Source organism: Eulemur rufifrons, chromosome 27, assembly GCF_041146395.1.
Source record: "Eulemur rufifrons isolate Redbay chromosome 27, OSU_ERuf_1, whole genome shotgun sequence".
Taxonomy (NCBI): Eukaryota; Metazoa; Chordata; class Mammalia; order Primates; family Lemuridae; genus Eulemur; species Eulemur rufifrons.
The window spans coordinates 17,437,739-17,557,787 of NC_091009.1; the positions used below are offsets into that span (position 1 = coordinate 17,437,739).

The 120,049-nt window shown below is 49.2% G+C and overlaps 2 protein-coding genes and 1 long non-coding RNA gene across 4 annotated transcripts; all 3 read right to left on the reverse strand.

Moving 5' to 3' along the window:
- Positions 1–19,655: 19,655 nt before the first annotated feature.
- QSOX1 (quiescin sulfhydryl oxidase 1) lies at positions 19,656–60,081 on the reverse strand. The gene is made up of 12 exons (XM_069459564.1): positions 59,738–60,081; positions 48,171–48,271; positions 39,370–39,415; positions 38,674–38,776; positions 36,239–36,329; positions 33,151–33,296; positions 31,577–31,711; positions 29,744–29,873; positions 26,534–26,656; positions 25,315–25,462; positions 23,419–23,598; positions 19,656–21,440 (listed from the first exon to the last, which is right to left on the reverse strand). The coding sequence occupies exons 1-12, from the start codon at positions 60,003–60,005 to the stop codon at positions 20,686–20,688; spliced, it is 2,226 nt and encodes a 741-aa protein (XP_069315665.1). The 5' UTR covers positions 60,006–60,081; the 3' UTR covers positions 19,656–20,685.
- A 9,963-nt stretch (positions 60,082–70,044) lies between these two features.
- On the reverse strand, positions 70,045–90,177 carry LOC138375665 (uncharacterized). 2 transcript variants are annotated; one of them, XR_011231552.1, is made up of 5 exons: positions 89,867–90,177; positions 88,122–88,307; positions 85,467–85,602; positions 81,464–81,631; positions 70,045–70,640 (listed from the first exon to the last, which is right to left on the reverse strand). It is a non-coding gene; the product is annotated as an uncharacterized lncRNA (long non-coding RNA). The 2 variants fall into 2 exon arrangements; XR_011231553.1 differs by lacking the exon at positions 70,045–70,640 and having other exon boundaries at positions 81,305–81,631.
- A 20,472-nt stretch (positions 90,178–110,649) lies between these two features.
- Positions 110,650–118,757, reverse strand: C27H1orf115 (chromosome 27 C1orf115 homolog). Its single transcript, XM_069459364.1, has 2 exons — positions 118,380–118,757; positions 110,650–113,218 (listed from the first exon to the last, which is right to left on the reverse strand). Exons 1-2 carry the CDS (start codon positions 118,680–118,682, stop codon positions 113,099–113,101), a joined length of 423 nt encoding a protein of 140 aa, XP_069315465.1. The 5' UTR covers positions 118,683–118,757; the 3' UTR covers positions 110,650–113,098.
- Positions 118,758–120,049: the final 1,292 nt, after the last annotated feature.

The following is a 120,049-nucleotide window of genomic DNA, read 5'->3' on the forward strand; positions in this document are numbered from 1 at the left end:
TAGAGGAGCAGGACAGGAGGGCATTATAAGGAAGGAATGGGTGATGGTACGGTCATCTATTAGACAGGTTAGGGGACTGGTGGTGGGGGATTGAGAGGGATTGCCATCAATACCCATGACCGACACCTGAGAAGGATAAGTAGGGCCTGAAACGAAAGGCAGGACAGAGTAGGTAGCCTCCGTGTCAACCAGAAAGGACACTGCCTTACCCACTACCTTGATTGTTACGCTGGGCTCAGCGAGGGTGATTGGGGTCACCGAGTTGGGGCCTCTTCAGTCTTCAGCAGCCAGACCCAAAATTGCCATTGGCAGGTCTAGGGATGGAAGGACTGACTCTCTGGACTTCTGTCCCGAGGGGCAGTCATTTTTCCAGTGTCCTTCTTGACCACATGCTGGGCAAGGCGTGGTGGGTGGACGTGGCTGTGGGCACCGCTTGGCCCAGTGGCCTTCCTTACCACACTTGAAGCAGGTGCCTGGTGGAGCATGGCTGATCGCCTTAGACGAGGTTGATGGCTTTGCGGGTCCCACCGGCCTCAGGGCTGCAACCAAAGCTTGGGCTTGCAGGTGTGCCTTTTGGCAGACACGGGCCTCCTTTTGGGCCTCTGCCTGTTTATCTTGGAAATTAAAGATTTTAAATGCCATGTTTACCAGGTCTCGGATAGGGGTCTGAGGGTCGTCCTCTGCCTTTTTGAGGTTCTTTCTGATGTCAGGGGAGGACTGAGTAATAAAGTGGGTTGTAAGGACAGTAGTCCCCGCGGGGGAGGTAGGATCTAGGCAGGTATATTGGATAAGGGCATCTGTAAGGCGGCTGAGAAAGGCTGCGGGGTTTTCGTCTGTCCTTTGAGTGATTTCCCTGAGTTTATCATAACTTACAGCGTGATGTGCCGCGGCCTGGAGGCCGGCAGGGACACACTGCAACATACAGTCCTGCCGTTTCCTGCCCTCCTGGCCAGGCGGGGTATCGAGTTGGTATTTTTACTCTGGCTCCTTGTGAGGGACCGCCTCGGCCCCCACTGGCATAGAGTGGTCCGTAAGATGGACTTGATCAGCATGTCCATGAGCCGCTGCCCAGACGTGCTCCCTTTCATCAGTAGTAAGGGTAGAGGACAGTATAAAAAAATATCATGCCAGGTAAGGTCATATGCTTGTGTCAAGTAGCGGAACTCTTTGGTATAGGCTACAGGGTCCTTAGAAAACGAACCTAGGCGCTTTTCAATCTGGGAAAGGTCAGAAAGGGAGAAGGGAACATGTACCCGTATGACCCTCTCAGTGCCTGCCACCTCCCATAACGGACAGAGGAGGGACTGGTCTGAGGGATTTGCATGGGAGCAAGTCTGATGGCTGACGGGAGACGTTGGCAGCAAGCGGCTAGGTGGTGCAGAAGGGTGAAGGGGTGCATGTGGGTATGGTGGAGGTTGAGTGGGGGGAGAGCTGAGAGAGTCCGGTGGATCGGAGAAAGCAGAAGGGGCATCTGAGGAGATGCCTGGTGGAGAGTTAGAGGGAGAAGAGGCGGAGGGCGGTGGGGGACCCTGTGCAAGGAAGGACCTTTGCGGGGTGGCAGGTCAGACAGAAGGACGGGAGTGTTACAGCAAGTGTTACAGCGAGTGGTCCCGAGGACAAACCGAGTGGCACACGGAGAGTCGGAGAATCAAGGTTTATTCATCGGCGGGCTCAGAGGGGGTCTCACCACCAAATTCTGAACCCCGTCTACCCAATTTTTCCCACTTTTATTAAGTTGGGGTGATCCCCAAGGGGTGGGGTCTGAGGTGACTAATGCCCACCAGGTAATAGGTTAGGTTAGTTTCTGCAGCAGGTAATAGGTTTAGTGTTATGCTGATGTGTCAGGTGTTAGGTTAGTAATATGCTAATGTGCCAGGTGTTAGGTTAGGATTATGCTAATGTGGGTCTTCTGTGAGGGGTGGGGGTCTCAGGTGGCTGCTGTGCTAAGTAATAGATGGGGGTTTTCCTTATCATTGCCCCCTTTGATGCCCTTATATGTCTATTATAGGGCATCATTTCCCAGTGGGTGATAGCCTCCTAAGGCCATTATGTGAGCTGTTGCTCTCCGGGGTACGGTTGTTTCTATAAATTTTATAACTGTGCTGAGTATGCAGGGGCCTACAGTGACAAGGAGAAGAATAGTTATTAGCGGCCCAGCCAGAGGTAGTAGCCATGAAGTCCATTGTCCCAAGTTGACACCCCAGGTTTGTTCTAATTCCTTGTTTCTTTTCTAGATTCTTTCTCTTAGCTCCCTGACTTTTGTGGTTACCAGCTCCTGTCTGGTTTATATAGTAGCAGCACTCTTCCCCTAGGAATATACAGGTCCTTCCCTTATCAGCAGTGGGTAGGTCTAAGGCCCGTCTGTTCTGTAAGGTCACTGCTGCTAGTGAATTCAGTTGACTCTGGAGGGACAGTAGGGAATCTGCTACTCTTTCCATGTTTTCATTTAGTTCTTGGGATAACTTGTGGTAGATGCTCGGGGATGTCCCTAGGCCTCCTACTCCTGCTCCTGCCGCTATGAGGATCGATGCTAGTAAGGTCTGCCTTTTCCGGGTGTTTGGGTGGGGGCTTAGTAGAGCTTCCAGTTGCTGGGTTTCAAAGATAGAAACATCTGGGGTGAGGAAGACCTGGGTGCAGGTCCCGGTCCAGTTTTCTGGGAGGCAGAGGTAGGCAATGTCTCCACAAAGAAAGAATGTGCCATCCCTGGAGCAGGTGGCAGTGGCATTACTGAGTAAGGTTTGGTTATTTGTGCAGCGTTCACCCGGTATGAGTCCCAATATTTCATTTTCTCCCGTGTTAGTAATGCAAGTGATATGCATGTGGGAAGTTATGGCTAAACAGACATTGTATGCTACTGGCCCACCAGGGATGTTTTGTTTGGGCCTGGGTTTAAGATACTGGAGTTCCAATCTGGAGGCACGGAGACCCCAATATAGACTCATTTCTGGAGGGGTAAACAGACCCAACATGAAGTATGGTTGAGTAGGGCCTGGAGGGTCATATTGAGGAACCGAGTTATTAGGGGAGAGGTTTCCAGGGGTTCAGTGATCTTTCATGTGCCTGTAAGATCTGGCCTCTTATAAGTTGACTCTGTTACTGAGGCTGTCTTAATTAGCTGAGCCCTTGTGTCCTCAACCTGTTGGATTTTAGCCTGCTCTTAGACTCCTCCCCCATCAGACATTCCCCAGTGGGTGTAGCAAGTCCAACAAGCTGGTTTGCCCCTTGGGGCTATACAGGTTCGAGTATCACCTGTAATGGTGCCAGTCCAGTATTTCTTTCCTCCACTGTGGCACACCTGAGCCTCACTATAACATGTCTTTGGCATGTAGGTGCTGACTGTGAAACATCCCATGGTCCAGAAGCCTCGAGTAATCCCATTAGTGGAGGGAATCCAAGTCCTAGCACAACAAGTCTCAGAGCAGGGTTTTTCTGCCATAGTTGTTAGGGCAAGTGCCCAACCAGGAGGAGGGTAGGTACTGAAGCAGAAGCAGACATCCTACAATGAGCCAAAATATCACAGTTAGAGATGCCCTCTGCAGTACAGTCCAATCTTCTGGAGCTACCAAGAAGAGTCCAATCCCCGGTAAAGTCACTATAACCCCAATGAGGGCCAGGGCCAGTGGTCCCATTTACTCCTGTTCAGTCCTGGGTGTGGCTGTCCTCATTGGCAGATCATTAAGCTGGATCTTCAGTGGGTTCCGCTGGTCCTGATGTGAAGTCCAGAGATCAGTTTCGTTGTCTGGTTTGGCCTTTTTCACCCGGGAGTGGTGGATCCACAGAGTTATACCGGCAACTTTAACAGCAGTGGGAGGAACTAGTATCACAGTATGGGGAACCTTCCAGGTGGGCTCTAGGGGTATTTTTTTCCAGTCCTTTACCCAGACTAGATCCCCAGATTGGTGGGGGTGGACAGGGAGACTCAGGGCGATAGGGTTTTTTTCTAGGATGGTGTGGTGGATATAGCACATAGTTTTGGCTAAGGCTTGGAGATGTGTGTTTATATTTAATTCCCTTAGTTGTCTGATGTCTCCCCTTAATTGCTTGATGAGTGGGGGAGGTCTACCGAACAGGATTTCAAAGGGTGAATATCCTGTGGGCCCCGGTGTGCACCTGACTCTGAACAGGGCTAAGCTTAGCATGTCTACCCAGGGTAATTGTGTTTCCTGACATAGCTTTGCTAGAGTGGTTTTGAGGGTCCAGTTCATGCGCTCTACTTTCCCTGAACTCTGTGGCCTGTAGGCTGTATGTAGTTTCCATTTGATTCCTAGTACCTTGGTGAGGGTTTGCATGACCTCCGCAGTGAAGCTTGGTCTGTTGTCACTGCCAAATGAGAGTCGTAGACCATGCCAGGGATGATTTCTCTCAACAGAAACTTTGCCACTTTCCTAGCCTTTTTGGTCCGGGTAGGGACTGCCTCAACCCAGCCCGAGAAGGTGCATATCACTACCAGCAGGTATTTATAGCCCCGACATGGTTTTACTTCTGTGAAATCAACTTCCACATCCTCGAACGGAGAGGTTCTGATGTACTGAATTCCTGGGGCGGGTCTCAGCGGGACCACTGCATTGTTTTTAGCGCAGGTCTGGCAGCGGGTGCTGACTGCTGCCACAATGGATGGAAGTTTGGCGATGTAGTAGTAGCGGGCGAGTAGCTGCATGAGGGCTGTTTTCCCCAAGTGAGTCAAGTTATGATATCGGGAGACAATAGAGTATGCTAATTTACTGGGGATAAAGATGTTATGGTTTCGTAGGTGCCACCACCTGTCTGTGTCCTTCTTGGCCTTCTGTTCTGCCCACTGGTTCTCTTCTGGAGTATATTTTGGTTTTTCAGGCCACTCGGGTACCAACAAGATTTGGCATTGGGTTGCAGTGTTGTCCTCTGAATGTTCTTGGGTGGCTGCAGTTTTGGCTGCTTGGTCTACCAGGCGATTGCCAGTGGCAATTGGATCTGTGTCTTTTTGGTGCCCTCGACAGTGGATGATCGCAGTTTCTTTTGGCTCCCAAACTGCCTCCAGCAGTTGGAGAATTTCATCCCTATTTTTGATCTCCTTTCCACTTGCAGTTAGCATTCCTCTCTCCCTGTATATTGCTCTGTGGATATGTATTGTGGCAAAGGAATATTTAGAGGCTGTGTATATGTTTGCCTTCTTATCCCAGGCATGCCTGAGGGCTTGGATGAGGGCCCATAGCTTCGCCCTTTGTGCCGACCACTCTTGGGGCAAAGGGGCTGACATGATGGCCTCATCCACTGTGGTGACTGAGAAGCCCGCCAGTCGTTTCCCATTCTGGATAAAACTACTGCCATCCGTGTAGAGTTCTAAGTCTGGTGCCGGTAGAGGACTGTCTTTCAGATCTGGCCGGCTAGATAGAACTCCTCTACCGCCTCGGTGCAGTCATGGTCCGGGGGCCCTGGCTCACTGGGTAGGAGGGTGGCAGGATTCAGGGTCCGCACAGTCTCCAGGGTGACCTGCGGATTTTCCCACAGCAGTACTTGATACTGCGCTAACCGGTTGCTTGAGAGCCACCGGTGCCCTGAGGTGTTCAAGAGAGAGATCACTGTATGATGGACTCGCACACGGAGGTTTTGTCCCAATGTGAGTTTGTCTGCTTCCTTGACTAGCAAGATGGTGGCTGCTAGTGTGCGGAGGCAAGGTGGCCATCCTGCCGCTACCGGATCTAATTGTTTTGACAAGTAAGCCACTGGTCTCTGCCAGGGGCCCACAGTTTGAGTCAAAACCCCCAGAGCCACTTGTTTCTTCTCGTGTACAAACAGGTTAAAGTCTTTGATGAGGTCCGGTAGCCCTAGTGTGGGGGCTCTTTTTAGTAAATCTTTTATTTCCTGGAAAGCCTTTTCTTGACTCTTGGCCCATTTTAATTGTTTGTTTTCAGGCCCACGTAGGGCCTCTTACAGAGGCTTGGCCTTCAGGGAGAAACCTGGGATTCAGATGCGGCAGAATCCAGCCGCGCCAAGGAATTCCCTGAGTTGTCTCCGTCTGGTCGGCCTGGGAATTGTACAGATGGTGTGCTTATGTTCATGTCCCAGTGTGTGGCACCCCTGAGCGATGTGGAAACTGAAGTACTTCACCTGTTGCCTGCATATCTGTTCCTTTTTCCAGGAGACTTTGTATCCTTTGTCGGTGAGCAGTTGGAGCAGGCACCGGGTTCCCCGTTGACAGTCTTCCCTGGTTTGGCTCACTAGAAGGAGGTTATCGACATACTGTAGAAGTGTGCAGCGGATTTCTTCTCGAGGAAAGGAGATGAGGTCAGTGGCTAGAGCCTCCCCGAACAGAGTTGGTGAATTTTTAAATCCCTATGGTAGTCACGTCCAGGTGAGCTGGGTTTTCCTTCCAGTCTGAGGATCCTCCCACTCAAAGGCAAACAGGGGCTGACTCTTCGGAGCGGGCTGCTTGTAGAAGAAAGCATCCTTTAAGTCCAGGCAGGAGAACCAGGCAGCATCAGGAAGAATGAGGCCTAGAAGGGTGTATGGGTTCAGTACCACTGGGTGGAGAGTCACTGTGGCTTCATTAATCAGTCACAGGTCTTGGACAGGGCCGGTATCCACCTCCTTTGGGCTGTTTGACTGGCAGGAAGGGAGTGTTCCATGGGGATTGGAATTCCACCATCCCCTCCCACTTAAGCCTATCAATGTGTTCCTGAATTCCCTCTCGAGCCTCCTTGGGGATGGGTTACTGTCGTCTCCTGGTCGGTTGGGCGCCCGGTTTCATCTCGATCACCAGGGGTGCATGTTGGTGTGCAAGACCGGGAGGGTTGTCCTCCGCCCATACCAACGGAAAGTCCTGCGAGAAGTCAGGTGGGCTCTGTTCCTCTTTGGCCTCATTATATATCTTCCACTCTGATTCCCGAGGCATGGTGACCACCATTATGAGAGTCTCTGGAGCACCGAGCGTGAGGCCTCTGGAGCACTGAGTGGGTGGAAGGTGATTTGGGCTTCCAGTTTGCTCATGAGATCTTGACCTAGGAGGGGCACGGGGCAGTCTGGTATGTATAGGAATTGATGTCTTATCTGGTGGCCCCCCCATCTGGCATATTCGGGATTGGCAGAAGGGTCGAGCTACTCGAGTTCCAGTGGCTCCCACAATGGTGGTTTCCCGCTTTATAAGTGGAGCCACGGGGGTTATTGCCACTGAATGTTCTGCCCCAGTGTCCACCATGAACGTTACTGGTCGGCCCCCAACTTCCATTATGACCGTAGGTTCCTGGGGACCAAAAGTCAGGGAACCTGGTCGGTCCTATTCTGAGTCGACCCCAGTGAGACTGATGAGGTCCTGGGTCTCCGGCTCCTGCTGGAAGCCCCTGGGCAGGTTTCTGTTTGGTGGTGGGTGGTTTCTTTTGTTGGGGCATTCATGCTTCCAGTGACCAAACTCCGTACATAGGTGCACTGGTTAGGCTTCAGGATCCCTCATCTCCTGGGTCTTCCTTCCCATGGCGGGCCAGGTCTCTTGGCTGGATCAGGTCTTCTGAGGGAAGCGGCCAGGAGAGCGGCTTTCCATTTCATTTTCTGGTCCTTCTCCCTCTGGGCGGTCTGGTCTCAATTAACGTAGACCTTCTGGGCCACTTCCATCAGCTGTGTGATGTTCATTCCTGCAAACCCGTCAAGTTTCTGGAGTTTCCGTCGGATGTCAGCATAGGACTGCCCAACAAATGCAGCATTCACCATCCGCTGATTTTCGGCCGCCTCTGGGTCGAAGGGTGTATAGACTTGGTAGGCCTCACAAGGCGCTTGTAGAATTAGTTTGGTGATTCGTCTGGCTTCTGGGTGATCAGAGCGACTTTGTTCATGTTGGTTGGTTTTTCTGGCTCCCTCTCGGACCCCATGGAGGAAAGCTTCCCGATACCTTCAGAGTGCCTCTTGTCCACTTGGGGAGTTGAAATCCCAATCTGGGTTGGTCTTGGGTGTTGCTCTCTGTGGCCACTGCTCCACATCCAAGGTCCCTGCTGGAGCCTAGTCCTGGAGCCACCTCCGGGTCCCAGCTACAATCTGGCGTCATTCTTCCATGTTAAAAAGGGTCAGAAGGAGCTGGCAGCAGTCTTCCCAAGTGGGACGGTGGGTCTGAAAGATGGATTCTAGGAGGTCAATTAGGGCCCAAGGTTTTTTGAAGTAAGGTGGGGTGTGGTGCTTCCAGTTCAGAAGGTCAGTGGTGGAGAAGGGCTGGTAGTACAGGACTGGCTGCCCTGGCTGAACGGACCCATCGTCTGTAACTTGCATCGGACCTCGCACCTCACGCAGGGGCATCTGGAGGGCTGAAGTTGAGGCCTGAGCTGACCATAGCCGGCGGGTGATGGGAGTGTCGGCACTTGGTTGGTCTGGAACTGGTGGCGGGGAGACTGATGGTGGCTGGTGGCTGGTGGATTCGGGGGCACTTCAGGAGGTTTCATGGTAGGGTTGTAGGGCAGCAGTGGTGGCTCCTCTTCAGGAGCTTCCTGATGGATGGGTTTGTACAGTTTGGAGTCTCTGGTCCTTTGGGCCACAAAAATCCTGCTCTGCCCCTTATTAGCATAGAACCGGACCCAAGGGGGCATGGTCTAAGCAATCTCTAGCCATGAATCTATGTAAGGGAATTGGTCGGGGTGGCCGGGAGTCCCAGTCACAACTTTCCAAACTGCTCGCACGGTGGGGAGGTCTAGGGTTCCTGTTGCAGGCCAGTCAACCCCAAATGTGGGCAATTCATGTTCACAGAGGGCCCTAAGTCTGCTGGGACTCAGTGTGACGCCGTAATCTCCCGTGAAACCCTTCTTAAAGTTCTTTAACATGCATTTAAGGACTGCAGGCTTAGATTCTACCCATCCTAGACCCTTGAATGGTGTCGCAGCTTAACAGATGGGGGTGGGGGGGTGGTTCTCTCAGGTGTCTGCCTGCCTGTATCCCCCGCAGGAACTTAGGCGCGCCTTGGCTAAGGTGTGGCCGTATAAACCCCGGGCCTCGTCGCTCCTTTTAGGGGAGTGAATCGCCATTATGCCGTACGCCGCTGCCACAGAACCTCAGGTGAGGACCCACTCAGATTCTGTAGCCATAGCGGTGGAACCACAAACAGTCACTCTTCACTCACTCAGACAGGCAGAGGTTACACAGTCCCACCCTGGGAATTCCCTGCACTCAGGAGGTGATCAAGCTCCTCTTCCGTCGTCTGATGGGCCTGACTCAGATGGGCCCCGGGACTTTACCTGGTCCGATGCCGCTGGACCTGATTTGCCTTGTCCTTCTCTCCGGCGTGTCCGGCGAGTTCGGGACCCCACGGCCGGCGGGAGCTCCCGAGGAGCGAAGATATTCCGCAAAAAGGCGGTTGGCGCCGGTTCGCTTCTGTCGCTGAGGTCGCACCAGTCGCTGTGCCCGTCCCTGAACCAGTGGCTTCAAGGGGCCAGCACAGTCCGTTTTCCCGGTCAGGGAACCAAAATGTTACAGCAAGTGGTCCCGAGGCCAAACCAAGCGGCACACAGAGAGTCGGAGAATCAAGGTTTATTTGCCAACAAAATTCTGAGCCCCGTCTACCCAATTTTTCCCATTCTTATTAAGTTGGGGTGATCCCCAAGGGGTGGGGTCTCAGGTGACTAATGCCCACCAGGTAATAGGTTAGGTTAGTTTCTGCACCAGGTAATAGGCTTAGTGTTATGCTGATGTTGCAGGTGTTAGGTTAGTAATATGCTAATGTGGGTCTTCTGTGAGGGGTGGGGGTCTCAGGTGGCTACTGTGCTAAGTAATAGATGGGGGTTTTCCTTATCATTAGCACAAACAGAAAAATGCTTGGACATTTGGGATCTCTGACCATTTTCCGTTCCTGTGACACAAATTATCAAGGTCTTGTAGAATATTGAAATCGAAAGTCCCATTCTCAGGCCATTGGGAGCCATTGTCCAGTTTATACATTGGCCAGGCAGTATTGCAGTAAAGAATGAGGCACTTGGGCCGGATGTCTAAATCTAGGGCCTTCAGATTGGCCAGCAGACACCCTAGGGACATCTTGTGGGGAATTCAGAAGATTGGCTACCCATGTCGCCTCAACCAGGATGGGGAAACAGCCAGGAACAGTTTCCTGGCTATGGAGGCAGCAAAAGTCTGGGGGGACCTCTCCGCCTGAGACTACTGTTCCGGTACAGAAAGGGGCGAGAGGAATTCAGGCATCCCTGAATAGCCTCAGCCCCTTTAATGGGGGAGCTTCCGACGTGGGCCCATGGTTTTTGGACAGGGAACAGCTTCCCGGAGGGAATGGAGGCTCCTGGGGGATCTGGGCTGGGACAACACGGAGTGACTCACCCAGGCTGAAGTAGTCAATCAGGGACTTGAAGCCAGTCAGTGGAGGTCCCAGTCCAGAATGTGAGAGTTCATGGGAAGGGGGTGGCACAGCCAAGACCCCAGAGCGGGCTGGCACAGCCAAACACCCCTCCTGGGTCTTGGCACCAAATGTAAGGTTTTTTGGATTGGCTGGCACCAGAGAAAGAAAGATGAGCAGAGTTGAAAGGGATAAGTAAAGAGGCTTTATTGGAGCACTCCTGGGTGAGGGTAATGAGTCCCAGGAGAGGGACCCAGGCGAGTAGAACCAGAGAAGTCACCCCGCCCAGAAGTCTGAGTGGGCTTATATATGTTTTTAGGGCTGGGGGTAGGGGTTTCTTTGGCAGGAAGATTTATGGTGGGGAGAGCAAGGAATTTTCCGTTGCAGTTTTAGTGTAGGTATTGAGAAACAGGAGGGGCTGGTGGTATTTGTGACTCCAGGAACCAAGACCCTTATCAGGGTAACCATCCAGGTGTGGCTATTCTTTAACTTAGCTGGGCCTTGCAGGCATTGTTCTTGGCAGGTCTCATGGGCTTCTTTTTTCATTAGGGAGGGAAGGGGTGTCTGCCACCAGCCTTACACGCATCCCATTCCTGGCCCGCTGTGATTAGTAAGAAGGCTGATGACATTAATGATGAGAGCGTGGATGGAACTCCTTCTATGGGCTGGGCCCTTTTGGCCATGCCTTTACCTCTGTTATGTTCTTTACAGATGCGGAAACCCAGGCTCAGAGAAGCAGCTGCCCAAGCTTACGTGGCTAGTAAGTGGCAGCATCAGGAGTTGACCTGAAACCACCCTGTTCCCACAGTACTAGCTACTTCCTAATAATTTATTTACTTACTTAACCTTTGTTAAGCACCTTTGATGTTCACAACACTGAAAGGGTATAAAAATGAATGACAGACTTTGGGAGATGCAGATCCTAGAATGTTCATTTGAGAGATCTTTACTGAACCCTGTTCTGTGCCAAGGCCCGTGTGAAACCCAGAGGCTGCAGTGAGCGAGAAGACTATCCCGTTCTCCTAGAGCTATCGGAGCGGGTGGAGGGGACAGAGCCAGGTAGCCACCCCGTAGTGTTGTAAGTACACCAACGAAAGAGGCGGAGGGTGCTCTGGGAGCTGAGGGGGAGGGTTATCTGCTCAGGCTGGCCAGAGGGAGTGACGTCTCAGCTGAATCTAAAATAGGGTCACGACTCAAATGTCTATGGGGCAGGCTCCTGAGGTAAACGAGTGACGTAGGCGAGGTCCATTCTTAGACGTAGATGTGCTCTGCCTGAATAGCAAATATGTAGGAATATACTTCACTTCCATACAGATAACCCTCTCTTCCTCGTTCTTTGCAACATGACCCATGCAGTTAGAGACATGAGGGCAGGGAAATATTTCCCTTTTCCAAACCAACAGTGCAAACGTGATCGTAAATGGTGACTGCGCCTTGGCTTCCATATTGGGAAAAGGTGAGGCTGGTGGCTCTGGCAAGGAAGAGGGCCCCGCTGACCGTTGCCAGGTGTGAACTGGGTCCCAGTGCAGGTCTTCTGATTGGAGGGCTTATAGGTTTTTCTAGATTTTAGTCAATTTCTCTGATTATTTCCTTACGATAGATTATGAGCAGTAAAATTACTGAACCAAAGAGAATAAGCATTTCGAAGGTTAACACATATGGCCATATTATTTTAAAGAAATACGATACAGTACCAATTACATTATCACTTTTCCAGCACCAAATTGTGTTACATGATGTATAAAAAATAATTGGCATTAATCTTTCACATCCTTGATTATTGAAGTAGAATATGGTTTCTTTATGTATTGATCTTTGCATTTCTTCTTTTACAAATTGACAGTTCATATTCTTGGCCCATTAAAAGTGTTTAATTGTATAGTAATAAATATTTATGTAATAAAAAGGAAATACAGATAAGTAAAAAGAAAAACAATCACCCATAATCCCACCACTGATCATTAACCACTATTAACATTTTAATGTTAATCACCCTGGGTATATATATGCTTTCAATATCCACAAATATGTATGTATTTTATTTTTCAAAAATAAGATCATACTATATCGACCTGTTTTTGAAACTTGATATTTTTACTTAACGGTGTGGTGTGAAAATAATTTCAGGCTAAGAAAGTATACATTTATTTTTAGTGTTTACATTGTGTTCCATTATAATGATGGTCCACAATTTAATCAACCCCCCATTTTGGACTTTAAGTTAATCTTATTTTGATGTATAAATATTCATCAAAGGCTTAGTAAATAGCCTCAATGACTTCCTTAGGATAAATTCCAGAAATAGGATTATTGGATCAAAGGTTATATATTTCCTTAAGGCTTTTAAAATATATTACCAGTTACATTACATCACAAATTACATATTTCCCAAAGGTAGTATCAGTTGATACTAGCAGTATATGAGGGGATTCTGGCACAGATTATATTTTCTTAAAATGGCCTCAACAATATCCCCCATCTCACATAGCTTTCCAGAACTTTGTCACAGCCTTGTCACGAGGGGGCGCCTCAGCAGGACTCCGCCCCTTAACCTGACTGGGCCTATCTGCTTCGTGGGCAAGCTGTCGCCAGCCCCTGCTGAGCTTCCTACCAGCACCAACTTGCCAGACGAACCACACCCAGGTACCCTGCATGGAGTGGCGAGGAGCTGCTCTCTGCTGAGCTGTGCCACGTTGCAGATTCAGGAACAAAATGAGCGACTGCTGCTTCACACCACTAAGTTTGGGAGTGGCTGCTTCACAGCAATAGATGATTAATACATCTCATTGCCCCTCACTGGGGCAACGCCAGGTATTATTACTACTCTATCTTTGCCAGTGGGATAGGCAAAAAGTGGCATCTCTCATTTGGTCTGAATACTTTGGCTCATTTTCAATAGGGCTTTAGTATTTTTCTTATTTGAAATAGAACTTGTCAAAAGACAAGATTATAGCAAATTCAGTGTAAAGATCTTCACTGGCTTTCATTCATGATTCTAGAATCAGGCAGCCCTCAGAACAAGAACAAGTTCATTCTGGGGATGCAACATGGTCAGATAGTATTTATGGATCGAAAACAGAAGCGAGGTATAGAGTGCAATTGGTTTGCCTTTTTGAATCAGTTGGCTGCCTACAATTGACTAAAGCTCGGCTGTTGTAACTCACTGAAATACAGTTGTTTGTTATATGCACAATACTCTTAACTAAGTTCACCAGTTTCATTTTGCATGAATGACCCCATATTGGTTTGATCTGTTGGATCCAGCACTGGAGCCCAGTCCAAATCAGTGGCCTCCTACAAATTTTATTTAATCTTTAAGATCTTTTAATCCTATTTATTTTCCTTGTCCTTTTTCCTCTCAATCTATCTACCTACCTACCTATATGTTTTTTTCAAAGACAGGATTTCACTCTGTCTCCCAGGCTGGAGTATAGTGGCTGTTCACGAGTACTTTCACAGCTCACTGCAGGCTCAAACTCCTGGGCTCCAGCGATCCTCCTGCCTCAGCCTTCCGAGTAGCTGGGACTAGCGGTGCATGCTACCACACCTCACTTTCAAAAGACATATTTTATTGCAAAAATTTAAAAACATATTGAAGTAAGAGCCAGGACTACGGTAAGCCTACTGAGGTACCCTTCTTGGGTGGGCCCTGGCACTTGTGGGCCCCTGAGGATATGTATCTCCTTAACCTTTGTACCCTGGCCCCTTTCTTGTCTCACTCTAGTCCTAGGCCTGATTTAAGTCCACCCTAATCCCACTGTCTTGACATTACCACTGTCTATAGTTTGGTTATATTCTTCCAGAATTTTCCTAGACAAATATTAACATATATATAAGACAGGAGTAATTTTTATGTTTATAGAAATATATTTTTCTTGGACATTTCATTAGGTCAATACATAAAGACCTAGCTCATTCATAAGATGGCATGTTACTAAAAGTCCTATCTCTTCGTCATATTTATGGCATATATTTCATAGTTTTTAAAAATGAAGTTTGATTTTGCTATTTGTATTCATTTTTTCAATTTTTATTTATTTATTTATTTATTTATTTATTTTTAAGAGACAAGGTCTCACTCTGTCACCCAGGCTAGAGTACAGTGGCATGATCATAGCTCACAGCAGCCTCAAACTCCTGGGCTCAAGCGATCCTCCTTCCTCAACTTCCTGAGTAGCTGAGACTATAGGTGTGTGCCACCAAACCCCACTAATTTTTTACTTTTTTTTTTTTTTTTCCTAGTAGAGATGGGGGTGTCAATATGTTACCCAGGCTGGTCTTGGATTCCTGGCCTTAAATGTTCCTCCCACCTCGGCCTCCCAAAGTGCTAGGATGACAGGCATGGGCCACCACATCCAGCCTTTTAATTTATTTTTAAAAAGTAATGTCAAGTAGATTGAACTCTCACATTAGTTATATTTTCCATTGTTTTCAAGCTTTTGTCAAAAACAGTGAAGTATTCAGCTATATTTTCCTCTGTCTTACAGTTTTATGTTAGTTTGTTAACCTCATGAGATGTATTTTGGTAGATGGTGTGAAGGTGCGATCTTAGCTGAATTTTCCCCCAAATAATCAATATTCTCAACATCATTTGCTAAGCAGTTCCTCCCTCCTCAAGGCAGAGCTCTGACCAAGGGAAGATGGTCAAGAACTTGATGGAGACAGTACAGAGCAGATTCAAGCCAGATGAGTTTTTAGCCCCTTCCAAATATGAGCTGCTGCTCTGTGGTGGGCAGAGGCTTCCAGGCGGACGCTGACCAGAGGTAAGTCACGCTGTCACAGTGGTGGAGGAGGGAGGTTTACTGGGCAGCACCTGAGGCTCCTTTCCACTGGAAGGACACAGCAGCCTCGGGGAAAGGCCTTTTGTTCTCTCAGTATAGAGATGAGCAAGTCTTGCCAAAGAAGCAACTGGAACTCACCAGCCCCATCAGCTAGATCTCACCCTGGAATCTAGAGAGATGTTCCCTGAGTCTTCCTCAACTCCCCTGAGGTCAGTGCCCCACACACTGCCCCCTTAGCTTCGTCCCCTCGTGTCAGCAAAGGTCCCCCACCTTTGCTTTGTGACTTCCAGACTATCTTCTGCCATGCCCCGGGCCTGGCACGCATCCCCCGTCAGCAGTGAACCCTGGAGGGGAGGGGCCAGTGAGGGCGACCAGAGCGACTGGGCAGCAGCCGTGCACTGCGCATGTCGTCCTCATGGCCCCACTCCCTGGGGGCCTTTCCTCCAGAGCAGGGGCCGAAGCTTTGAGAGGGGCGGCCTCCTCTGCAGTGAACAGTGTCACCGAGGCCCCAGGGACTGGGACCCCCAAGGGCTTGGGGCTGTCTCTACTGAGGAGACCGCACTGCTGGGGCCAGTCAGGAGGGCTGAGGCCCTGGGCAGAAAGGGAGGATGAGAGGGGCAGTTGTTTTCCCTCTGGAGTGAGTGACCCCCCCCCCCGGGGCAGCAAAGCAAGTGCCAGGGACAGGAGAGGCCAGGCTGGACACCTGGGAGAAGCCAGCGGGGCATAAGAGCAGGCATGAAGAGGAGGCAAGTCAGGCCCAAGGGGTCGAGTCAAAATGACGTCGCTATTCTTGGAGTTTGGTTTCGTTCCCAGAGCTGGGGGTGGGAATCCTCTCAACCTGCCCGGCAGCTGCCTTTCCCCCCGGAGGAGGTCGGCAGTGAGGTGGGAGTTGAAGGAAGAGAGGAGGGGCACCAGGGAAGGTTGCTTGGGCTCTCCTTGGAGCTTCCCTAGAACCTGGAGGATGCTCAGGGGGCCACTCTGGGGGAGGGGGAGGCAGTGTCTGGGCCGAGGCCTGTGGGCGCGCTGCCCCAGGCTGTCAGGCATTCGTCAGGACACAACCGTGTCATCTGTGACTTCCTCCAGCCAGGAGTCCTTTCTCGGGAAGGTCCTGCAGGAACGACCCCTCATCTCTGCTCCCTGTTGAGCGGAATCGATGGGAATCATAGTAGGAGCTAAAGGAACCTTAGGGAGGACCTGCGGGGCTAGGTCTGTGCCCTCGTTTTACAGGCTGAGGCCCGGGAAGCGAATGGTTCACCCGAGGTCAGTGGCAGAGCCAGCAGAATGATGAACCGGCCGGGTAGCCTCCCCTCCTTCCACTCCCAGGCCTAAAAATGAGACCTGACACAGGGCACTTCTGCCTCCATGCAGGGAACAGGGTGAGACCTCTAGAAAAGGCGGATTCCTTGAGGGTGACCCCACTCCCTGCCACCAGCACACAATAGACACCCCCCAGAAATGCTCCCAAATGGTCTCCTAGACATAGCAGCAATCAGTAGACTTACAGTTTGGGAAACCAGAAAGAGTAGCTAATACCACTGTTCAAGGGAAGAAGCGCTGGCACCCACGTTTAGTCCGACCACCACGCGGTCCCAGAAGAAAGTCTCGAACATGAAATGCAATGATGTGTATAAGAAGGTAGAGGCATTGTGGCTCCAGGGCGGAGGGCAGTGGGATCTGGGGCCAAGTCCTGGATCTCTTACCACTTGTGAGAACTAAGGCAAATGTATTTATTTTGGTGAGGGAAGAGGGGACAGGATATTTCATTTTTGGTTTTTTGTTTGTTTTTTGAGATAGGTTCTTGCTCTGTAGCCCTGGCTAGAGTACAGTGGGCATCATCATAGCTCACAGCAACCTCAAACTCCTGGGCTCCAGCAATCCTCCTGCCTCAGCCTCCCCAGTAGCTGGGATTACAGGTACAAGCCCCTACCATGCCTGGCTAACTTTTCTTTTTGTTTTTTTTTGTGTCTTGCTCTTGCTCAGACTGGCCTCGAACTCCTGAACTCAAGCAATACCCCCCCAACCTGGGCCTCCCAGAGTGCTAGGATTACAGGCGTGAGCCACAGCACCCAGCCGACAGCATATTTCCTAATCTCTTTAAGCCTCGGTTTCTTCAGTAAATGGTAAATATTAATTCTGCAATAGCATAAACATTTCTGAGATAGAAACAACATCGGAGGCTTTTCAGGAGCCCCATCTCATGAAGGCATCACCACTGCGGCAGACTGGGGATGGGGAGGCATTTTTCCACGCAACACCTCAGGGAAACTCTGGACAGTGGCACCTGCTGGGTGGCTCAGGGCTCGCCACCTGGAGGCACGACTCCAGGGACACCCTCCCCAGAATATTCTGTGTAAATGGCACCCCCCAAGCACAATAGGGCCCCTTGAGTTTGTGTGTGTTAGGACAGGAGACTGAAATGAATGGTGGGCTACCGTTATTAAGCACTTACTGTTTGGCCAGCATGGTCCAACAATCTGGTGAGGTGGGTAGCTTATCTCCCCTGACACATGAGGACAAGGGGACTTCAAAAGGTAAATTAACTTGCCCACAGTCACACAGCTAGTAGGTGCCGGGAGCTGGACTCCAGCCCAGACATCAGGTGCCGGAGTCCATTCTCTTCAAGGCTGGACTTGACTCCCCCACCCAGAGCCCAGATCTGAGGGCTCCCTCTGAGCCCTCCTCAGTCTTTCTTCTAGGGTTAAGGCTGTGGGGGTCCCCTGGAGCCCACGCTTCCACCCCCACGCCCAGAGGATGGGCCATACCTGGGTTCCCCGACACCTACCCAACGCCAAGCCTGTGAGGGAGGAGCCTGGCGAAAGGCGGCCACCCCTCTGGGCCCCCAAGAATGCCGAATGTGGCAGCCCTCAGGGCTGTGGTCCCCCCACACCTGCCTGGTGTCCTCTCCAACCTCAGCCCCCTCCCCCACTTCCTGCCTTCACACCTTTCAAGTCTTGGAGAAGCCTCCCACCCTCTCCCTGCTGCTGGCTGTCCCTCAGAGCACTTGCCATGGCCTGTGAGCTTTTCCTCATTGGGATCTGTCTTCCTCCCCAGCAGCAGAGACCGCGCGCCGTTCCTCTGTTTTATCCCCAGTTTCTAGCCCAGTGCAGCACTGAGAATATCCTTTAAAACATTTTTTAAAAGTTTTTTGCTTAGAATTTCCTGTATTTACTATTTTTCTTTGCTGGACTAAGTGTGTGTTTCCTCCTCCGAGTGTAATACCTTTCCCTCCGTATTTTCCTTGCTAACACCTACTGTTCCTTCCCAGCCCAGCTCCGCCGTCTCCTTGAGGACAGTGTTCCTGAACCCTCAGGAGGTGACATGCCAGACAGAGGTGAGTTCCCCGGCTTGGCCCCAAACAAGGAGCCTTTGCTTTGCAGGGCTCCCCTGGGGACCGTCTCCTGCCGTGGTAGCCCCCCCAAGGTGCAGAGAAACCACCTAGAAAAGTGTCAAGACTCAGCGAGCTGCAGCTCCTATAGCCCGGGTGGGGGTGGGGACCAGCTGGTGGGCAAAGCGGGTTATTGGCGCTGCCGACTAGAACCCTGGGGAAATCAAGGTGAAAGGCGGCATCTTGCTGAGGAGGCTCACGGTGTATCAATCAGAGGGGCTGGGACAGGGCAGAAAGAGGCTGGCTGCAGAGACAGCTGCGAGGAGGGAAACCCACACCCACTCTGCGGCCCAGAGCGAGGCCCTGCCGGCCGTGGGTAGACGCTGCAGCTGGGGCTGCCCCGACAGCAGTTCTAGCACAGCGCTGATTCCAAATACCTAAGTTCAGTTTTAGAAAATATGGTCACTGGAGCCACAGGGCTTGTGGACGGAAATCTTTTGCTCTTGACACTGTGTGGGGAGCGTGGTGGTGGGAGCAGGGTACTCAGTGGCCTGGGCCCGGTGGGCACACTGGACACTGGCCCCGCAACCTCTCACCCTCTTGCAGGCCAGAGCCAGCTGGGGGGGGACCAAGGGAGCAGGCAGGTGCCGGAGCTGGGGCACAGAGAGGCCTCCAGGCTGAGTTCGCCCCAGGAGCAGAGCGGAGCTAAAGAGGTCAATGGAACAGGCCGGAAGCAGGGGAGGGCTGCCTCCCCGTCCCCGCCCCAGCTGCCCCTTAGAGGGAGGGTCCTTCACAGCCCACCTGCTCCACCCAGGCCATCGGAGCAGAGTGAAGATGTCAAAGAGAGACCCCCAAATCGGATTGAGGTTCCTGCTCCCCCTTAATGAGGTTCATTATCAGCTGCTCTGATCCTTGCAAAACCCAGCAGGCTGGATTAGGGGCAGGCTCTCTAATCCTGGCGGGCTCCTCCCTGGGCGCTCTGGCAAACAAGCCCCCCCTCCCTGGAGGCGGGGGGCAGGCGCTCCAGAGGGGCTGAGAGAGCAGGAGGAGGCAGGAGGGGCTGTACATCCCCAGAGGCCTGTCCCCTGTGCAAAAGGGGACTGCAGGGGCTGGGGGTGTCGGGAGGATGCCTCCTCCCCTGCAGCCGGGAGCCGCGTGTGCTGGGGCAGGGTATGGCCAGGTCCCGGGTAGGGCTGGTCTCTGTGCGTTCTGTCCACACCTGGACACTACGTCTCCAAGTAGCAAGGTAAGAACATACTGATGCTTGCCTTAACAAAAATAATTTATTCCACAAGGCTTCCAAGCAGTGGGGTAGAGTGGGAATCACGCGTGGGTATGGGCTGCCCTCCCAACTTCTGCGCACCTGGGAGGCGGCACCTGGGGACAACACCCGCCTTGCTATCTTCAGCTCAGCACCCTCCACAGCGAAACATTAGCATCTACTTTGGAGACCAAACTAAAAAGACAAAAGACCCAGCTCGGAGAGGGTAGGGCTCAATGGGGAGAAGCCAAAGCCCGTTCAATGCAGCCACCTCTTCCCTGCAGCCTCCCTCTACCTCTCCCGGCTGAGCCCCGAGCCAAGGCACTGCAGAGCCCAACACCCTTCCCTGTGCCACCACGCCAGCTCTTACTCCAGGTCCTGCCAAGCCACTCACCCCACGGCCCAGCAGCTGCCACCTGCCTCACCTGGAAGACCAGCAGGATTCCCAGAAGCTTCCAGACTCCCCCACCCCCACAGCCAAATCCCACCGGGGAGGTCTGTGCAGAAGGAGGCTGGGCAGGCCACAGAGGGCCAGAGGCGGTCTGTCCTTTGGTGCCAAGGCCTCTTTGTGTCCAGATGGAAGAAAGGACGGAGGCCTGGAATGTGGTAAGGAGTCCCACTCCAGCTCGCCCCACCCAGGGGACCCTCTTCTGGCTTCACCTGCCCCAGTTTAGGGCCAAGACCAAGCAGGGAGGGATGGAGGCTCCCGTGAGAATGGGGCAGGACTGCAAATAAGCTGAAAAATATGGATTTGGTACCCAGAGGCCAGTGGCTGAGGCTCCCTAAGCTCACTGCCCGCGGCTACCCTCCTCAGTGCGGTCAGAGGAACCGGGACCCTGTTCCTGTCTCCTGTGTCTCTGGGACTCTCCTTCCCAACAGTCCCAAGAAGGTTCACTGGAGCCACTGGTTTTCCTGGGTCTCCCACCCTTCTAGGCTGGACAGGAGCAGGGGGTGGGAGGAGAGGGCAGAGGTGGGGGCCGGAAGAGCCCCATGGGTGGCAGTGCCCGCTCTGGCCCCTCCCGAGCTGGGCGGTTCAGGCTGCGGGGTGGCCAGCAGGGCCCTTCGGAGCCCTCATTTTGGCCCGAAAGTAGGTGCACAAGGCGAGCAGGCCCAGGAAGGAAAGGGAGTAGAGCCCCACGCAGAGGCTGATGTCCAGGTGGGAAAAGCCCCCTCCCAGCACCTGCAGCCACTGGCCGCGGCCCTGCTGGGCCCGGGCCTCCAGCTCCCAGCCAGGGATGTCCGCCAGCTGCCTGGAGCTGCGGCCTGTTCTCCTCAGCTCTAAAGGGCCCCCGGGGCGGTTCTTCTCGGCCAGCCTGGCAGCCCCCGAGTCCCGCTTGCTCAGGCGCCGGGGCTCAGGCGGCTGCCCGGGCTCGTCACCCCTCTGGAGCTCTGGCGTGGGCTCAGGGGGCCCCTGGCCTGGGCCTGCGTGCAGCTCCGGGGGGCCACTTGCCTGAGGTCTCTCGGCGGGAACATCTGGGACGGTGGTTCCCGGGGACTTGGCTACCTCAGCCTCCTCAGGGCCCAGAGTTGAATTCCCAGGCTCCAGTTCCAGGCTTCCCATCGCCAGCCTTGGGGTGGCTGCCAGATTCTGCATGCCACTCCGGGGGACCGGCCCAGCGTGGGGGGCGTCCAGCACGATGTTGCTTGGGGAGAAGTGGGCCTTGAGGAAGCGGAGGGTGGCGCCCACGTCCCACACAGGCACTCCCGACAGCTCATTGTGGCAGGCCGCACACAGTTCGCGGGGCGGCCACTGCACCTTGGGGAACTGGGGGTCCTCGCTGGGGGCGCCTGCGGAGGGAAGCACAGGGGACGTGAGCAAGCAGATTAGAGCCCAGGAAGGAGGCTGAGGAGGATTCTAGCCACCTGCAGCCCCCGCTCTCTGCGGCTTCCCTGGGAAGTGTGAGCAGCTCCTTCCCAGTCACCACCTGGTGTCCCCCTTTGCCGCCTTTACCACCCGTTTGTGCCCTGGGACCAGACACGGCAAAGGGCGAGGACAGGAGAATGGTCTGAGAATAGTCTGTTTTGCCATCTCCGGATGCTCTGCTAGTGTTGTCTTTTTGTATTTTTTCTGGAATTTCCCAAATTTTACACAGTGAAAAATATATTACTTTTTAAAGTAAAGGGAAATTTTTTTTTTTGGAGACAGAGTCTCGCTCTGTCACCCATGCTAGAGTGCCATGGCGTCAGCCTGGCTCACAGCAACCTCAAACTCCTGGACTCAAGGGATCCTCCTGCCTCAGCCTCCGAGTAGCCAGGACTAGAGGTGCTCACCACCATGCCCAGCTAAGTTTTTGTTTCTATTTTTAGTTGCCTGGCTAATTTTTTCTAGTTTTTAGTAGAGACAGGGTGTCACTCTTGCTCAGGCTGGTCTTCAACTCCTGACCTCGAGCGGTCCTCCTGCCTTGGCCTCCCACAGTGCTAGGATTACAGGTGTAGGGGAAGATGTTTTTTAAAACAAGCATTGTCTATGCGTGGTAATTCCACAGGTACTCTCCTCAAGCCAACTGCAGCTCTCTGGGGTAGGCGGGAGGTAGGGGTGGGCCCCAAGAGGCAGGTGTGGGGAAGCCTGGGGACACTCAGGGTCATCCGGAAGTGGCTGGGCCAGCTCTAGGCAGGTCCCCGGGCTGAGCCAGAGAGGGTTATTAATCACTAGCCAAGGCCCACCAGCCTGCCCATCCATCCCTCTTGTAGGAAGCGCCTCTTCTAAAGGTTTTAATAGGGGGAAAAAGATGTTGACCACAAGGAAGCAGCAGCGGCAGTGGGTGACACAGAAGGCAGAATGGTTACTTTGGGGAGTGGGCAACAAGTAGATGCCAAGAGTCAGGCCTCAAACGTGAGCACTCAGTTAGTACCTGCTCACTAGGGGTTTGCTCTGCAAGGTGCCCACCAGGGAGAGAAAGGCACTGGTTTACCTTTGGCCCTCGGAGGGACCCCCCCCCCCCCCAGCTCCTGGCGCAGCGGCAGCTGGGAGCCTGCCGAGGTCATGGGGCTGGAGGGTCAAATGGAGCATTTGGTGATAGGGCGGAGTGGGGGGGGGGCAGGACGAAAAGACAGGCACGTGTCTTCTTTTCAGAGTCCACAAGGAGGCCCCAGGAGACCAGGACCAAGTGCAGGCACTGAACCACCACCTGCTCTGCCCAGCCCCCACCCCAGGGAGGGCTGTGCACTCCCCCTCCCCTCAGACAAGCCGCCTCCTGTCCACAGATGGCTCCTTCCCCAGCCCACTGTCCCCGGAGTTTAATGCTTTTGCCTGTTGGGCCCATCAGACTCCCCACACAGGGAAAGAACTCACTGTCAGGGAGGGAGGGCAGAGGACGGGGCCTCCCCCTGGGGGAATCAGTCCCTGGTTTGTCCAGGAGGACTGGTCCTCTCTTCCAGTGCATTCTGTCATTAGACCCTTTCAGGGGCTGGTGGGGGGCGGTCCCAGCTCTCTCTTCTCTAGTGGTGTTTGAGTGAGGGGCCAACAGCCAGAAAGCAGAGCAGGAGAGGGACCCCAACACGCCAGAGCAGGGTGGGGTTAGGGGAGGCCCTGGTGCAGGCAGAAGGGTGAGCAATGGCATTGGAACACCAGGGACTTAAAGTGTCAAAGCCTCGGTTTGCTCATCTAGAAAAGGGGTCTAATGATACTGGCTTGGTTAACAGGGCTGGGATATTACTAATGAGACAATGAACGTCCCTTCCTCCAGCTCTGGCCCAAGACCCCAAAGTTCCCTCACTGCCCCCTCCCCTGTAGGTGACTCCAGCCTTGGAGGTGGCCATTGCTTACCTGCGAGGCGAGCATTGACCTTGTTGTGGGAAGACCAGAACCAGAGGACGGCGTCATCCAGACTGCCCACCCGGTTCATGGAGGCCGCCGCCATCTGCTCAAAGTGGCCAGCGCAGTCTCGGCAGCCAAAGAAGGAGCGAACGTAGCCCCGGATGGCCTGGAGGACCTCCTGGGCCTGGGCTACAGGGGAGAGGAGACGCCATGCCCCTTCAGGCTACCTGCCCCTGCCGGCCCCACCTCTGTTCCCTCCACAGGCCACCTTGTCCTCCCCAGCCCCACCGTGCTCACCCCTACACAGGTGTCCCACAGCCCAGCCCATGCAAGGAGAGGCCCAGTGTCCCCTTGCCTACTTCTCTACCTGCCAGGGGTAGCTTTGGAGGTGACCCCATCTCCTCCCAAACTCCTAAACCCAGTTCTCCTCCTCTGCCACTCTTCTAGGTGCTTGTCACTTGCACCCAGGACAAAGTCCACACTGTTCAGCAAGACACTCAGGCTCCTTGCGACATGGCAGGAGAGCACTCCGCCCTGGCCCTACACTCCTCAGCCCTCCTGCTTCAGGCTTCCCTGAAACTCGCTCCCTTGGGCTTCTGAGTTCTTCCTGTGCTGGCCTGCGTGTCCTAATCCGTCTCCATCGCCCCTCGGCAGCGGCAAAGGCTCGTTAACTCCCCCTGAAGACACAACCCTCCCCAAACCCTTCCCTCCGCCCTGCTCCGTGTGCTCCAAACCCTGTTTCCCCTGCAATCCCCCCTTTAGAGGTCAGTCTCCTGTTCTTACCCCTCCATCCACAGGGACTCAGCACCTTCTCGCTGTGGCTCCTGGTGAGGTTAGTGCCCACACCGGCCATGCCTGCCGCGGCCCAGGCGCCACCTCCCCACCACGAAGCCGCACCTGCCACCTGCCCGGGCGGGGCCTCACCCCTTCTCGCCTCCTCCAGGCAGTTACTCCTGTGGATACTTACTTTCTTTACTGCAAATCAATGTCTCCCTTGGATAGGGGATTATTCCAACTGGTAAAAACAATTACAATAAAGAAATCCCCTCTCTGACATACCCTGTTCCTGCCCATTATCTCCACATCTTTCCTCCTCTCTCCTCAGCCCAATCCAACCCCGCCGTGTCTCCATCGCCCACTGAAATGGCTCTCACGGAGACATCTTCGCCTCGCACCACCTCTGACTCTCGACTTTGGGGCCTGTAGAAATCACAGTGGCGGCTCCTTTTGTCTCTTTGCAGCAGTCTGGATGCTACAGAGCCCCAGAGCTCAGGCCTCAGCCCTCTTTTCTACCTCCCCACTAGGGAGCTCATCCAGTGCGGTGGCTTGAACTGTAATCTACATGCCAGTGACCTCAACGTCGACCTCTTATCCTGCACCTCTCCCCAGAAGCTCAGACCCCATGTGCACATCTCCATGCAGATGTCTCAGAGGCACGAAACAGACCACGGACTCCACCTCTCCCCTTGAGCCTTCCCCTTCCTCAGCTCGCAGGACCATCGTCCACCAGATGCTCAGGCCCCACGACCCCAGAGCCCACCCTGAGTCCTAGTTCCCACATACTCTTCCTCCAATCCACCACGAAGTCTTACCAGCTCTGCTTTCTAAATACCCCCAAATCTGACCACTTCCTCCATGGCCCCCCCCAAAGGCAGAGGACAGGACCAGGTGACTTCTCCAAGTCCTCCCCCTTCTGGGATTGGTCCCTCACTGGTCGCGTGTGGCCAGCTGCAGATGCAGAGAGCCTGCGGGAGGGAGCCCTGAGCCTGGAGCCTGTCTCCACCTCACCCCCTAAATACGGGCCGGCAGCAGGGAGCCAGTGGGCCCACTCCAGGGAGTTGCCCTGTTCCCTTGTCCCTGTGGACAGGGTCTGAGGCATGGTGGGGGAACAGGCCCTGGACTCACCTCTTTCCTGTGGATGGTCCACCTTGTGCCGAGCTGCCTGCACGGTCAGGAGGTGGAAGAGGAGCCACAGGGAGCAGGGAAAGCCCCGGAAATGCGGCTCACTCCCCTGGCAGCCGACCCAGTTCACCTTCTCGGCAAGAACAGCGCCCTAAGGACACAGAGGAATGTGAGCGCAGAGACGGAGAGGGACAAGGATAGGATGAGAGGGAGGAGAGATGCCTCCAGGAGATGCAAAGGTCAGCACAGCCCTCAGAGGGATGAGGTCCCTTGCTCAGTCTACCGCCTTGACGGTGGCATTTCCCTGCCACTGGCTCCACCCATCGAAGGAGCAGCAGATCTGAAAACCTGTGCCACAGGTCAAGTTACATCGTGTTCTAGCCTCAACTTCCCCACCTGTAAGACAAGACGGTTGATCTCTGAGGTCTTTTCAAGCTTTGAAATCCTACAAGTCTACAAGGTTCTGCACCCCCGCTGGCTGTAGTGGCCACCTCTGCCAGCAGCACCTGGAGCAGGAGCCCAGAAAGGTGCCCTGGGGAGGGCCAGAGCAGCCGTGCTGAGGGGCACCACGTGCCTGGAGGCAGCAGAGAGCAGTAGTTAAAAACTCTGGTGTCCGCCAGGCATAGTGGCTCACGCCTGTCATCCTAGCACTCTGGGAGGCCAAAGTGGGAGGGTCGCTTAAGATCAGGCATTTAAGACCAGCATGAGCAAGAGCGAGACCCCCATCTCTACTAAAAATAGAAAAATTAGCCGGGCATGGTGGCACACGTGCCTGTAGTCCCAGCTACTTGGGAGGCTGAGGCAGGAGGATCCCTTGAACCCAGGAGTTTGAGGTTGCTGTGAGCTAGGCTGACACCATGGCCCTCTAGCCTGGGTGACAGAGTGAGACTTTGTCTCAAAAAAATAAATAAATAAATAAAACAAACTCTGGTGTCTCACTGATTTTTAATCCCAGCCCACCCTGGCTGCATCATCTCAGATGAGTTGTTTAACCTCTCCTAACCTCAGTTTCTTCATCTGCTAAATGGGGATAACATCTATCTTCTACTAATGTTATGAGGATTAGCTCAATAAATAGTTTGTTAATTATTAATAGAGCAATCTAAGAGCACTGGTTTCTTCCTGAATGCAAACTGGTGCAGGTTACAGATTACACTGTGAACCCCTCCCGTCCCCCGAACTATCATGCATGGGGAGGAGATCGTTTGCTTCCCAGACTCACCTCCTTCCTGTTGTCCAGAGCAGCTTTAAAGAAACTGTAGGGAATTTTCTTTCGCTGTTGCTTCTTGAGCCACTCATTCACGGAGTGCAGGAAGTTCTGGACTAAGGGCGGGCCAGGGAAGTACTGTGGGGAGGAACAAGTAGAAGTTGGGGAGCGAAAAGCAACTCCCCCAGAGTCCCACAGTCCCGCAGTGCGGAGGGGCTGTGCAGAAGTAGGCCAAGGCAGTTTTCTGGAAAGTTCCAAAACCACCAGGCTGTCTATCCTGCCTAGGATGCAAATGTGGATTCCTGCCTACTTTTGCTCTGGGCACCTGGTGAGGCAAGAGGACAGGGGTGGGCAGGCGGGTTCTAACGGGGGCTGGGCCCTGACGGTCCCCCCCTCTCCAGGCTTCAGGCTCGTGCAGCCCACTGACCACGTGCCACCCTGGGAGGAAGGGTGCTGGGACCCTGGGCCACACAGTTCTCTCTGAAGGTGATCTTCTGATAGAGCAGCTGACTTCTCAACTGACAGGCCGGCCGGGCTGGGCTGGCAAAGAACCTTTCATTTGTATTCCATGGGCTGCCAGAGGGACCCGCCGGCCCAGGGGCTTCTAGCCAAGATCCAGACCTTGATGGTAACTCCCAGTAGTCTCTGAGGAGCAGGAAAAGCTACTTTGACAATAAGTCAACTCAAATCTGATTAGTATCCGCACTTTAAAACCACAAGGACCCCAGGGAGGAGAACATGTATGTGTGTATGTGCATGTGTGTGCATGTGTGTGTGTGCACTACACACACAGGGCGGGGGCAGGAGAAAGAGGGGGCAGCAAAGCAGGTCAGATAAAGCCACCAAGAGGCAGGTCGACAGGACGACCCTGAGAAACTTCCAGTAAAAAAAGAACAAAGAAAAACATCTGCGAGAAGGACACTGGAGACAGGAATGTTAACTAAACAGAAAAACCTGCTAACAGATCCAGTCCTCTGAGAGAGCCAGTCCGTGTTCTCATCAAACCTCAGGGGCTGGACAGAGCGAGCAGTGGCCGGAAAGAACCTGTGTCGCCACGCTCCCTGCCGGCAGCCGCAATTTACAGCTGGGAGTCAGCACTTCTCATGACCTTTGCGGCACCTTGACTGAGGCCCTGCAGCAGCGGGAAGATGGATCAAGGCCCCTGGACTGCAGGGAGAGAGGACAGGCCTGGTGACCACACGCCACCCAGTGGCCGGTCCCGCCAGCCGCTCGCAGCAGGAGCGGGCAGAGAGGGGGCGGGAGGGCAGCGCAGGACTGGCAGAGGGCCGCCCCACGGGCACCCCCGAGCGGGCCGTTCTCCAGGGCTGAGCCGGCAGGTGAGCACTTTCCCCCCGGGGCCCTTGGTGCCCTTGCGCGCCGTGCACGTGGTGCCCAAGAGCACAGGCCGGAGGAGAAGGGTACAAATCCCAGCTCGGCCGCTCGCCGGCTGGGGGAGCTGGGCAAGGTGCTTCACCTCGGGGCCTCTGTTTCCCCATCTGTGAAATGGAGAGAACACTAGAACACACCCTCTGGAGTTTGTTAGGAGAAATACACAAAGAGCACTGCAGAGTCCGCCGGAAATGGCAGCTGCTGTCATTCCCGCTCAGGAAGAAGCGACCCAAGCAAGGGGAGGGCGGAAGGCTCTGCAGTGTCGGGGATGAGTGGACAGAGCCCGAGCAGGGGTCTCCGAGCTGTGTCCCCGGGTCCCCCTACCCCTGCTGTTGGGCTTCCCCAGCTTCCTTCCGCCCCGTCTCCACGGCCAGCCCTGTCCTCCCCGAGGGCCCCGGCTCTGGCTGGAGGGCTCCTTCACCACAAAATCATTTCTAGGCCTTGCTGAAGGTGGCAGCCCAGCAGGCGCCACCGAGAGGGGCTGCTTACGCCTCTGCCCAGCTCGCGGATGTCGTGGCTCTCAATCTTTCCCCTCACCGGGCTGCAAACAGCCCCACTAGGGCCACACAAAACCCAGCTTGGAACACGGCTGAGATGGAACACGAGGAACAACCTCCCTGGGGTGACTCCTTCAGAGGGACTGGGACGCAGAGGGTGGCTGTCCGAGGAAGGCAGAAAGCACGCTGGGGACCCCCAAGAGTCAGAAGGGGGGACCACACAGGGGACCCATTGGGCCGCTCTAGACCCCTCCCTCTGAGTCTCCAGGCCGCCAGCCCAAGGCCACTGCCCCGTGGGGACCCAGCGCTCTCGGTCTCCGAGGGAAGGTCGCTACTATGGCAATGGGCTGAAGAACCGGGGCTCACTCTGTGAGGGGCCAAAGGCTGTCTTGCTTTAGACCATAACGGCCCTCACAGGGCCCTCTCGGTGTCATCACGCATGCATGTGACCGAGTGGCCGCATGGCCAGGACTAGACCTGCGCTGAGAAGCCGGGGCTCAGACCCAGCCCCCAGGGCCGAGGGAGGCTGCAGGGACCAGAGCCCGCGTCTGACTCAGCAGGACCCAGCGGTCCCCGCAGGGCAGCACTGGCGGTGGATCTGGAGCAGAGAGGAGGAGGCAGGAGCAGCAGGCAGCCACCCCCTCACCTCCCGAGACGCAGGAGCGGGCAAAGCAGCACAGGCCCTGCCGCCCAGGGGCTCAGTCCCAGGCCTGACCAGAACATCCCCCAGCTGGGAGACCCACGGCAAGTCACTTGAGCTCCCCAGGCTTCTTAAATGGGGGGATATCTGTCACCTTGCAGAGCAGTTAAGAGGATTAAACGTGTGACAGACATCGGGCAAGAAGCTGCCCTTCATGTAGGAGCCACCTTCCCGGGAAACTGCAGAGGAAGGAGGAGGTGGCTAGGGCCAGGGGTCCGGGTCAGACCGGCAGAGAACAAAGGAGTTTCGGAAACACATCATCTCCTTCACCGTGGCGTCCCAGGGCTCCTGCTTCCCCACGACCGTGGCAGGGAGAGAGAAGCCACATTCTGGAGCTCAGACTGAGGGGGAGGACTCGGGCATGTGGGCAGAGCCACAGTCACTGAACCAGCTCGGAGTATCGCCAGGTGTCAGGGTCCCTGCGTGGGGCAGGGTCATCCCTGGCAGTGCAGGGCTGGTGTGGGGCATGCCTGAGGCTGGACAGGGGCAGCCCACGGTGGACTGGGCGAGCTGTGGGTCCAGCTGTCCAGCCAGGCCACGGGCTCCCAGAGGAGGGCTGGCGTGGCCCAGCTTGCAGGAACATACGCTAATAATCATCGGTGGAATCGCACAGGCAAGAGAGGCCATGGCCCTGCTTACCTTGGCCAGCACTGCCACAAACTTTTTCAGGGCCACCAGGCGCTGCCCCTCCAGGACTGAGAACTTGCCCACTTCTACCCGCAGGATGTAGTGCAGCGCAGACTCCAAGTCAGCCATGTAGATCTTGGAGCTGAGGAGCCAGAGGGAGGCAGAGAGACAAAGGGGCATTAACCATGGGGCGGGGGGTCCTGGGCTGGGAGGAGCATCCAGAGCCAAAGGGAGAGAAGACGAGGAGCACTGCTGATGGTTACAGGGTCCTGAAGTTAGCACTTGCCTCTGCCAAAAATTTGCTGTGTGACTTTGAGTAAATTGCTTAACTTCTCTGAGCCTCAATTCCTCATTTGTAAGACAAGAATAATAATATTAATACATTGCTCACAAGAAGGTTGCTAAGGGGATTAAATATTAATAAAAGCACAAATGTAAAACTCTCAGCAGCTCCTGGCATAGAATAGGGGTTTCCCCTCCCCGGCCCCAGGGCCAGCCCGTGGCTCACTAATCAGGCCACTTCTGAGCGAAGACCCCCTAGGGACAAACAGACCAGCAGGTACCCACACACAACATGTCTCTGGAAAAGCTGGGCACTCTTTGAAAGACCAAGGCTGGGGACTGGGGGGGTGGGTGCTGGAAGGGAAGTGGGTCTGTATTTCTTTCAGTGCTGATGTGCTCACAGCTGCAGGCCCCATGTCACGCCTCCCCACGGGCCTGGGGAAGGGCTGTGGTTTCCAAGCCGGCTGCTCCACCCCACACCCATCATGCTATTTGGGGTCCAGGCTCAGGGCTCTGATGGTGTGAGCCTTCAGTGCTGGCTGCCCCTCCACCCCTGCCCACCGGGACCTGGGTTCTAGACTCGGCTCGACAGTGAGCTAGTTCTGTGAGCTTGGGCAGGTCAGCAACCTCGCTGGGCCCCGTTTACCTGGCCTGTACAACAGATGAGTCACGCCTGCCCCGCCTGGCTCCCGAGGTCGTACACAACCACTACAGTCAATGACGGGGAGGGCGCTGGGACTGCCTGTGCCTCCCCCTCTGGGCCAAGTCCCCTCTCTGTGCTCTACTTGGTGTCCTCGGGCCTCAGTTTACCTCTCCAATTCTCTCACACAGCCCCTCTTGGAGGCCACCATCCTGACCAGCTCTGAGCTCCCTGCTCACACGGTTCCATTTGGTATGCAGCTGGTGCCAATGCAAGAGGTCTACGGATCTGTCTGCCTGCCCCACCAGCAGGAAGTCTATCACAGGAGAAAACCAAGGAGCCGCAGAGGGAAGAGCAGCTTTCTTATGCTCATAATTATGCACAATGATACAGGCTACCCGAAGAAGTAGTGAGCTCCCTGATACTGGAAGCATTCAAGTAGGGTTAGCTGCCTTCCCAGAAGGGATGCTGAGAAGGGGACTGTAAGGTCTGTATGTGCAGGGCCTACATATGTCCTCTATACGTCTGTGTTTACAGTGCCTAGCACATAGTGAGTACTCAAAAATATTTGCTGAGGAAGTAACTGCTTGGGTGGGAAATTGGTTTGGAGGCCTCAGAGTATCCGTCCTGCTTAATGGCCGCAGGCACTGGAAAGCACTTGTTCCGTCACGAAGGACACCTGGAAATGCTGTTCGCCCCCCCCCCCCCCCACTGCACTCAGCAGGGGGCCTGGCAGCCAGCCAACTGCTGCCGCTCCTGCACCTCGAGGGCCCTGTGCCTGGCCCTCCGTGAGGGGCTGGGGGTCTCGGCTCAGCAGGGCACGTGCTGAACCTATGACAAGAGAGTGTGATCGCAAGTGGGGGGTCTGTGGTCACAGGAAAGGCTGGGATCGGGGACTCCGTGAGCACCGGGCGTGGCCTTACCGATCTGCGAATTTCCAGACGGTGGGAGCTACCCTGTGGGCAGTGGTGGGCGCAACTGTGGTCCCGACGGCCTCCCTGGTGAGCCCAGAGAGCCGCCTCAGGTAGTCGGTATAGAAGGACCTGGATTCCGCCACCCTGTGAGGGCAGAGAACCACAGAGGAGAGGCAGTGAGTCTGGAAGGACAAAACCCCAGAGTTAAACAACGTCAGAAGAGGAAGCCGAGTGGCTCAGCCCATAGAAATGCTTATTAGGAAATATTTGAACACGGTGCCATCTTGTCCTCCTAGAGGCCAAAATAGGGCACCTGGGCCTCACTTAACCTTTCCGATCGCTGCACACGTGGGTTAAGAAAGCCACTTTGACACCAGCCTGCTGTCGAACCCCCATCTGGAAAAGCAGCAGGGCCCGAGAACCATCAGCTGCACCCTGGCTCCAGGCAGGGCCCAGGTCTGCAGAGGAGGGGACAGCGCCTGGCAGAGCCCAGGGACAGGAACGGCTGGTTCTTACGAGATGCCATGAAGTGACATTACTCCCTGAGAAGTCAAGGGAGTTTGATGTGTGATTTAAAAAAAACAGATAGCATCAACGACAGAGAGCCACCAGAATTCTCTAAACCCTTTTCTAAACCTTTCGATTTCTTTCTCTCTTCCAATAGAGGAGTCCTCAAGGGCAAGAAATGTCTCCTGAGCGCAAATTCCCTCTCACCCACCAGGGTCGGGGCCACCCAGAGGGAGAAATGCGAAGCGCAGCGGGTGCCCAGGGGAGCTGGCGGTGGGCCACCGGCTCCCCACCCAGCCGTCCTGGCCCGACGCTGACGGATGAGCAGATGGCTCGAGAGCAGCGTCGCCACAAACAATTTTCCCCTCCACCAACTCCCGGCGAGCAAACGACGCCTTCTGCCCCCACCAGGCCTGGCACTTTCTGGTCCTGCCCAGAAAGCCGGCCCCGCCCTGTGGCCACCAGGCCTCCCGGCCTGTCTGGCGGGCCTGTCCCTGTGCCGCCTGGTGGCCTGGGCTGGCGAGGGCGAGCGGCTCCTCTGCCAGCTCGGTGCGGGAAGCCCTGAGGACCGGCGTGCTGGGCGCCACCGCCGGGCCTTCAGCTCCTTGGCCCCGAGCTCCTGCCTGCAGGGCCAGGCCGACATCAATCATCTGCCCAGGGAGGGCACCGAGGCACCATCTGGTGCCATTTAACGGGCCATTCAGCAGCGGGAGGCTGACAGAGGGGCTGAGGCTGGCCTGATTGTTTTCTCTCGGCATTTTGGAGCTGGCTATTGTCTGGCTCCTAATGAACTTTTCTGCAATTAGAAAACCAAAGGGAGGGAGGGTCAGGCATACTTGAGTCCTTGCCAGGCCTGCAGCCTGCCAGCGAGTCTGTCTGAGAGCAGAGGAGGACGGGGAAGCGGGCCAGGGCTGCGGCGGGGACCGCACACGGCAGCGGGGGTGGGCGCCGGCGCTGGCGAGCAGGCCCGGGCTCCCGGCTGCGGCTGCGGCGGCACCTGCCCACCAGGACGGGCAGGGCAGGAAGGGCGGGCGCAGGCAGGGAGCAGAGAGAAGCCGGGGAGCCGCCACACTCACAGGGACACTCGGGACACAGAGCCGTTCCGAAACAGCAGGTAACAAGACGGGAAGTCGGTGACACCGAACTTTCTCACCACGTTGTCCTCCGTGTTCAGGACCCTGCGCACCACTATGCCTCGGTGCTGGGACAGGTCCAGAGTCACCTGCAGAGACAGGAGGACACCTAGGGGGCCGAGCCATTGGGCAGAGGGGGACAGGGCTGAGTCCCAGCTCAGTGCCCGGGGCACGCACCTGGGTGGCAGCCGTGCTCCTTCCAGACTCTAAACCTTTCGAAGAGGACACCACTGTGGTGCCTGAGAGACACTCATGCCACCAACCACACCAACCCACAGTAGCAAGTAGCAAGTGTCAAACGCTGCCCCTGAGGAGGGACCTTGGAACTGTGCAGGCCACACATCTTGGAATGTCCTAGGAGACTCCCAAGTGAGTATGACTTTCTTTCCAGTGAAAGCAATCTGTGAAAGGCATAGTGAAATGTGGTTTCATGTTTATTCTTTTTTGTTTGTTTTTTGTCCTGAGAAAGCACTTTCTTGTCCTTAAGCCTGTCCCACCCCAATATCCGACTGCTCCCTGAGGTCCCAGGATTCCCCAGGGCCTTCTCGTAACATCCACTGCCCGGCAAATATCCTGTTAGAACTTACCAATCACTGTTTGTTTGAAACCTCAATTGCTGGAGGCCAGAGCAGTCTCTCTTACTGAACCTTGGATCACAGGAGACTTTTAAAGAACTATAATTTTATTGTGTTAAAATATGTATGGTAATAAATTCATGGGCAAGATATGAACAAAATAAGCCTCTGGAATCGGGTGAACTTCTGAATATTTAGCCTGGATGTCTGTAATAGTCAGAGGGGGCCTTTGGGTCATGTGTATATTATTACAAGGCCGGAAAGGTGCTTAAATTTGGGGCTTTCTGAAGGCAACAAGAGAGTTTGTTGAGAACGACAACATCCCCACATCAGGAGAGAGAAGTCATCAGCATGACCGAACACGACAACCACGAATGGCAGGTGGCAGGCCACTGTCAGTCACGTCTACGTCCTCCTCACCACGGAGCTGGTGAAGCCCCTCTTTTCTATTCTTATAAAGCTCCTATCTGGACTCCAAACCAGCAACATATACTTATCAGACACGCTGGCTGTATTTGCAGAAAGAAGAAAGGGCAGGCATCGGCTAACGCTGACCGAGTCTGCGTTGCGCGCTGTGTGCAGACTGCCTCGTTCCCCCTTCAGGACAACACGGCGACGGGAGCATTCCAGGAGAGCGAGCCGCAGTGCGGTGCACTACCGCCGCCCGCGTTCGAATCCGCCTCCCGGCCACACCTCTCCCTGCCCCGATGTCCTTATGTGCAAAATAGCAATAATACCACCACCAACCTCAGGGGGCTGTTATGAGAACTGGATAGGTTAATTTTATAAAAATGTGTGTAACAATGACGAGTAATGACATAGTAGGCATGTAAGTATTTATTTAAAAATAAAACTATTTTGTAGCTGAAGAAACTGAACCTTAGAAGTGAAATCATGTCTCCAGGTCACACAGCCAGCACGTGTCACAACTGGGTACAGATCCCAGCTCAGTCTGGCTCCAGAGCCTGGGCTCTCGGCCCCGGGTCCTCCCAACTCCCTAGACATCCTGAGCTCCCCCACAGGGACACGGGGCCCTTGGCTCGGATCCCTGGGGCCCTGTGCCTGGTTGCTCAGTGCACTGTGCGGGGAGCAGAGGGAGAAGAGCTGATTCCTTCAGCATTTATCAATCGCTTCTACGACAGACATGGCCCCGGGCACGGACTGGAACCCCGGAGGGTCAGCCAGCCTTCAACCCCCTCTCTGCCCCGGCGCCTCCCCTCTCAGGCACAGAGGCCTAGAGACAGCTCTGGGTTCAGCTCAGACTCAACTGTGCTTGATGAGTTTCAGCGGGAAAATCACTCAGAGCCAACGGTGGTCTTTAATCTCACCCCACTCCCATGTTTTATCTGTCTCCCAGGACTGCCTCAGAACACCTCCCGTGCACTGGCGTGTCCCGCCTTTGCATCCGGAGACGCTCACAGTGGCCTGTGAAGTGCGCGAGCCAGCGGCAGGATGGAGAGCTCTCTGCATCGGGCAAAGGGACTGGGTACAAAGCACCCGCTACGCCCCGGATTGCCTCATGTGACTTTCCCAACAAGATTATGAAGAAACGTAATTATCACTACTCTATAGGCAAGAACTGAGGCTCAAAAAGTCGAACAACTTGGACGGGCACCGTGGCTCATGCCTGTAATCCCAGCACTTTGGGAGGCCGAGGCAGGGAGGGTTGCTTGATGCCAGGAGTTCACAACCAGCCTGATCAAGGGGGAGACCCTATGTCTACAAAAAATAGGAAAATTAGCTAGGTGCTGTGGTGCACACCTGTAGGCCCAGCTACTCAGGAGGCTGAAGTAAGAGGATTGCTTGAGCCCAGCAGTTTAAGGTTGCAGTGAGCTATGATGACACCACTGCACACTAGCCCAGGTGACAGAGCAAGACCCTATCTCAAAAAAAAAAAAAAAAAAGTTGAACTTGACCACGGACATATGTGTATATGTGTAAGAGATGGAATGGAAATTCAAATCCACCACACCTAGTGAAAGGGACCCCCATTTCCTAATGACGACCTGGGTCGTCTCTAATGTTCCCTCCCTCCCAAATCTTTAACTTCCAGCGAGTGGAGCAGGGTAGAAACATCACGGGCTCTATAGCCAGGCAGACCTGGTTCAAAGCCCTGTCCTGCCAATTTACCAGCTGTGTGATCTTGGACATATTATTTTATCATCTTCGTTAATTGTGGGGATTAGCAACCACGTGTGTCAGTAATCTGGTCCAGTGCACAATAAACAGCAGGTGTTATATGTGGTTTCAGTAAGACAGGTAAGAATAAACAAAAGAGTTTTAAATGCTAAGGTCCATCTCCTGCACTTCCTGTTTCTCCCAGCAGGGGTCAGGCCAGTGCCAGGCTAAGAAAGCTCACGGCCAAGAACCTAGAACTGGCAGGAAAAGCCCTGCTCCTCCACTGGGGCTCGCCCGGGGGCTCTCCAGGGTTTGCAGGGAACCGGGGGGCAGCTCACCTCTCTGCCCAGGTAGGAGCCTTCCTTCTCAAAGATCAGCGCCAGGTAATCTTCGGTGTTTCTTGCAAAGAATCCATCAATCTCCGCCAGCCTGCAAAAAACAACTCTGGCAGTCACTCTCCATGGCCAGGGGGAATAAGACAACACCGCTGGGGACGCCAGACACCAATGACATGGCCAGTGACATGGCCGCGCGGCCCTCCTCTGCTTCCACACAGGCCTGGGGCGACGTCCCCCGGTGCCAGCCCTCCAGGGCAGTAAACCAAACCCTTAGTCTCAGGGGATGTTGCCCTTGTTCCCTAAGGCTGGTTCCTCACTAGACCCACCTTGGATTTTGTTTGTTTTGTTCTTTCCTCCCGTCTCTTTTAAGAGTCAGGAGTGAGCTGGAGGCTGTCTGGGGAGGGGGCCTGGGAAGGGATGCTTTGAGACCAGTTATCTCAGGCTCTGGGAGAGGCCCAGGCTTACTGGACGCGGTTTTTATTGGTCCCCCAAGAGACTGGTGATTAGAATCCCTCAGCTACAAGCCTTGATTGGTGGCCGGTCACTATCAGCTGGGAGATCTGCTTTTTCCTCTCTGGAGCAGGCATAAAAAACGAACTAAGGAATTAGAAAGCCCCGGGTGCAGAAGACCTTAGAAGCTACCTATCTATCTATCTAATCCAATTTCCTTATTTTAAGATGGGGAAACTGAGGCCCGGTTTCCTCAGTTTAAAATGAAGGTGGAAATGCATAAGAAAGCAGATTTTATTACGCCCCCAAATCAGAGCATTAAGCTACAAATTGTTTTTAAAACTAAAAGTTTCAACAGAAAATACAAAAATGATTTGTTTCTTATTCCAATGAAAAGCAGAACATGCTCACACACGCTTAAGAGGCCAGCAGGTGAGAAGGCATGGGGGGAAAGGAGACTGTGTCTTCTTTTTACCATCAACCTGGCGACCTGTTTCTCTCTGCTGGATCCACTGACAGGGCAGTGACCACCTCCAAACTGTAGCCAGGGGCCGATGCTGCAGCCAGCCCAGCAAGGACCCAAATGCACGTGCTGGAGAGGCGCGGCCAGAGTGCACCCCGCTGGGTGGAGGAGAAGCGGTGTTGTGGGTACTGACAGTCTCTGGGGTGGCACCAGGTGGCCGGGCAGCTCAGACCCCTTCCCCAGACTCTCCCTAGGCTGGCAGAAGAGCACATCCTGCATGGGGCCAGCACCCCTCTGCCCTGTTCCCACCCGCGGACTTCTGGAAGAGGCAGTCGCTTTTCATCAGGTATCTCTGCCTCCTTCCTAAAGTTCTTTAAAAGGATCACTTCGAGAGAGTTCGGCAGGTTTGCCTGATTCGTTGCTTTTGAGATAGCCCAGGGCTGAAAATGTGCCGTGAGAGACGTACAAGGTGCGAGAGAGACAGAATAGCCATGGAGAAACAGAAGCAGCCAGGACCGGGGTCCAGGTTGGCCACGGGTGTTTCCTGGAGAGACGGGGTCCAGTTGTGGAACCCCAAACCACATCAAGGCTATATGCTGGCTCCAGGCTCTCCCTGAGGCCCTCTTGGAGGAGGGGGGATTAGGAAAGATGACAAAGGAGTCTCTATGGCCCAAGTGACACTGGAAATACCCTCTCAGCGTGGCTGTGGCTTGAAGATACTACTACACAAACTTAGAGAGCCTTCAAGCACCAACAGTGGCCTTAGGAGGCCTTCTTAGCACCTGGGGCCTCCACCGTGTTCAAGGCTGGGCTTGCTCTGGCAGTCCCTGCAGGTACGTGGATTTGTTCCTTCTTGGCAAGCGCCCCCCGAAGTGGGCATTACCCTACGCTGAGTTCTCATCCAGAAGAGGGGGCCCTAGTGTTTTTAATCTCCTTCTTTGGGAGAGTTTGCCAAGATACCATGTACCTCACTGTCCTCATTTTCCTAGAAAAGGGGCCACCCAGGAAGCTTGTCTGGCACCTTCCACCTGATGCTCTTTGTAGCACAAGGAGCCAAAGGCCACCGATCCCCAGGCACGGCCACAGCACAGACAAACGGCCACCTTCAGTCTGCGGAGACAGGACTCTACTCTTCTGACCCCCCCCCCACCCCCTTGCTCTCCCTTTGCCTGCCCACGCCCATTCTGACTCCCAGCGCCCTCCCTGGGATGGAGTGTGTGAAATCCTTTGCATCCCCCAAGCATTCTGGGGACAGGTGGTGAGAAGTACCGGGGGAGCCCCCAGCCATCATTTCCTTCCCACCCGGTGGATGGGCCCTTGTACCCATCAGTCAGCCCCAGGGAGACAGGGCTGCTCGGATAGGACCGCAGCAACAGGAAGCCCGCCACCCACCACCTGCCGCCAGCCGCCCGCCACCCGCCGCCCTGGAGTGGCTCTGGCAGACCGGGGTGCCTGCCCTACTGTTCCCACCCCCCTCTCACCCCGGCCCACACTGCACTAAGCCTGCCCAGGCCCAAAATACTTGGCAGGCTCCAGCGGGGGACAGGCTGGGGGCCACGTGTCACGATGGGACTCCAGGGCGTCAATGAGCCTCTGCCGCAGCGTCTGCACATCGGCACCTGCCACTGGAAAGGAAAGGGGGTGTGAGGAAGGCGCCGGGAGGGGGAGGACAAGAGCTGCTCCCGGGACCCCTGACAGCTTCAAGCCCAGAAGCGAAGGGCCCAGGGCACGAGCCGGTGCTGAGAGGGACGGACAGAATGTCAGTCTTTCTCTGTGCTAGAGGAGATGGGGCTGGGGGCTCCTCCTGTGGCCCTGAGCAATGCAAGGAGATTGGTCCCTCCGAGAACAGGACAGAGTCCCTCAGAACCGGGACCCCCGAGGGCTTCCCCAGGGCTGTCCGGTCTGCGCTCTGGAGCCAACCCCATCATCACACGAGGGCTCTTCCGGGAACATGGTGCCCCTCCCCCCCACACCCCTCCCCCAGGACCCTGGATGGGCCGAACCTGAAGGGCGTCTTCAGCCCAGCTTTCCCTGAGGCATCTGCGAGGACGCTTTTAGGAAAACGGAAGTCAGGCTTCACTTGGGGACCTCCTCACCCTTGCAGACCTTGCTGATTGTCAGGGCTTTCTTCGCCCCAGGAGCAACCAGGCGAGAGGAGGAGGCAGGGAGGGGCAGACGCTGACAGTGCCAACCAGACCGTCAGAGCCAGCACACCCACCTGGCAACGTTGCTCCCGAGCCATTCTTAGAAAAGGCCTTAAAGAACTGGAAGGAAACACACAGGCAAGAGTCAGTGACGTGTGGTGGCTAAGCGCACAGCACAGGTGTCAGAGGGATCGGCGTTTATTCAACAGGGTGACGGGGCAAACTACTGAACTCTTTTGAGCCTCAGTTTCTTCATCTGTAAAATGGATAACAGGGGGGTTTTGCTCTGGGAGCTGGACACTGATTCCCTTCCATATTGTCCTCGCATCCAATCCCTCCCCGACAGCTCTGAAGCTCACACACTTTACTACAGGTACTGGGGGACCGGCCCTTCCTTCCTTCCTTTCTTTCTCTTCCTCCCTCTCTCCCTTCCTTCCTTTTTCAGAGACAGGGTCTTGCTGTGCTGCCCAGCTGGAGTGTAGTGGCAGGATCATAGCTCACTGCAGCCTCAAACTCCTGGGCTCAGGCAATCCTCCTGCTTCCGCTTCCTGAGAAGCTGGGGCTACAGGTGCGCACCACCGCACCTGGAAAATTCGTTATAATTTTTTGTAGAGGTGGGGTCTCACTATGTTGCCCAGGCTGGTCTCTAACTCCTGGCCTCAAGTGTTTTCACATCTCAGCCTCCCAAAGCACTGGGATTACAGGCGTGAGCCACTGCACCCAGCCTAGGCGGACCATTTCTATAAAGCACAGGTACCTAGCACATAATTATTCAAAAACATTTATTCTATGCATGAGTGATGAAGTACCACTGTTGTTTTTCCTTGCAGACCCAACTGAAAAAAATAAAGGGAAGTCACTTTATACATCCCTTGCAAAAAGCCAGCTACCCTCTATGTGACTCTGTCCTTGCTCTGTATCTTAGAAAAATGGGCACAGAGGCTGCTATCTCCACTGAGGACGCCCAGCCCTGCGCGGCAGACGGTCCAGCAAGGGAGGGGTCTCCAGCCCGAGCCCCTGGAAAAACAAGCCTTGCTACAGACCGGCCAATTTAGTTCATCACTTGTCCTCTTTTCCCATGTACGTGACACCTGAGGCCTAGGTCTGTCACTTCCTTGGGGCAAGGGGACAGAGAGAAGCAAGGACAACTCCTCACATTCTGGGCTTCTGCTCAAGTGGCAAGATCGCTGCCAAGGCTCCTGCCTGTGCTCTCCTGGCTCAGGAGGAAGAGAGGTGAGTTGTCCTGACAGACAGCTATTTAACTGCCCGAGGAAGAGGCTCCTTCTCCGGACCACTTTCGGTCACCCTGGGCCTCTGCCTCCAACAACATGGCCCTGTGGCCTTATCCCAAGCTGCTGGCTGAGTACAGGCTCTGGGATCTGGCACACTTGGTTCAAGGCCTGGCTCTGCGATGCTCTTGCTCTGGGACTTTGGGCAATCCATCAACTATGCTGAACCTTAGTGTTCTCATCTTTAAAATGAGGATGACACCATCAAACTTTACGAATTATTGTTGAGTAGCTGGAGCAACACAGCAAGACACTGTGTCTACAAAAAAATAAAAATAGATAAAAATTTAAAAATTAGCTCAGTGTGGTGGCACACACCCATAGTCCTAGCTACTGGGAAGGCTGGGGCAGGAGGATTGCTTGAACCCAGGAGTTTGAGGTTGCAGTGAGCTATGTTAACGCCACTGCATTCTAGCCTGGGAGACAGAGTGAGACCCTGCCTCAAAAAAAAAAAATAAAATAAAATAAATAATGCTGTGAGGACACAATAGATTCAATGACAACACACCTAAAGGGCTTGACGCAGTACCTGGTGCATACAGCAAGGCACTAATAAATACTAACTGCACCGTCATCACATCTCCTTCCAGCTTTCCTTCCTTTTAAAAACTAAGAAACATTGATCAGCTAGGACTTGCTTGTTCCAGCCATTTGTAGGCAGAAAAGTCAACTCCGGAGGCCACCGGCCGCCCTCTCCCACGTGAGGAACAAAGACTGCAGAGAAGCCACCATCTGTCCCCTCCTGCAAGCGTCTGCTCCCGCTGACCTCTCCGGGACCCTTACTCCTGCCCACTGCTGCACTCTCTCTCCTTTCAAAACATTAACCTAAAAACTTATTCTGGATGAAAAACATCCACTAAGGCCATGCGTATGTATAACAGTGTTCTTTATAGTTATTGAATTTTATTGACCTAATAAAATTATGTTATCCTAACACTTATAAAGATGATCACAAATTTCCTGGATTACGGCACGAGATCAAATTGATAATGCAGGCTAAGGCATTTATGACCTGACATTTTTGTCAAAAACAAAACTGAAAATGCAACTGTTTGGGATTTTGTCTCCTCACAGATAGTAAACCAGGGGGTGATTTCAGAGCTGCAGTTACGTGCAGTGAGGGTGCCCTTGTTTGTGCATGGACAGGACCGACTTCGGCTGGTTTCCACAGATGTAACACCACCACTGACATCGGGAAGCCTTCAGCTGTGTGGCTTTCCCGCAGCTGTGGCTGTCGTCTTCAGTTCTGAAAGTAACATGGGCATTTTTCATCATGACTCATCAGGTCACCCAAATCTGTGCAGGTGCCCCTATTACAAGGGGCTGGCGTCACCTCCGTCAAAGGGCAGCCTCTCTGGACTCCAGATGATCCTCTCAAGGCCACAGCCAAGGGCAGCCTGGAGTCAGACGGGGAGCCAGAGAGACCCTGCCCCAGGTGCGGCCTAGAGGGAAGCCGCCTCCCGGACCTTGGCCTCCCCTTCTGTCCTCCGAAGCTTCCACTGACCTTCCAGAACAACACCAGCCCCTGAGCTCTGGCCCCTACACCTCACGCTCCCCAGGAACTCTTTCCTATCCATCTCTGTGTCATCATTCCCCTTTGCCACGGGCGCCTTCCCTAGGCCTGCAAACAGGTTCTAATCCCCCAAACCTAAATTTTGTTTTAAAAAGAAAGGACAGCAAGAGGAGGAGGCTGGGAATTAAGAGGTGCTCCTTCTCTCTCCAGCGGTGGCATCCCCCGTGTCCCTGCGCCGCCAAGCTTCTCAGAACGGCACCTGCTCTCGCTCTGTGCCGACGCTGTTCTAGGAAAGCTCAGTGGTGACTCTGTCTTCAGCCAGTCTAACGACCTCTCGCCAGACCCTTTCTGATCTGATGTCACTCCTGCCTGCTTTGCCCGTCCACAGCTAGCGGCTGTCATTTCTTGTGCCACGTTTTCTGGATACTCTGCTTCATGTCACCACCCTCCCCTGGTTTGCCTGACACTGACCAGCCCCTCTTGGCCACCCTCACCCTTGTCCCAGCCTCCCCTGACTACTCTCCTGTGCCCGCTGTCCTCGCCATCTCCTGCCCCCCGTCTCTCCCATGGCCACACAGCAGACTGTGACACTTCTGTTGAGGGCACAGTCTCAAAGAGGGCGCCCAATCTATGCTTTTGAATGGATGAGTGAATTAATGCATCAACGAACAAACCCGTCCCAGACCTGTGATTCCTCCTGGTGGCCCCCACCCAGGTGTCACACATCCCGGCCCCCAAGACTGAGTCACCCCTCCCCCAACCTGCTCGACCACCTGAGTTTCTTATCTCACCCCGTGATGGGTCCTCCCTGTCACCCACGCCAGCATCCCCCCTCCCACACCCCCATCTCCCAGTCAGCCGCCAAGTTCTATGCATTTGACCTCGTGACAGCTCTTCAACAGCCTCCTCCTCCTCTTGCCTTGTCCGGGCCAGGCCAACAGGCGAAGGCTGTGTCTGGGCTCCCGCGCTCGTCCTCACCCGTTCACCCGTCGTACACTCAGAACCGTCAACACGCCCGACCTTTCCACTCTCCAGCATCTCCCCCACTGCCACCAGGGCTACTTTTTAGTTTTCTAAGGCACCATTCTGGCCTTATCACATTGCTCCTCCTCAAATCTCCTCCACGACTCCCACTGTCAATGAATAATGTCCAAACTCACTGTATTCGAGGCCTTCCAGGACCTGAACCCCAGCACAACCCTCACAGCGCCCCATGCTCTCCACTCCAGCTACTGTGGGCTTCACCCTGAACTCTGCACCCCCGACCCGGTTGCCTCCCTGGCCGGGGGGCAGGACGATAGTTCACCCATCTCTGCAGCCTCCACAGCCCCGCCCGGCAGTGCCTGGCACACGCAGGTGCCCAACACAAGTCCGTGCAGCCGAACAGGGAATCTCTGCGCTTTGATCATCCTGGAAGCTCATCTAGTCCGGGCACATTTTTGTGCTCTTATTAAAACGTGCCCTATTAAGTCGGCCGTTGGAGGCGTGTGCCCTGCCCACGGGAAACCACCACGGTTCCCTGGAAACAGGCAACTAAGACATCAGGAGTGAGTCTCTCTTTTTTTTTTTTTTTTTTTCAGAGACAGAGTCTCACTCTGTCGCCCGGGCTAGAGTGAGTGCCGTGGCGTCAGCCTAACTCACAGCAACTTCAAACTCCTGAGCTCAAGGGATCCTCCTGCCTCAGCCTCCCGAGTAGCTGGGACTACAGGCATGCACCACCATGCCCGGCTAATTTTTTCTATATATATTTTTAGCTGTCCATATAATTTCTTTCTATTTTTAGTAGAGATAAGGTCTCGCTCTTGCTCAGGCTGATCTCAAACTCCTGAGCTCAAACGATCCGCCCACCTCGGCCTCCCAGAGTGCTAGGATTACAGGCGTGAGCCACCTCGCCCGGCCTTGGAGTGAGTCTCTTTTCTCTGGGAGCAGTCAGTACCTGTCCCTTTCATCACTACGCAGGAGCTCCTGGAGGACCACCAGCGGCTCCCAGCGACATGAAACCAGGTGGCACCAGGCTGGTCTTGCAAACCTACAGAGCAGCTGCCTTCCTGGGGGCCACAAGAGCTGGGCAGGAAGCACACTTTCCAGGGGTGACCACTGATGGCGCTGAAGTCAAGCTTTCATAACAACTTTTAAGGAAAACGATCCGGTCTACAAATATTGTATGGTAAGATCCACAGCTTTACCCACTTCCTAGGCCGCAGAGGAGACGCCGGGAGAGCAGCCGACTGCTGAGCTGGGGGCCCATCCCCTCCTTCCAGAGGGAGGCAGGAGGCATCTTTCTGAGTCTTGTCCTCCTCGCTGACATCTCACCCTCTAGCAAGAGCCACAGAAGATAAAGGCGGAGACTCTGTACCCCCACAGGGCATCTGCGCTCCCAGCCTCACGTTCAAGGACCCACCATTCATTGCTGGGCTCCCTCCTCCCCACCCCGCCTCATCCCTGATACCAGGAGCAGCCCTGCCCACGCAGGGCCTGGCTCTCACCTTCTCCCCTGCCTGTGGTGCCCACCCACGCTCCTCCTCTCTCCCAGCCAAACCCCACCTGTCCTTCCACACCAAGTGGAAGTCCCCTCCTGCATGCAGTCCTCTCCGACTAGCGAGGGAAAGGGCTCAGGGAGCCCAGCAAACTCCTGCAGCATCCTCAGCACACACATCACTCACGCCACCATAAGCCGCTCGGCTCTGTGCGTCCTTGAGGACAGAAGCCACGTCTCATGTTCCTGCCCTCTTAGGAGGGCAAGGCAGTGCCGTGCAGCAGCAGACATTCACTCAAAGCTGCCGATGGATGGGCTGGCTCAGACGCAGCGACCACAGAGGAGCTGCCAGCAGTCCCGTGGGGCAACCCAGGAAGGAGATGGGGCAACGGGATGAAGAAAACTAACACTTACCGAACCTCAAATAACACCAGCGTCTCGGCACTTTCTCATATACGACCTCATTTCAACTTGGCAACGATCCTCTTAAGTACATGTGATCACCCCATTTTTACAGATAAGGAAACTGAGTCCCATGGCTGGGGCACTGTTAGGTGACTTCCCAAGCCACATATGGTAAGCAGTGGAGCCAGGATTTGAACCCACATCCATCATCCCCTCAGGACCCTGAAAAGGGAAGACTCCTCTTCTCCCACCCCAATGCTGCTGCTCTGTGTCCTCCCCATTCCAGCCAGGCCTTTGACCCCAAAGGGTCTCGTTCTGTTACCCACTGAGGGGCCCTCCTGTGGCCCATGGAAAAGCCCTTTGCCCCAGAAGTTCCAGCCTCTAGGTCTCCAGGCTCCAGCCAGCACCTGCCGCAAACGGGCCCCTCCCTCCCCACACCTTTGTTTTCTTCCCCTCTGGGCTCCGTCTGATGGGGACTTGGCAGAGCCTGCCTGCCCACTGGGGCCAGGTGTTTGCCGAACAGGCTGGGCTGGTGGAAGCTCCCTGTTTGCTCATGGTGACAAGGGGCAGGAGGCAGAGGAAAGGACAGTGACACATATCACTGGGGGAGGCCAGACTCTTGTGTGGGCCTGTCATTGGGCTTCATTCCAGAAACACTCTCTCTTCCCCTGTCCTCACCTGAGGGCCCTCACAGCCCTGTGGGCAGAGAGCACAAGGACAGGCTCCAGTGCCCAGGGGACAGCAGGCAGGGCGACAGGGCTCTCTCTCTGGCCTGCTGGCCATGGGGCAGACCTCTAGGGTCAGCTCTGCTTTCTAGGGAGTCCCACCATGATGGCTCCAGGCACACCGGGCTCTTAACGGGCCAGAATCTCTGGAGGGAGACCTAGAACCTGTTCGAGCAGAGTTTTCCAAACACCAGAAGCAACCTATTAGTAAGTTGTCAAAACAATTTAGTGAATCGCAGCCAGTATTTTAAAAAAATAAATGGAACAGAACAGAAAATATCAAAGTGTACTGCACTTGGTAAGAATAAATGTTGTCTTATGCAACTTTTGTTTTAGTGATAATAGAGACACACCAACTTGGAGATCACAATGTCAAATGTGTATTTCTCACAGCAGGTCCAGTAAAAAACATGTTTGAAAGCCACGGCACAGGGCCTGTGAGCAGAGACCACTAACAGCTTGGACCACTCGCCCACGGACTGGAATCCTAAGGACAGGGCACCGAGTGCCTCTCCCTGGCTGTCACTGAGCTGCGGCTTGCTCCGGAGACGCAGGGACGGCCTTGCCGAGCAGGCCACAGCATTGGTCTTTGGAGAGCTTGAGAAATGGACAGATGATGGCCCGACTGGCCCAGCCGGGTGCCACGTGTCTGGTGGCAGGGGAAGGCGGAGAAGCCCAGTGAAGGGCCCTCCCAGCGCCCCTCCCACAGCCGGCTGGGCAGTCAAGGAGATGATTAATCACTTGAGGCATTCAGGCTGCGTGTGCTGCGTGACTTGGGTCAGCGCCGAGGAGCCTCTGGTCCTCTGGCTGCTGGGCCGCCTCCTTCAGGCCCACTGGGCCCAGCCTCTCCCAGGCAGAAACAGAAAGCCCCAGGTGTCAGGCCCCACGGAACCCCAACACGATGCCCTGACCTGGCACGGTACCAGTGCCAATCCCTTCCCTGGGGGAGGACAGTGGCTGGGCCCCTGTGCTCCATCCTCCCTGGGACAAAACTACCAGCCTGTGAATGACGCTCCTGCCACCACGCTGCTCTTCCTGCAGCTTCCCACTCGGGGCTGCTCGCCCTGCCCCGGCAAAAGGACCAGAGCGCCCCGACTATTTTCAATTATTATACTGGGGCCAAAGAGAGGGCAACGTCCATTTTAAAGGAATGATTGATAAGCAGCCTCTCCGCTGCCACCTCTAAAGGACATGGCAGTGGCTAGTGGTCATACTGTCCCCAGAACGCCTGGCCATGGCTAAACTTGGGGCCTGGGCTGTGACCCGACAGGATAACAGTGTAGGAAGGGACTTCTGTTGGGTGTGGAACCCCTGAATCCAGCAGGATTTCACTGGGCTCTAGGAACACAGAGGTCACATGGAGTTAGAGCTGGCCATTCCCAGAGGAGCCTGGGGCCTTGCTTTCCGGACAACTGCTGCTGGGGCAATTAGGCCGAGCCCTGGCTTAGGGTTCTGCTTGGAACTCAAGGCCCCTGAGCTCAGAGATATCTTGTTCCAGGGACAACGCTTGGCATTTCAGCTTTCAAAGGCATTTCCTGATTATTCTTAATGGCTGCAGAGGAAAATGCTTTTCTAGCTGTCATTTTGGTAGGCAGGGTGTATTATTTATAGCTGGAGATAGAGAGGCAGAGGTTTGAATTTGGCTTCTCTGATGTGGAGGAAAACTACCTGGATCAGAGCCAGGCCTGAGCCCCGGGGAGGGCCCTCATTGTCCCTGTAGTGGCCGCGCCGCCCGGGCTGCCCAGGGCCTGGGAAGTTGTTCAGACATTAATAATGCTGATGCCCTGCGGTGGACATGCCGGCAGCATCAGAGAATTCGTGCCACTTTCTGCCAGAGCTGGGGTGACAAAGCCCTCATGCCTCAGCTGTGACAAGTCCGGAGCCGGGGATCCCTGCCGCCTGAGGCATCGGCATTCAGCAGTGGGGTGGGGATACCCTGGCAGGTCACTGCTGAGCTACCTGGGGTTCAAGGTGCTGGCGTGAGGAGGAGGCCTGCCAGAGTCTCGGGGGTCCCCTTCTGGGGTCCCGTTAGGCTCCTGAAGTCTGATCCTGGCCATGGATGGGTCAGAGCCTGAATCGCGGTTGGATGGAGTCAGATACTTCTCAGGCTTGGCGGTCAGGAGGGACAGGAGGTAAAGAGGGCCCCAGGGGCTCTCGCCAGCCTAACTGAGGGTCACTTCCCAGCTCAAATCAGAGCAGCCGAAATGCAGCCCCTTCCCCTCATAAAGGGCAGACTCTTCCAAACCAAATGAACCTCTTTCCTTTCTGCCTCTGCCTCTAACACAGGTGTTCCCGAGAGCAGAGGGACAGCGCTCCAGGGGCTGTGATTTAAAGCCATCAGGCCTGCAGGGTCGGAGGAGCACAGAGCTCAGCAGCCCGGGCAGGGGCCGGAGGGGCACAGAGCAGCTGAGGACGTGCTTGGCCAGAACCACCCCCCGCCCACCGCGTTCCCCTCCCTGCCACGCACCCTCACGGTCGGGAAGCCGGGGATGTTGAAGTCTCTGCAGACAGCGCTGTTGTTCTCGTCAGCACAGTCCAGCACAGCGAGATTCAGCGCCGGCCTCCAGTCTGAAAGGACAAGAAACCCCAGGGTAAGCAGGAAGGCCTGGCACCCCCTCTGCCCACATGTCCCCCCCGGCAACGCCCCAACCCCCACAGCACCTCGCTCCAAAGCTTTTATGAGAACGGTCACACCTTCCTCAGAAAAGGCCTCTGAGATGTTCTTTTTAGTCTGCATTGAGCCAGAGCCTCCCAAGAGGGCACGAGCTTAGGATACAGTTGCACAGCACAGGTGACACCATCTTGATAGTATAATGGGATCTCTGTTCCCCCATTACTCTGGAATGGAGGGGTTGACGGGCAATGTGAGCAGACCTGGCCCTCCCGGGGAAAAGCCCTAGTATTCTCTCTGTCCCTGCAGCTCTCTGTACCATTCCAGAAGGATGGAGCATGCCTCAGCAGGTTTGCAATTCCCCAGTGGACCCTCGGTGAAGGTTTCTGGGGCCCTGGGTGCTGGCAGTCAGTCCAGCTTTGGTGAGTGGGGCGTAGGGTGTTGGGGACTGGGTCCCCAGCCACACATGGAGGTAGGAATCCTAGAGGAAGATGGAGAGGGCACTGGAATCTGGGACCCACAAGTAAAGAAGTCCTGAGGCCAGAGTCTAGGAGACTAACCTTGCTCCTTCCTCAGGCCCCAGGCTGCAAGGCCTCCCCATGCTGAAACCCTGGCAAAGCGAACCATGGCATCTTTCTGGGCCACTGCCCGGGATTGGGAAACAGAAAACAAGTCCATATGCCAGGGAGGTCTCCCAGGCTCTGACTCCATGCCAGGTGCCCCCTGAGTACCCACTAAGTTCCACCCTACATGGAGGCTGCTCCAGCTGGAAGGCAAGATATACATACACACATGAGGCCACACAAACTGTGAGATGGCAATGCCTGGTGCCAAATTACGTGGCACAGAATCCTAAAGAGGTTTGGACCCAGGAGAGGTCCTGGGACCTGCAGACCAAGGCATGTGCTTTGCAGGAAAGGTGGAAATTCAGCCGAACCTGGACAGTCAGTCCCGCAGACAGAGAACTGCCTGAGCAGAGGTGAGCAGGAGAGAACTGGCAGAGACCCAGCTGACTGGAGAGTTCTGCGGAGACTTGGGAGCCGAGCTAGACGGGAGGCAGGAAGGGCCCAGACTGTGCGTGTTTGCCTGGAGGGGTCAGGGCTGCTCCCAAGGCACCCTGAGCCACTGGCCTCCCTGGGGCAGATGCGAGGAGGCTGCCTGTCTCCCACGGGCCCCAGCACGCCCAGGGCCCTGAACCTCCTGCCCCAGGGGTCAGGAAGTGGCATTTACACAGGCAGCTCACCCTGTACCCATTATGTGCAGACACTGTGTTTTGCCAGGACCTCTGATCTCACCCTAGAACCTATTCCTCCCACTATCTAAAAACAACACTATTTCAGAAGCATCAGAACTCCCTAGAACATTTTGTGCCCGGGGAAGGAGTGTGACCTCCACTTCCCAGAGACAGATGCAGGAGGAGCCTGACAAAGCCTGACCCACCCCTCAAAGGAAAGCAACTGGGCGGGTCCTCCTTAGCACAAGGGAGGGGGGCTGGGGGCTGTGAGGAAGGCCTGCGGCCATACCCACTCCCTCCACTTCCCTCTGCTCTTGGCATAGAAGCTTCTGGACTCCTGGCAGGAGGGAGGGAGGGAAGGAGGGAGGAGGGTGTGGGGGGAAGAAGTGGATTACCAGAGATGGACTTTAAGAAATATTCAGCAGAGACGGGCGGGCCATATCCCATCAGACCACTTCCCCAACCCCCCCATCCCTCATCTTGCCAGACAGCTTTTGGAGAGCTCTCCGGACTGCCCTGGCACACAGGACAGCAGCTTAAGCTTGTCCAAATATCTACAACCTGGTCTGTACCCTTTGGCTTTAAATCTCACTTGCAGAGCGGGCTACACACAGGCGGGTGTGCCGGGCTCAGGATGCTCCTGCCTCCCTCCTGCCTCGACTCTTCTCTACCCTGCCCCTGCCTGCTGTCCGCACTCCTGGGGAGGGGCAGAGGAGGGTAGTCCGCCCACACGGATCTGCTAACTCCAACCTGTCTCCACATCCCGTCCACTCTCCCTCCTAAGTCCCTTCCCCCACGCACCCCCATCTCCTCACCCCTGCCCTAAGCTGGCTCGGACACCTGGCTCGGGCTTCCTTACTCACCTCACCTCTAACCTACTCTCGGGGTCTAGTGCGCAATCGCAGAGGTTCTTATGACAGGTCCTCTTCAGAGAAACATAAACATGCCATTTCTCTCCACCCCTCACTGGCTCTCCAGCCACCAAATGATCTTTTCTATCTGTGGGTCTGATTATGTTGCCCTCTACTCAATATTCTTTGGTGGCTCCCATTGCCTCAGTCTTTCCTCAGGTCCCGATGGAGCGTGAGGGCAAAGCCAGTCACCTGTGAAGGCAGGAACGAAGAATAAAGGGTCACAGGAGAGAAGCACTCCCCAGTGGCAGCCGCTATCCAAGCTAGGGTTTCTCCCTGGATCACAGGCAAGAGCACCCTAGGTCCTCTCTGCGCTTCCCACCCAAAGGAGGCCCAGGGGAGGCAGAAAGCACAGGCCACCTCTTAGGGCCATCGGCACACTCTAAGCTTGGCTCCTTCTGTTCTGTGTCTAGGGCTCTGGTCCCCTTGTTTGGGGGAAACCCACAGGAGAGGCGTGGCTGTTCCCAAGAAGCATAAGTCAGTTACACATAAGGCAACTTGGTGGCCTTCCAATGATGATGGCCCTTGGATACCCAAGGGCTAGGGGTCTCACAAGGCCACTCTGCAAGGTGACCACGGACTGCAAGGCTTCAACTGCTCCTCTATTCTCCAAGAGTGTAGGCCACCACCCCCCAGGCCAGAGGTGGTGCCCACTGCCTGCTAGGGCACGCAGACTCTGGAAGAGACGCCAAGAGGAGAGGACAGGAAGCTAGCATTCAGTGAGTACCCACAGCACACTCTGTACCATCTCACTCTACTGCTACATTGGAGGTGGGCATCATTTCCCCACTCTACAAATGAGGAAACAGAATGAGAAACTTCCAAGTTTGTCCAAGGGCTACCAGACTCAAAACCCTTGTTCTTCTCTCTCCACCTCATCAGGGTCGGGGTGTTACCTTTATGTTTGTGCAATTTGCTCCAATGATAACCTTCCCCATGAGAGAGAGAATGACAGAAATGGTTTTGTCTTCTAGTTAAATATCACTCTTTGTAGCTTACAACAGTCAATAGCACAAACTCAGCCCTTACTGAGAAGATGATGATGATATTGGCAAATATACTAACAGTTTATTGTGTGCCCAATTCATTCAGTTTATTGCTTGCAACTACCTTATGAAGAAAATAGGAAGGCATTCATCTCCAAATCTGCTTTTCTCCACTGTCAAATAGAGAGATTAGATAACTGTGACCAAGGCATGCAACGAATCAACAGTGAATATGGGATTGTTTCCTGAACTCCTTGGCTAGTTTTGTTTAGTGAGCCATTCAAGCATATAATTGTAAGAACAAGTAAATCAGGTAAATGTAAAATGGGATAAAAATTTATAGGTGAACTTGTTACAGTTTCAAAAATCTTTTTCAGTAACTCGTAATCTTAAAGTTATTTTATGTTAAATTAAGAGATATTTAAAGAATGTCATTTCTATGTAAGTTAAAATACTGAAATATTAATTGCTGAACATAAGTTTAGAGTGTATATGCTTTGGCATCTCGTTTTGTATGCTATAGAGAAGCTAAATACATCTGGGTCTGTTAATAAACATGAAAAATTGAGGAAACACATTTCTAGAAATTATGAAGTGGTGAATGTTGATATAAGAGTTCACAATGCTTGTTAATTTTTACTAGAAATTAAGATCACTTAGGATTTTAAAATTCTAATATAAGTTAAGCATAAGTTTAGTTACTATAAGGGAACTAAAACTAGAAATAATAAGGGAAATAACTGCATGTAAGGGAAGTAAGGCATGTTTCAAAAAAGAAGTTCTAAAGTAGAAGAATGTGTTCTGGTTAAGTGAAAAAGAAAGTAATTTTGTTCTAAAGTAGAGCAACTGGTTATGCCACAGTGAGAAAGTAGAAGAGTAGAGGACAAACTAATAGATATAAGGAAGTTGTAGAGGGTTGTGAAGAGAAAAGACTTTCATGTGTGGTCAAGTGGGCTAAGTTTTTTTTTTTTTTTTTGGTAAACGAGCCTTAATGTCAAAAGTACACTGATGTAAAACTAGAACTTGGTCCTCTCCATTAAAATAAAGTTTTCTTGGAGTATTGATCGGCTCTTAATAGGAAACAGTGAAAGATTTTTCTTTACTTTTTAGGTAATTGTCCCAGGGAAGAAAGATTCTGTCTTTTAGCAGGATGACCCCCGTGCTTCACATTATCTTTATTAGGTCTTTGATTACTTAAGAAAAACTGAGTCCTCTCTTCTAAAGAGCTAAGAAGCTAAGGTTTTTTCTACAACAATGTAAATTTCTGTATTTCCCTTTTGAAGTCTTTTAATTATTACTCTGATTAAATGAATGAATATTAATTCAGTGACTTGTGATCCTATCTCGATGTGATTTAAACCTTTGATATTTTTGACAAACTTCCTAAAATCAAATTCTAAATTAAATCTTTTTGACCCTGAACCAACTTTGAAACATTCCAGAGGACCCTGGAACATCTCAAAGGATCTGTAAAAGAGAGATATTAAACTAATTAGGCTTATTTGATAATGTTAATTATGTGGGAAGCATTGTCAAATAAGAAATGATGTTTAACTTTGAGTTATATTTTCATGGACATGTTATTAATATGTGCTTCAAAATTATATGAAATTCCTAGCAATCTGATATGCTATCAGCCATAATTTCAGTTATTACATCAAAATGTTGTATGCCACAGAAATAACCAAATTTCCTTGTCAATTGTGTCATTGATATAATAAACTCTCATCAGATCTTTAATCATGGCCAATTTAAGTCTCATGGTCCATAGTTAATTGCTTTATTCTAATGCTTCTCTAAAAGCTTTTTTGTAAGTAACTATAATCTTAAAATGCTTCACCTTCAAGAGGATTCATGGAAAGTATTCTAACAAGTACAGGTTTCTGATAACTTTGAGATCATACCATTGGACTGGGTAAGAATTTCCAGACCTCTAATGAAGAAACTGACAGGTTCATGAAACTGCTAACCAAGATCAGGCAGAACAAGAATTAATTACATGAGACTGAATGAAATGAAGAATTATGGGTTTTTACAGCTTTTTAATTTGAAACATTGCTATTTATTTTAATGTTTTGTTTTCCATATTTCAGGAAACTTTTTTCTTTTAAGCTATCTATAGTTGACAGCAATTTGGTAAAGCATACTCTTGTGAACAAAAATTGAAACATTTACTTTTTCTCTCTACATGATCCCTCTGGAATTCAGAAACATTCATGAACATTTTTATGGCAATACTATCATCTGCATAAATTCAACAAGAATATGTTCTCTTTTTAACAATATACAATTGGAAATACTGGTCATATTACCAAGGCTTTGACTACTACAATGCCACTTTTGAGAATGTACATAAAATGAATTTGTAGGTACTGCAGATGAAGTCTAAAATCTGCCTTGGTTTGGCTTCCTAGCCTTGAGAGGTTGTTAAAAGTCTAATCCGAGATTCCTTACCCAAAGTTCCATCAAAGCAAACTTAAAAAGAGCCTATGCGGTAAATCACTATTATTGCTGCATTTATGTAAACAATCAGGCCAAGTTTGATAAGACTAAACATATTTTTGCAAACAAATTAGTCTTACTCTGATTATCTTTGATAGAAATGGGGCAATTATTAAGAGAAAGATGTTTCTAAAGAAAAACTATAGTACATCTCTGATTATATTGTAGCCCTGTTTATTGTTTTCAAGTTTTTATTATCTACCTCTAGACTGATAGACTGGACTGGATCCTGAATTCTTCTAGTTTCCTCCAATATCGGGCTACTCTCCAACTGAAAACAACTGCTCTGTGCCTACAGCCCTATAAGCTGAAGCTGGACAACTCAATGTAAATTTCAAGGGGCAAGTCTCACGCCTGATGTGTGAGCCACACAGAGAGTTCACCAACATGCCCAGTGCCATAACCAGAAACATTCCAACTGCAAAGCCGTGGTCAGCTTTTCCCAAAACATCAGAACAAGACTCCCTATGATAATGAGACTCTGACCCCTCTTGATTTTTCCTTGCTCATGGCTACCTTTTTGCTTGGCAGGATAATGCTGTAGCTAGAATTACATAATCAGTAGCTTCTGTGGGTAACTTGATGAAATGTTGGATCTGTCATGCTAAACTCAGATCTTTACATGACCCGAGGGATCCTTTAGTCCACCCAGCGGGTAACTTTGGCAACATCCCTAATTTCAAAAAGTACTAGAGATCCCTTTAATAGAGTCAGTCTTCTAGACTCACTTGTTCTCACTCCCTGCTTTAATTTAACCCAGTCAGGGGACACTAGATAACAGAATTGCTATATACTAGTTGAACGGGGAGGTGTCTGTGCAGTTGCTAACACCTCTTGTTGCAATGGATAAACACATTAGGTATCAGAGAGACTCAGGTGCAAAAAATTAACAAACAGGCTACTTTGTTAAAATGGGTAAATCCCTCATCTGGCTCATTCTTTGATCTATTCAGTGTTAGCCGGTTTGGTTCATGGGCATCCTGGCTAAGGGGCACACTCTAAACTCTTGATATTTATTACCCTCCTGAGAGTCATAATAGTAGCCTCCCTGGTGTACTACATCCTCTCAAAAAAGTCTTGCTAAATCGTCTCTCTCCAGCTGGAATGATGAAAACTCCAAGAAATGCACAATAATGACACCTTAACCTATGAATGATGGATTGAGACTGCAAACCCAAAATGATGGTGACCAAGAGTAACGCCAATGCCATAAGTTTTAGTCACACTCTCACCCACACGAGTGCCTAAGCAAAAGGGGAGAATGGTTAAATACAATTTATAGGAGGCCACTGGGTTGGGCTGAGCTCCCGCACTAGGCCCAACAGACCAAACCAAAACGGAATCACTCTTGCTGAAGTTTCGCGCCACCAAGTCAAAACTACGTTGTTCATCTGACTTTCCCAGGAATCAGAAGAGAGAGATAACAGCCAAACCCCCAAACATGCAACTTTTAGGCAACATGATAAGGAAATCCCTTCTGCTTTACCCTTTACAAGGGATTGCAACAACCAATCTGCTTTTTGTTCTCTGTTTCTGCTTTCTTCAGCCTTTTTAGGTCTGTAAAGCCAACTTCCTCTGCTCAGCTCATCAGAACACTCATTCTGTTTTACAGAATGAGGTGTTGCCCGATTCCAGAATCACAGATAAAAGCCAATTAAGATGTTAAATCTGTTGTATTTTGTCTTTTGGCAAGTAACAGGACGAGGAAGAGAGAGGCCCCTACCTGAATGCTCCGCTGGTAAAGCGAAGCTGCCTTTAAGTAAAGCGCTTTGCTGTCCAAGGGGACAGAGTTTGGCAAGACAGGCTTTTTGAATACTCTCATCCTGAAGGCCTGACACCAAAGTGATCAGCAGTATCAGTCTAGCTCTACCATTTGGGAGAAAAAATTTTCCTGGTACAATTATTGCCCTGGGCAGAGCAATTTCTCTACCAACAGCAGAACAACTGGGCAGAGGAAGAAGGGGAGGGCAGGGAGGCTAGAGAAGCCAGGACAGCTGTGCATTCTGGAGCGATGGGTGAGGGGACCCTGCAGTGAGGGTGTGGCGGAGATTCTGGAAGCCCCTGGGGCTCCACATGTCTCCTCTCCGGGCCTCTGCTTCCTTGTGGGTCAAAGCAGGCCCAGGAGGAACAGTCTCTAACGCCCTTTTCAGGACTGACAACCACTCAGGACCTGGATAGCAGACAACTCTTGACCAGAAAAATGGCTGTGCGACCTCTGCGTGTTAAGCAAGCCTGGGCAGAGGCCCAGACACTGAAACCACCAAGAGCCAGGCAGGTCTCGTGGTCTAGTGATCAGACCCCGCCTGCCCTCAGCTCCAGTCTCCCCACCCAAGTGTCCAGCAGTCCTCCCGACCCAGAATTAGCTTATAACACCCCCGGCTAGTCAGTGCTCCGTAGTCACTACCGCGTCCCTCCCTCCCTCCTTGTTGACGGGCAGTGAGGTCACGGGATGGACGAAATGCCTTCCCTACCCCTCACACCTCGCTGACACCCCGAGTCTGAGTCAAGAGGAGTCACAGCACCCGCAGAGGATTCTAGCGCTCACATTCTCATTTGCAGTCCTGTGAGGCTCGGGCCACTGGCCGCCAGTGTCAGTGGGCTCCTACTCTGGACCTGGTCTGGGCCAGGCACCACGGGGGTACAAGCAGCGGGCACTGTCTATGCCCTTGAAGAGAAAGGGAAGCAAAACCAACACTGCTCAGCGTCCCCCAAACACACATGTCTTACAGATCGCATCCCCACAGCTCTGCACGTGCCGTTTTCCCACCCGGAGTACCCTTTCTCCTCCCCCCACCGCTCCGCCTGCCCAGGGTCTCCAGAGTCAGAAAGACCCGGGGTCAATAACCTCCTTCATTGATTGAGCCCAGGAGTTCAAGGTTGCAGTGAGCTATGAGCATGCCACAGCACTCCGACCTGGGGGACAGGGCAAGACCCTGGCTCTGAAAAGTAAATAAATAAAAACCTCCTCCGGCATCTGTGTAATTGTGGCAAGTTACTTATCTGTTTTTTAAAAAAAGACAATATCCATAGCTCAGATCTTTTCTCAGGTAAAGATTACACATCATAACGGCCTGTGAAGGCCCTTAGCAAAGTGCTAGCATAAGGCCAGGGTGCCAGGGTGTGATAAATAACTACTTGAATGAAGGCCTCCGGTGACCAGATTAGCCTGTGACTTTCCCCTTCCCCGAGTTCCTACAACAAGAAATGGCTGAACCACTCCTTTGGCCCTTTTCAAACACAGCTTCTTACTGTTGGCAATTTTCCTTCTTGTGTGCAGCTCATTTCCCCAGCTGCAATGCAAACAATGCTTTGTCACTCAACAAATATTTGCTGATTGATTAGCCAGTGAATACCAATGAAGGTCAAAATCAGACACAATCAATTTCCCAAACACACGGTGAGACAATAGGAGCTGCCTGGAATAGGAAGGGGCAAGCTAGGTCCTCAGAAACGAGATCTCTGCCCCAGGGCAGCAACTGCCCTAGAGAAGCCACTGCTCAAGTCACTGAAGACGTGAGCCCTATCCAGTCAGAGTAAATGCCTGAAGCCCCCATAGTTACAAAATTCTTCTCTCTCCCCACGACCTTCCGCACACTCTCTCTTCTCTCCTCTCCTCCGCCAAGACACTTGTACCATCAGCAGAGGGCACGGGTCAGACTCGCACAGCCCAGCACGGGATGAGAGCATCCCTCTGCAGGCCCACAACCAGACTTTCTTGAGGGACCCCAGAACACAGAGATGAGGAGAGACCAACTCCAGCCACTCGGCAGGGCCTCACCAGGAAACACTCCTTTGCGGGGGAGTGGAGGACATTGGAGGACATTCTTCATCATCGCAGGCTGACACCAATTTCTGCCAGTGCCCTCCTGCTACAAGATCAGGCTTAGGGAGCTGACTCACACCAACAGATAACAGAAGACCTCAGTTTCCACCTAAATCTCCCACCTCCCATTTACCCTGGTTCACCTCCACAGACTTTGATGCTTCCATTTTCCCTTCAGACGTTAAATTTTGCTTTTGTTTTATTTTGTTAGGGAAAGACTCCAAGCACTGGGGAATTCCTTTTGGAAGTGGCAACCGTCATCCAGGCACACGCTGGGTCAGTACCCAGATATGCAATTCATAGGAAAACTCCGGGTTGCAAGAAGCCAAACACATGAGTCAGGTGGAAGCTAATCTTTCCCTCCAGCACTCTCAAGTAAGAAGAATCTTCTAAAATGAGTCCACCTGCAGCCATTAAAGACCTGTTATAGCCTCAAAGTGGAAAGTGCTGGGGAATTTTTATGATGTTCTCACTCACAGTGTCCCCTGAGATTACCTCCCCACAGGTGTTCTAGTTCCACGATCCTTTATCTTCCTCCCTCTTGCCCTGATCAGATGTGTTGACATCACTGAAATGGTGTGAAAGGCTGCTCACAGGGACATGTGGGCGAGTGTAATTGGAGTTCATAAGTTGTTTTAAAATAATTTTCCAGAACTATGTGGCTAATAGACATACACATCTTCCATCTTGGCCACTTCAGAAATCTCTGCACGTTGCTCAGGAAAAGGAGGCTGAGTTTGAAAAGTGACATGCACAAATGCACTATTCTACCACAAATAGTTGAGCTTATCAAGAAATATCAACAGCGCAGAGGGGAACAATGGTTCCAGTTCTCCTTTCTCTAGAAAGGGGCCTATTTCCTAAGATGCCCACAATTCTCATTCAATGACCATTTCAGGGCAGGAGCTCTTGCTAGCGCCCCAGCACCATAATCAGGAAGTAGCCCCATTCAGAGGCAGCAAAACAGAGATAAATCACTATCACCACCCCACTGCTGGCCCCCACATCCTCACTACCTGGGTTAGACAGATGTGTGACGCCACACGGATCTTTACATTGTAGAAAGGAAACTATGAGATAATGTAAGTCCAGTACTTAGTAAGGTGTCTGACAATAAGCGCTCAGTAAATATTAATTACTATTATTACATATCCTTCCTAAAATGAATGGTGTGTCTCACAATTGATGGAAATCTTGGAATCAAAGAAATACAGTTTTGGTGCCCAAACCAGTGAGTGGGAATATGGAACAAGGGCCAAACACCAAAGGGCTCTGGGTTCACGGGGTTAAAACATAAGGGTGTGAGGGTGCCCACAGACAAGGAGAAGGGAGGTGAGGATGTGGCCCAGAAGCTAATGAACTGGAGGCAGCAAGTCAGGAGAGGCCTGGAACAGACAGGAAAACTGCCAGGAGAGCCTACCCACATCAAAGATAAAGATGAGAAAGAACGTCTATGTACCACCTGGGTCAACCAGCCGAAGGGATGGAGGAGGGTTGTGGGGGCGGCAACATGAATATCAGTTCCCTTTTCCCCCCTGCTCAATCCACGGCAGCTGGGAAACTTGGTAGGAAGGCAACGTGAGTCCCTCCCTGGGCGCGAGGAGGAAGGGGGTTCTCACAAGGCTGGACTAGAGGAAGCCCTAAAGGTGTCCGAGGAGCATAAGGAGGAACAAAGGAGACCGGATTGCAGGGATGGGGACAGTAACCCAGCAGGGGACGAAGAGGGCAAGCTCAGTATGTCTGGGGGCTCAGGCCGCGGAGAGGGAGAGAAGCTCGGGATGCGGGCCAAGAGAAGAGACAAGGGAGGAAGATGAAAGCGGCAGCGAGGCAGAGGCGGGCGGAGGGGACAGGACGGCGGGGACGCGCTCCCGCAGGGAGGGGCGCTCAGCGGGGCAGGTGGAGGGGGTCGGCCCGGGTGGGCAAGAAGCGGCGGGGCACGGGGGAGCGGGCCGCCCCCAGCGTCTCACCTTTGACGTCGTCGGCCAACGCCTTCCACGTTGGGGCGAAGGCTATGCAGTGTCCGCACCAGGAGGCGAAGAACTCCACGGCCCAGGCGCTCCGGGAGCCCAGCACGGCGCCGCGCAACGTGTCCGCCTGCAGCAGCGTCAGCGGGTCGGAGGGCGAGTAGAGCGCCGAGCGCCGGGCCGCGCCAGCGCCGGGCACCGCGAGCAGCAGCAGGAGCAGCAGCAGCAGCAGCGACGGCGGCGGCCCGCAGGAGCGGCCGCACCTCCTCATCCTCGGCGGCGGCGCTCACCGCGGCGCTCAAGTTTCGGATGAGTGAGAGCCGGGCGGCACCGCGGTACCTCCTGCCTCCGCGGGCGAGGAGGAGCCACGTGGCCCCGCCCCGAGTCCCGGCCCCGCCCCTGGCTCCGCCCCGCCCCTGGCTCCGCCCCCGCCGGAAGGCCCGGGGGTGACCCCGGGCGGGCTGGGGCCCGAGCTGCGCGACCCAGCTGGCCCAGGCGGCGAGCGCACCTTTCGCTGTTGGCTGCGGCCTCGGAGCTGCGAGAGCCGGGTTCCCGCCTCAGGCCCCCGGAGGCGGGGAGCGCAGCCCAGTCCCTGGAACCAAGGCTCAAACGAAAGGAGTGGGGCGCACGCCGAGCCGGGTCCGGCCATGGGTCGCAATAGCGTTCGGCGAGGGCATTTGGCCTTTCGGGGCCCCCGTATCCAACAGAAGAGGCATCCTCTGGAATAGATGATGCCTAATTACACCGCTCCAGGAAAGTTCCGGGGATCCCACCAAGCGATAAGAGATTGTGAGTTAGAAAACAGGTGGGAGAGAGGAGGGACGCCTGGTAGAATGGCCTCTGAGTCTGTGACCGCCATGACCCCACAGGGATCCGATGCACCCACCCCTGCTGAAGCCCGTGACCATCCGAAGGGAAATATTATTTGAGGGCTTCATAGTCATGGATATGAACCATCTGAAAACCACTGGTCTAGAATTAAGAGCAGAAAACATAAGAATCACAACTTGCTCTGCTTGCCCTTCCTGGAATGAAAAGGTGGCAGAAAAGGAAATATGCTCAGAAACGGGTGTCGAGAGGGGAAGGGTGCTGAAGCAAGCCCACTGTGGGCTGGGCTGGATTGGCGTGCTCATTACCGTGGAACCGGGGTTTCCTCAGCACCCCGAGGTCTGGCCACCCTCATAAGGTTGTTAGGGCGATCCCTCCAATCGGGCCTCCCAGCAGCCGCCAGACTCAGAGCTCTCCACACTCACTCAGATATTCCTCTCACAAGTAACCTGATCAACTCATCTTGTGTTCATGGGTACTAAGGTGTTAATACATTTTCCCTGCTCACCTTTCCTAGCTCCATTGTCTTGCGTGAGTTATTTTAAGGGGAGAAGGTGCTCCTCAGAGGGTTGTCACAAGTGACCTTTTTCCTTTGTGTCTGCTGGGTTAGCCCACCTCACCTGTAAGCCCTCTGAGACTAGATTTGTTACTTGTTTGTGGAAAATTTACTGAGTAGTGTTGTGCCAGGCACTGTTCTAGGTACCAAGTATAAGGCAGTAAACAAAATATAGACTCTAGGGATGTGGAACTTATGTTCTAGTGGGGATAAAGAGATGACATGTAAGTACATGTAGATCAGATGGTGACAAATGTTTATGAAGAAATGTAGACTAGGATAAGAACTGAGTGACAGAGGAGGGGCTATTTGAGACTTGGTCAGGACAGGCTCACATCTGATATTTGCAGGGACTGAGTCAAAAGTACAAATGGAAGACCACATATCATGTTAACATATTTAAAAACTATAAACCAGATATATAAACTGTTATGTAAAATTCCTATCCTTTTATCTTGTCACATATACCTTCATAATAATCTGGAAGGCCAAATTTAGGTTAAGAGTTCTGGACTCTTCTGAGATATGCACTGGAATACGGTGGCTTGGTGGGTAACTGGTCCCTGGCCTTCAGCCTTCCTTCTCTTTAGCTCCCAGCTCTGTCCCATACTTCAGGTGGCCTTGTGCCCACACCTGTAACAACATTTTCCGTACATCTGAGCTTTGTCCACATCTATAAATAGCCTCTCCTTGACCACTCCTTGGCTCCTTAAGAGGATAGACCTTGGCAAAAGCCAACGCAGGCTGTAGCTGCTGGCCTTTTGCTACTGGGGCAGCGAGTTCTAGGGTTTCAGGTACCCATAGTGTGATCTAAGAAGGAGAGAGGGGCAGGAGCTTTGGGTGGGTACATTCCCTCAGCCCATGAACTTCCTCCTCTGTGGATAGGTACATGGCTGGAAGAGGACCGAAACACTCAGAGCCCAAGTTTGGGGCTCTTCTTGCTCCAATCTTAAGGCAGTTCTAACCAGGTAACATTTGAGCCAAAGATCTGAATGAAGTTTGGTAGGGAACCTTGTGACAACCTGAGTGAGAGCGTTCCAGAAAGAGGTCCAGAGGTTGGAGTTTTTGCTCCCTTCCTGTGTTCATATTCTCTCTGTCCAGAGTCTTAAACTGCAGAAAGAAATTATGTACTGACCAATTGGAGCATTAGTGCCTTCCAGCACTCCCTCCCAACTCCAACCCTAGCCAATTCCATTTGCTGGGTACTGCTCCCTGTGACTCAGTCCCTGTACAGTTTCTGTTGCCCCACTGTCCTCACTCTTAGCATCCACTGGGACCAGGCCCAGCCCGGGGTCATTGGGATGAATGGTCCCCTAGGAACCTTGGATTCCAGGGTTTGGAATTACTCCAGCAGCTGGATCAGGTATCAGTAAAGTTTGGCACCTTCAAATGTCTCTATTGTTAAACAGTGTTGTAGAATGTCTGCCAAGCCTGCTGAGTGCCTGGGAAAGACACCTCAGATAAGTACACAAGGACTTGCTTGTGTGCATATCTGTTTCAGAGCATTGGATGTAATAAAAGAATACAAACCATTTGAATGGGGTAGAGAAAGTTTCTTGGCTCAGTGGGGCCTCAGAAGGCTAAGACTGACAGTTATAAAGTCTGGGATTTCTACACCTCATCAGAACAGGGATTTTAAACTTTTTAAAGTCTTAGGAGCCTTTGTTCAGACAGAATCTTGAAAGGACGCTTAAACAGATAAGGGCAAGCTGAAAGATGGGACCTAGAGCAAAAGCCACTTCCTGTGGTCTATGGAGCTTCTCCGGAACTCCAGGCTCGCCAGGCCTTCATTTGGAAACCACTGGTCTAGAATTAAGAGCAGAAAACCTAAGAATCACAAGTGGCCCTGCCTGCCCTTCCTGGGACTTCCTTGGATGAAAAGGTAGCAGAAAAGAAAATCTACTCAGAAGTGGGTGTCAAGAGGGGAAGGGTACTGAGGAAAGCACTAGAAGTGGGGGAGCACTTAGACAACCTTACCTAAGTCCTCTTTTTCTTCCCCTTCCCACATACAAGCTATAGGCAAGTGGGCCAAGATGAATCCAATGAGAATAATCACAGTATTACCTAGCACGTTGCACCTGCTGTCCCAAGCACTTAGACCCCACACCAGCTCTCTGTGGTTGATAATTAAACCATTTTCACAGATGAGGACACTGAGGCAGAAGGGGCCCTGTTGACTTTCCCACTTGTGAATCATTCGTGTGTTATCCATTAATAAAAAAGAGGGAATTTGGAAGTCTGCCACCCTAAAATGAGAGAGGTGGTGAGATGAGTGCAGCTTATACACGACACACATAATTATGGTGAGCAACAGAAGAGTGTTTGGTAAACTGTGTCACCTGGTAGTAGAGCATCAGATGACTTTCCCCTTACTCATTTGCACCAAGGATCGGAAAGGGTGTATGCAGCTGGAGTCACATGCCCAGCAACAGAGAAGGGACCCTTGCTTTGTCCCTTCAGAACTCACCTCTATATCGTCTAGATGATCCTTTCCATAGCTGGGAACAGTTTGAATGCTAATTCTGAAAGTTGGAAGAGAAGTAAGGGTCTGTATCAGGTATGGCAGGAAAAAGAAGGCACATTCAAATGGCTTTCTGAAAGGGGTTTATTTAGTGGAAGGACTATTTCCACAGGTGTGTGCAGGGCAAAGGAAACTAACTTAGGGGCTGGCAACAGCAAAAAGTCCTTTTAGCACTTCTAGACCGGAAGAAAGAAGGGAGGGAACTGAGATAAAAGCTAGTGAGAGCTGGAGTCGAGGAAGAGGGGGCACCCAACTGGAGTTGTAACCACAAAATGCCACCACTGCCAGAAACACAGGGAGGCAGGTGGTAGAGCAAAGGGGCCTGGGAAAGTATAATTTCCAATTCTTTCTCCTCCAGTTCTCTTATCTCTTGCCAGTGCCTGCCATTGGCCAAACCCAATCAAAGCCAGAGGGTGTGGGTACCCTGGTTATATAGTCGCTAGAAGTTGGCTTCCAAGACAAAAGGCAAGTTAGAGAAGGTTACAGGATGAATACTCTACCTAGTACAGGGTCCCTAAACTTGTGCCCTTAGAAATGAGAATGGAAAACACAAAAATCCCTGAATATCCTGTGAGTCTCCTAAGTGGGAGTGGGGGGCTAGAAATCTATCTAACCACCGGAGGGCACGAGCCAGGGAGAGAGGGTGGCGAAGCAATTCCCTTCCAGCTCCTCAACCTTTCCTGTTCACACTTAGTCTGGCTGTCTTATTCTTTATCTATAGAGGAAACCAAGGCCCAGAAAACAGAAGGGCTTGCTCCAGGCCACACAGCAAGGTAACGGTGGAGTCTGCTTTTGTCAGGCTTTCCAGCATAGCCACTGAAGTGTTGACAATGGACATACCTGAAAGGGATATTTGGGGCAGACTCGATGTTCAGGTAGAGCTTCCCCAGGTCACCTGATGGCAGTTCAAATGGAATAGGCACCCGCCCCCGCCACCCCCCCCCCACCACCACACACACAAAGAAGAATTATTTAGAATGGAATGAAGATACAAGGCTATAAACTCAAGGCCTTGCTGCCTGGGCTCTCTGGGCAATATCAGGGGTGCGGCCTTTTGGGAACCTGTAAGTCATCAAATGAGGCCTGAAGCCAAAGGCAAGAAGGCCACATTGCTGAGTTGCTGGGGTACAGGGTGCCCAGTCTTCCCCATAGAAGACTTCTGGGGACCTTTCCAACTATGTAATATAGAGCATTCTCAGAATTTGCCTGAAGGGGAAGGTAATTAATTATAATGATGTCAGTACATGTTGGAAGCCGCACTATCCGTGTGTGTGGAGGGGGAGAGGTAGGAGGAGCAGGAACAAGTTGGACAAGGGCAGCCAACTGAGGCTACGGTCACCCTCATTCATCCCCCAAGTCACCAGTTTAACTCTCGTGGGAGATGCCGGGAGATGGTAGATGAACACTTAGTGTTTGGAGTCAGGATACTTGGGTTTCAATCCGTGGCAACTGCCTTCATCTCTATGAATGTCAGTTTCCTCAGCTGTGAAATGGGCATGGCAGTAATTTTAAGTATGTAGTTTTCATCTGTGAATGCTTCAGGGGATGTACTGTATTCAGCTGTGGTTCCACTGTTGGTTCCCATTACCAATTCTCAGACTAGTCTAGGCTGACCCCTGACAGAGTTCACCAGTCCAAGGTTGAAAAACAGTTTTCTATTTTTCCTATTTTTAAAATATTAAATGTTTCATTTACAAATGAAATGATGGAGGGATGAATGGGTGGAACACAGAGACTTTTTAGGGCCTTAAGCTTACCGGCATCACCTATTGTGTTACCTCACACAGGTAGTGGGAGGGGAGGTTGTGGTGGTGAAAAAAATTTTTAATTTTATGACCCTGTTTTATTTTTTAAGAAATTTCTCATACCTGATTACTTTTTAAAAATCAACTTTATTGAGGTATAATTTACATAGTATAAAATTTACCCATTTTAAATGTACATTTTAATGTATTTTAAGAAATGTACCTAATTGTATAAGCAACAGTACAATCAATATAAAACACTTCTATGGCCAGGTGGGGTGGCTCACGCCTGTAATCCTAGCACTCTGGGAGGCCAGGCAGGAGGATCGCTCAAGGTCAGGAGTTCAAGACCAGCCTGAGCAAGAGCAAGACTCCTGTCTCTACTAAAATAGAAAAAATTAGCTGGGCGTGGTGGTGCATGCCTGTAGTCCCAGCTACTTGAGAGGGTGAGGCAGGAGAATTGCTTGAGTCCAGGAGTTTGAGTTTGCTGTGAGCCTGACTGACGCCACAGCACTCTAGCTCAGGTGACAGAGCAAGACTCTGTCTCAAAAAATAAAAAAATAAAATAAGATACATGTATACATATATTACACATATATATGTATACACACATATTATACATATATATGTATACACACACCAACAGTATCCTTATACCAATATCACACTGTCTTGACTACTGTAGCTTTATAGTCTTAACACGAAATTAAATTCATATACCACAAAGTTCACCCTTTTAAAGTATACAGTTCAGTGGTTTTTACTATATTCACAAAGTTGTGCAATGACCACCATTGTCTAATTCCAGAACATTTTCATGACCCCCAAAGAAACCTCATACTCGTTATCAGCCACTCCCCATTGCCCCCTTCCCTTCGTCCCTGGAAACCACTAATCTAATTTGTCTCTATAGATTTGCCTATTCTGGACATTTCATGTAAAAGGAATCATGGAATATGTGGCCTTTTGTGTTGGAATTATTTCATTTAGCATAGTATTTTCAGGATTCACCCATGTTGCAGCATGTATCAGTGTTTCATTCCTTTATATGGCCAAATAATATGCCACTGAATGGATTCACCACATTTGGTTTGTCCATTCATCAGTTAGGATGTTAGGGTCATTTCCACCTTTTGGATATTATGAATAATGCTGCTATGAACATTCATGTGTAAGTTTTTTGTATAAACATATGTTTTCAATTCTTCCAATTCACTTGGGTATCTTCCTAAGTGTGGAATTGCTGGGTCATGTGATAACTGTTTAACTTTCTGAGGAGCTACTATAGTAACTCTTTAAATTAATTGGTAGCAATCTCCTGATTTTGCTTCTCTTTTTCAAATTGTTTTGGTGGTTCTGGTTCTTTGCATTTCCATATGAATTTTAGAAGCTGCTTGTTGATTTCTTAAAATAAGAAAAAAAAAAATTTTAAGCTTGCTAGGATTTTGATTGGAACTGTATGTGCTACATTGTAATTAGTGTGCTACATTGTAATTTTTAAAATCAGTTAGTGTTTTAAACAATGCCCTCCATGTGTGGTCAGACTCACAGTTAGGAGACAAGGAATCCAGGGTAGATTGCTAAACTCTTTCGCCACATTTTCAGGGTTAAAATGAGGCAATTTCAAGATAGCTCATGATAGAATAGGCCTGCAGGCCCTGAGGCGAGCTCGCTGAAGATGTCTACTCTACAATTATATCTGTTTTGTACATTTATTACCTCTTGTTATTTGTTTCCTTGATGTTATCCCTCAGAATTTTAATCACGTCTTGGACAATTCCGCCCTATCTCAGCAGTGCTAAGATAGGTATTTGGTCCAGGGTCATGGCTGGAGCCAGCGTGGTGGGGGTAACTATAGAGAAGCAGGAGAACTTCAGAGGGGTGTCAAGGCTCAGGGAAACAGGATCTGAGCCCCTTGGGCAGCTAGCTGAAAGGGCTCCCTGAGATTCCAGGATTTATCTGAATAACGGAGCACCTTACGCAGGACTCTTGGTTACACTCAACAAGACCCTAAACTGAACTAGCTGAAGCAGGAAAGGGGAATTGATTGCCTCACAGAACCAAATCAAGGGTAGAGGAAAGCCATACCTGGCCTCCGAGTCACCGTGGCGCCATCTTTCTCTGTGCACTTCCCCGTCCCTGTACATTGGCTTTATTCTCTCAGCTCTCTGCTTCCCACAGGCTAGAACTCCGGTCACATGTTTTCATCTCTGAGGTCAGAGAGAAAAGACAGAACTTCTCTCCTGACCTTAGTTAGAAAAATACTGGGGGAAAACTCTGATTGGCCAGGCTTGGGTTGTGAGTCCATCCCTACCTAGATCAATTGCTATGTCAGGGAGACAGAGGATCACGACTGGCTCATCCCAGGCTGCGTGCACATTCCCATAGGAACTGGGGTGAGCTCTGTAATTGGCCTTAACCAGACCTATGTGTTTGGAGTTAGGAAGGAGCAGTTTCCCAAATAAACGGGAGTACTGTTATGGGGTCAAATGGGGCTGCGTAGACCAAAGCGGATAATGACCACCACTGGGAAGGATAAGGTTGTAAGGATCTCGGGGAGAATGTGAAAGAGTCTAGCACAGTGCCTGGGACAGAATAGGGCTCAACTAACAGGGAAGGCTGAGGTCTTAGTACATTTGGAGGCCACAATACCCATGTCATGATGTGTCATAAATATACCAGAGGTTTTCAGATGTCCAAGAAAACTTGACTTAAACCACTTGGCTGCAGAAAGGAGGAAAAAAATATAGAGAGAAGAAAGAATATCTTGCAAGAATTTGTAGGCACCCTATTAATGTTTGTTGAATAATTGCCCAAATGAAATATTGAGCGTTTTTATGTTCCCAGGTGACCACATCAGCATCCAGATGTCTCATTCTTATTTTAAGATAGTTTTGCTATCAGGAAACATTCTGAAGGAGTCCTTGAGGCTCCATCCCCTCTTCTTTATTTAACCCACTTGGTCTGTGCTATTGTCCATGGTTCAGCCACATTGCTTCAGCTTTGGCCACCCTCCTGCCCAGCCCCTTTAGAGGACGCTTCTGTTGGACAGATGGTTTTCTACACTGGCTGTGCCCAGACACAGCTCTGCAGTTTGGTGGTGGGCCCTGCCTCTTCTCAGCTGAGCACCGCAACCTCTGGTCTAGAAAAGGAGCTGGAATGAGTTGTCTGCTACTGTGCTTTCATAAAAACATAAAATGCCCTCTCAGCCACTTGGTGAGCTCAAATTTTCCTAGCTGACCTATAGGGTCTCTGCTTCCCAACTTTGCCTTCCTTTCGGAAACAAAAGCTACCTAGCCTCTTGTCCTTTCTGGCAACTTGTTTATATGACTGATCTTGTCTTGAAAGTAATCACAGTTGTGATTATCTCCCTTACCATTCACTGCTTGTGCGAGACCAGATCTCTCTTCCCCTTGCTTGTCTTTGCATGTCCTGGTAGATGCTCAGGAGATGTTGGTTTAAAAAAAAACATAAAAGTTATTATCATAATAGCTATGAATATATAACCAGCATGATGCTAGGTGCTGGGAAAACAGTGATGAACAGAGATGGTTATGTTGAGCAGCTAATGAAGATGAAGCTTCAGGCCTCTCACCTGCACAGCCAGTGTGAGTGCTGCGAGGTGTAGAATGTTCTAGGTAGGGAGGAGAAGACTGGTTACCATTAGGAAACATTTCTGTATAAGTATTCCTGCTAAATCGCCTAAGTGAGCTCCTCAAAAGGGACCTAAACCTCTTAAGATCTAGGAATTTGTTGTGATTTCTATTCTTTAAATGAATATTTATTTATACTTAATTTTATATTTGTAATTGCATATTTATTTTCTTAAAGAGAGCCTCCCCAATCCCCACCCCGTTTCCTCAATAACATCTTCAGACCCCACAAAACTTGAGTCTGCCCCTGGTGGTGAGCCCAAGACAGGGTCCTTGCTCTCCAGGAGTTTACAGTTAGAGGAAGAGACACTGATCAAAGACTTGCACAAATAAACGTATCATTGTAAAGTGTGAAAGGGAATGAAGAAGGACTATGGAGTATCAGGAGTGCAATAATAGAGAAGGCAGAGAAACTTCCCCGGCTGAGAGCTGAAGGGTGAGTAGGTGGCAGTTAGTTAGGGGAGGGGGATTCTTAATGCTTCTGCTACACTGTCACTCATCAGAGTCTCAAGTAGGTTTCCAGGATAGAGAGAGGCAGAGAGGCTGTCCTAGCCTGTCAGTCCCAGATTTCTTCCTGGTCTCTCCCCTCTAGAGCCTTTCCCAGGGCACCTCATTCTGTACTTAACCTTCCAGTGACTTCCCATCTACTTAAAATCCACATTGTATCCAGGCCTACAGCACTGCCTGCCTCCTGGGCCCCATCTCCCACACCAGATGCTCTGCCTTGCTCCTCCGCCACCAGCCTGGGCCCCTGCAGCAGTCTCTAGACTGTCCTTGGCCTTAAGGAGCATTAATTTTGTAGCCCCTCCACCCCATGTCATCAACTGTATTTAAATGCATCAGCATCTTGCAATATATTTTTTTTTCCTGAATAAACTCTTTAGAATCAATGTTTAGAATTTTCCTTTGGAATTTAACTATGAGTAACTTCTTTATTTTATAATTGGCTCTGATTTCTCAGCAATTATTGTGCATACGGAGAAGTTATTACAGAGTGAGAAAGTCTAACTAATGAATTGTATTCAAATGTAATGCAGTTTTTTACAATCAATAAATTTAACTGGCAATGAAGACTTAGTTACTTTTATACCACTTAAATAGACATTTATTAATATCGATTTTGTGGAATGGAGTCAGTCCCCCTGTCTGCATCCACAGATCTGTCCTTAAAGCCTAGAAAAGCTCACTGGCCTGGGTGAGCAGCTGTCAAGCCTGCAGGATGAGAGGGGCTGGTTCCTGCCTCTGGCCTTTGTCCCCATGTTCTTGCTGCCTGTGTGCTCTTCCTGTGCTTCCATGAGAGGAGTTGGAGAACAGGAATCCCAGCTGCTCATTCTCCTTATTTACTTAAGTAGTTTCCCAGGGCTGCTGTGACAAAGGGCCACAAATTGGGTGATTAAACAGACATTTATTAGTTCACAGTTCTGGAGGCCGGAAATCCAAATGACAGTGTCTTCAGGGTTGGTTCCTTCTGAGGGCTGTGAGGGAGGATCTGTTAGCTCAGGCCCTCTTGGCCTCTGGGCTTCCTTGGCTTGCGGGTGGCATGTTCCCTGTGTTCCTCCTTGTCTTCCCTCTGTATGCATCTGTCTCTGTGTCCAAATTTCTCCTTTGTATAAACACACAGTCACATTGGATTAGAGCCCATCCTAATGACTCATCTTAACTTGATTACCTCTGTAAATATCTTATCTCATCTCCAGGCTGAGTGTGGTGGCTCACGCCTATAATCCTAGCACTTTGGGAGGCTGAGGCAGAAGGTTCCCTTGAGCCCAGGAGTTCAAGGCTGCAGTGAGCTATGGTGGTGCCACTGCTTTCCAGCCTGGGTGACAGAGCAAGACTTTGTCTCAAAAAAAAAAAAAAAAAAAAAAAGATCTTATCTCCTAACAAGGTCATACTTCCAGGTAGTGGGGGTTAGGACTTCACATCTAGCTTGCTTATGAGGCACAGCTCAACCCATAACACCTTGATTTGTTTACCGGATTATACAGGTGGCCTTCTGGTTTGCATCCTCATTCAACCAACTGTGGATCTATGTGAATGAAGTGAGGTCTAGGCAGTGTATTAGGTATTATTTATAAGTAATCTAGAGGTCATTTTAAGTATGCGGGAGGATGTGCATAGGTTATATGCAAACACTACACCATCTTATATCAGGGACTTGAGCAACTGCAGATTTTGGTCTGGGGAGGGTGTCCTGGAACCATTCCTCCAGAGATACCGGGGCATGACTATACATCATCTCATTATTTAGGGTTCTCGGTTCAGATGTTCTCTCCTGACAGCTTTTTTCTGACCAGCCTCTATAGAAACCCCTTCCTCCTGCATTACTATCTCTTTTCCTTAGCAATGTCTTTGTGGCAAGAAGCCTCTACATTTGCACCTGTAAACTTCTAATTCCACATTCAAATATGTTTCCCTCTATGCTGGCTTGAAAAATGTTTATTCTAATTTTCCTTGTGATATTTTATTTGACCCGTGAATTATTTAGAAGTGTATTGTTTAATTTCCAAATGCTTGGGATTTTTCTAAATATCTTAATGTGATTGATTTCTAATGTGATTTTATTGAGGTTATATTTTCAAATTTGTATGGTTTTAACTATTCTCAATTTCTTGAGATTGGTTTTATGGTCCTGCATATGGTCTTTCTTGGTGAACAGACCACACACACAAAGATGTGCATTCTGCAGTTGTAGGGTGTCATGTTCTGTAAATATCAATCAGTTAGGCTGAGACAGTTGACAGTGTTGTTCAACCCTCTTGTCTTTACTGACTTTTTGTCTAGTTCTATCAATTGCTGAGAGAGAGAGAGATATTAAAGATCTCTTATTGTGATTGTGGAATTGTCTATTTTTCTCTTCTGTTGACTTTTACCTCACATATATTGAGGCTTTGTTACAAAGAACATACACATTTATGATTGTTATGGCTTCCTGATGAATTGATCCTTCTATCATTACAAATTGTCTTGGTAAAGGGGTAATTCTGTTAAATAGAAGGAAGAAGTTCTGATGTTCAGTGGTACAATGGGGCAACTATAGTTGACAATAGTTTATTGTATTTCGGAATAGCTAGAAGTTTTCAAATGCTCCCAACATAAAGCAATGATGAATGTTTCAGGTGAATCATGTCCCAGTTACCCTGATTTGATCATTGTATGTTGTGTGCTTGTATCAAGATGAAACATGTACTCCATGAATATGTACAATTATTATGTATCAATAAAAAAATTAAAAAAAAAAACAGAACCCCCCCCCAAATTGTCCCTGTTTACCTTTAGTAATGCTCTTTAACACTGAATTCTATTTTATCTGTTATTAAAATATTCACTGCAGTCTTCTCAGTTTTATACTATTTACATGGCATATCTTTTTCATTCATGTTTTGCATATGGCTGCTTTTGTACCACAGTGGCAGCATTGAGTACTTGTGATGGAGGTCCTACGTCCTTGAATCCAAAACATTTACTCTCTTGCCCTTTACAGAAAGTGTTTGCCAACCCCTGCTTTATACTATAGTTGTCACTTACTTTCAAGTTATCTATGTCCTCATATTAAAAGTGTGTCTCTTGAGACAGCGAGTAGTTAATTCTGGCTTTTTCATTCATTCTCACAATCTCTGCCTTTTAATTGGAGTAGCCAATTAACATACAATGTAATATTGATACAGTTGGATTTATATCTGTCATTTTATTATTTTCTGTTTTTCTCCTTTGTTGTTTATTCCTGTCCATTCCCAGCCTTCTTTTGGACCATGTAAATGTTTTCTAGAATTCCATTTTAATGTATCTATTGTTTTTTTTGGTTTATACCTCTGCAGTTTTTAGTGGTTGCTTCAGGGCATTGGTTCTTAATGGGGGAGAGGGAGACATCTGCCTCTCCAGGGGCAGTTGGCAACGTCTGGACACATTTTCAGTTAACATAACTGTGGAGAGCAGCACTATTGACATTTAGTGGGAAGAAGCCAGGGATGCTGCTACATTATTTTATACTCAGAACAGCACCCTCCCTCCAAGAATTATCTGGCCAAAACACTGCTGCTATTGAGAGACATTAACTTTATTTTAATGAGACTTATACAGCTAATTTCTTTCTATTTTTTAGTAGTGATGGGGTCTTGCTCTTGCTCAGGCTGGTCTTGAACTCCTGACCTCAAGCAACGCTCCCACCTCGGCCTCCCAGAGTGCTAGGATTACAGGCATGAGCCATCACGCCCGGCCTATTTGCCCTCGTTCTTGAGGGATGTTTTCACTAGCTATAGAATTGATAACATTTTTTTTTTCAGCATTTTAACAGTGTTTTTATGGCTAATGAAAAGTTAGCAGTCATTCACATCATTGTTTTCTGTATGTAATATGTTGTTTCTGTCTGCTTTCTCATTATCTTTGCTTTTCAACAGTTTGACTATGACGTGCCTAGGCAGTTCTCTTCCAATTTATCCTGGCTCAGCTTCACTGAGTTTCTTGAATCTATAAATTTATGTCTTTCATCATATTGGGGAAAGGTTCAGCCATTATTTCTTCAGATAATTTTTCTGCTCCATTCTCTCACTCTTCTCTTTCTATGACTTTCATTATAAGTATGTTGAGCACATGTTCCACAGGTTCTACAGGTCTCTGAAACTCTTCTCTGATTTAAAAAAAAAGTGTTTTCTCTCTGTTCTTAGATTAATTTCCATTGATCCAACTTCAAGTTCACTGATTTTGTCTTTAGTTACCTCCATTCTGCTAAATCCATTCCATAATTTTTAAAATTTCAGATATAATTTTTAGTTCTAGAATGTTCATTTAATTAATTATGATTTCTATAGAAGCTCTTGTAGATCATTCTGAGATTCCCTACTTTTCCATTCATTGCAAGCATATTTTTCCTTACATCATGGAGCATAGGTCATATAGGTGCTTTAAAATCCTGTTTCCTGATTCCAGCATCTGAGTCATTTTGAGATTGTTTTCCATTGAGATATAGGTTGCATTTTCCTGGTTCTTTACATGTCAAGTAACTTTGCAATGTCCCTTAGACATTGCGAATATTATGTTGTGAAGACTCTTGATTCTGTTGTATTTCTCCAAAGAGTTGATATTTTTGTTGGTTGTTTGGTTTTTGCAAGCAATCAACTTAACTTGGCTAGGGGTAAGCTACAAATTCTGTCTCTTGGGCAGCAGCTCAAAATTAGTTCACTTCTTGTAGCTCAAGGTGGGCTGATTTGAATTTGTAGCACAAAAGTGTGGTTCAGGGCAGCCAGACATTTGGGCAGAGTTTATACACAGGACTTGGGACTTCCCCTCTCTGACTCTCTTCTTGGGTTTTCTCCTCAAGTTTCAATGGCTTTAGGTACTCTAAACTCTGTATCCTGGTCTTCAGGCTCGAAAATATTGCCGATTTCCTATCAAAGCTTTAGTTGCTCTGCACACAGTGCTAACTGCAGCCTGCCCTCAAACTTACTGTCATAAAAATGGGATACTTTATTTCATATTGTTTCCCTCTTTCAAGTGTTGACTCTCCTCCAGAATCTGCCTGTCTTTTCCATTCTCCAATGTCTATATACAGTTTGTGTGCGTGTGTATTTCCTTCCAGAGATTATAGTTCTTTCTTTTTTCTTTTTTTTTTTTTTTAACAGGGAGCGAGCCTGCCTGCGCACTCCCCGCCACCTTGTATTATGGTTTTTATGTGTGAGAGGATGGGTCCATAGGAGCTTACTTGGTCATAGTGAAAACAGAAGTGTGTAGCTTCCAACATTTAAGAAAATTTTTATATAAATAAGATTACAGCAGGCCAGTGGCTCATGCCTGTAATCCTAGCACTCTGGGAGGCCGAGGCAGGAGGACTGTTTGAGCTCAGGAGTTTGAGACCAGCCTGAGCAACAGCGAGATCCCGTCTCTACTAAAAATAGAAATCATATGGACAGCTAAAAATATATATAGAAAAAATTAGCCAGGCATGGTGGCACATACCTGTGTCCCAGTTACTCGGGAGGCTGAGGCAGGAGGATCGCTTGAGCCCAGGAGTTTGAGGTAGCTGTGAGCTAGGCTGATGCCACAGCACTTTAGCCCAGACAACAGAGTGAGACTCTGCCTCAAAAAAAAAAAAAAAAAAAAAAAAGATTATAGCAATAAACAGAGCTTGAAACAAAGAAATAATTTATCCACACTAATCTTTTCTCAACTTGTCTATATTCTCTTCTATGCCTTATCTTTATTTATATCCATTTTTAACATTGTTCTGACAATAGTACACATATATAACTTTGTATACTTTTGACATAACACTGTAGCCAATGGTGTGCTGACAAATGTTTAACAACTTGCTCTCTGGGGATGGAGGTGAGCTCAAACTGGTAGCGTTTACCAGTCTGCCTGGTGTTAATACTCCAGCTGTGGCTGATTTCCTGCTGCTACCATGGCATCAGGAAAGCAGAGTTAGGAAGAATACACACAACTGGCCCTCGCAAGGCAGTGTGGGCTGTCTCCAGCACACCAATTATGGTGGGTGTATAATATTCCATCATATGAATGGTTAACAGTTTACTCCGTTATTCCCCACAACATTGACTATTGTGATTGTTTTTCATGTTTCACAGTCATAAACACTTATGTGTATCTTTAGTGTTTGTAACTTTTTCCTCCAAAAGCTCATTGGGTCAAAATACATGAACAATTTTGTGGCTCCTGATACACATTGTACTTTCCGAAAGCATGGTGCCAATTTAGGATCACAGCTCTATACAAACATACCAACTTTTTTTTTTAAAGGGTACCAGCACCTTCTATTAGGGATCCCACTGTGAATATAAAATAAATACTTTCAATACATTCCCTCTCTTCCCATTTCTTTAGTAAAATTCTAACAAAACTTTATGCCAGAGAAAAGTTATGGGCTCAACACTGTGTTCCTCCCTAACTCCTTTGGGAAACTTGGCCTTGAACAATGTAACAGTAGGTCCATGAGCTGCTGCGTGACCAGCTTATGTCATCTAGAAGCGTAACGAGTGGACAGACAACAGAAGTGAATTGTTTTGGTAAGGCATATCAGAGGGGAAATATGCTTATTTCTTTTTATATCCCTCTTTTTATATCCTTTCATATGTCTTTCTCCTCCACCATTTGAACATCTCCGTGAGATTTGAGTAAGTTCTATTTCACTTTCATCCCCTTGATACTTTTCTTTTGTCTCCTGCTTTCCATTTTGGGGAAAAAATGGGATCATTGCCTGGCATTAGGGGACTGAGAGGAGAGAGAGAGAGGTATTTGAAGAGGAGAACATGGTGTCTACTTATGTTGCTATTTTCCTTGTCTTTCTGTCTTCAGTGACCAGGATCAAATGTTGAAGTCAGCATGGCTTTTAGCCAGCACATGCCCACCTCCTATAGCCCTCCAAACGGCAGGGGTTGATCCTGAAACAGCCTCTGTCACTCTTAGACTGGGAGGCTCGCAGCCATCCAGATGTCCTGCAAAGAGCAGGACCCCTGGTAAGTAAGCACTCAGTAATGCTGGCTCCTTCCCGCCGCTTCCTCTTCCTGTGAAGCAGGCATGCTGGTTGGATCTGGGCAGGCATGTTCTATGGTGGAAAAAAAACATGAGCTTGGAGTCAAACAGACCTGATTGGATTCTTCAGCTGACCTGTGTCTGACCCCAGGCAAAGTCTGGAGCTCTCTGATCCCTGCTTTCCACTGGGAGAAGGCTACCTCTCTTTGGTCACAATAAGGCTTATCTATCTAATTTGAAAAGATGCCCTTCCCCAAACCACATGCGTAACAAGGCGGAAGGAAGACTTATTGCCACTTATTGCTGCTTCTGGGGCAATCCTGGAGGGTGACACTCAGCAAGTGGCAGGGCAGGATCAGGGCCTCTTTCCTCTTCCTTCATCTAGCCAGGTGACAGCTGCAGACATGGCTAGAGGAGCTTCCTGTGGAGGGAAAGCCCCCATACAGGTGTGTATTACCTTTGCTCCAGGAAAACAAACTCATCTGGGAATTTCTCAGGCCTCCTAGGGCCTGGGTGGAGGTGGAAGTTATTGCTCATGCTTTGGGAGGGAGTGATCTCGGAAGGCAGAGATCACTAGACAGACACCCTTCCCCTATGCTCATCTCCAGCCTTCTGGGGATCTCCTCCTTCCTTGGCCAGGTATTATGGGATGGGCCCCATCCATTAAGAAAGAATCACGACTCACACTCAGGCAGTGCTTGGCAGTCCACGAAGCGGTTTGGTACGTGCCGTCTCCTCTGATGGAAGTAGGTGGGGCGAGCGTGACTGCAGTGATGAAGCCGAGGAAACCGAGGCTCAGGCTGGCTAAGAAGGCTGCTCAGGTTCTATGTCTGCTAGGTGACAACGTGCTCCAGAGCACAGCCTAAACCCAACAGAACACTCCCAGTTCCAGCCGCAGGGGGAAGAGAAAGAGACACAGAAGGCCACTTCCTGCGGGCAGTGTTGCTCCATTTCTGTCATTAGATTGCCTCCCGTGCTCCAAGATAAACCATTTGATACCTTTTTCTCTGTCTTCAAACCTCCAACATGCTTTCCTCCCCCTGGTACCCTCACATAGAAGCCATCAGACTGGAAGTCCTTTTTCTTCCATCATCAAACTACAACCCCCTTGGTGCCTGTACTTGTCCTTTTTGCCATCCTTCTGGCCCCTTGGTCCCGTCAATGCCAGGCCCTCCCTGTGCTCTGGGTCCCACATTGCTCCTGGTCACCCTTTACCCTCGCTGCCCACACCCTCCCTGCAAGATCAATTCCTCAGCAAACAAACCGGCTGTCTCCCACTAAAACAAAGCAAAGCTCTTGTGTGCACATACACCCCTCTGCAATTACCGTCCCATTTCCTCCCTTCTCTTCACAACAAAACTTGTCCTAGTCACTGCTTCCTCACCCTGCCCTGTTACTCATCCCACTCCAGCTGAAACTGCTGACCTCGCTGCTCCACTGAAACTGCCTGTCAAGGGTGACAACGATCTCTGTTGTCCCAAACAACAGTTACCTCTTCCTCTGACTCAACCTCTCAGCAACCCGTGACATAGCTGATGGCCCCCTCCTTTTTGAAACACTTTCTTTCAGCTTTTAGTTCAAGCCACATGTATTTGTTCTCTTTCGCTGCAGTAACAAATTACCACAAATTTAGTGGCTTAAAACAACGTGGATTTATTATTTTACGGTTCTATAGGTCAGAAGTCCAACATGGGTCTCACTGGGGTAAAATTAAAGTGTTGGCAGAGCTGAGTTCTCTTCCGGAGGGTGCAGGGGAGAATCCGTTTCCATGCTCACTCAGGCTGTTGGAAGAATTCAGTCCTTGGGCTGCGGGACTGTGGTCCTATGTCTTGGCTGACTGTCAGCGGAGGGCCATCCCCAGCTTTCAGGCCACCTGCTTTCCTTGGCTCCTCCGTCTTCAAAGCCGGCAACAGCGGGTCAATTCCCTCTTACGCTTCAAATCTCTCGGGCCTCTTCTTCCACCATCGTATCTCTCTGAGCCCCTCTTCTGCCATCCTTGTCCATGTTTAAAGACTTGGGTGGTTAGATTAGGCCCACCAAGATGATCCAGGATAATCTCTCCATCCCAAGCTTCTTCACCTTAACTGCATCTGCAAGGTCCCTTTTGCCACATAAGGTAATATATTCGCCAGTTCTGCAGATTAGGGTACGGACATCTTTGGGGTCCACTGGTAGGCCTACCACACCGTCTCCTCATTCTCCTCCTACCTCCCCAGCAACCCCTTCTCAGTCTCCTTTACTGGCGCTTAATCATCCCATGACTCTAAATGTGAGAGGCCCACGGCTTCAGCTCTCTTATCTCCTACACTTCCTGCTTCAGCGGTCCCATCCAATTTTGTACCTTGAAAATACCATCTGCAACTAATGCTCCTAAATTACTTTTTCAGCCCTCAGTTCACTCTTGAGTTCAAGCATCGTATATCCGACTCAGTATTTCCATTTGAATAAATGACTGCTGAACTTAACATCTCCTAACTGGAACCCCGGGCCAAGCCTTCACCTTTGGAATTCTCTATGTACTTCCCTTGAAAACTCTTTCATCTGCGACCTGTGCCATATGCCATTTTCCCCACTGCTAATAAGGACTGCACCACACACTCAGACACAAATACAAATTCATAGATATGCGAATTGTTTTAGGTCAGGTTCCTTTTAATGACTAAATATAGACTATCCTTTGACAAGACTTTTAATTTCTCATATTGAGAAATGAAAGCTGCCTTTCAACTCATTATGAAACCTGCCTGTGCAAGATGTTACTATGGGTGGGGCTGAGGAAGAAAGCACCAGGGATCTCTAAAGAAGGGGCATGTTGAAGCTGACATTCTTCCTTTTTCTTTCTTTCTGTCACCCAGGCTAGAGTTCAGTGGCATCACTGTAGCTCACAGCAACCTCAAACTCCTGGGCTCAAGCAATCCTCCTGCCTCAGCCTCCAGAGCAGCTGGGACTACAGTCACGTACCACCATGCCAAGCAAATTTTTCTATTTTTTGTAGAGATGAGGGTCTTGCTCTTGCTCAGGCTGGTCTCGAACTCCTGAGCTTAAGAGATCCTTCTGCCTTGGTCTCCCAGAGTGCTAGGACTATAGGCGTGAGCCACTGCCCCCACCAATATTCCTTCCTTTACCCTATTTGGACAGATGTGGGGTCTGAATTCACATAGTGGAACTGAACCTAGGGCTAGTGCTATGGTTAGGGTTAGGGTTAGGGCTATGGCTATGATAAGGGCCAGGGCTAGTGTTAGTGTTAAGGCTAGGTTTAAGCCTAGGTTTAGAGTTAGAGTGAGGTCTAGGGAACTCTTGTGTTTTTCCTGAAGCCGTTCGGTACCGACCTCTGCTAGAGTCTGATGAGCTCTATGAAGATTGCAAAAATAAGTGGTTAGTATTTCACTTTTTTGTAAATTATTCCTAAATGACTTGCACTTTAAAATTAAAAAGTTGCCACGAGTAAATAAAATTTCCCATTAAACAGCGTTTTAACACTGAAAATACATCAGAGCATGCCTACTGTTCGCAATCATACTTTTTTTTTTTTTTTTTGAGACAGAGTCTCACTCTGTTGCCCAGGCTAGAGTGAGTGCCGTGGCGTTAGCCTAGCTCACAGCAACCTCAAACTCCTGAGCTCAAGCGATCCTCCTGTCTCAGCCTCCCGAGTAGCTGGGACTACAGGCATGCACCACCATGCCTGGCTAATTTTTTTTCTATATATATTTTTAGCTGTCCATATAATTTCTTTCTATTTTTTTTAGTAGAGATGGGGTCTCGCTCTTGCTCAGGCTGGTCTCGAACTTCTGAGCTCAAACGATCCGCCCACCTTGGCCTCCCAGAGTGCTAGGATTACAGGCGTGAGCCACCGCGCCCGGCCTGGAATGGCTCTCTTTGTAAGATTCTTCAGGATGCCATTAGAAATACTCATGTTTACAGGGTAACTATGTGAGATAATGAATATGTTAAATCATTAGACTATAATAACCATTTCACTATGTGTAAATGTGTTAAAACATCATGTTGTACTCCTTAGGTATATACAACAAAATATTCCAACTTCAAGCTAGAAATACTTTCATTTAGTAAATTAGCTTGGAGATTTAAAAGAAATCTCTCAAAGACATTGTCAAGCACTTGCTTTCACTACCCTTGTACATTTCACCCATTATCTGGAAAAAATTAAGTATTTGGCACTGAGGAATAATTCAGAGCAACAACTTCTAGGGGAAAACAAGATAGCTGAGCTGGTGATCAAAAAGAACTAATGCAGCTTCAACGAAAATTAGCTGCTAACATTGTTACCAAGGTATCAGAGGTGGGACCTGTCCTTTCTGTCTTCCACACACCTGACACTCTGGCTGAACATTGTACTATTTTTAACCACTTTCTGAATTATCCATCCCCTCATCCCTATGTTAATCATTCCATAGTTCACAAATATGCCTTTATGTAGAGTGGAAAACTATACGGGATAGTTTGTCTCAAGGTGCCACTAGTGACAATACCAAAGATCGCAATAAAGGAAAGTTAATTTATGAAGTGCCAGAATATGATGAGTGAGCAGTAGTAGTACTTGACTGCTTTAAGTTCTAATCTTCCAAAAAGTAGTTAAACCCATTAATATTTCTACTTAGGGAAATGCTGGCGAGCAACTTATAACAATATGACTGTCTAAATTATGATGCTTCAAACATATCTTAGCTGAAGGACTAAAAGATCAGGTTAACTACATGATAATACTACATGAAAAAAAAGCTATATAAAAACAAAAAGGGAGAAAGACATAAACTATCCTAAAGCAATATGTCAAAGGTAATTTCACAAACATCATTTTCTAAAATTATAGTATCTAGTTAGTTTTCACTTCCAATTAATCTCATGACCCTCCCTCACTAAAACTTACGCTTCTGAGCCAAATTAATGAGCTTACATTATTTTCTATGATTCTATGTTTTGACTTACTTGCTTAGTTTACTCGACGAAGATTTTCTACATTTTAATTCTTTTAGATAGAGTTGCTTATATCTTCTATATGTGGTTTCATCAAAATCTTCTTCAGAAGTTTCTGTTGTGGAGATTTCAGATTCCCGATATGTAATACTGAGTTTCTAGCTGAGATCATGCCCGTGGCTAAAACAAATTGAAAGTATACATTTTAAAATAACTATAATACAGATAGCTATCATATTTTTTTAAGTTTTGAGTCCGTGATTCAGATAGTAATTTTAAAAATGTGAAAAAAGCAGAAATTTAAAATGTTTATCATCAGTATCAACTAAATTGTTAATGTAATTCCATATTAAATCTAATTATAAAAAGGAATCATTCTTGTTTCAGTACTCATGTAATCTGATACTTCAAAGAATAAAGTCACTTTAAATTCTTAAAAACTGAAAAATGTATCTTAAGAACAATTCAAGAGTGTGGTCTAATCTCTAAATCACAATGTTTTCTTCTCCTAATGCTCTTGTTTTATGCCAATGGGTCTTAATAATCAAGTAATTCTCTAGTGAGAATCATTAATCTGAAAGACCAATTTAGTTTTAATGCTGATGGAAACTGAAATATTTAAAGGGAGAAACAGGTGCCACGTTCCCTCTAGAGAGCTACAAAACAAGTTTAAGTCTTCTCCATATTAATAATGTATCTTTTGCCTGATTCTTATAGCTCTTCAGTTTTTTTGTTTTTTAATTTTGGGGTTCTGATTCGTGTTTTTTTTTTTTTTTTTTGAGACAGGGTCACCCGGTGTCTCTTGGACTGCAGTAGCATGATCATAGCTCACTACAGCCTCTACCTCTGAGGCCCAAGTTATTCTCCTTCCTCAGCCTCTCCAGTCGTTGGAACTACAGTCATGTACCACTACTCCTTGATAATTGTTTTATTTTCTTTATGGAGATGAATTCTTACTCTGTTACCCAGGCTTATCTGGAACTACTGGGCTCAAGTGATCCTCCACCTCAGCCTCCCACAGTACTTGGATTATAGGTATAAGCCACCATGTGTGACCTCTTGTGGCTTTTCTATCACCCTGTTTCTCTCCTTCCACTGAACTCTGATATTCTTTTTTTGAGACAGGGTCCGACTCTGTCACCCAGGCTGAAGTGTACTGGCACCATCCCAGCTCACTACAGCCTCTTGAATTCCTGGGCTCAAGTGATCCTCCTGCCTCAGCCTCCAAGTAGCTGGGACTATAGGTGTGTGTCACCATGATTGGCTAATTTTTTTTCTAATTTTTTTTAGAGATGGGGCCTTGCTATGTTGCCTAGGCTGGCCTTGAACTCCTGGCTTCAGGTGATCCTCCTGCCTTGGCCTACCAAAGGGCTGGGATTACATGGACTCTATTATTCTTTAACATATAGTCTCATCCAGAGATCTATTTTTCATCACTTCTTGTCTTCTTTTATACTAAAATCTGATTTTCAATCATATACTTCCAATTAAAACATTCTGAGGGACATCAAGGCCCTATTTTTTAGTCCTTAATTTGATTGCTTCTCAGCACCAACTGTTAGCACTGACCATACTCCCTTCCCCTCTGACCCCACTTTATTTCTAAATGCAGTACCCCTGTCTACTCCTGTCCCTCATTATTCCTCTTTTTAAATTCTTGCAGAGGTCCTTAAATATCAAGACCTTAACCCAGATTCCCTGATCCATGTTTCCAACCCTGACCTCTTTACAGAGGGCTCCTCCTTCTAGTTCACTTCTCATTGACAATATTCTCAACCACACACTCAGCAACCATTCCTTGCTGTGGATTAATTGTGCAGATACAGCTACTCTTCTACAGTCCATGTTTATTCCCATTGTGTAACTTTGAGTGTAGTGTTATATTCTAATCTTGGGAGGGACCCTCACCCTCAGGCTGTTGACCAGCATATTTTGTCTTTTTATAATGCAAAACTTTTCCATGAGTGTCAGATTACCTAATATTTGCCTTTGTTTTCTTGTGAATAATTTCCTTTTCCATAGAGACATGACCCTATGGAAATCTTATAAAGTTCCTTCAGGTGCTCACTCAACTATGTCATTTGGAGGATTGTGTCTTCCCAATCTAGAGTCTTCACCTCAAAATTGTATCCATCAAATATCTTAACCCAGGTAGTCTCTGGCTTAGGAATTCATGAGATGAGAGCCTTGTGGATAAGTTAAAGGCTATTGATTCAGTCGGTGCAAAGCTGTTTCTTATGAATGTGTAAAATTTAGAAAAAACGTGCAAAAGGTATGCATTTTGAAATAGCTTAAAGCTAAAACTTTTCCTTGGCTTCACACAAATGTACTTACCATAACTGATATAATGTCATATTACACTGCTTATTTGGTTTATAAATGCTCAAGTTATTTTGCATGCTGCTTTTAATTATACTTTTGCAAGTAGTCTTCCATCTTTTTTTTCCATCTTATAGCCTCTGTCAATTGAGCTGCCAGAGATTTTTGCACCTAAACCAAAACATTTTTAAAACTTTACACTTGGAAAACCAACATGTCCATCAATAGATGAACTGGATGAACAACATGTGGTATACATATTAATAAAATATTATTTTTACACTATCACAATCTTTTTGTTAAAATCTTACAGCCCACATCATTCATTTTAGGAAGTAAGTCAATTTCTTCTATAAAGTCAAGGGGACTTGCACTACTCCTACTAAGTACTATCATTATAAATAGAATAAATATTTTTATCAATGAGACTTTTCAAATTGTTGTATAAAATATTCTCATATACAAATAATCCCTGACTTATGATGGTCTGACTTCCAACCTTTTGACTTTATAATGGTGTGAAACCATTGCAATTTTGACATGATGACGATGGTTCAACTTAAAATTTTTTGACTCTACTATGGTATGACACATCCCAATTTCAATGTGTTTTTTTAATTTTGAATTTGACCTTTTTCCAGGCTAACAGTATGTTGCATGTAAGATATTCAATATTTTATTATAAGATAGGCTTTGTATTAGATGATTTTACCCAACTGTAGACTAATGTATGTGTTCTGAGCATGTTTAAAGTAGGATAGGGAAAGCCATGATGTTCAGTAGGTTATGTGTATTAAATGTGTTTTCATATTCTGATATTTTCAACTTATGATGGGTTTACTGTGGTGTAACACCATCATAAGTCATGGAGAATCTGTACTATAGGTTGAGCATCTGGAGAATAGGCAAATCTTACATTATTAGGAAACAAAATAAATACCAGTCAGAAAGGAAAGTGACTTGTTGAATGTTAATTCAAATCATATAGCATAATGTGACAGTGTCACATACCTACGCAGAACATCTGCTTAAGGACAGGTCTAGTATATTTGAATGCCCACCAATAACAGTGGACAAAATAATTTTGATATATCCTGACTGAGAGCACGTAAATAAGTGACAAACTTACTGGTATACCCTAATATCAAAGTCCCCATTCTGCAAGGTATGACTTTCTACAAAGGCACGGGATCTATGACTCCATTCTCTCCCTGAATGTAGACGCTGAAGTGAATCAGACACAAGGCAGAAGACATATTTAACCTAGGCACTACTGATGGGCAATATAAAAACGTAAATGTAGATTTAGTGGGAATGATTGCTCTTTTAACATGAATCCTACTCAAAGGCCATCACTGTGAAATTGTTCATAATTTTGATCACTTACTACTGTGAGTCCATCCTAGATGTTACTTTCCTTATCATGTAAGGAGGTTGTAAAAATTAAAGAGCAAACAAAATTCCAGAAATCCTTTGCCTCTATTCCAAGAGCAAAGATTAGCTATAAGTTACTACTCAGTTTAATAATGTTTTGCATTTTATAACTACTTACAATAATTTTAACATTAAATATTTAAATTATGACCCACTGATTCTAAAATGCTATTCCAAAAGGAAAAATGCCTTGGACTGGGTCACGTTATTAATGCAAAGAAAACAACATTAAACCAGGAATTTAAATATAAGTTTCTCATACCTCTGGCTGGTTCTTTTCACTTCCTTCAAGCTCTTCTTCCTCTTGCTGTGATGTTTTGACAAAGACTTGTTGTGCTGTCAAATCCATATACTTGGTTCAAATGAGCTACTTAGAACAGTTCCATAAGAGCTACAGTCTTCATAAAAACAGAGAGAAAATTAAAGGTTTTTTTTTTTTTTTACTTTTATAAATTGAGAGAGTGTAAATGAAGCTTAATCTGCAGCAGAATGTTTACTTCTTTAAAAATGCTCCTAATTATCTACAACTTCAAGGAATCACTACAGAAGGCACTAGATGTCACCAGCTACCTGGCATACAAACATCTCACAGACTCACAATTCATGCACCCAACAGAAATGAACAAAACCATCAGAAACAAAGCACAATCTTAAAGTATAGCAAAACATATAAAGGGACACTGGGTGCTGTTGTCTACTTCATAACACTAACAGTACCTTTTTAACCACATGTAGACCATGTGTTTCTTAGTAATGATTGATAAAATCACTCTTACTTTCTGTACCTTTATCAGCATACACTCTGTTCCTTATATCACAAAGGCTTTCCTCTGCTATTCTGATAAATTTCATTCCATCTTTTTTTTTTTTTTTTTTTTGAGACAGAGTCTCACTCTGTTGCCCAGGCTAGAGTGAGTGCCGTGGCGTCAGCCTAGCTCACAGCAACCTCAAACTCCTGGGCTCAAGCGATCCTCCTGTCTCAGCCTCCCGAGTAGCTGGGACTACAGGCATGCACCACCATGCCCGGCTATATATATTTTTAGCTGTCCATATAATTTCTTTCTATTTTTAGTAGAGATGGGGGTCTCGCTCTTGCTCAGGCTGGTCTCAAACTCCTGAGCTCAAACAATCCGCCCACCTCGGCCTCCCAGAGAGCTAGGATTACAGGCGTGAGCCACCGCGCCCGGCCTCATTCCATCTTTTAAGACTCAGGCTGCTACATGAAGTTCTCCTTGATTCTGGCTCTTTCCCCAGATAAACAGGCATCTCCTTCCTTAGGGCTGCCTTAGGACCTTATTGATTTCTCTACTCTAATTTCCCCACCCAAACTCTAAGTTATTTCTTTCCATGGCTGTCCCCTCTGTTCCTGGACTGTAGGGAACAATCCCCCAAAACATCTTTGGTAAAACAATCTCTACCTATTTCACTCAATAATTATTGGCGCTTGGGCTTAAGAGTTTATAAAGGAAAATGGCTTTTCCAGAGATCATGCCTGAGCTGAGACTTAAGGAGTGAGGTCAGCCTGGTTAAAAGGTGTAGAGGCTGAGAGAAAGTGAGAGCAGCCCAGGAAGCAGCAAGAGCAAGAGAGAAGCCTGCAAGTACATATGCATTTGTACATGGGAAAATACAGGGACTGGTGAAAAGGGCAATCCCCCTTTCGATAATGCCACAGAAAAAGGCAGACAGGGAAAAGAATAATGATGGAGATGTGGGCAGAAGTCAGGTTAAGAAAACTTTATATGAAATTGTAAGGTACTTGGATACTAAGAATTCAAGGAATTGTTCATCATTTTCTTTGCACTGGAGAGACATTACTCTAAGTACTACAGGGAGAATGAATTCCAGAGGCAGATAAAGAAATGGAAGGAGATACAAGGCAATATTGCAAAATAAAGGCAATGCAGGCCTGAAATGAATGAGTGTTTACAGAAATGTTTCAAATAAAAAATATCAGTGTCCTGTATACTATGCATTTTAATTGAATACATCAATAGATAAATCTGGGTTTTGTATCATACTTTTTCTCCAGTTTAGTGTACAATATTGTAAATATCAAAGGATAGACAGCACTTAATATAAAAGCTCTAGGAATCCCCAGTCACTTTTACTTCCATTTGTGCCCTTTTTTATCCACATTCAGAGAGTTTAGTTAAATATCATACGTGTAGGTGTTTGGATGTTATAAGGAACTTAAATTAAACCAGGGTTACTGGTGACAATATGGATAGATCTCAAAAATATTATATAATGTTGAGCAAGTAAAAAAGTTGCAGACTTTTACTTGTACTGTACGCCATTTATACAAAATTTTAGGGTATGAAAACAAATTCTATATAACATTTTGACCGTACACACATGTAGTAATATATCTTGAAATAGCATAGGATCAATGTACCGCTAATTCCAGGTGTTGCTTACTTCTACACAATATTTTTTAGTACTACAAATGGACCCTAAGGCCAAAATGTTTCATGATCACTGTCTTAAAGTCTCTACCAAATAGTAATTAAGGAATGATTAATTATTCTCCTCATTTTCAATAATTACAGGTAACTCCTCCCCAACACACAGTCTGGACTGTCAGAACATATGACTGCCTAAATATCATCCTTGTAACGACAATAAGGTGATATAACTAAAGTTAAAACATGACTGACATGTTAGCATAAAGTGTTCCTCTAAGTAAAGGTCAGAGTTCCAGTAAGTATTTGAAACACTGGAAAAATCCCAGTCTCCTAATTCACCTCTGTCAATATCCTAACAAAGACACGGATTGCAAATTGGGAACCTAATGGAGGCAGAAAGACCTCTTGAGCCCAGGAGTCTGAAGTTGCAGTGAGCCAATGATTGGGCCACCCCATATCAGCCTTGGTGACACAGTGAGACTTTGTCTCTAAATACCACCAAAAAAATGTACCTGATCTGGCTGGTTGCACCTTTATTCTTCGTACACGTATTTTTGGACTAGAAACTTTCTTGGTGACTGTGGCCTTTGAAACAAATTGTATCATGAATAATACATATTTCCTACAATGTGCATCGAGTAATTTCAGATAAAAAAATTTTGTTATCGCCTTCAACTGATGATGTTTCTCCGGAGACCCTGAAAAACAAAAGGGAAATACAAGCAATGTAAATGATTATATATGTGGAATTATGGCAAAGCCAGTCATATAGCCATGGAGAATTAGTATTGAGCTGAATCATGTAGCTTGGCTTTGAATGGGCTTACTTTCAGTTTGGGGTTGTTTTTTCTTTTGGTGTTTTGTTTTGTTTTGTTGCTGCCAACAACAACATGACAGAAATAAACTGAAGAAAAATAGGAATATAGGTTTAACACAATACATAGTTAAGATGTCAAAAGTGACATTCTATTTCAAATGAAAATAACTGAAATAGGAAAGTGTGCATATAACAATATGAACAGTGATCTTTAATTAGAAGTGCAAATCATAACACTGCGAGGATAAATGACAAGGCCGATGGGAGAGGAATACAGCATATTTTTAATGCAATACATGAGAATCATTTATACCATTATGCTCTAAGTATTTATCATATTCTTCAGTTGTCCTCTCATTTAGTAAGGACACAGTTGTGATGACAGTTTAGTGTAATGTATAATCCATTTCTTATGAGAGAAAGTGTTTTTAATTGATCAGCATGGATACACAGTTGTACAATAACAGTTAATAAAATTCTTCATACTCGCCTAGAATGCAGCTAGGCCTACATTTCTTACATCCTCTAGTTTTCCCATCTTAAAGTTTCTTTGTCCACTCATGGAAAACGTATATAAAATACATCTAAGAAATTATGTATAATCAGCTCTCAATATTGAAATATTTATCAAAAAGGAAAAATTCATATCACCAAACAATTATTAGAGATTAGTAACCTTTTATATTTCAAAACCAGTGTAATATGCATTGAAAATAACAAGCTCAAAGAATGAGCTCTATTAATTTTATTGTTTCTAAAATTAATTTCCTTCTATATTTTAACCTAAAATCACATTAATCTCAATGATTTTTAGAAAACAGCTAGTTTAAGAAAAATTTGGCTTTCTTCAGAAAACAGCCAATGCTTTTATATTAAAATTAATTCCTTTTGATAAATGAATATGAATGCAGCACAAATCTTTGATGCCTGACAGTTATGGAAAGGAGAAATGAGTCACTGTGGTATACCTTAGCAGTTCTAGCAGTCTTGCTTCCAGAAATCTCTGGGGCAACAACTATCTAATCATATGTGTAAATCTAACTTCTTTCTTTCCTCCCTCTTTCTCCACTCACAATCCCTCTTCCAGATCTGTGGTCACCATTCTTTTGATGGATTATATCCACCACTTCTTTCCTCTTTATTTAGCAGTAATATTTTATATCTATAATTTAGATTACTTCATCTCTTTGCTTTTTCCCCTCTGACTAGAAACACGGTCAGAAATAAAAGCAAAGTAATGCTTTCCTTTGATCCTCTATACTGGAACTTTTCTCCAATGGCTCTGCTTCCAGATTTCTCTACAGGGAAGTCTGTACCCTTGCTACTCAGCGTGGACCAGGGACCAGCAGCATTGGCATCACCTCAAAACATATTAGAAATGGAGAATCCCAGATTTGCTGAATCAAATGACTTTAAATTTTTGTAAAATACAGTTCTTACCTTCTACTTGTGCATTTACTGTGTTTTTTTTCTTTTTGATCGGCAGCCCCAGATGAATGTCTAAGATCCTTCTCTGAAAGATCCTCTGAGATATGCTGTTATTGATAATTACTGATAATTTTATATTGTCAATATGAGTTTCAGTTAAAAAGTAATAATAGGTTCCATCAAGATTTACTAATCACTTTCTTCAAAAATATCTGAAGTTCCTGTAAAAGCAATTTCACATAAAACTAAGAGAAGCATGTATTGAAAACCAAAACATTTCAATAGAGATCTTCATACATGTTGTCTGGATCAAGCTCATCCTATATCTGTGTATGGGTCTGTAAATGGAGAATGGAAGGCCAAATGTAACATCACAAACAAAATATTAACTTATGTGCATATTTCAACAAGAAACTAACCTCAAAATAACTGACCCTACTTTGCACTCCCACCAAAAATAAGAGAACATTTCTTAAAAATACAATATGCTTGTTCTACTATTTACAACATTAAACATTTAAAATATTTCTAATTATAGAAATTTTAGCCACTCACCCGAGGCCCGGGCAGTGTCGCCCGCCGCCACTGCGGCTTCACCCGGCGGCGGCGGCGGCAACGACTGCAGCGGCCAAGGCAGGGAAGCATCATGCGGCCACGCTCATGGCCGGGTCGGAGCGGGCCCCGCGGCTCGGCTGGGTCCCCTCAGGCCCGCCCGAGCCGGTAGGAAGGAGGCTGCCACTCAGCTGACACCGGAGACCACAGCCCCGGCAAGAAAGCAGGGCGTGCGACCTCCGGAAGTGAACCCGGCGAGGTCAACGGAGCCGCGCCTGCGCAGTTCCGGGCGCACCGCTGGAGGCGGTTTCAGGGGACTCGGAGGCCAGAGTTCCTCTGGACAGAGGCTCTTACTGACTGGTAGTTTCTTGTGAAAATGCAGCTTTTAGTCACAAGCTTCCCTGGCTAAAATAAGGAGATCCATCCAGCTGAGCTCCGGAAGAGAAAGAATGGGGCCTACGGGCTGTCGCAAGGTTCAAGCCGCGCCATTAGGCTGTCGAACCAGGTTCCGAGTTCTGCCTGCGGCGGCCAGTTTGAACCAGCTTCAGGTGTGGCCTGTACCGTGCGCAGGAATGAGAACTAAGGAAATGGAAAATAAGGGAGTAGGAGTGGAAATGACTGAGCTGGAGCCTTAAGATTTTATTTTAGTTCATAATGCTATTTTTTTTTATTTCAAAGTATCATGGGGGTACCAATATTAATATTTTTGGTTACATGGATCATTTTTATAATATTGGAGTCATGGTTTTAAGTGTGCCCTAAAATGCTAATTTGTAAAAACCAAAGTAGCCTTTTTAGTGCCTTTGAAGGTAAAATGTTTAACTTTTCAATGTCCAAGAGTTGATGGGCCTCAGTGACACTAACCTTGCTAATAAGGTTCACGAGAGACAGATGATTAAAACCCATGCCATTGTATCCATTCATAACGAGAAATACCTCTTCATGCTGCTAACTTCAATAACAAGTGACTGAAAGCAAGAGAGTCACATTCAGCCAAGGTTTATTAAGCCGAGATTTTTAAGGATGTGCCTGGGAAAAGCACAGCCCACAGAGTATCTGTTGTGGACTGGGCTCGCACAGAACTAGTTGAGAACTTCGCATTTAAAGGAAGAAAGGGGGGGTGCACAGGAAAAAGGGAGGGGTGAGAGAGGAGAGCAGTGAGGCAGTTGATGGTATTCTTGTGAAGCTCTATTTGATGCTCTGTAAATCTACATAAGATGTACATTCAAAAAGGGGGTAGAGGAAATCATCGATGTGAATATTTTCTCCAAGAGTAGAAGAGTGGCCGGGCGCAGTGGCTCACACCTGTAATCCTAGCACTCTAGGAGGCCGAGGCGGGTGGATCGCTGGAGGTCAGGAGTTCGAGACCAGCCTGAGCAATGAGTGAGACCCCCGTCTCTACTAAAATTAGAAAGAAATTATCTGGCCAACTAAAATATATATAGAAAAAAAAAAATTAGCCGGGCATGGTGGCGCATGCCTGTAGTCCCAGCTACTCGGGAGGCTGAGGCAGCAGGATCGCTTGAGCCCAGGAGTTTGAGGTTGCTGTGAGCTAGACTAACGCAACGGCACTCACTCTAGCCCGGGCAACAGAGTGAGACTCTGTCTCAAAAAAAAAAAAAAAGAAAAAAAAAAAAAAGAGTAGAAGAGTGATCTTATATCTTCCCTGATTTGCATCTGTGGAGATAAACTTGTAATTGACATTCAAGAGTTTATTTAGGCCACAGTCCTAAGGTTATAATTGACATGCACATGACAGCCTCATTTTATAGGGGCTGTATATCTTGAAGGGATATTTTTATGATTGAAGAAAATAAATATTTTAACCCCAAATACATTCTTTGCCATATTTTGAGATGGCTGCAGGCAAACAGGAAAAATGCCATAAGACTGTCCAGGTGGGAAGACTGGGGGAGAGATTCGTGTCTGTAGAGAACCTCTGCTAAATGCAGCCAGGCCCTGCCTATTTGATCTGGGACAGGTTTGCTGAGAGTCTGACACCCAGAAATGTCTGAATAAAAGCATTTCCCTGAGGGCTGTTGTGGTGAAGTTTATCTGCATAACAAGACCATCTGATCAGCCAAGCTTCTTCCTCCCTCCCATACCCAGTCTGAAAAGAAAAATCACATTTAGACACTTTGTAAGCCCCTTTATTTTTTAACACATTAACTGCCATGTGAGTTGTATTTAACTCATGCTAGTTTTGGGTCTGGGCCTTGTGAAGCACATGTAACTTACACGTCTCATTCCCTTGGGAGCCGCATGGTGTGCAGGCAACTCACACTGCAATGCTATAGCATGCACGTTACTTGATGGGTAGCCCCTGGGCAAAACCCTGCCGTTGGTTCGTGAAAATCTTACTTGTTGATGTTCTTATATTGACAATTTAATTGCATATGACTCATGCACACACAGAAAATGATAAAAAAATAACAATTTTTTCATTAAATTAGAAAGGATCATTTTGTTTTCGAAGTTTTTATTGTATTTTCATGAAACGCTATGGACCCAAGGAAAACACATTTTTTTTTCTAGTGTGGCAGTCAGTGTGTTAAAAGAGGACAAATGTACCTCATTGGGGAGAGGATGGCAGTGCTTGTGCGACTCAGTTCTCAGGCTCAGTTCTCCCTTTTGGCATAATGAATTTTGGGGGGATCCTGAGATTATTATTTTTCCCTTACAATGCCCACGAGGTCTTGCATCAGTGTGACCAATATTTTCTCTTTCTTCCCAGGAGGATTTTAACAGGAGAACAAACGAGCTCAAGGGCAGTTACTTGTGTGTTGGTCAGGTGCCTCCTTCAGGTTACACAGAGGAGACACACATTCAGATTATGTTAGAGTTGGGGGTTTGTGGTCAGGACACCCAAGAAAGCAATGCTTCAGCTGCCAAATTCGCGTCCCAGAACCTCTGAAGCCGAAAGCTCAGGACTCCAGGAGAACAAGTCCAAGGCCTGACTGTTGTTGAGGGGCAAGCAACCTTGATTCAAGCCTTGCTATGTGCTAGATGCTGCTATTTAGTCTTTAAAAATGATACAGGGCTCAGCATGGTGGCTCATGCCTATAATTCTAGCACTTTGGGAGGCTGAGGTGGGAGGATCACTTGCAACTAGGAGTTTGAGACCAGCCTGGGCAAGCTAGTAAGACCCCATCTCTACACAAAAAAAAATTTTTAAATTAGTCAGCTGTGGTGGTCTGTGCCTGTAGTCCTAGCTACTCAGAAGGCTGAGGTGGGAGTATCATTTGAGCCTAGGAGTTCGAGGCTGCAGTGAGCTGTGATCACACCACTGCATTCCATCCTAGGCAACAGAATGAGACCTTGTCCCTTAAGGAAAAAAAAGAAATAGAGGAAGACAGAGACTTCTATCTCAAGAAGCCAGTAGACTGCTGAGGACACACATCAATCATTAAGTTACATGGTGAGAAGAGCAGAGATTTGGAGTAGCCCACAAGACACGGGCTTGAGGGACAGAGAAGCTGAGGCCGGGCTGATGAGAACCGTTTTGCTAAATGAAGAAAGAACAGAGGGTGACAGAGAGCATGGCACTTTGAGAACTAAATTCAATCCCGGCTGTAAGTAGAGGGCAAAGGCTGGGAGAAAGGAGAGTACTAGGAAGGTAAACATGCACAGCAGGTGGAAAGAATTACCTGTGTGTAGAGGAATGTGGACTTCACCCAGGGGGTATAAAAAATGAGTGACATTATATATAATATTAATAAGAAGGGAATATGGGCAGCTGGAAATGCGGGAGGAATGGAAACTTCCCTTGTATACACATCTATAACTTCGGAATTCTGAGCCATGAAAATGATTACTTTTTCAAAAAATTCAAAAATAAAATTATTTAAAAATATTTTTTACAATGATCCTACCTCTAATGAGTCTGGCAGTCTACTAGGCTCTGCAGACAGCAAATATTTCCTACCCGCTTCCAATCTACTAGGTGTTTTTAGAGTTTTATGACCTGTCAGAGACACAACATAGCTTTGGGGAGATGTCCAATGTCAAAAGATGTGTAAACAAATAATTATAAGCAATATAACAACTGCTGTACCTAGAGGTTTGGGCTCAGAACTTTGAAAGCACAGGTTGGGGGCTGGGCAGCTTGCTCTGCCTGAAGGCTGGTGGAGGGTAACATGTAAACTGGGTTTTGAAAAATGCACAGGAGCTTCAGAAATGGGGTGGGGGGGGGGGGGAGAGAAAGAGCAACTCATCAAAGAGAAATACAATGTCTTGAAAAGATCTGAAATGTTCTTGGAGGAAAACAGTTTGGTATGATGATCAGGGCAGCATAAGCAATACCAAAAGCCAAGGCTAACTCGTGGGATGAGGACAAATTGTGCGGGCTTTGCGTGTTGTCTTTCTATCCTAGAAGGTTCAAAAATGCCCTGGGCGGACATTGTTATTCTGGAAGTTGGAGAATATGTATTGTTAGGAAAATTAATGTTTTTTCCACATAGCGGAAAAATTTAACTTAATGCAAAGAATTTTTTCTATTTTGAGTTTTTCCTCCCATCATTTATATTGAAACCTTCTAGTTTCTTCTGGTTAATAAAAGAAGTAAAAAAAATCAGCACATATATATAGCAATAAAATATAAATGGGGAAACTCAGAAGAAGTAAATAAGCTTGTTCTTTTTTCCCCTCCTTGTCAAATATGTTCACAGTTGTGGTTTTTATATTTTATGTAAGATATTTTCTGTTACCAAGATCGTTACTGTGTTGGGATTAACTATCATCAGTGTTTCATCTTTTCCACGAGAAATCAAAGTTTTCTGATAGTTTGCAACCCCAGACCCTGGCCCAAGGCTTGTTTTATTTGGGTTGTACAGTTGTTTTAATCAGGAAGTTTCCAGCTTGTCTTGAAAAATCAAAATATCTGGCAGTATGAGGTCTATCTATTCTGCATGACAACAATCAAGTGGTCCTGCCTGTCTCCTTTGGACATCACCGCCTCCCACCCCCTGTAGTGGCTCCAGGTTCTGACACCCCTCAATTCAACCTGACGCCTCCGCTGGGCCTCTTTGTGCCTGGCCAGGGACAGATGAGGTGTTTCCCAGACAGTTGCTCCTGATTTCCACCAGGGGGCGTCTGTGACCCGTGTTTTGGAGGGAAGGGTGGGGAGGAAGTGCTTGGAGCTGGTTCCAGCCGGGAAGTGAAAGGAAAGCCTCCTTTCCTTCCTGCTGAGAAAGTCCTAAGGAGCAATTTCCTGTGCCCCAAGTCAGGGAAGAGTCAGGACTAAGAGCCACTTACAGATCGAGTATTTTGAAATAGGAGGAATACTATATTAGAAATGTCAGGGGTAATAGAAAAGTGTGGGAGAAACAAGGCCACACTTTACGAGTGCTTGTGACATTTGAATACTACTTTGCAGTCTATAAGACAGTGTCAGAGGCAGAATATTATTTGATCGTCACAGAAATCCCGGATCTGAAATAGGATAAAGTCTCTATTCCTGCACTAGCTGTGCCACTCAGAGTTCCTTGTCTCGCCTGAGAGAACCCACCCAAGCAAGACCGAGGCAGGCCCCAGTCCATGGCCACTTCTCACACTTTCCTTTTTGCAGGGGGAGGAGGAGGAGAGGCCAAGGCCCTGGGCAAAGGCAGGGTGCCGACAATATGTGGCAGAGGAAGGGAGCAAGGAATAGACAGGCCAGAAGAAAGAAGTTAAGAGGTAGGTGAGTTCCAGCAAACGCCCTAACGGTTAGGTGCCCTTCCATCCTCGGCTGGGACTTGTGCATCAACCTGTGTATGTCAGGCACAGTAAAATCCAAGTTCATATTTGTTAAATAAATAAATGGCCCAAGGAATTCGTTGGGCTTTACCTGCTTACAGGAAGGACACCGACATTCCTTCAATATGAGGCACAAAAGTATGGAGCTTGAACTGATGACACTGCAGGGTGGGGACCTTCTCCCCTTGGTCAGGCTGGGTGCCCCCCAGCCTCCACTGATGGCCGCGACCACGTGTCTTTGTGGCCTTGATTTCGAGGATGTTATCAGTCAGGATGCAGAATCCTGCTTCCTCTCCCAGTTTTCAGTTGCTTTTCTCCGTGTTTGTTTTCTTTGGCTGCGACAGGGAGATGTGCTTTTCATCTCAGCAGCACGTGCCCGGCTCGGAGTGGGGGAAGAAGGCTGCGGCAGGATACGGTGGTCTGGGAAGGGAAGAACATCTCCTCGCTGGGGACGTCCTTTCCCAAACAAGGCCCCTATAAAGTAAACACCTGTCCATGTTTCCCTCTGCCTCCTTGTCCCTGTCCTCCCTGTCCCCAAGAAAAAATCATACAGTGTCTCCTCCCCCACAGTTAGTCACAGAACAGCCTCCATTTCCCAGGCTCCCTTCATTCTACCCATTCATTCATTCATTCATTCTGTTAAAGTCTTCAACACCTTTAGTAACTATGACCAGAAAACAATGACTTAAGTATTAATATGATCTACTCTGTAACACTTGGGTTATATTGTCATGTTCTTTTTTAAAACTGAGATACATGCACACAACATAAAGTTCACCATTTTAAAGTATACAACCTACCTGTTTTTAATATGTTCACTATATTATGCAACCATCACTTCTGTCTCATTCCAGAACATTTTTACCACCACAAAAGGAAACTCTATACCCATTAGCAGTTAGTCCCAACTTGCCCCTCCCCTCATCCCCTGGCAGTCACTAATCTGCTTTCTGTCACTGTGGATTTGCCTATTCTGGGGATTTCATACATAGGGAATTACACAATAATGTGGCTTTTTGTGTTTGGCTTCTTTCACTTAGCATAGTGTTTTCAGACTGCATCCATGCCGTAGCATGTAATAATCCATTCCTGTTTGTGGCTGAATAATATTCCATCATATGTCTATACCACATTTGGTTTATCTGGTCATCTGTTGATGGCCATTTGGATTGTTTCCACTTTTTGGCTATTACCAACAATGCTGCTACAACTATTCACATACAAGTTTTGTGAGACCTTGTTTTCAATTCTCATGGGGATATACTGGAGTAGAACTGCTGGGTCCTTTGGTAATTCTATGTTTAACTTTTTGAGGAGGTGCCAGACTGTTCTCCACCGTGGCTGTACCATTTCACATTCCCAAGGTAATATATGAAGTTCCCTTTCTTTCTTAACCCAAGCAATTTAAGGGACTGTTTAGATGGTCTTAGGTGAACCTGCCATCAAAGAGGGGAGAGGATGAATGGACGTCTGTCCGGTGCCCGTGGGGAGACACCCGACGGTAACCCACGGTGTGTTGGGTGATCTGTCCCAAACCACAGAGAGGAAAGTGGGGAGAGACAGGGCAGAGAGTAGTGTGGAGATTTGCCAATCTCTTACCCGCATCAATTCAGGGGTTATGTTTTGGTGTTTAGGAGATGGAGAGGAGGCCTGAGAACATTCAATAAATGTCCGCTATTGAATGGGCAGAAGAGGGCAGGTGTACATTTAGTCTCTTCCTATAAGACCCTGGGCCTCAGCGGATGGCTGTGGCAGAGACAATGCCCTTTACACATATGTGGAGGGGCTTTTCCCTAGAACGGCTCCCTTTTCGTGTTCCCTTCAACGTGTACAATGAAACAGAACACTGATGTCATCAACTACTTTATAAAAAATGGGTTCAATACATCCTGCTATAGAAACCCCATTAGCAGGCCAGGTGCGGTGGCTTGTGCCTGTAATCCTAGCACTTTGGGAGGCTGAGGCGGGAGGATCGCTTGAGCCCAGGAGTTCAAGAGCAGCCTGGGCAATGTTGTAAGGCCCTATCTCTACAAAAAAAAAAAAAAAAAAAAAATTAAAAATTAGCCAGGTGTGGTGGCACTTGCCTGTAGTTGCAGCTACTCAGGAAGCTGAGGAAGGAAGATCGCTTGAGTCCAGGAGTTTGAGGATGCCGTGAGCTGTGATCACGCCGCTGCACTCCAGCCTAGAGAACAGAGTAAGACTCTGTCTTAAAAAAAAAAAATCCCATCAACCTACTAGAAAACTCAAATTTAGTGCAGTTCATCTATTGAACTGTTGCCAGAGTTGTGTGTTTTCATGGGTGTGGAATGGAAATGCAGAACTGGAATCTTTATAAGCTCATAGCAGCAACACCGCAGGTGGAGTGTCAATTTGAGACTATTAGTCCATCTTTGATTGGCCTGTGAAATACAACAGGAAATTAATTTGTCTGAATGATGTGATAAAATACTTGTTGGCATTAACAGTAGGAATCCTGGCTGACTTTAGATTAAAACTTCTAACAAAAGAGACTGACTGCTCTTGGGTGGAGAACACGTCTTTGTAACCAAACTCCACAATCGTTATTATATAAAGAGTTTTCCATGACAAATATAAAACTTCAAATAAACTCTTTTGCTTTGGATAAATCACCTGAGCCTTTGACAGTGTAAAAATGGTTTTCCTTCATTATCTCTCTCTTTTAGTGATCAAAATGGGGAACCGGTAGATTCAGTGATGCCCACCCAACCCTACCCCGTCACTATCTTCCCTACAATGATCTCTTTTGCGGTGCTTGTTCACCACAAACTGTAATGTTGATACATATGAATTATGACTGAGGATTTTTATATGCAAGACTCCTTAAATTTGTAAAACAAATTTGGGGACATTCTTCTCCCTAGAATGTTACAATCAAATGTGTAAAAACTACATATATAAAAATGTATAAATTAGTAAATATAATACAAGGTGCAAAGGGATGAAGCTCATATGGGAGGTTGGAATCTAGTGATATGGAAATTCCAAGGAGGCAGAAATCACTTCTGTCTGGAGTCAAAAGAAAGATTCCCTCTTTGGTGTTGAGAAAGGTCAAAAGTTTATTTTGAGTAGGGTGTTTGCCACGGTACCAGGGCAGTTGTTAAGAGAAGTTTAAAAGGGAAATGCTAAGCTAGAGTTGGGGTGATCTGTGCTAGATACCCAGTTAAAAGAAGAGAGAATGTGCCACCTCCAGGCCTCGTTTCCTTTTGCTGTATGAATAATTATTTTTTAAGGCCTAAAAGTCTATCTTCTGCCGAATGAGTCAGCCTAATTAAAAGCCACCATGATGTTTTCTCTCACATCTTATATTTTTCCTAATCTAAATACACTGCTTCTAGATGTCCCCTTCCAGTTCAAGATTTTTACAACTTGTTTTAATATTTGAGAACAATGAGAAAAGAACCAGTGTCCCCCAATTGTATGTATAGAAACGTATGTACCTTAGAATTCTGATATGCTTTGAGGAAGGCCATGTGGGATTTCATGTGTCCACATTATACTGGAGGCTCTCACCAGAGCAACCAGGCAAGAAAAAGGAAAAACAGCATCTATATTGGAAGAGAAGTAAAACCATCACTACTCATGGATGATGTTATATTGTATACAGAAAATCCTAAGTAATCACTACAAATCTATTAAATCAGTAAATAAATTTAGCAAGCTAGCAGAACACAAGAACAATGTGAAAAAAATCGATTATTTCTCTATACACAATAAATGAATGATCTGTAAAGGAAATTAAAAAAAAACTTATTTACAATAGCATCAAAAAGAATAAAATACTCCCAAGTACTAACCCTGCTTAGCTTCTGAGATCAGTTGAGATCGGGCACGTTCCGAGTGGTATGGTCATAGACAAAAAAAGCATAAAATACTTAAAAATTAATTTAGTAAAAGTAGTACTTGTAGTCTGAAAACTGTAAAACATTATTGAAAGAAATTAAGGAAGACTTAAATAAATGGGCAGACATTCCATGTTTATGGATCGGAAGACTTAATATTGTTAAGATGACAGTATCCCGCAAATTAATCTATAGGTTCAATGCAGTCCTGCCAAAAACCTCATCTGGCTTTTTTTAGTGGAAATTGACAAGTTATTCATAAAATTTATATAGAAATGCCAGGGATGAAGAAGAGCAAAACAATTTTGAAAAAAAAAAAAATCACAAAGGTGGAGGACTCACACTTCCTGATTTCAAAGCTTACTACAAAGCTACAAATATTAAGACATTTTTTATACTAGCACAAAGCAAGGCATGTAGTTCAATAGAGCAGACATTTATACAGAGCTCTGTATAAATTTAGCATACATTATAATTTGGCCTGGTATAGGATTCTATTTATGTTATTAATTTTTAAATAGAAATAGCAAATTGTTCCAGCATAATTTATCAAACAATCCACCCTTTCCACATGGATTTAAATTGCCTCCTTCATCATATACACAGTGGTTTGAAGCCAGTGGGCCCTGCTTGTCCTCTGACGCTCCTGCCCCCTGGCACAGCAGTTTGGGAAGCACCTTTCTCCGGGAAGGGAACATTGGGAGCTTTCTAAACAGGCCATAATAGAGGATTATGGTATGTTTCACTCAATCGCTTCACAGGATGCTCTAGAAGACGTCAAATGATTTGGCAAATGACCACCACAGTATCTCTGGGTGGTGGAATTACCTATGTTTTTCATTTTCTTCTTTTCTTCTTTAGTCATATCTTCTGTGATTAAATATTCAGAAGACAAACAATAAATGTTAATAAAACAAAAACACTTCCAGGGCATTTAAAGCCTTAAAGGTTTAAAAGAACTTGTCCACAGGTATGTCTGGGTCTACCACACGGTGTTATTCTGGGCTCAGGGGTGCTAGAGATTTCCGTGCCAAAGTCTGCCTGGCTGGCTCCCTGCCAAGAGGCTCACTCGATCATCTAAGAGTGTGAGCCTTGGCCCCACCATCTCTTCCTGATCCTCTTAAACTCTATTTCCCCAGGGGCAGCTCTCCCCTCCCACCTCCTTTGCCTAAAACATCACCGGGAGGATGGCCCTTTAACTGACTAACAAGGGGCGGGGGGGTAAAAGGTGGATTCCACAAAGTCCCCCTGTGGATGCAGCCGGGTGTCTTTGGAAGCCACAAAGTAGCTTCTTGCTGGGTTTCGAGAAACCAACACAGGGGACCCACAGAGCCCGGAATGGGAAGACAGGTGCTGGTGGGGGCCTACCTGGTGCAAAGCCCACCTGGACAACCAGCTAAAGGGGTGTCAGGGGGTGGAGGGGACCAGAGTAGAAAATGTGTTTCAGGTTCCACCTGGACGGAAGGCATGGGTGAGAAGTGGGGTGTGAGATCTACCCGGCCTGCGTGGTCTCTCTCGGGCCCTGTGCACTCAGGCCTCTCTGCCTCACTGCCTCACAGCTATGTCACTGGGCGGTTGTGAGGATTAAATGGCATGTGATAGCCAACACCTGGCAGGACCTGAATGTGACAGAGGCATGCATGATACCCTCCTTCACCAGCCCTGCTCCATGCACGGAAGGCACAACCGTGGTGCCACTCAGGAGGGCCTGGAATGTGCCTCGAAGCAGACCCCAGCGCCAGGAGACGGCAGCAGGGAGCCTGTGTATAGTAAGTCTGTCTCCCCCAGGGAGGCCAAGGTCAGGGCCGGGGCCAGCCACATGACTGCCCAGGCTCCAAGGTAAAACTGACAATAACTGTGCAGGAAATACTCCGGCTGCAGCAGAAAACCCCAGGGCTTGGCCTTGTACATTGGATTTCTGGCCCAGCATCGAGGCATTGTGCAGATTAAACAAATAAACAGCAGTCTTGGCTTTGAGCTCAAAAGACTTTTTGGCATTCTCCTGTGTCTCCCCCCGGCTGGGCCTTCCCTGCTGTTCGGAGCAGAATCCGAGAGAATTCTCTGGTTCCTCTCTTTGCCACACCCCCACATCAGCCAATCCCGTCACCTCTGTTTTTCAGTGGGCTACAGTGGACCCTCCTTTTCCCGTTGCCCCTGCAACACCCAATGGCCCCTCCGCCCCTCCCCAGGTCAGCAGTTCCCACCCTGGGCCATCCTGTCCCCACAGCAGCTGGGGGATCTTTCAAACCATGGAAGGGATCCCATGGCCACCCCTGCCCCCTACTTACAACCCATCAGAAGTTTCCCCTTCGCTTCCTCTTGCTGCCCAGCCCACGGGCCCTTTCCTGCCAACACTCACTTCCTGTGGGACAGCACTCCCGCCCGCTCGCCTGACTGCGCTGTGCTCCAGCCACGCCGGCTTCCCTTTCTCCAACTATGCTGAGCCCCTGCCCTCCTGAAAGTTCTCCTGCTGACAGCCCTGCGACCTTCCCCCTGCCCGGAGCATCTGACCCGCCTGCCCCACATCTGCCCTGTCCTCCGACAAGCCTCCTCCAACCCACCCAGCGAGGCCAGGACCCCTCACCTGCTTCCTCCAGAGTCACCTATTCATTTGCCTTTTATCCTTGGTCGGCCCCTCGCTAGGAGGCAAGGGGACAGGCACCGTGACCCTGGTTACTTGTGCACCGTCCCAGCCCAGTGTCGGGCACAGAGTAGCTGCAAAGGCAACATTTGTTAAAGACTGTCCGAGTGACAATGTGAAAGAAAGCAGGGATTGACACACGAAGGTCATCATTGAGCCAAGTACATTTTTTTGATTCTCCAAGATACAGCATCTAATCTGTTAAGGAATTAGAGTTAAAAAAAAAAAAAAGATACAATGTCACGGTGGATTAGGGAGGGGCCCCAAGCACACACCCACATACTAGACCTCAGGCTGGTTTTGAGCCCCAGAAATTCCAGTGCAGACCTTGAGTGCTGACCCCTTGGGGAGAACCCAGCCTCCGGCATGCCTGCACTGCTTCTCTGGGCTGTCTGCATTTCGTCTGTCCTGATTCACGGTAGGAAAAAGGCAAAGTGTTTTTCCTACTCTCACACACTGGACACTCAACACAGAGCACTTCCGGCGTCAGATGCGGAGGGGACCTTCCCCACACACAGAGCAATTCTCCAGCAGCACCAAGTGGGTATCTCATCATTCAAGTCCCTTCTGACACCACCTACCTGGAGTCAGAGTCAGACCCCTCAGGTGAAGGGCTCAGTCCCACAAGACTGCCTCCATCTTCAGACACCAATCCTGAGCCGTAGGTTGTCGTCTATACTTCTGATCGACCGGCTATAAATCAGGGTTCCCACCACCTGCTCCCTGGGCTCTATCAGTATGCTCACAGAACTCAGGGGAGGCTTATGTTTAGCAGTTTATTATTTTAATAAAGGTTATGACAAGGATGCAGACGAACAGCCACAAGAAGAGACACATGGGGCAAGGTCTGGAAGGGTCCCAAGTGCAGGAGCTTCTGTTCCCTCGGAGTTGGGGTGTGCCACCCTCTCGGCTTGTACCCCATAGTTCCGGGATTTCTATGGCGGCTTCACGACGTAGGCAAGACCGACTATTAACTCAATCTCTAGCCACTCCCTGCTCTTGGAGGCTGGGGATGAGGCCGAAAGCTCCAAGTTCATGGGTTGGTCTTTCCGGTGAGCAGCCCACCTCCAAAGAGGTGCCTCATTAGAACAAAAGATGTCCCTGTCACCCAGGAAATTACAAGGGTTTTAGGAACTCTGTGCCAGGACAGAGACCAAACATATATTTCTTATTATATCATTGCTATGCTTTGAATTGGTCCACTTCCAAATGCAGGTGTTGCCCATGAGATAGTATTAACAGGTGGGGCCTTTAAGAGGTGGTTAGGCCACGAGGGCTCCTCCCTCCTGAATGGGATTAAGGCCCTTATGAAGGAGCCTGACGGAGAGAGTTTGTCCCTTTTGCCTGCCCACTTTTGGCCAGGTGGGGACACAGCATTTCCTCTCCTCCGAGGACGCAGCGATGAGGCACCATCCTGGAAGCAGAGAGAGACCTCCCCAGGCCACTGAACCTGCTGGTGCTGTGATCTTGGTACTCCCAGCCTCCAGAATCGTGAGAAAATACATTTCTGCTCTTTATACACTCTAGTTCTTAGTGTCCTGTTAACAGCAGTGCAAACAGACGAAGACAATCGCAATGTCACATCGGCTCTGCGGCAGACGTCTGTGGAGCCCCACTCTGTGCCCGGCGCTGCTAAAGCAGGAGGACTGAGCAGGGAACAGACGCCCCTACTCTCAGGGAGCAAGTGAGGGGAGACCCCCCAGTAAGTGAGCAAACTGTTGGCCCCCTAACTCCAGCTCCCTGAACTTACCCCCCCATATTGTCCCCCCAACTCCTGCTGGGTGCCCTGCTGCCCCTCAGTCAGGCTGGACGACACAAGGGACAAATTCCATACACCTCCGGACCATACCTAGGGCAGCCCAGGGCCAGACCTCTGAGCTGCAGCTGAGGGCCCCGCCCTCCCCGCCACCCCCACCCACGTTCTGTGCACCTGGGCGGGGGCAGCTGAGTGCACAGCAGGCACGTTCAGAGCGACTTTGCTAGTGGTGCCAGCAGTGACCCGGGGAGACCTCGCTGAGAGCCTACTTCTCATTCCTGAGCAGGGCTGTCCCGTGCAAGCACCCCAGCCCACACACTCTCCATATATTTTTGTTTTATGTTGGGGATTTTATGTCGGACATAAAACAATGAACAGGGGCCAGTCTTGCCTTAGGGGTACCGTCTAGCTTCCCGTAGAGCTCGTGCTGTTTCTTTTCTTCCTTCTCTCTCTCCTGCCCTCCCCCCACCAAACATGAAGCACCTGCTGTCTGCAAACACCAGGCTAGGGACAGCGGGGAGAACCACATCTGTGAACAGCTGATTCTAAATGTGCAGCAGAGTAGAACAGGGGCTACGAATCAGGACACGCAGGATGCCACCCTGTCCCGAGACTGATTCATCCCAGCGCCTGAGACAGGGAAGGTCTCATGGAGGAGGATCAAGGGCAGAGCCCAGAGATGCTGACCCAGGGCTGGGGTGAAGGCCGGGGGGTGGTGTCTCCCGGCCAGTCCTGGCAGTCCTGTTGTGGGGAACCTTGGCCGGGAGGGAGCGCAGGGCAGAGGGTGTGGCGGGTTGGGAGGAACAGCTTCAGTGCCAGAAAAACAACTCAGATACAGCCTTGGAGGGATAGAGGCTGCTGGGCTGAGATTCCCATTGTTTCTGTTTCCTCTCTGGGGGGCAGCTGGAGAGGAGGACGCAGGCCTGGTGATTGTCAGCGTGGCCTTGAGAGCTCCATAAGAAGTCTAGAGGGAGACGGAATAGGAAATGGTCACCTTGAAAACACAAAAGATAATCAGTGATCAAACGAAAGGAGATGTGATTTTGTAAGATACAGGCTGGGAGAAAAATCCCTCAGGCTCACAGTGCCAGACAGGGAGAGACGGAGGCACCATCGACTTCAACTGCGTTATTTTACAGAAGATGCCCAAGTCCAGAGAGGTGAAGTGGCTGGTTCGAGGTCACACAGCAGATTACTTTCCACTCCCAGTACAGAGCTTAGATTACTTCTTGGAGCTGCGAGCAGGCGGAAAAGGAAGCCCTAAATGACTTCTCCCTCCCTCCCCTGTTAGCTGAGGATGGTTCCTGATTCCCACCTAGGCAGGACAGCCTGCCCAAGTGTCCACGATGTCCTCTTGGCCCAGGGATTCAGCAGGGTCTTTGGAGTAGGGGGCTATTGCACCTCCACTCCCTGGCTTGAAGGTCAAAGTCCGGCCTGACACTTCCCTGCCCACCAGCTTCCATGGCTCTAAAGACCAGGATATCTGGGAGACCTGGTTCCAGGCCCAGCCAATCAGGAGACAAAGAGATGCGGTCGTGCTCACAGCAGAAGGCGTCTCCCCTGTAAAGGCTTCTGTCTGCCAAGGCCTCTGCCCCGCCGGCCCCTGGGTCACCCCACCCCAGCCACACCGTCACTCAGGCTTCTCTCATTCTTAGGCCTTCGCACATGTTCTTACCACGGCCTGAAACCCTCTTCCTGTCCCACCCCTGCAGCCCTGCTCATCCTGCAGGCCCAGCTTGGACATCCCTTCCATTCGGGAAGCCTTCCCAATGTGGGGTGAGGAGCACCTCCCAAAGGCCCCCTCGATCCCCACACTACACGCTCATCTGGCTGGATTATGATTGTCTGCAGCAGTCTGCAACAATGCACACTCCACAACGATACACAGTCCACAACAATGCACACTCCACAACAATACACAGTCCACAGCAATGCACAGTCCACAACAATACACAGTCCACAACAATACACAGTCCACAACAATGCACAGTCCACAGCAGTCCACAACAATGCACAGTCCACAACAATGCACAGTCCACAACAATGCACAGTCCACAGCAGTCTGCAATAATGCACAGTCCATGACAATGCACAGTCCACAACAGTCTGCAACAATGCACAGTCCACAACAGTCCACAATACACAGTCCACAACAGTCCACAACAGTCTGCAACAATGCACACCGAGCCCTCTCTATGGGGATTGCTACTGTAAGAATCGACTCACTCTATCCTGCTGATGATTCTATGAAGTGTTATTACCCCCATTTGTTAGATGAGCACACTATTATTCAGAGAGGTTAAACCTCTTGCCCAAGGTCACACAGCGAGTTGTGGAATCAGATTCCACAGAGCCAGTGTGGTGGAAAGGACGAAGTGCCACCCAGAACCCCCGTGGAGGAAGGACTCTGACCCAGTGCAGGGAGTGCTGTCAGCAGACAACTTTCCAGCTCAGAGCCCTTTCGGGGACTGCCTCATCAGCCAGCTGGTCAACGTGGGTACGATGGCCTGGCCATCCCGGTGGGTGCAAGTCGGGTCCACCCTGAAGGGCCGTCCTAGCTTCCGAGCTCCTGGTGGGGTGGGCGGAGGCCTTTCCTGGGCCTGCCCTGCAGCTCAACTTCTCCCCCTGCCCAGTCCTTCTCCCTTCTCCGTGGGGGCCTAAACTCCAACCTGTGACACTGAGGCCTGGCCACACAGACACAGCCGTAACCACTCTGTTCTATTGCCTCCCAGGGGAGCCGGCCAGCACACAGCAGGTGCTCAAACTTCCTTGTTAAATAAATGGATCAGTACACACAAATGAAGAGACTCTGGGTGATGACGGAAAGTACCTATTTGCCTTCCAGGTTCTCATAGTGGTGACTACTAAGTAAGCAGGTCACCCTGTGTTGGCAGCGAGCACGCCTGTGGCCCTGCGCCCTTCCTGAGAGCCCCAGGCCTTCCCCATTGCTTGGCAGGCTGCCTGTTTGTCCCCTGGACACTCCGTGCCCTGGGGAGTTGACAGACCTTCTGCATGCCCGTGCTACAGGTAAGGCCAGTTTGCGTGTCCAGAAACAAGGCCACGGGCCAACCGGAAGCAAGTTCAAGGAGAAAACTCAGTCCTTCCTTGTCTGGGGTGGCTGGAAAGAACCAGAAGCTCTGCACAAACCCTTTCCTGCCTCTGGTCCCCCCAGCCCTTCATCCTCTGTCTTGTTGATCTGGAGCCACTGTCCCCAGCTCAGCTCGCCCGCAGCTCTGCGGTGTCTGTTTTCAAGCAAAGGCAAAACTGTGTCTCTAATGAGACACACGCTGATGGCTCAGGAGGTGGGTTGTGTTTCTCCTCCTCTCCTTCTGGTCTCACCTCTGCTGGGTTCCCTCCCTCCCAAGCTCCCACCCTTCCCCACTCCGGAGCTCTGAGGCCGCTTTCCCTCCCACCCACGGTCAGGGGCAGATGACTTCCAGCTGCGGAAGGAGAACACTTACTATCCTGCAGGATAGGTTCTTAATATACTTCCTACTCACCCTTCCAAATAAGCCCCTGAAGTAGATACTATTTGCTCTACTTTACAAATAACATAAAACGATGCCCTGAAATTAAAAGTTGAGGACCTTGCCCAAGGTCACACAGCTAGAGTATTAGAAGGCAGGTTGTGTGATGCCAACACTGTTCCTATTATGCAGCATAGCTTCCCGCTGCTCCTGGGGCTTTGGCATGTGGCCCCGGGGTCCCTGGGGTGACCCACAGAGGGCTGGCTCCAGGGGAACAAAATGACCAGCCAGTGGGAACAGTGACTACAGCTGCAGAAATCACACCAAGGAAATGTGGCAAAATGACAAAGTAAATTCAACCCCACTGAGTTGAGGTCACACACCCCTCTATGTCCTCCCCTCCCCAGCAGCTAAGCAGTCTCAGCACCTCGAAATTCCAGAGTACGATGGGCTGGTCGGCACCTCAAGCACCTTGATCTTTTCTGGAATCTTTCTACCTACTCGGGTTACAGTAATGCCACAAGGAATGCGCACTGGATGTGATCACATTTAAAGCTTTTCTCTTCCTTGTGGTCACTGGAGGTTAACAGGAACGTGAGACAAAGTAACAAACGTAAGAAGCCGCTTTTGTTCACTTCTGCTTGTTAGCATCACTTCGCAAAGCCCCGACTCTGTGACATGGTGCAGCTCTCCAGAAAGGTGCTTTGAAGACAAAACAGGATAGAGCACATGGCCACCCATGTCTCTTGGGTCACTATATTCTTTACATGTAGTTTAAGGAATTAAACTATATTTAATACATGGCTTAGTGATTACGCCTCTGTAATTGACAACCAGTTGCACTCTTGCACCCAAACTTTGATATGATTTTGCAGGTACTGAAAAATCTTACCTGTGTGCAGCGGTGGACTGAAATCCTCACCGCAGTCTGGCAGAGCTTCTGGAAAGGGCTGCTCCCGGGCCGCAGGCCTCTGTCTATAGTCCTCAGTAAGACTTCTGAATAAAACTGACTTTAATTCTTTAAATGCTTGATTATTTTTTCTTTAGTCAACAGGAGCCTGAGAGGAAACGGAAATGCGAGGCAGCTGAGCCTGGCAGAAAGCTGCCACCGTGGGTCCCAGTTCTGCGCTGCCTGGCCACGGCACCGGAGGCGTCTTGGTTCTCTTCTCTGACCCAGAGCCGTGACCAGGCGAAGCAGGGGGGATCAGGGGCTTGTGGGATTTTATAAATGGCTCATTGATTTATTAAAAGGAAAACACTGAAAGACAAACACATTCAAGTCTGAGTTTGAATGGAAGAATGATAGCTATGGGGAAGTTCATAATTAACTTACATGCCCTTTTCTCAACTTTAAAGCACTAGAAATCCAAAAATCATCATCTTCGACAGAAGCATCTCTTGTGTCCAAGCTCTGTGACCGTGGGCATGAGAATAACACCTAATTCACAGCTCTTTTAATGATTAAAGAAGACAAACATGTATTTTTTCAATGGGTGTCTTCCCCACACAAAAAAGTTATTTCACCACTATCTATGTCTGCAGTAACTCTAAACATCTTTCATAGGAAGAAAAAAAAAAACCAAATTATTTCCTTTCATTATTAATGCAGAAAGCAAGTCCTGGGTAGAAGTGATTTCCCCTGGATGTGAAGAGCAAATGAGACCTGCGAGCTCTTCAGCTCTCTCTCTGTCCAGTCCTTTGGCTCTGATTTTTACGTCGGGTTTGAGCCAGAGGCATTTGTTCAGAGCCTTGTCAACAGACGGTGCAAGAGGAACCACCTGAGAAACACTTTTTTAAAAAGCAAAGCAGTCCTCAGGTGCTGAATTCTGATCCTAGTTTGTTTCTCTAGATGGGGCTGAAGAGGGGATGGCTCAAGGTACCCAGAGGCGGAAACTTGGTGTGAGGCTTCCAGCACTCCGGTCTTTGCTCCGCCCGCCCTGCCCCTCCCAGCCTGGCCCCTGCTGGGCGGGTGCCCCCACCAGGCCCCAGCCCTGCGGAGCTGAAGAGACCTCCTTTCCCCTCGACCAGGCCAGGACGTTCCAATCTTGCCTCTAGGAAACAAACAAACACTACAAATTATGTATTTTCCCATATTTCTCCCTGAATGGTCAAGGGAGGTAGAGGTTTTTACTCAGGAACCATCTGGGTTTTTGGCAAAACCACCGAGCCTCTCAAATGCAGCCTTCACAGGGATACTGAGGGCGTTATTTTTTTTTTTACCTTTTGTGTATATATTTTTTTATTATAAAATAAGCTTACAGGGAGATCTAGTAAGTGTTCAAAACATTCTGGAGGTGACGGCATTACAGATTAATGCGGCTTCTCAGCCTTCCTGCAGAGGCCCCTGGCCCGGCCCCCCACCTGGCCCCCCCACCTGGCCCCCCCCACCTGGGGGCCAGCGCTTCTCAGCTGAGGCAGAGGAACATCTGCATCGGAATATTCTCGGTTGCTTGTGGAAAGTGCAGCTTCCTGGCCCCGTGCTAGACTCTAAATCAAAGTTGGAGGTTTTAGAAAATTTCGTTTTTAACACACTTGGGAGCTGAGGCTCCCACACGCCAGAGCCTGCTGTGCCGGCTGCTAGAGAACACCCCCTTTGCACACCTAACAGAGCTCCCAGGTGAGCAGAGTCCCTGTCCGCCCTCCATCCTTGGGGAGCAGCCCTGGGCTCCTGCTGGGGTCCCCAGGGAGGTGACTGCCATCACCTGCTGTGCCAAGTTCTCAGCTTTGGAATCTCCTCAAGCAAGGTTAGAAAGTGTGGGGGAGAAAAACCCTTCACACACAGAAACACTAAATACATTGGGGCTTTTATTTACATAATGGCGCAAGAAAGGATACAAAAGAAGCCTCTGGGTCAAGTACATAATGGGAAAGCTCTAAAACGCGATTCTCAGTAGGGTGCCGGCCCTGATATTTAAAAAAAAAAGTTAAAGAGGAAGGAAAGGCAAAAAGGTAAACTGAGACAGGATCCAAGTTCTTAAGCTCAAGGAACAAACAAAGAGAAAAAACACAGGAGCCTCACAGGAGAAATGATGACTCAGGCGAGTGACAGTTTGAAGTTCATCTTCTGTACCCATGAACCTGACTCCCAGGACGATCCCTGCAGGGTTTTGACTTTGGACATTTCTGAGTTAATGCTTAACCAGACTTTAAGAATTTCAGGGTCAAATGTGCTGGACTACAGTTTTTCCAATTTGGGGGGTGGGGTGGGGAAGCTCTTTTTGAGACAAGACTCCCAGGCAAGGAAAAGGCCTCAGCAGCTCTGGTCCCTTCCCTGGGTCCCCTTCCATGTCCCCAGGAGGAGTCTGTGAGCTCCCTGGGGCTCGACAGCATCCCTAGGTCTCGGGAGGGTGTCCTCCAAGCCTCCTGTCTTCATTCTCGTGACTGGCAGCCCCCACGGGGCCGGACTCTCTGCCCCACCAGCTGTGCTTGGCCGCTTCTCCCACCTGTGTCTCTGCTTTTCCCCGCCCCCCCAGCGTGCGGGGCCAGCTGCAGCTACCTCACACGTGTGGGCAAGTGCCATTATCAACTTTCTTCCCTTGTGCTAAAACAAGATCACCTGTTTTCTATTCTCCTCAAATATTAATGATGCAAGAATTGGGTTCCAGTTTCTCTTCAACATGAAGTTGAAGCTTCAGAAAGCAAAGCTAAGTCTAGCTTCACAGCTACGACCTTCTCCTCCACCCATTCCTTTCTCTGTCCCTCTCTCTGTCCCTCTTGCTACGTTTTCCACCTCCCAGCGCCTTCTAGTTGGGCTTGATCAAAGCAGCGTGAGTGTTGTGGCCTCCCTCCCACCTACCTGACGACAGGCAGGTGTGGCCGCTGACCCTGCAGATGCTCAGCAAAAACCACTTTGGACTTCTGGATATGTTGAAAATAAAGTCAGAACAGTGGCCTGTGGTGGGGCTGGCAGAGGGGCACGGCGTGAGGGACCTGCTCTTTCCTTCATCTCCCTGTCCAGTGGCAGTCCATGGTCATCCCTGGTGGGTGTCAGGCCTGGGACCCGTGCCCATGCTAACCTTTGAGTCCAGGTGAGATGAGGTCAGACCAGCCAGCACAGAAGAGGAAAGGAAGCTACAAAGGCAGCCAGTGTGGGCTTATGGCCTCAGAGGGGTTCTAAGCACCAGCCACGGCACTTCTGGCCACCCAGCTCCCCTGGCCCCACCTAGAGGCACAGGCCCAGCCCACCGGGGCTCCCCAACAGTGATGCTCCAGACCCGCTTCCTGTACTGCCACCTCTCTCCCCCAGCGTCCTCTTGCCTTGTTTCCACTTCCCCCACACTTGTCTCCTACGTACTGGTTCCTTCTCTAAATCCACATTTTCACTCCCAGACGTTCTCTCTGTCTCTCAGCCCCTGCGAGCACCCAGCAGTCAGGAGCGGGCAGATGCTGCCAGCAGTCCCGACCGAAGCCAGCTGCACCCTTGCAGGAGAGTCTGGCTGGCCCCAAAGTCACGGCTGGGCCAAACTAGGCCACACCAGGCACCACAGCGCTCAGGAGCGTCCCTCGGCCAATCTGTCCCAGCCACCCATCCCGCATCTGAACTTGCCCTTCCTTCTCCTCTCCTTGCCAGCCGCACGACTATGCAAAGATGGGGGAAAATGACAAGCTTTTTATCTACTTGAAACAGTCACGACACACTTTCTACACAGTTTTCAAAGCATCATAACCTTCAAAGAGGTTTTGTCTTCCTTCTTCTCAAGCCTGTAATTAAACTCCTGGTGACAGAGTGACGGAGGAAGGGGCCGGGGGAGGACAACTTGGGAAGTAAACAGCTCCTGAGCTGCCCTCAGAACACAGGCAGCCGAGGGCTGTGAGTGCCCGTCTGCCCGTGACCTTCCCAGGAGGGTACAGCAGATCCTCTGAGGTCAACATCCTCTCTCCCCCCTCGCCATCGCCACTCTGCTTCCCACGCTCGAATCTGTCCGGTGTTGGCCCCCATCCGGCACCTGCCACCTTCACCTGAAGCCTCAGGCTTTAGCAAACCAACTCGAATCCCAAACCCAACCTCGGCCTAATTCTCTGCAGGATTGACCATGGAATCCACACGTGTCTGAGACAGGAAAAGCTCGGCAGATGGGCAGGGATGACTCATTCGTGACACTCATCCGACTCAACAAAGAAAGACATTTTTTCTCCTCCAAGTCTGCTGTGAGTTCAAGTCTGAGACGCTCCTGGGTTCGCGCCGTCCCGGGCCGAGGCTCCATCACTCCGTGGTGCCGGCCCAGGCAGCGGCCATCAGCGCACGAAGGAGACCACGCTGGTGGCCACCGCGAACGGGGCGGCGTAGGCCGAGGCGAATCCTTGCAGGCCGATGACCACGTAGCGGCATCCTTTGGTGATGACCTTCCCGACGTTCTAGTTTTAGGAATAGAAGAGAAAAGCAAAGTATTTGGGTTAGGCATCGTTTGAACTCTGCCAAGAGCCATGGTAACTGACTTAGAGAATCATTTTTCCTCATTCTTTCAGGGCAAAGTAGCAAGTTCCCGTGTTTCCGCATCGCTGGGGGAAGTTCCCACCCCAGTCTAAGAGCATGTGGGGACTCAGAACAGACATCATCGCCCTGTAAGGTGCTTGCAAGCACAGCATATTTCCAGATGATTCGGGGACTTTCTTAGAAACAGGAGTGAGGCTGCCAGTTCTAAAACTAACCCAGTTTGTTTTATATTTTAAACCAAAGTCCACTCCTCTTCCAGCTAAAAGTTCCAGCTAAAAGTTAGAGGACCATCTGAAGGCTGGGTCAAGTTTTCCTTCCTTCACCTGATCAGAAAGCCCATCCTGTCCTCCTTCCACCTGCAGGGCATATTCGTGTCTGACCTGCACATTTGTCCCTCTGTAGTCTTCTGCCATGCCCTAATTGCTGCATACACACACACACACACACACACACACGCACACACACACACATACACGTGTATACACACACACACACACACACACACACACACACGTCTTGCGTTTCCAATACAATTATAAGCTCCTGAGGGCAAGGACTGGGCTTTCTTGGTACTCACTCCACCACTTCCTCCTCTGCAAGGCTGGGCAGGGGACATCCAAAGGATTCCAATGGGATTGCAACAGAAAAATGAAGACCACCCCCACCAACTAGCACTGATCGCACAGTTGCCCCCGGTCTTCTCCCCTCCCCCAGCTTCTGTCATCGCTCTCAGTGACATCAATGTCCATGTAGATGACCTGTGCCTTATCTCACACACTTTGTCTCTCCTCCCTTTGACTTTTCCAACTCCCATAACCACTGGGGAATGTTTTCATTTAAAAGTCCTGATCGCAATCACAAATCTCATTTTGACTTCCAACACTTCCAAACCTACCATACCTGTCTAGTCTGGTTAACTTTCTCTCGCTCCCAGGCACTACCTCATACCCTTTCCTTTCTCCTCAACACAGGCACACACACACACGTCTCTGTACTTTCATTGGAAGGAACCACTTTATTTTCCACCGGAAAAAACCAGACGTCATCAGGGGACGCATTCATCTTCCCACCACTCTCTCCAGACCAACCTGTGTCTGGCCCGGCCTCCCCGACCTTGCCTGTGCCTTCTTCCCCAGGGCCATTCCCTGACACTTGCTGTGGGTCCCTCTCTCACCCTGCTCTTGGCTCTCCCCTCTGCAGCATCATTCTCCTTCCCTCCCCTGGATGGGTCCCAAAGCTTACACCCATGCTCAGGGGTCACCTTCACTCCACAGCCTGCCCCAGGTCTCTGCTCTCCTTCAATCAAAGCAAGCGAGGGAGCCATCCCATGTGCTGCCTCCACTTCCGCACTTCCTGTTCCCTGGATGCCAATAACTCTTCAGCTCAGACTCACATATTCAACTCTCTACTTGAGATCTCCACTTTTTGAGAGCCCACAATTCCTCTGGCGTGCACTCTCCCTGGTAGCACCAAACAAAGAAACTTCACTTTGATTGGCTACTGGTGTGTCCCTGGTGGCTTTTGGCTATTCGGCTTCAGTGAGAAGCAAGGACAGAGAGGTTACATTTATCCAAGTTTATGTACCTGGTGAGAGGCAGAGCTGAAGTTCAATCCCAAAGAAATCTCACCTCAGAGCCTGCACCCTCAACCCCATTATATACACTTCCCTTCTTTAATAAAGGCAGTAGGTAGCCTTGTAGTGAGCTGCTCATGGCCTGGCCTTGAATTCCGGCTCCACCACTTACTTATTTTCCATGTCCTAAGTTTCCTCCCCAATACAATGGGAACCTTTAGTAACTACCTCATTGGGTTGTTGAGAGGATGAAATGAGTTCATGCAGGGAAAGCAGAGCAAATGCCTTCCCATGTGAGCTGTTATTATGGAAAATAACATCTGCTTCTTTTTATTATATACATAGTAATTTAGGTTTGTGGTGATAATATAGAAATCCAAGATATTTTTATCTGTTCAGGGAAGTTTCTTAAGAGTATAATTCCCTATGATTTCTGGCTTACTTGGGATTTCGTAGTTTCAATGACAGAGTCCCCTGCAAGAAGATAATGAGGGTGGGGACTTTGTTATGCTCTATGCTGTACCCCCAGCAGGTAGAAGGAACCTGAGTGTTTCCTTCCATACCTCTCCCGCTAAACGACGAGATTTGGGGAAACCAGGTAATGTCTATATGTTCTCCAGACACTGCTTGCCCGGATCCTACCCCGTGACTTCTCAATGAGACAGTGGGCTGGAGCATGGTGCACGCATTTGGGGGGAAGAGGGGTCGTGAGGCTGCTAGGAGATACCCTTCTCTAAATGTGTGATAGGAATCACTGGGAGAATTATATGTTCGAAACAAACAACAAAAAACCCCTTATTCTCTGCCATAAGGATGACAATCAAGAGTGAGCCTTTATAAACAAGGCCACCGCAATCACGATGGTCTGAGTTACATTTGACATTTTTGGTATTTGTGCCTCCATTTTCCTCATCCTGTTATTTTTTAAAAAGCCGGGTGTCACTTCATCTTTGCAATTTAGAAACAAAAATTGACTCAAATAGCTCATTAACTGGAACACTGTCAAAATACAGATTTGAGAAAAGAAATGCAAAGAAATGTAAACTATCCATCAATCACCATTGCAGTGTCATTTGAGAGAGCAGATTTTGGAGTCTTTGATCTGAGTACAGCATTCTACCCAGAGGATCTGTCAAAGGGGCTCTGGGGTATGGGGGGGGCAGAGAGAGGGAACCTACTTTCTTTCTCCAAGTTGGAGCCTGGTTATGTTCCAGTTGGTGCCAAGAAAGTAGAAGTTGCTCTTTTGAAGGGCAGAAAGGCCATGTCCAACCCTGACCTGACAACGTCCTCTCCCCTGGCCTTCTGGCTCACACTGTTGAACTAGTGCACAACACTCTGGAGCTTTCATGCCCACAGCTCTGCCTGCAATGCCCCTTGATCTTGGATGACCCTCCTTCTCTATCTAGGGAAAGCTTTATTTTCAGTTAAGGTAAAATTCACATAACATAGAAGTCACCATTTTAAAGTGTACAGTTCAGTGGCATTTAGTACATTTACAATGTTGTGCAACTACCACTCCTATCTAGCGGTGGCGGGTGACGAAAACCTGTACCCCATTAAGCAGCTGCTCTGCACTCCTCCTCCCCAGTCCCTGGCAACCACCAGCCTGGGTTCTGTCTGGATCGACCTATTCTGGGTATTTCATACAAATGGAATCATAACCCAATATGGCACCTGTGGGTCTGGCTTATTTCACTCAGCATAATGTTTTCAGAGGTTCATCCAGATTATAGTAAGTAGTAGGATTTCCTTTTTATGGCTGAATAATATTCCATTGTACGTATATACCACATTTTGCTTATCGATTCATCAGTTGATGGACATTTGGGTTGTTTCCACCTTATGGCTATTGTAAATAATGCTTCTATGAACATGTGCGTATAAATATTTGAGTACCTGTTTTCAATTATTTTGGTTATATCCCTAGAAGTGGAATTGTGGAATCATAGGGTAATTCTATGTTTAACTTTTTGAGGACCTGCTAAAGTCTCTTCCACAGTGGCTGTGCCATTTTACATTCCCACCAGCAATGCACAAGGTTTCCAATTTCTCCACAGTCTCGCTAACATTTATTTTGCATTTGTTGGGATTTTCTTTTTTTTAAGAGTAGCCATCCTAAAGAGTATGATGTGGTACTTCATCAATATCTGGTGAAATCTTAACTCATCCTTCTGTGCCCAGTTTCCACGTCACCGTGATTTGCACGAAGACCTCCCTGACCTTACAACCTCACCTGTGAGGTGCTCACTGCCTTAGCTCAGGGCCAGCCACCTTCACAGTGGTGCCCAGCCATACCAGCATCCCCGGGAGGCAGGGGACTCTCCAGGGCAGGGCTGCATCATGTGCATTTTGGAATCTTTAGTGGTTAGCAAAATGCCTGGCGCGTGGTGAGTGCTTCTAGAACATCATCAAGTGCTAAACCCTGAGCAGAGGTTTTATCAATTCACAGCCGAGAAGCAAATGATGGCTTCTTTGTGCTCACCTGGGACAGGGAAGAGAAAGGATTAGTCCTAGTGCGACTCTAAGCCAGAAAGCCCAACTTTATAGTTTTTATTAGTATATTTTACCGCTGCCTGCTGTGTACCACTCCAAAAGCTGCTGACATACCTTGAAAGAGGGTGACCAACCTCAGCTCCCAGGCATGGAGACTGAATGGCTGCAGGTATGATAAGAGCAGCTAGAGGACACAGATCACGGGACGATAAATCAGGTGGGGGCCATGGCCTTTGGCCAGGACACAATGACTTTTGTAACTTTTTTCTCAGTATCCTTGTCCAGGCCAGAGGAGCTTCCAGAAACGGCTTTGAGCGCTTCCAGGCAGAGGCACCTGGGAATTGCTTTTGGCTTCTGACTTCTGAGAAGCAAACTGTCATTTATCCCACGTTCGTCCTTCCTCTCCCTCGCCCCCCAGTCCTCCCTTAAGGTAAATGGCAGAGCGTTTGAAGGCCCCCGCGGGCACAGTCGGCTAGGAGAAGAGAAAGGCAGATTCCACGCGTGCATGTTTGTATATTTACTGAGCTCCCAGGCCCTAGAAATAAGCCGGGTCATATTTGGGGGGAATAACCAAGACATTTCTCAGCTGGTGGGGTAACCTGCAGAGACTGTCACCGGAAAACAGATAAAGTGGGCTGCAACTCCTTTCTTTCAACTGGGTCACCTTCTCCAGGTCACCTGACCACGCTAAAGCTTCAGTTTCCCATCTGCAATAGGGGCACACTGACTCCTGCTAAGAACCTTGGTAAGAGCCGCTGAGAATGTGCGAACCCTCCAGCAGCGGCCCGATTTCGCTTCTGTTATGGCTTATGACTCCTGTGTGCCTCTGGCGAGGGAGTGCAGGGCCGGGAAGCGGGGGTCGCAGGGGCAGCCCCCAGGGGAAGCTGAGCAGAGCAGGCGGTCAGGCCCCGACCCCCGCTCTGCAGCCGGTTCATCCAGCCACAGCCCCGCCGGGCGGAGCGTGGGCCGGGACACCGCAGCCCCGGCCCCCGGCGTGGCAGGCGCAGGGCCCCTACCTTGCCGTACTTCTTCAGCTTCTGCCGGTATCTCTTCTTGGGCTTCTCGCCCGGGGCGGCCTCCTCCAGCGGCTCGTAGGGCTCGGGCAGGACGGCCAGGTGCACTTTCCGTGCGCTCCGGGCCCCCGGGCGCCGCCCGCCCGCCGCGCTCTCCGCCGCCCCCGCCGCCTCGTCCCCGCACTCCAGGTGCTCCAGGATGGGCGCCGCCTCCTCGTCCCCCTCCGTCCTCCTCCCTCGCCCTCGGGGCCCGCGGCGCGGGAGGCCGCTCGCCGCCTTCCTTCGGAGCCTGGTCCCCACCGTCATGATGCCGCGGCCCCTCCGGCGAAGGTCCGAGCGCGAAGACGCCGACCTTCGCTCCCCGCCCGCCCCTCCGCCCAGGCCGCCCGCCCCAGCCCGGACGGGGCGGGGGACTCGGGGGTCGGGGTCGCAGCGCCCCCTGGCCGCGGGGCCCGGGATGGCTGCGGCTCCGCTCGGGACGGGCCTCCGGGTGGCAAGAGCGCTCGGCCCATCCCGCACCGCTCATCGCACCTGCAGCCGAAGGGATGAAAATACACCGAAAGCTCGGTGGACAGCGAACACACAAAACACGTTCAACTGCACTTGCAACGGAATTAATGAACCCCAAATAATGGGACTCCATTGCCCACGTTCAAATGGGCAGATAGAATAGTGATAAAAAAGATCCCACTCTGGCTTTGGGGAGATGGTCACGATAACACGACATCCATGGGGGTGCATGTTGGTGGCAAGCGTTTGGAAAGGCGATCGGAAAGTATGTACCGACAGTCTTAAAAAACGTCCACATCCTTCTAGGAAATAATCAGAAACGCAAGGCAGGGTGTCCGCCGTGTTCTTCAATCTGACGCACCGTGATTCACAGTGAAAACGTGGAGCAAATCAACGAGGATGGGCTAACTACATCGTGGCGCAGACAAACGACAGCATGTGACGCAATCATTAAAATCACGATTCTCAAGACCATCACTCTGCGAGATGCGCATTCTCGGTGTACTGTGCATCTCAGCCTGCTGGAATTCCTTGTTTTGTTACATGGGTGAATGTCTTTGAATTCTGAGGAATGTGGAATTGAGTATAAAATAATATGGGGTATTAATTTTATCAGTATTTTAACATTAAAGTTTGTGATAAGTTTAAGATTAATTTGGATATGTTGGTATAAGTACATAAAACATTTATGATATTTAATTTAGCTCATCAGAATATAAAATAGTTTTGTGATTGCAACTCAAAATGTGCGATCAAGTAGGCAGTAACGAATGCTGGTGAGGATGTGGAGAACGTGTACAACACTTGTACGCTCTTGGTAGGAATGTAAATTAGGACAGTCACTATGGAGAGCAGTCCAGAGATTCCTCAAAAAATCAAAAATAGACTACCATATGATGACCCAGCAATCCCACTGCTGGGTATATATCCAAAGGAGGGGAAATCAGTATAGCAAAAAGATATCTGCACGCCCATGTTTTTGGCAGCACTATTCACAATGACCAACGTTTGGAATCAACCTAAGCGTTCATCAGTGGATGAATGGATAGAGAATATATGGCACATATACACAATAGAGTACTTTTCAGCCATAAAAAGAATGAAATCCTATCATTCACAATGACATGGATGGAACTGGAGAACATTATGTGAAGTGAGATAAG

Bases quoted from the DNA above. Each gene is read 5' to 3' on its own strand.
- QSOX1 (XM_069459564.1), bottom strand. From the start codon at position 60,005: ATGAGGAGGTGCGGCCGCTCCTGCGGGCCGCCGCCGTCGCTGCTGCTG. The intron at 31,712-33,150 runs GTGAGTGTGGCG...CTGCCCTCACAG, and splicing joins TCTGTGTCCCGAGTGTCCCT to GGTGGCGGAATCCAGGTCCT. The intron at 21,441-23,418 runs GTAAGCAATGGC...TTCCCTCCGCAG, and splicing joins GGTCAATGCTCGCCTCGCAG to GCGCCCCCAGCGAGGACCCC.
- C27H1orf115 (XM_069459364.1), bottom strand. From the start codon at position 118,682: ATGACGGTGGGGACCAGGCTCCGAAGGAAGGCGGCGAGCGGCCTCCCG. The intron at 113,219-118,379 runs GTAGGGGCCCTG...TCCTAAAACTAG, and splicing joins AGCTGAAGAAGTACGGCAAG to AACGTCGGGAAGGTCATCAC.